This window comes from Dama dama, chromosome 16, assembly GCF_033118175.1.
Source record: "Dama dama isolate Ldn47 chromosome 16, ASM3311817v1, whole genome shotgun sequence".
NCBI lineage: Eukaryota > Metazoa > Chordata > Mammalia > Artiodactyla > Cervidae > Dama > Dama dama.
The window spans coordinates 41,494,298-41,627,262 of record NC_083696.1 but is presented as its reverse complement, the minus strand read 5'-3'; the positions used below and the strand labels follow the sequence as shown (position 1 = coordinate 41,627,262).

General features: G+C 43.7%; 2 protein-coding genes and 1 non-coding gene across 3 annotated transcripts; 1 reads left to right on the top strand and 2 right to left on the bottom strand.

Annotated features, from left to right (window-relative positions):
* Positions 1 to 22,036: 22,036 nt before the first annotated feature.
* On the bottom strand, positions 22,037 to 27,196 carry DOK2 (docking protein 2). Its single transcript, XM_061163938.1, has 5 exons — positions 26,969 to 27,196; positions 25,718 to 25,999; positions 25,385 to 25,472; positions 24,119 to 24,303; positions 22,037 to 23,655 (listed from the first exon to the last, which is right to left on the bottom strand). Exons 1-5 carry the CDS (start codon positions 27,029 to 27,031, stop codon positions 23,032 to 23,034), a joined length of 1,242 nt encoding a protein of 413 aa, XP_061019921.1. The 5' UTR covers positions 27,032 to 27,196; the 3' UTR covers positions 22,037 to 23,031.
* Positions 27,197 to 36,781: 9,585 nt separating this feature from the next.
* Positions 36,782 to 131,373, top strand: XPO7 (exportin 7). The gene is made up of 28 exons (XM_061163937.1): positions 36,782 to 36,884; positions 95,965 to 96,111; positions 98,667 to 98,760; positions 99,295 to 99,461; positions 100,437 to 100,502; positions 102,893 to 102,997; positions 104,636 to 104,801; positions 105,391 to 105,464; positions 106,770 to 106,889; positions 108,269 to 108,415; positions 109,225 to 109,397; positions 111,329 to 111,522; positions 111,958 to 112,063; positions 114,354 to 114,489; positions 115,098 to 115,171; positions 116,327 to 116,410; positions 117,634 to 117,694; positions 118,090 to 118,198; positions 119,154 to 119,260; positions 121,539 to 121,627; positions 122,345 to 122,452; positions 124,127 to 124,209; positions 124,429 to 124,643; positions 124,836 to 124,974; positions 126,709 to 126,869; positions 127,987 to 128,085; positions 128,612 to 128,739; positions 129,755 to 131,373. Exons 1-28 carry the CDS (start codon positions 36,867 to 36,869, stop codon positions 129,846 to 129,848), a joined length of 3,264 nt encoding a protein of 1,087 aa, XP_061019920.1. The 5' UTR covers positions 36,782 to 36,866; the 3' UTR covers positions 129,849 to 131,373.
* Positions 44,284 to 44,355, bottom strand: TRNAC-GCA (transfer RNA cysteine (anticodon GCA)). The gene has a single exon. It is a non-coding gene; the product is annotated as a tRNA-Cys (tRNA).
* Positions 131,374 to 132,965: the final 1,592 nt, after the last annotated feature.

Genomic DNA, 132,965 nt, shown 5'->3' with positions numbered 1-132,965 from the left:
GCTGCTAACTAACATAAACTTCTATCTCCAGCCCAGACTCCTCCCTAAGTTTCCAGCTCATGTTTGCATCTGTCCACTCAGCATCTTCACTTGAAAGTCCCATCTTCACCTTAACCTACCCCTGATCTTCCCTCCAGGCCCACACAGGCTACAGCCTTGTCCATCTCCAGAAACCGCAATCCCATCCTCCCAGCAGCTCAGGCCTCAACACCTTGGAGCCCACCTAGATGTGTCTCTCTCATCACTCATCCAATCAGGATATCTCACTGGATCTACTTTCAAAGAGTATCCAGAATCCAGTCATTTCTCACCACTCACCATCACCTTCCTGCCATCACCATGGTTGACACCAGCATCACCTCATCGGGGTTACTTACTGCTCAAGCTTACTGCTCTGCTTGCCTGAGTCAATTCTCAACACAGCAGTGGAGTGATCTCTTTGAAATTTGTCAGATGACTGACTTCTCCGCTCAGAATCCTGCCTTGACACTTAGGATAAAATACAACATCTTCACCAGCATGGAATCACCAGCCCCCTCAAGACCTGGTACAACCCCCCACCCCTGCCAACCTCTTACCTTCCTTTCCTGCTTCTTTCTTCCTGGTCGCTCTGCTCCAGCCCCACTGGCCTCTGCTGTTCCACCTCTATGCCTGTTGCTGTCTGCCACGAACCTTCTTCCCTGGCCTCTTAGCATGCTATATTTTTCTCCTTAGCACTGTCACCGCCTGGCAGAACAGCTGTCTGTCTCCCCCTCCTCCACACAGTAGAGCTTCAGCTATTTCTCCACTTCCGCTCATGGTGTGGTACCCAATACAGTTCTGCTACCCGTGTCTCTGGGAAAATCTCTGGGCCTGCAGCTTCCTCTCCATCCTAGAAGCCATAGCATCTAACACCCCTTCCCGCCCCACCCAACTCACCCGCCCATTTTGCCCTTCCCATTTGTCCTGCCCAGTGCTACCCAGTGGCGGGTCCAGGAGACCAGACACTCCCAGGCCACTTCCGAAACCACGGGGCATTGCACTCAATAGGATTTCAGTAAACTTTGACTGCTTACAAGGAGGTTTCCGTGATGCTAATTTTATATCCCTGGCGCTGGGGGTAGGGGAACGGTTGAGTGTCCTCTATAAAATTCACCCACCCTGACCCTGGGGCACCTACTGGGCCCAGAGTTGACTTATCAAAGGCCATTTAGACCTCAAGAACACCACCTGCTCCTGAAAGCTAAGCAGATCCCTTGTTCCTCCACCCAGAAGGAGAAGCAGGGGGCACCTCACAGCCTTCCCACCCACCCTTAATGCATTATTTCCCTACTTGTGGGTGAAGTTCCACTGCTGACCCTTGAATAGGCATTCAATGGCATTGACCACATGATGGTCAATCATGTGGTTCTCCTTTTTCGATTCTCTTTCAAAGACCCTGTAATGGAAAGAATTGTGTCTCCCAAAAAGACACATCGATGTCCTAACCCTCAGGACCTCAGAGTGCGGCCTGACTTGGAAGTGGGGTTATTGCTGATGTAGTTAGTTAAGACAAGATCATACCGGGACTTCCCTGGTGGTCCAGTGATTAAGTCTCCGCCTTGCAATGTCGGAGACACACATTCGATCCCACTTGCCAGAGAGCAACTAAGTCCATGAGCCACGAGGAGAAAGTCTGTGCACCACAATGAAAGGTCCCATGTGCCACAACTAACACCCAATGCAGCCAAATAAATAAATAAAGAGATGAGCTCAAACTGAAGTAGGATGGACCCCGATGCAGCACGACTGTTGTCCTTATAAGACGCCCATGGGAGACAGAGATACTGAGAGGAGACCAGATGACCTCAAAGGCAGAGACGACGGTGACGCAGTGACAGACCAAAGAACAGGGGTGACCAGCCAGCCACCAGCAGCTCTAAGAGGCAAGGGAAGACTCTCCCCTACAATTTCAGAAGAGAACACAGCCCTGCTGACATCTTGATTTGGGACTTCTGGTCTCCGGAACTGTCAGATGACAAATTTCTGTTGCTTTAAGCCACCCACTTTGCCGCAACCTTAGGAAAGTAACACAGATCCTGGTTACCTCAAGAAGGTCTCATCTGGGGCCAGCAGGGTTGTAATGCCTCTCCAACACTTGCTAATTTTCCTCTTTATTAAGAAAAAACAGGCCTCAGGCTAAGGGCTTTTGGCAGGAAAGGCAGCTAACTAAATTTTAATAACCTTGTTTTGATCTCATTATATTTATTTTGATAATTACCATCTATTTCTGGCAAGTGATAACTGGTTTTCCTTGCACAATAGTAAAACAAAGCTTCATTTTTAAATAAATAAAGTTGAAAAGGAGTTCATTTAAGGAAAAATAGTATGGCATATTAATAAAAGTGGACTAAAATTATGGCAAAAATAGCAAAGGTAGTGATGGGGAATGAAGACAGTCTCAAAGAAAGCCAGGCCCAGCTCGCCACTATAGAGCTGCCTGTGGTGTCATGAATCATAAGTTCAAAATGAATAAAATGAAAATGACAACACATACAATTAGAAAGAATATGACATAGCAAAATGTTCATCACATTGTTCTTGCTTTTCTATACCTTTTCTCCATCACACTCCATCCTACCTGCCTCCTCGGTCTTCCCTCATTTGGGGGACAGGGCCTACATACAGCCAGCCCCCCTCTAGTCACCAAAGAAAACTGATCTGATAAACTACATCCCACTGAGCTTGGGGGCTTCCCTGCTGGCTCAGGGGTAAAGAATCCATCTACCAACTTACGAGGTATGGCTTCGATCCCTGGGTCAGGAAGATCCCCTGAAGGAGAAAATGGCAACCCACTCCAGTATTCTTGCTGGGAAAATCCCATAGACAGAGAAGCCTGGTGGGCTACAGTCTATGGGGTTGCAAAGACATGACTGAGCACACACACAAACACTGAGCTTGGAGTCAGAGGATGTGGGTGACAAGTGATCTGGGGTAAATCCCTCAGCCTTCCCAGACTTCAGCTTTCTCTCTACAAGAGAAAAGTGTTGAAAGAAAGTGTTAGTCGCTCAGTCGTGTTGACTCTTTGTGACCCAATGGACTGTAGCCCACCAGGCTCCTCTGTCCATGGGATTCTCCAGGCAAGAACACTAGAGTGGGTTGCCATTCCCTTCTGCAGGTGATCTCCCAACCCAGGGGTCGAACCCAGGTCTCCCACACGGAAGGCAGATTCTTTACCATCTGACCACCAGGGAAGCCCCCTCTACAAGAGAAGATAAAACTACCTTCAGGCTCTGAATTCTGTGCTTCTGGGATGTTAGTTATTTAATGCATTTCCTTTGTAGGGACCCCTATTTCACTTTATATTCACAGGAGTAATTCCCCAGTGGAGGAATTCCAGGTTTGGGGGGCACATGGAGGAGAAAAATTTTCAGGGCTGTAGGATGGAGCATGTCTAAAGTCCTTTGTCTCTACAGGAGGCTAACATCATCCCCAAATGATGCCTCCTCCTCTATGGGGCCTGCCCCTCCCCACAGGCCCTCTGCCTTCCACTCTGTTAGGAACCAAGAAGCCAAATGTCCAGTAGGTTTGAATGCCACTTTTTTTTTTTTCACTAAATGAATGCAAGGCTCATCTGAAGCTTTTGTTCTAAACACGTATTTATTTATTTGGCTGTGCCGGATCTTAGTTGCAGCATGTGGGAGTTTCACTGTGGCACGTGGGAGCTTCATTGTGACCTGCAGGATCTTTGAGTCCTAGGCACAGAGGTATTTTGTTGCAGCATGTGGAATTTTAGTTCCCTGACCAGGGATTGAATCCGTGGCCCCTGCATTGGGAGCACAGAGTCCTAACCACTGAACCACCAGGGAAGTCCCTGAATACTACACCTTTAATTTTTTAAAAATAGGTATTCAGTTGCATGCGTGTTTGTACAAACACACACACACAGTTGGGGGCAGAAAAGGGCCAAAGAGAAAAATCAGCTTTGACAACCTAATAAATGTCAATTTCTGAAAGGGGCTTGGTTAGAAGATGAATCCTCACAACTTTAATTGGAGACATGATGGTCGCACTTTGCGGGGCAGCCCCGCCTCCCTGCCAGATCCCGCCACAGATAGCAAGGCCCTTGCCTCATTCTAATTGACAAGAGGCTTCTGTCTGCTCAGATTTGTTTCTGGGATGTCAGCGATATTATAAAGGGGCGGGGGACGCTCAATGCCCCTCCGAGAGGAGAGACAGAAGCAACAGAATATGGGACAGAGCAGCCCTGGGATGATGCCCATGCTGTGCTCCTGAAATGAGATCCAGTAGAAACAAAGAGCCCTCCTGCTGGTGATGTTTATCCCCACCTGGTGGCTAAGCGGTAAAGAATCCGCCTGTCAATGCAGGAGACACAGCAGGTTCGATCCCAATCCCTGGGAAGGAGATGGAAACCCACTCCAGTATTCTTCCCTGAGAAATTCCATGGACAGAGGAGCCTGGTGGGCTAGAGTCCACAGGGTCACAAAAGAGCTGAACATGACCGAGCAGCTGAGCGCAGCAGAACAGAAAGTCAGGGGTGCCTTAGCAGATCCAGTGGTGGGGTTAAATCCAGGGACAGAGGGAGGAGGGGCAAAGAGGGTTGAGGTTAGGGGCAGTACTAGGGAGAAAGCAAGGAAGCCAAGGGTCTTCTCCCAAGAGACCATTTCCCATAGTAGTCGAGGGGACCAGTTCCGCACCACCAGACTGGAGTCAGAGTCCAGCCCCACCACCACTGTGCCTTGGATACAGTGCTTGACCTTCTGGGGCCTCAGTCTTACCATCTGTAAAATGGAGATAACCACAGTACCCACCTCTGCTTCAAGATGTGAAAGAAGATTGGGGAGAGGATTTTTTTAATATTTATTTATTTGTTGTTAGTCACTTAGTCAAGTCCAGCTCTTTGCAACTCCATGGACTAGAGCCCTCCACGCTCCTTCTCCAGGGGATCTTCTCGAACCAGGAATTGGATCAGGGTCTCCTGTATTGCAGGCAGATTCCTTACCATCTGAGCCACGAGGGAAGCTTGAAAAAGTGAACGTGTTAGTCACATTGACTATTTATTTATTTGGCAGTGCTGGGTCTTAGTTGTGGCACCTGGAATCTTAGTTCCCTGACCAGGGATCAAACTCAAGCGCCCTGCATTTCGAACACAGAGTCTTGGCCACTGGACCACCAGGGAAGTCTCTGGGGAGAGGGTTTGAAGGGTTAATGCCGGGGGGCTAAGCAGGTGGTAGACTCAGACCCCTGCCCAGCACTTGGGAAGAGCTCAGCAAGGAAGCTCTTCTCCAGCCCCGCCTGCCCCTCTCAGCCAGAGCTTTGGAGCCCACACTCCTGGGCCGACTGTGGAGCCTTGCACCAACACCCCAGTGAGCTGCACGCTGTGTGCATGAGACAGCTCAGCTGTGACCAACAACCACCGATCTGATCCATCTGGGTGGGAACCTCAGTCCTCATCACCAACTTCCCAACCCACTATGCCACGCCCACCAATAGCTATCCTCTAAAACACAAAGGAACACTTATGACCTCAAGACCCCCCACTTCAACTCCTTTTATACCACCACCCCACTGCACACTCCAGTCCTAGCTATGCGACTTAGGTCATTTTTATATCAGTAAAACCCAGGTAATAGTCCAAGTAACTAGCATGAACACAGTGCTTTAAAGCTTACCAAACTATCTTTAATTTCCAGGCATGCACTGTTAACACACTCACATTGTTCAAAAAATTAAAATTATATGTTTAAGAGGCAAACAATGACTCTCCCTGTTATCCATCTCCTGCCCTACCAGAAGCCAGCCTCACCACACCTCCATACACACACGCAGGTGACCACTATTCTTAGACCCTCAGAGATCCTTCCAGAGCTTCACAATATACCTTCACAATACAAAGCATTTTCCTCTTTCCTTTTTACAGTTGTATAATACTCCACCATATAGAACAACCGTAGTCTCTTACGGAGACATCTATGTTGTTTCAAATCTTTTCCCACTGCAAACAGCACTACAACAAATACCGTAAATGTAGACCTGTTGTACTTACACAAGTATATTTGTAGGCCCCAATTCCCAAAAGTGGAATTGCTAGGTCAGAAGATATGCATATTTACAGTGTTGATAGCTACTGCCAGTTGACCTCCATGGAGATTACACACTTTACCTTCCCATGAGAAATATGAGAGGGCTTCCCATGGGGCACTGGTGGTAAAGAAGCCACCTGCCAATGCAGGAGATGTAAGATGTAAGGAAATGGCAACTGACTTAGCACGCACGCACAAGAAATATGAGAGTAGTTTTTCCTTACAACTTCACCATTTAGGGGCTTCTCTAGTGGCTCAGACAGTAAAGCATCTCTCTGCAATGCAGGATACCCGGGTTCGATCCCTGGTCCGGAAAGATCCCCTGGAGAGGGATATGGCAGCCCACTCCAATATTCTTGCCTGGAAGATGCCATGGACTTTGGAGCCTGGTAAGCTACCGTCCATGGGGTCGCAAAGAGTCAGACACGACTGAGCCACTTCACTCACATGTTATCAAATTTTTGGACCCTTGCCAATCTGATAGGAAAACATTATTTACCAGAGTAATTTTAATTTACATTTCTCTTATTTTGAGTGTGATCGAACATCATTATATACATTTAAGAGCCATTTGTATTTCCTTCCCTTAGATGTACTCTGCTACCCATTTATCTTCTTTGGTCTCCACACACCCTTGAAAGCTGCAGAGGGAGAGTATTAATAAGGTCTACATTTTTTAATGATAAAGATCAGGCTCAAAGTGTTTAAGATACTGGCGCAAAGCCACAGGCTGGTGTATGGCAAAGCCAAACTCCATCTTGCGTTCTTCTCTCATCTGCCTTGCATCACCTCTATGGAACCTGGAACAGTGCTGAGATATGTCACAAGGAAGAGTGGGGCAACAGGAGTCCTAAAACCTGGCTATTCTCCATGGCTGTGAGCTACCCGCTCTGAGCCTTCCCATCAGAACCTCCACTCCTGGGCGGACTTTCTGTATCCATAAAACCAAGATTTGAACTAAATCACCAAGGTCCCTTCCTGGAAATGATTATAGTGGGAAGCACTCCATGAATCTTTTATTATTATTTCTTTTAGAGTGGAGGAAATAAAACCGTTTTCAAACCTCCCAAGATGAGAACTTTCAAAGCACACCCGTTTATGTGAATCTAGTCTAATCAGACGCGCTGAGAGGTGGCAGGGGAAAGGAGATGGGGGTGTTGGAGGGGAGTGTGGCTTCAGGCAGTGTCGGGAAGAAGGAGGGCTATTGCACTGAAGAGCTGGAGGTGGCCTGTGTTGAGAGCTGATGGTGAGATTTTCAGGAGTTTTACAAGCCGATTGATGTCAGAGTGATAGCTGAAAGTGGCCAGGGTGGAAATACGCACACCGTGGAAATCAGCAAATGCTACAGATGATAGTATCCCCGTATCCTGCCACCAGGGACGATTGTCTCTACCGCCTCACCTCTGCTGGAGGGTCTGCAATCACAGGCAAGGAGGAGACTGGGGACTTGAATAGAGAAGACTCGTCAGGAGGGTGGAGGGTTCCGACGTGGAGGCGAGCATGTGCAGTGCCTGCTCGATGGCTGCCAGGCAGCAGGTTCACTCCCGCCGCCGCACCTCCAGGGCTAAGAGCGCGGACCCTAGGGCACACTGTGTGGGGATCAGATGCCTGCTCCCTCGAGCTAGCCGTGTGACCCTGAGTAACAGCTCGGCCTCGGTTTCCTGGTCTGCAATAACCATGGCTTCTATCTCAAGGGCCTCTGTGCAGATGCACGAGTTCATCCATAGGAGGCGCTTAGAACCACTCCATCAGCGCTGGCTACTGTTGCTTTTCACGCATGGGGAGTGGTGGGGGTGGGGGAAGCCTCCCCGTCTGCAGGTCTGTAGTCGAGGGGCCCTGGGCAGCCCTCTCCTCCCTATGTGACATTCCCTCCCCTTCTCGAGAGCCTTCTCTGTCCCTTAGTCCTGCCCATGAGGAACACGGCTGTCAGAGAATGCCAGCTCTGCGTGCCCTCCTGCCGTGCCCTCCAAGCCCACGATGCCGTCTTCAGGATCCTTCCTTGAGCTGGAGTCCTTTAGGTTGGGAGGCAGGCTTTCCTTAGCTAATCTCACTCTCTGTCTCTTGGCCTGGAGCACCATTTTCTCCTCCCCAGGACAAAGTACTGCTGCTGCATCACCTCTCCCAGGAAGCCTTCCCTGACGTCTCCCTCTAGTTGGGTGACCAGTTCTCCAGGGCTGTATCTGTAGCGAGCCCCCCCCCCCCCCCACCTTCCCATTTCCCAGCACTTCGCCTTGAGTATATGCCCATCTGTCCCACCAAATTCCTTGAGGCAGGAATATGTCATTTTCTTTCCTCTTACCTGGTCATTTACCTAGGGGGAGTGATGAAATAAGGGAGGGATACATCCTCCCCTCCCCCCACAACACCATCCCAAGCTTTGACTTTCTATTGCTGAATGACCCCCATTACTCCACAGGGCTACACGGCTCCCTCCAAATCTTGGTGCAAAAAAAAAAAAAAGAGAGAGAAATTACCCAGATTAAGGCTGGGTAATGAGCCATGCCAGGTGAGCAAGCACCGTATTCCTCACTAATCTTGGTTTGTCCAGAGCTTGCCAACTCCACAGGCTCCCTCCTCCTGCCAACTCAGGGAACATTTCCAGCTGGTGGTCTGCCAGGGGCCTAGCTCCCCAGAGTCTCCTTCAGTGAGACTCGGGAGCTCTGTGACTCTTGAGGCACTGGGTGGAGGAGGAGGCAGGCAAGCTCAGAGAGCAAGCCTCAGGGCACTTGCACGGCCCTGAGAGCAAGATTCTTTACCATCTGAATCACCAGGGAAGCCCATCATGTCTAAAGGCCTCCCTTATAAAATGCAAAGAGCTCTACAAAGTGGTCGTGCATTTAGTGAAACCTTCAAGGATTATTCCAGCCGGAAATAGATGAGAGCCACAAATTTGGTCTGGATAGAGGTATTCGTGTGTCTGTGTGTGTGTGTGCGTTGAGGGTGGGAGACGTATTTTTCCGTTCACTCAGATATTGATCAAGCACCTGTGGAGAGTCAGTATTCTTGGTTCTGGGGATACAAAGTGAACCAGAGATGAATATACTTGCCCTTGCAGAGTTTACTTTCTTCCGGGGGGAGGGGAACAATAAACAATGAACAAAATGTATGGAATGTCAGATGGCAGTCTGTGCTATGGGGGAGAAAAAAGTGGAGGACGAGAAGGATCAAGGTTGGAGGGGGTGCAAGCCTCCTTGTGGGGGCCTTGTATGAGGGAAGAACTAGCCTCTTGGCCTCTGTGGGTGCTAGGGTAGAAGGATACCCTTGCAAATGAGCACATAGGAGAAAGTCAGGCCCCCAAATCACACAGCCTATAGCCACGCCCTCTCCGAAGCCCAGTTCAACGCCCTGATTACTGAAGAAGCGGTATCAGCCACCATGACCTCTCACGTCCCCCACTGAGGCTCATTTTGGCTTTGTCTTGACTGTCAGGGCAACCGAGCAGATGAGCATGCACACACACTGCCACAGGGGGCCCTTGAAGATGATGATGGCTTACGATTGAATACAAACACACAATTCCCACTCACTTCTCGTGATCTTATTTAAGCTGCCCAACAACCCCATGGAGTCGATGGGTATTACTAACCCTGTTTGGTTGTTTAGTCACTCAGTCATGTCCCACTCTTTTGCAACCCCATGGACTGTAACCCACCAGGCTCCTCTGTTCATGGGACTTTCCAGGCAATGGTCCTAGCGTGGGTTGTCATTTGCCTCTCTGGGAAGCAGTTTGCCTAAGGTAGCAAGGTCATCAGGGGCAAGTCTGGGATCTAGTTCTCTCTCCACCCTGCCACACTGTCTCTTGGAAATCTTCAAGTCACAGAGAGATGACTTCCCTGCAGGGGCTGGAGTGAGTAACATTGGAAGGCAGCTGCCTGGCGCCGCCCCACCGTGCAGGGAGCTCTGGCAGGCTGCGGAGGGCTTGACTGAGTCCAGCACAGACACGTGGGAGCTTGCTGACCTTGGGCAAGACTCAAATCTGAACTTCAGTTTCCTCATTTGTAGACTAGAAACAACACCCACTTCTTGGAGACCAACACAGAGCATATGGGATGCCCTGGGTTCAAGGATGCCCTGTGCCCCGGGAGGCACCCTGGCCCCAGCACCCACGTGCTTGACACAGTGTGGCCTCCGCAGCTGTGACTTCCTGAAACAAAAGCTGTCGTCTTCCTCCTGGGGACTTTCCTGGTGGTCCCATGATGAAGACTTTGCCTTCCAATGAGGAGGGTGTGGGATCGATCCCAGCTCAGGGAACAAAGGTCCCACATGTCCCAGGGTACAGCCACAACTTTTTAAAACAAATAAATGATAAAATCTATAGTCTTCCTCTCATGATTCCTTTTGCGAAAAGAACTAAGTGGACCAGGCCTACAGCTGAGAGAAGCAGGGAAGACAGCCATGCAGAACAGGGATGGTTTAGACTTGGAGAGAGAGGTTCCTAATATCTGAATGAGGGTGAGCCCAACTTGGGACCACGGGAGGGGGAAGAGGTGGCTGGACTGAGGGACGGCTCTGCCGTCAGCTTCCAAGTAAGGGGAAAGTGAAAGTGAAAGTCGCTCAGTCGTGTCCGACTCTTTGCGACCCTGTGGACTATATATGTCCATGGAATTCTCCTGGCCAGAAATACTGGAGTGGGTAGCCTTTGCCTTCTTCAGGGAATCTTACCAACCCAGGAATAGAACTGGGGTCTCCTGCATTGCAGGCAGATTTTTTACCAACTGAGCTCTCAGGGAAACCCAAGTAAGGGGAAGCAGGATTTTACAGCCCTGTGCAGGCATCTGCTAATGAAGGACCCCAGTCCATGAAAAGTGCCTCCCAGGTGCTGCTTACAGCCATCTCAGGAGCTGGCTTTCTGTCTCCCGGCACTGACACGCCCCCTACTGAGACCACCACGCCCACGTCTTCTGCTCCTGCACTTTTTAAATACTGAAATGTAGTTGGTTTACAATATTATATTAGTTTCAGGTGTGCAACATAGTGATTCAATATCTTTATAGATCACACTCCATTTAAAGTGATTTTAAAATATTGGCTCTATTCCTCGTGCTGTACAATATATCCTTGTAACTAATCTATTTTATCCACAGCAGCTTGTAACCTTTTAATCCCGTACCCCAATAGTGCCCCGCCCCACTTCCCTCTCCCGACTAACAACCACTCATCTCTTCTCTGCATCTGTAAGTCAGTTTCTGTTTTGTTATATTCACTCATTTGTCTCATTTCTTAGATTCCAAATATAAATGATAACATAAGGTATTTATCTTTCTCTGTCTGACTTATTTCACTCAGACTAGTACACTCCAGGTCCATCCATAATGTTGTAAATGGCAAAAAAAAAAAAACTAACCTTAAGCCACTGAGCCCTTGGATCTGCTGACAGTGCTTGGCAACCTGTAGCAAAACGAGGAAGCTCTCCCTCTCCCTTCCCTGTTTCAGCCTCCACTTTAGAAATGCCTAACCATGCAGTCAGTGCTCTAAGTGAAATCAGGGGTGCTGAGAAACAAGCCTTAAAGACAGATGGCCCCACTGTGGTCTCCGTGAATGGGGCTGTCTGCACCTGTACAGTGCCCAGCCTGTGCCACTGTACATGATGGCCCTGTAGACACTCTACAGTCCTCAGAGCACCCATCTATCTGACAGCTTGTGCTTTATTCCATGGTCAAGCATGTCAGGCTCACCTGAGCCCTCGTTATAAATGGTACCTCCTAGAGTGGTTCATTGCCCAACCTACACAAGCATGCACAGAGATTCTGCAGTGCCATTGCCTTCTATGAGTAAGTCCTCTCCTAGGAGGCTCCTCTGTCCCTCACAGGATGTGACCCGTTCTCAACCATTCTCACCAGTTCTCCAGACATTTTTGAATCCCAGCAGTAGGTCCCACTACACATTAAATTTAAGACTCTGAAGCTATATTTTCCACACTCCATCTTGTCAAAGTCATTTCTGCTTCCTTGCTGTCCTGGAGATTTCCCCACAACAGAGGACTGTAGAATTAAGGGGGACACTGAAGTTCTTCTAATCGAGCTCTACCATCTTGCATGTGGAAGAATAAGCCCAGAGAGGGGAAGAGACTTGCCCAGCATCCCACAGTCCACAATCAGCTAGGGCAGAGCTGGGATTAGAGCTCCTGGCTCAGTGCTCAGCCTAGCATCTCTCCTTATAGACAGATGGAGGATAAGGACACAGAGATGCTGAACAAGAAAAGATGCCCCAGGCACCAAGCCCTCTACACCATGGCTAGCCTTGCTGCCTTCACCATCAACAAACCCAAAGGGCCTTTTTTTTTTTTTAAGGAGGCACCTCTGTCTTGTCTGCTGGAAGAAGGATCCTGTGCTGGGTCAGCCGAAACAGAAGGCGGGACCAGGAGAGCTCAGGTTGGCTGTCAGGGGTCTGACAAAGTCTGAAGGTCCAAACACCCCCCAGAAAGGTGGCCCAAGCTCTGTCTTAGGCTCAGGCTGGGCTGGGCTTGTCAGTTCTGTCTGCACTAGCCCTAGGGGACCCACACTGGATGCCTGGCTCTGAGTGACCTATCTGACTTCCTACAAGATCAACACAAGCCTCCCAGCCTTTGCCCACCAAAGCCTGCTGAATGCTCTATGCCCCTACTCTGCAACTGAGCCCACCCTGCCTGGCCATGCTCCCCTGACCCCCTTGACCCCTCCTCCAGCACCACCTCCCATCCCAGAGCCAGCCAGGTTCCCACTCCTCTTCAGCCAACATTCCTGGAGAGAATCGGGGCTTTTCTCTCTGGTTCTCAGGCACAACCCCAGATTTGAAACAACCGACCTCCCAGGGCACTCAGCAGCACAGGAAACGGGCTTCACCAACCACGTTGCTTTTCAAAAGCTGCAGCTCCTTGATGCTTCTCCGTCCCCTGTGACCAGGCAGGGTGGTCTTATCCCAGCTGTTGTTCTGGAAGTCAACCTAAAAAACTCCTCCATCCACTCCTCCCACCCCACTGGAACCTCCACTTCCCCACCCACTCTCCAGCTCAGTTCATTCCTTCTCTTGTCCACATCTTCCCCCCACCCCAATCCTACCTGCCTCTCCACCCTCCATCAGCCTCTCCCCTGCCCTAACCTTATCCTCACTCATGGATCAAGTCTTTTCTGTCTATAGGTATAACAGGAGCCTGGGCACCAGAAGTTGGCAACTGCACCCCATTCTGGAGTTGTCTAGGCAGGAGAGCTGCCCATGAGGATGAGGGTCAGGATAATAACACGGGAGAAGGGCTAGCAGGGGGTGGGGTGTAGTTATTGGAGGAAACTGGAAAGGGAACAGGTTCAAAGAGTGGCCCTTTCTATATGGACCAGGGAGGTAACCAGCAGAAAATGAACAAGAACAGCCTCAGTCTAAGCGGTTTGCTGTTGATGTTCAGTCCAGGGACTGCAGCAGGCCAGGCTTCCCTGCCCTTCACTATCTCCCAGTTTGCTTAAACTCATGTCCATTGAGTTGGTGATGCCATCCAACCATCTCATCCTCTGTCCAACAGAGGATGTCCCCTTCTCCTCCTGCCCTCAATCTTTCCCAGCATCAGTCTTTTCCAGTGAGTTGGCCCTTCGCATCACATGGCCAAAGTATTGGAGCTTCAGCTTCAGCATCAGTCCTTCCAGTGAATATTCAGGACTGATTTCCTTTAGGATTGACTGGTTTGATCTCCTTGCTGTCCAAGGGACTCTCAAGAGTCTTCTCCAAGCACCACATTTCAAAAGCAAGTCTAAGCTATACTGCCCTTGATTAACCTGGGCCTCTGGCTCATACCCCTGGGCATTTGCTTGAGGACTTGCCACGGTTGACATCGGAGAAGGAAAGAAAGCCTTGCTCAGAAATAATAGAGTAGGGGACTCAGGAGTCCCCTCTCCCTTGTCCCTTCCCCGTCCACCTAAAAGGCTGATCTCCCTGTGGGTGTCGCCAATGTCAACAGTAATTATTTGTTCCTGTGGCTTAAGCACAACCATAAACAAATTCTAATAAAATGTAAATACATCTGAGAGGGACTTAAAAATTAACTTGGCCTCAGTTTCTTTAAGTGGAAGATAAGGACTCAGGCAAGAGGAGAGCTAAGGCCCTTTTCTGGCTCAGACTTTCTGGTCCTAGCAGTGTCAGCAGACAGGGCTTTCTCAGCTCCACACTCCCCTCACCCCTCGCCCCGGCATCCCAGGGTCCTGGCTTTGGGGGAGTCGGGCTGCAGCGTGCGGAGGGGGCCCAGGAAGGCAGGGGCAGAAAGAGCGAGAAACCCGCCAATTCAGGGTTCAGGTCAGAGTCTAGGCCACCCAGAAGTGATACAGAGAGCAGACTGTGGACGCAGTGAGGCGGGGAGAGGGGGGGATGGCTGAGAGTAGCCTGGAAACACACGCCTTACCCTGTGTAACTCAAGTATTCCGACCTGGAGGATTCCGGAGACAGAGGGGCCTGGCGGGCGACAGTCCACGGGGTCTCAAACACCACCATGTGTAAAGCACACCATGTGTAAAACAGATAGCCAGTGAGAATTTACCGTATGATGCAAGGAGCTCAAACCTGCTGCTCTGAGACAACCTAGAGGGGTGGCGAGGGGTGAGAGGTGGGAGGGAGGCTCAGGAGGGAGGGGACGTGTGTACACCTATGACTGGTTCATGTTGATGGATGGCAGAAACCAACACAATATTGTAGAGCAATGGGCCTCCGATTAAAAACAAATACATTTAAGTAATTAAGCAGAAGTGTGTCCCACGCCCAAGGCCTGCCTCTGCCCCCTGCACTCTAGGCCTGGCTGCCGCCTTGCACAGCACCAGCCAGCCCACGGCTCCAGACTCAGGCCAGGCCGCTCCCCTTCAGTGATCCTTCCTGCCACCACGGGGACCTCCTGCTCCGTTCCCAGGCCGGCTCCTTCCACAGTCTCTCTCCCAAGAACGGTAAGTGGGTCCTGTGAAGACCTGCCCCTGGGCATTTGCATTTTATTTTTTTTTTTTTCATTTATTTTTATTAGTTGGAGGCTAATTACTTTACAATATTGTAGTGGGTTTTGTCATACATTGACATGAATCAGCCATGGATTTACATGTGTTCCCCATCCCAATCCCCCCTCCCACCTCCCTCTCTACCCGATCCCTCTGGGTCTTCCCAGTGCACCAGGCCCGAGCACTTGTCTCATGCATCCAGCCTGGGCTGGTGATGTTTCACCCTTGATAATATACATGTTTCGATGCTGTTCTCTCGAAACATCCCACCCTCGCCTTCTCCCACAGAGTCCAAGAGTCTGTTCTGTACACCTGTGTCTCTTTTTCTGTTTTGCATACAGGGTTATCATTACCATCTTTCTAAATCCCATATATATGTGTTAGTATGCTGTAATGTTCTTTATCTTTCTGGCTTACTTCACTCTGTATAATGGGCTCCAGTTTCATCCATCTCATTAGAACTGGTTCAAATGCATTCTTTTTAATGGCTGAGTAATATTCCATGGTGTATATGCACCACAGCTTCCTTATCCATTCATCTGCTGATGGGCATCTAGGTTGCTTCCATGTCCTGGCTATTATAAACAGTGCTGCGATGAACATTGGGGTACACGTGTCTCTTTCAGTTCTGGTTTCCTCAGTGTGTACACCCAGAAGTGGGATTGCTGGGTCACATGGCAGTTCTATTTCCAGTTTTTTAAGGAATCTCCACACTGTTCTCCATAGCAGCTGTACTAGTTTGCATTCCCACCAACAGTGTAAGAGGGTTCCCTTTTCTCCACACCCTCTCCAGCATTTATTGCTTTAGAATTTTGGTGCTCAACATCACTCATCATCAGAGAAATGCAAAAGTCTACGGGCATTTGCATTTTAAAAGAGGCCTGCAGAGTTCCCTGGTGGCCAATTGGTTAGAAATTCGGGCTTTCAGACTTTCACAGTTATGACCAGGGTTCAATCCCCTGTTCAGGGAACGAACTGGGATCCCGCCAGCCTCACAGCCAAAATAATAAATTAAAAAATAAAATGAAAAATTGAAACATAAAATTTCCATTGTTGCTGCTGTTGTTCAGTCGCTCAGTCATGTCCTACTCTTTGCAGCTCCCATGGGCTGCAGCACATAAGGCTTTCCTGTCCTTCACTGTTTCCCAGAGTCTGCTCAAATTATGTCCATCGAGACGGTGATGCCATTCAACCGTCTCGTCCTCTGTTATCCACTTCTCCTCCTGCATTCAATTGTTCCCAGCATCAGGGTCTCTTCCAATAAAAACAAACAAATAAAAGAGCCCTGCTGGGAGAGGTTTGGGGGAAGAGGAATTGGACCAAAATGCTGATGATAGGCTTCTTGGAGTTCGTGATGGAAATTTTCTGGAGGGGGAGTCCTCTCAGGGCTCCACAAACCGTTTGTGTCCACCCCCATCCCCCAAGCAAAGTGGGCTTCATTTATTTTTTCCATCCTGAAACAGTTAATCTGTGCCTACCTTGTGCCCAGAAGTGCATTAGGTAATGGGAGTACAAGGATGAATTAAGTTAAGAATCAATCCTGGAACTTCCCCGGTGGTCCAGTGACTAAGAATTTGTGTTCCCAATACAGGGGGCCCAGGTTCAACCCCTTGTCAGGGAACTAGATCCCACATGCCGAAACTAAAAGATCCAGCATGCTGCAACTAAGACCCAGAGCAGTCAAATAAACTTAAAAAAAAAAAGAAAAGAAAAGAAACGAATCCTGCCCTTGGCACATTTGCAGTCCAGTGAGAGAGAGCGCGGCCCTCCTTCCTGCCTCCCCCTGCCAGCCTCCTCCTGCTCCTGCAGGGCAGTGGCCCCGGGGTTGTTTGATCACAACATGCTCGCCCCTTGGCAGGCTGTGCCGACTGGCCCCCCAGGTGCTTCCTCCCAGCTGAAGCCTGCCCCCACACCCAGGTGTGCCAGCTGCCAGCCCACAGCAGGGATGGAGCAACTCAGATGAGGGAAGGCCATCTCCCCTGTGGCTTCTGCCCTCCGCCTTGCCTCAAGCCACAGGCCTTCTAGTCTAGGAAGTAACTTCCTCCCAAGCGCTTCCATTTCTGGGCTTCACAGCGCAGGCCAGCCCCGCTCTGCCCAGGTGGATGGAGCCCGCCGGCTAGGAACCACCTAGCCAGGGGCTGTAAGGCTTTTGATGTTGTTCCTTGCCCTCTTCTCGAATGCTCTTCTGGTTTTCTTCCTTCTCATCAGAATCCCAGCCCGGTCCTCCCACGTCCATAAAGCCTGAGTTCAGCCCAAAGCTAAACGACTCAGCTTCTCTGGGCCTCCAGCCGCTGGCTTATGAAATGACATCTCTCCCTACGCACCTGTCAGAGCCCCTGGGAGGTAAAAGAAGGTCGTAGAGAACAGAGCTCTGTAGTCCCGGTACCAGTCTAGGAGCTCTGCATCCATCCATTCAGTCTTCACAAGAAGCTTCTGAGAAACATACTCTCTCCACTTTACAGATGTGGAAACAGGTGCACAGAGAAGTCACCTGAAGACACACAGCCAGCAGGAGCAGAGTCAGAATTTGAATGCGGGTTATCTGCCTGCAATACCGGAGACCTGGGTTTGACCCCTGGGCCGGGAAGATCCCCTGGAGGAGGGCATAGCAACACACTCCAGTATTCTTGCTGGACAATCCCATGGACAGAGGTGCCTGGTGGGCTACATTCCACGGGGTCACAAAGAGTCAGACACGACTGAGGGGCTAACACTTTCACTTTCACACACACTTTAGAGGCTACAGTATGTGCGCCTAACCAACTACACCTAACCGCCCCCAGAGCACTTTATAAATGAGGGAAAGCTGAACAAACTCAAGAACATTATTATTACCCAAAAGCTGTAGTCCCCTCAGGCACACCTCAGGCACCACCCAGGCCTCTCTGATCAGACACCGAAGCCCAAGGCTGAGCCAGTCCCAGGCTGCAGGTCTCAGAATTACTTAACAGCTATGGGCTCCAGCTCCCCCACAGATCCCTCAGACCCTGCTTCTGCCTCCCTAACCTGCTGGCCGCTTCTGGCCCAGAGATCCAGGGGCTGGTGTCAGGAAGAGGACTCTTTCCACCTGGTGCTCTGTGACAACCTGCAGGGGAGACATGGGGTGGGAGATGGAGGGAGGTTTGAGGCAGAGGGGACCTATGTATACCCATGGCTGATTCATGTTGATGTACGCAGAAACCAACACAGCATTGTAAACCAATTATCCTCCAATTAAAAATAAACACATTGTAGAAGAAGAATAATAAATAGAAAAGAAGAGGGCTGGCAGGGAGCACAGAGGAAAAAGGCAGGCCTGGCTGGAGCCTGGAGATAGATGGTCTCGCTCTGCACCGGCTGGCGGAGGATGGGCCTGGGAGCCGAGGAGTGAGGCGGGCCAGGGACACACAGCCCCGCCCACCAGGGGAGAAGCCAGCCTGATCCTAATCAGACGAGACGCCCCTTCCCAGACCCCTCACACCTCTGTCTTCCCCTCCCAGCTCCCTGCTCTCCCTCCCCTCTCTTGCCAAGCCCTCCCTGCCTAAGATCTCCAGCTGCCCCTGCTGATTTTATAAATGGCCCTGGCAGGAGGTGGGCACCTTGGCTAATTGAATCAGCGCCCACGAGGCAGGAGGCTGGTTAGCATCACGGCTGAAAGGTGGTGGCAGCAACAGCTTGAGCGCAGCCAGCAGGGAGGAGGCTGAGCGAGCAGAGAGGCCTCGACAATCTGGGTCTGAGTTTATTCTGAAGCCTGAAGGTGGGAATTCACCAGAGGACCTTGGTCACCCCAGCATAGCCTGGGAGCAGGCTTATGGGATGGACCAGAAGCTAACAAGTACATGTGTACACACACACACACACACACACACACTCATACACACACACACCCCACATATTGGTCCTATGCTCTGGATAAAAAAAGGGAGGCAAAAAGGAAAACAAAGAAACAGCAATGATATGGAATATGTGTGTGTGTGTGCACATAGTTACACCTCTCTATGTATACATCTCTAGGTATGCTGGCTCTTTGACTCTTTGTGACCCCACGGACTCAGACTGTAGCCCATCAGGTTCCTCTGTCTATGGGACTTCCAGGCAAGAATCCTGGAGTGGGTTGCCATTTTCTTCTCCAGGGGATCTCCCCAACCCCAGGGACTGAACCTAGGTCTCCTGCATCAAGGTCGGATTCTTTACAGACTGAGCCCCCAGGGAAGCCCACGCTGGGCACCAGTCATGATGCCATTCTTACCCGCCCTGACGTCACCTCTGCACAGTAATTAGTAGATAAGAACAGTCTCTAAGTGCCTTGGTCGTGGCAGAGCATCTCGTGATACTGGCAGCTCTCACGGAATTGCCTCTTGGTCTGCTTCGAGACCAGGCTGTTTCCTCATCTATGCATTTGCTCCTTGACAACAGGCTGCTAGAGAAATACTTTAAGAAGGGCTTCGCCTCTGTGTTTCTGTCTGCAGAGGTTCATCCCTGAGGCTCACGCCTGCATGAAGCCATTCCTGCCACCTGTTCAGGAGCCACACAGGTGCAGAGCAGGGCTGGTCCACGGTGGCAGCTAGGGAACAAGGCCCAAGTCCAAGGTGACGGCGCCACTGGGGATGGGCTGACCCGGCTCTGCGGAGGACCTGCCCCATCTGGTCACATCTGAGAGAGACCCCGTGGGCTTAGTCAGCATTCTCAGGACTCTCCCACTTCCCCAAATGCTCTGCTCCCCTGCCCCCACCAGCTCTCACCCCATCTTTCCCCAGAGCCCCAATCTACCACTTCCCCTTTCGAGCAAAACTAGATTCAGAAGGAAAAACTCCGAAGTCCCAGGATCTCAGCAGAGAGGAGAGAGGCCAGGAGAGAAGCAGTTTTCAGCTTGGGGCCCCACACCTCTCGGTGGCTGGGTCCACAGTCCTCCAAGAGGGACTCTTGAGGACCTGAAGGAACCAGCTCTGAAGTGCAGATCCTTCCAATTATCCCCCCATTCTTCTGGGCAGTAAATCTTGAAGTTCCCTTCTGCAGGACCAAACCCCCTCGCAGGACTAGGGCTTAAGCCCCCAGTGGCCTTTTCCACAGGCTAACACTGCCCCCTGCTGGGCTGAGCTGAGGTGTCTGCCCCAAGTCCTCATGGAAATTGAAAAAGGAGGGACATCTCTGGTGGCTCAGTCAGTGAAGTATTCGCCTGCCAATGCAGGAGACACGGGTTTAACCGCTGGGTCGAGAGGAGAAGGAAATGGCAACTCACTCCAGAATTCTTGCCTGGGAAATCCCATGGACAGAGGAGCCTGGCGGCTACAGTCCATGGGATCATAAGAGTCAGACACAACTTAGCAACCAAACCCCACCACCATCCTTGCCTGAGAACACCCTAGCTCCCACTCCTCGCCTGGAGAGGGAACTACTGAAACCTTTAGAGGCATTAGGCCTCCTGCATCCCGTGTCTTCTGAGGCTGGGATGTGGTGATGACAGCCGGCTTAGTCCTTTGGTACACGCAAGAGTCAAGGTTCCTGGGTGGCTTCCCCCCTGTCTCCAGCCTGCTCACCCATTGCCTCAAATTCCTTTAAAAGGGGGCAAAAGCAGGAGCTGAGGTCAAAGGTGCCCACAACCCACATGGGAAGCTGGGCAGCCCATTGGTCTTTATCTTGCTTCCCTCCCAGCTCTGGAGCCCATTTCCAGCTGCTGCTAGGACCCCTCGAGCTGGATAGAGTAAAACCGTGCGTGGGTGCATGGGTGCTCAGCCACTTCAGTCGTATCCAACCCTTTGTGACCCCATGTTCCTCTGTCCCTGGGATTCTCCAGGCAAGAATACTGGAGTAGGTTGTCATGCCCTTCTCCAGAGAGTCAAGCCATCTTAGCCTAAAACTGTCAGAAACTAAGCTCACCTTCTTCCGCAAACCCAAATCTCTCCGCAAAACCCCAATTCTCTGTGTTCCACATCCAATGTGACTCCAAGACCCTCAAGCCCTGGCTCTACCACAGCATGTGGACCCCCAGTCTCTCTGAATTTCCCTTTCCAATTCAGCTCACTGTGGCCCCAGTCCATCTTCCAAGTAACCCGACAGCTTACTGACCTAACACAGAGCTCTAAAGGATTCTCTGCTTAAAAGCCTTGTCAATGTGATGGCCGTGTATTGATAATTCTCAAAGCTAATTAATGAATTCATGGGGATTTATTATGCTACTCCTCCCACTTTCGTGTCTGTTTGAAATTTTTTATAATAAAAGTTTTAAAAAATAAAGCCTCGTCATTCCTCCTTCCCCTTTAATTAGGTACAAATTCCTGCACAACAGGGTTAGGATCTGCCTTCTCAACTAGATTGCCCCATGTCCCCTCCATTCTTTTTTATTTATTTTTAATTGGAGGATAATTGCTTCACAATATTGTGTTGGTTACTGCCACACATCAACATGAACCAGCCATAAGTATATATACGTCCAGGCTTCCCCGGTGGCTCAGTAGTAAAGAATCTGCCTACAATGCAGGAGACATGGGTTTGATCCCTAGGTTGGGAAGATCCCCTGGAGAAGGGAATGGCAACTCACTCTAGAATTCTTGTCTGGAAAATCTCATGGACAGAGGAACCCAGCAGACTATAGTCCATTGGGTCGAAAAGAGTTGGACACAACTGAGCAACTTAGCAGGCAGACAGGCATACATATGCCTCCACCCTCTTGAACCTCCCTCCTACCTTCCCCTCCATTCTCAATACAGAACTCTTTCCTGGGCACGTACATACGTCCCCCAACGCCTCCACTCACATTCTTCTACCAGGATCCTCTTTTCATACCCCTTCCCACCCTTGAAGGGCCACCTTAAGTGCCATCTTTGATACAAAGCCTTTCTTGGTCCCCCAATGAACAGATATCTCCCCTGACCTCCAGGCCTTGATTCTCCTCTTGTGAAACTTACATCCCCTTTTGTGATAGACATCTGTGTCCTCATCTCAGCCCACCTCTAGACGATAAGCATTATGAGGCGAAGGGAGGTTTTACAAACAGTGCCCCATAATACTGGCTGGAACCAGTAGCAGAAACATTCTGACAGCCCTTTCCATGAAAGCAGATTTTGATGAAAGGAGAGATTTTTATTTTGATGCACAGAGCCTTCAGGGAAATACTGGGTTGGAACTTTCGGGCCAACCCAAGAAAAACACAAGGGCCAATGCGGAACTTCAGAACAGGAAGGGCTCTCAATGCCCAAATGGAGAAACTCCCTCAATTTACAGACAAAGAGAGTAAGTCTTAGAAAGGCAAGTGATGAGTCCCATTTCTACTCTTGCCTGTCTTCCACTCCAGGTTTACACACACGCACAGCTTCCTCACTATTTCTTGGGTGTCGATCCTACCCTAGCAAAGGGTTGAGCATCTTTCCTGGGGTGCCCTGACTTGTGCAGACCTCCACATCTGTGGCCAGACATGGGGACCCAGAGAGGATCCTGCTGCTGGGAGAGGCGGTGTCAGTGGTGACCAGTCGAAGCGTCCACCCCCAGCATGGCCGTGCCGGTCCCATCCCCACCTCCCACACTCTGGTTACACAGAAATATTTCTGAAATGTTTAATGCCACAGAGAAGTCCAAAACTGGCAGACAGCAGCAGCCATCCTCCTGCATGCCTGGGGCCACGGCTGTCACCTGAAAAGGTGGCCCACACAGACCGAGGAACCAGGGCGATTTGCTGACATCCTTTTGTCCTCTAAATGCCAGAGGTTCCATTTAGGTGGGGGGTGGGAGGGTGGGGGGGGTGGGCAAAAGAAGAGGAAGTGCAGAAGGAGCAGAAGGGCGGTCTCCACAGGGCGCTCTTCCTGCCCGCAGATGGTGACTCATGCCGCATGCCCTGAAGGGGACAATTCCTCGGACCAGACTAAAGCGGTCAAGCCGAGGGTTCAAGAAGAAGCAGAGCAGGGCTCCTGGGATGCGGTGGCCAGGAGTCACCAGCAGAAGCTGGAAGAGGAGGCCTGCCTGCCCCTCCAGCTCTTTCTCACCAGCCTCTAACTTTGGCCCCGCACGCACAGGACTCCAGCACTGGCGTCCCATGGGGATCGCATCTCCTCCGCGCTCCATCACTTTGGGCCTTTCTTAAGTATGACATTGTCATACTCGGTCCCCTGTGGCCAGCCAGAGGCGGTGATGTCCTGTCCCGCTATGTAGCCATGCTTGAGGCCACTGGAGTCCCTGTCGGCTGTGGCCTGCCTCCTCCAGGCATCGCCCCGGGGCTCCTGCGGGCTGTCATACAGGGCCAGGGTGGCCATCCCCTCGGGCTCATCATATATGTGGTCGGGTCGTGGGTGCGGGTGGTCCTCGATGCTGTCGTACAGAGGGTCGGCCGGGGGCTGGGGAGGGACAGCCAGGATGCCCCTCAAGCTCTTCCCGAGGCTCCGGGCCACGGCATCGAAGGGCACGGCGTACTCCCCCTCTAGTCCGCGCTGCTGCCGGGGAGCGGGCACCGGGACGGTGGGCGACAGTGGTGGCAGCGAGTCGTGGGGTCGGGCGTAGGGGCTCTCCGGCCGGGGCAGCACCGCGGGGACGGGGACTGGCTGGGCCTGGGGCCCAGCAGGGACGGCATTCTTCTGGGCAGAGATGGCCTCTTCCAGGGCCAGGAAGATCTCATTGCCTTGCCTGGTTTCGAGCTCAAAGTTGCCCTCTCCTGAGACGCAGCGCCGGCCAGCCTCAAAGGAGAAGGTTACCTGGGTGGGGAAGAAAGCCTATCACTGGGAGGCCAGCTGCTCACATACCCAGTTTCCAATCACAAACATGTCATCTCCAACTCCCCTCCAACCAGCGAGCTGCTTGGCCTTCTCCCCAAGCTGCTTCCTCTCCCTCCCTCCAAGTCTTTTCTTACCAACAAACCCCTCTCCTTTTCCCGTCTTCCTTCCATCCATCTGAGTATGATGATTGGCACAGAGTTCAACCTCCACACGGCCCACTACCCCCCACCCAGGTCTTCCTCTTTCCTTCTCCGCCACCTCCACCTCCACATCTCCCTCCCCGGGTTCTCTCCTCCAGCCCTGGGGCTGGGCGCCTTTATCTCATCTTTTCTCCCTCCTCCATTCCCTCTTCCTTTGAGGGCCCCTTGGCCCTCTCCCCGACACTCTCTTTTCTCTCCTAGTTCATCCTTCCTCTGCCCTACCCCCCGCAGCCCCTGCTCACCTTATCCCGCCCAAAGCGCCTCAGGAATCTGTAAGGCCATTCATAGAGCTGGGTGCCCGACTCGGGGCCGCCCCACAGCTCCAGGGCACTCTCCCCAACCCGGAGGGTGTAGGGTCCGCGGAGCCGGCACCTCTCACTGACTTCTGTGGGTCTTATGGTCACAGCAAACTCCTTTCGGGGGGTCCCTGGGGAGGAGACACAGTTCATGGGGAGAACAGCCAACCTCTTTCAATTCTGTGTGTGTGCATGTTCAGTCATTCAGTTGTGTCCGAATCTTTGCGATCCCATGGACTATAACCCGCCATGCTCCTCTGTCCGTGGGATTCTCCAGGCAAGAATACTGGAGTGGGTTGCCGTTTCCTTGTCCATGGGATCTTCCTGACCCAGGGATCAAACTTGGGTCTCCGGCGTCTCTGGCGTTAGCAGGTGGATTATTCACCACCGCTCTAAATAAGCGGGCCAGGACTCCAGAAGAAAAGTATTATCAGTGGCCCATGGCCCTGGTGCCTGCGTTCTGAAGACTTAGCTGCCCTGTGCCAGGTCAGACTCCCCAAGATGCCAGGAGCCCCCACCCCCTCCCCCAGGAGGCATCGTGCCCTAGCCACGAGCACCCTGACTCCTCTGGGCCACATCCTTCCTGCTCCCGTCGCCAGTCACAGCTCCGTCTCCTCCATCTCACTGCTCGCCCCAACCCAGCTGCCTCCGCATCGCTCCTGCCACACCTCCCCAGCTCTCCCTGCCTGCCCACCCTCTGCCGAGGCCACGGGGGTCAGGTGGGGAGGCCTTCCGAGGGGTGGAGCCTGGATGCACCCCTTGCCCTGTGTCTTCCTGCTCCCCACAGGCAGCCCCCAGAGGGCTAGACAAGAGGACAGGAGGGCGACTGCCTTGTCAGCAAAAAACTCCCTTGCTGCAGGACACCTTAGATCCATAGATGGGAAACCATTCTTTTCACAGACGATTGCTCAGGTCCCATCAGGGGAGAATTCCAGACCAGCATTTTCACCTGGGTCCGTCAGCCAGGCCCTTTGCCACCAATGGGGCCTGGATCAGAGGGAGCGGGCCAAGGGCGAAGGGCTGACATTTAAGTCAGGCCGGCCTCCCCAACCTTGGGCCGGGCCGGAAGCGATGAGGAGCAGCTGATAAGGGGCTGGCTGGGGCCAGGGGCAACCGCAAGGCAGGAAGACTGGGCCGGCTGCCGGCCGGCCCTCACCTCCTCCCCACCACGCCCTGGAGAGAGCAGCCTGGGGAGAAGCAGGGGCCCCTCACCTGCGGTCGCGCGGCTGTACAGTTCATTCTCCTCCATGCGGGGCCGGCCACCCTTCCCCTCCGGCCCTGACTGCTCCTTCCGCTGACCCTGGGGAGAAGGCCCAATGTTCACCACCATCGCCATCTCCAGCCCCACCTCTGGCCACCCTAAGCTTTCTTGCAAAATGCACTCAGTCTGCCGCCCCACCCCCCAACCCCCCCATCTTTATTCTGAAATGGGATCCACACCCCACCAAAGAACCACCCTCAGCCTCCTGACCTTGACTCCCACAACACCTGCCCTCGGCAGGCACCCGGCGCCCCACATCCTCTCTGCAGCCCTGGCCGACTCACAGGGAAGGCCAGGAGGCAGATGGCCTGTATCCAGTCGCCACGCTCGGCGGTGGGGGCGGCCAGCAGGTACAGGCGTTCCGTGGTCTCCAGGAAGAAGGTGCTGGTGTCCCGGGGGCTGCTGGCCTCCCCGCTGGCTTCGGACACCCGCAGGCAGTCATTGAGGCGGATGACCCTCCGGGGGGCCTCTCCCCGGCGCGACTTCTCCGAGCCCTCCTGGAGCTCCAGCCGGGCCAGTGCACAGCCTGAACCTCCATACAGAGCAGCCCCGAACCGGCGCCATTTCTGCCCCCAGATGGAGAGATGATGACCAGCAGGGAGAGGGGGACCCCAGGGGGAGACAAAGGGGAAGATCACAGGAGACCCAAGGAGGCAGAGGGCCTAACACGGGCCTTAAGAGTTAGCATGCGTTGAAGATGCACGTCAAGTGACCCAGAAAGAGGCCTCCAGTGACAGCAGGGAGGAAGCCGGAGGCAAAAAAAAAAAAAAAGAAAGGCTTGGGGTGAGCCCCATGAAGACAACTGCAGGGAGACTGGGCAAGCTCAATGCAGGGAATCCCAGATGAGAGGCAGAAAGCATGTGAGTCCTGAAGCCCAGAGGAGGCGAGGAGGGCAGCCTGAGAGCCCAGACTGGGGACCTCCTCTTTCTGCATGAGGCCCCACAGAAGGCCCTCTCCCCAGGAACTTGCTGACTCTCCTGAACCTTCCTGACTCATGCCCTGAGGCCATGAGAGGGACAGAGAGAGAGAGAGGAACCCTCGGGTGGGTCCCCTGAGGGAAAGAGGACTTCCCTATTCAAAGAGGCCAAAAGAATGAAAAGGAGTTTAGACACAATGGGGCCCTGGCTCCCAGAGACCCCGGCTCAAGTTCAAAAGCAGCCAAATGCACCCCACTGGGCAGGAAAGGAGGAAGGAACCTCCACGGCCATCCCAAATTATCCCCTCCACTGTGCTGTCCAGTCCCTCCCAATGTGTCCCAGTGAGGAGAAGTCGCCACAGAAAAAGAAAGAGTCAGGGTCCTCTGGTATCCCCTCCTCCTGGGGTCACGGCTGTCAGCAAAGGCCATGATGTGGCGGCTGCTAAGGAAGGAGCCCTCCCAAGCTTGTGTTCTGCGCCCAGTGTGGTAGATGGCAGTCTCCATTAGGCCATAAGGGTTTTGGAACATTCCAGGGCCTCCTCTCCTCTCCGGGGAGTCTCTAGCACCCCACCCTCCACCACCTCTCAGCCCAGCCCCAGACCAACGATGCTCTTCCTACCTTCCCGAAAGTCTGCTGCTGCTGGAGGTACAGGAAGCCCTGCTTCACCAGCACGTCCTCCATCCTCGCGGCATCCCGGGGCCCCTGAGCGCCCGCTCTCCCCTTCCACACCCACCCTCTCTCGCTCCTCTCTGCCCTATGTTCCCCCTTCTCTCAAGTTCATTTCCTCTCTGCCTAGAGTTTTCTGCACTATTCTCGTCTGCTCGATGACGACAGGCCGATAGGCCCTGTGGTTTCTTGCTCTGTGCGTGTGTGTGTTTTCTTTTTGACGAGTGGGTTTCACATTCAAGCTTCCTGCATTTTCAGCGAGTAAGAGAGAATTTCCAAAAAACCCAACTCCAGTGTTTCACTGAACACAGCTCAGGGACAGAGACCAGCGCGGGGAGGTCAGCAACACAGGGAGGCTGACCCTCTGGAACAGAGGCCCAGAAACAAAAATTTGACAGTAAAACCAGGAGCTGAAGGCTCCACCACGCTCAGGCTGGTGGTTAGCATGATGCAGCTAGGAGAGACCTGAGAAATCAGCCAGCCCAACATCCTCATTCAAAAATGAGGAGACTGAGGCTCAAGGAAGGGCCGAGGGACGGGTTCCAGGCCACCAAACCGGAAGCCAGGCCTCTCAACTCAGCAGGCGCTGAGCCACACAGGCATGCTGGAACGCCAGCCTCGGTAGGTTCACACGCTCTGCTGAAATGGTTTCCCTCTGCGGGGACACTGCCTGTCCCCCACGACACACACACACATGCCACCTCCTGAGCTGCTAGAAACATGAATGTCTCCACACTGAAGCGAGCTACACTCCCCAAGCACATCTCAACTGTCGGAATCCACCTTCTTTCCAGCCTTTGTGAGCATTGTAAAGACACTTGAATTCTATCTGGAGGTTATCTTTTTAAGTTACAATAGCAAACTCTCACATTAAAAAAAAAAAAGTTTCATAGTTATCAAATGTGCTTCACAGTTACCAAAGGTTCCAGGTCCACAGAGTCTCCAGACACACTTTCTACCCTTGGAAGAAGGAAAGGCAGGTGTGAACCCACCTGTTTGCAAGTCTCCTAAAGTCAAAAGGCCAGAGGAGGAAGTTCCAGGGTAACTGATCTTTTAATTTAACAGTCTTTTTACTGCTGACCTCAAGGATGCTGCGAGGACAGGGAAGCCTGGTGGGCTGCAGTCCATGGGGTCAGAGTCAGACACGACTGAGTGACTGAACAACAGATGGCGTTAGTGGTAAAGAACCCGCCTGCCAGTTCAGGAGAAAAAAGAGGCGTGAGTTGGATCCCTGGGTCTGGAAGATCCCCTGGAGGAGGGCATGGCAACCCACTCCAGTATTCTCGCCTAGAAAATTCCATGGACAGGAGAGCCTGGTGGGCTACAGTCCATGGCACCACAAGAGTCAGACACAACTGAAGCAGTTTAGCATGCAAACGAAGTCTAGACTCCATGCAAGAAGATACATGGCTTAGTGGAACTCTAAGTGCCTCAGAGAATATCTAACTGGGCCAGATGGTTTAGAGAGGCAATCCGACAGAGGCATGGTGCGGAAACACTGGGAAAACCAGAGACTAGACGAGCACTCTTGGGGTAACCCCATAATGGGTGCTTATGTAACTGAGCCATGTCCTCTACCGCAGAGGTTAGGTCGTCTTGGGAAGAAGAGCAGAGCAGTGCGCTGCTCAGACCTTCTGCTGCACATGCCACGTGCTTCACCAAAACAGCTCAAAACATGAGTATTATGGGCTCTGGGTGGAGAGGACTGAGACACATAAAGCTGGATTTGAACAAGTGGATCCAGAAACCAAAGGGGAACCAAGGATGCTGGTGAGGGGGGAAAACGCCTTGAGACGGGGTTAAGAGTATGGAAGCAGGTGGCTTATTCCATCTCTCTGGGCTTCCCTGGTGGCTCAGTGGTAAAGAATCCACCTACCAATGAAGGAGACATGAGCTGGATCCCTGGAATAGGAAATGGCAACCCGCTCCAGTATTCTTGCCTGGAGAATTCCGTGGACAGAGGAGCCTGGCGAGCTACAGTCCATGGGGCTGCAAAAGAGTCGGACTTGACTTAGTGACTGAACAACAGCAATTCCATTTCTCCAGCCCCTTAGGGGAAGCAATATTACACAGGGGCTGCGTGGACTGTGGATGACTCAGCATCTCCGTAGGGAGTGAGAAAAGAAGGGCTTCTAAGGCCATCCTGGGGGCTGTCAGAGCAGTGCCTTTCAAACACTAATGTGCAAACCTGGTTAAAACTGCAGATTCAGATGCAGTAGGCCTGGCATAAGACCTGAGATGCTGAAGTCGCTGGTGGGCGGACCGGACCTGACTGAGTAGCCAGACAACAAAGGATCCCCCCCTCCCCTTCTCTGATCACCTTCCCCGAAGGTCAGCTGGACGCATTCCACGCAGAACCACAGGGGGGAGCCCGAGCTTGCCAGATTACTTGGAAACTATTTAATCCCTGGTGGCTCAGACCCTAAGGAATCGGTCTGCAATGCAGGAAACCTAGGTTCGATCCCTGGGCTGGGAAGATCCTCTGGAGGAAGGCATGGCAATCCACTCCAGTATTCTTGTCTGGAGAATCCCCATGGACCGAGGAGCCTGGAGGACTATAGGCCATGGGGTCGCAAGGAGTCCGACACGACTGAGTGACTAAACACAGAACACATTTAAACCTGGAGGCCTGAGCCCCAGGAACTTCAGCTACCCCGCCCCTCCCCCCATGCCATCCCTTGCCTATGGGAGCAGGAAAAGTTATTTTCCTGTGGCTGTTTTCCGCAGGTGTGAACTCAGAGCAACCCCCACTTTTCCTGGCAGGACTTGTGGGGACCCTGCAGAGAAAGTACTAACCCCAGTATTTTCTGCCTGGCCACAGGCAAACCCTATGAGCAGGGACCCAAATGGACACAGTACAAGGGCAAAGAGCCAGAGGCCCTTAGATGACCCAGGCACCAAAGATAGGGAAAGAAAGCAACAAAAAGGCAAGAGTGGAGGGCGGGGTGCCCCTAGGCTCCTCTTTGCTTTTATTGGCAGGAAAGGGACACACCCCACACCCCCACCACCCCCACCTCATTTGTGCCTCAGTATAAGCCACAGGATCCTTTCCTTTACAATGGTTTCTCTCAGCTGGAGTTAGGAACAGATCTGGAGATCAGGGCTCCAAGAATTTGGCAACTTTTTGTTACTATTCTGACCAGTGTTTAGCAACTAAATCTCTAATACAAAAGGACTCTGGGCTTGTGGTTGGGAGCTAGAAAGGAAGGAGCAGAAGAGACGGATTCCTTGGGCAGGTTTAGAGATTAGGCAACCCCCAGAGGATGAACGGCTGGGGAGGGCTGGAGGGCGAGTGCTACCCCAAGGGCAGCTCTGGACAGCAAAGAAGCAACAGCCAAGAAGGTATAGAACGGTGGGCCGGCCGGAGATGATGGAGGACTGAGCTCAGAAATAAGCTGTGGTGGGGAGTTCAGTCCAGTTCAGTCGCTCAGTTGTGTCCGACTCAGCGACCCCATGAACCACAAACCTCAGCACGCCAGGTGTAGGGGGGGAGGGAGTGTTTATAAAAGCAATCCTGCCTTCTCCCACCCCAGTTGTTCCTGTCAGTGGGGGAGGAAGGATCTGTCTCTTGGGTTTCATTCCTAGTCCTCACTCTCCATTAAGTATATCATTATTAACATAATAATATTACTTAACATTGGCATAACACTCCTTAAAGTTCAAACTCCTTCATGTTCTCCTGAGAGCCCCAAATGCACCCTAGGATGAGACTGAGATAGGAAGAATTTAGGTTAAAAGTTATTTTTTTGAGCATCTCCTCTGTGCAGAGGTAGGAGGGACAGAGCATAAACAAGACATTTGCTGATGTTCACTTAGTCTTGTCTGACTCTTTGCAACCTCATGGACTGCAGCACGCCAGGCTTCCCTGGCCTTCACTATTTTCCGGAGCTTGCTCAATCTCATGTCCATCGAGTTATTGATGCCATCCAACCATCTCGTCCTCTGTTGTCCCCTTCCCTGTTTTCATTGTAGTTCCCTTCTCTTTTTAAAAACATTTCTTTACTTGGCTGTGCCAGGTCTTGCTGCAGCAGGATCTTGGATCTTCATTACAACATACAAGATCTTTAGTTGCAGCATGCAAACTCTTAGCTGTGGCATGTGGGTTCTAGTTCCATGACCAGGGATCAAACCCAGGCCCCCTGCAGTGGGAGGATGGATCAGTCACTGGACCGCTGTTACCGAGTCCAAGCTCACTCTGTTCACCACACGATAGGCCAATGAATCCGAGAGACGAGGTGTTGAGGCAAGGAATACGACTTTATTCGGGGAGCCAGCTGATTGAGAAAAAGGTGCCTCAAAATAACCATCTTGTCCAGGTCTGGATGCCAGGGTCTTTTATAGATCAGAGAGAAAGCAATGAGGAACTAAAGTCAAAAGACAGATTAGAGGGAAAGGTAGAGGGGAAGTAAAGATGTTTGGGTCTTCCGTCTTGCAAAACAACTCCAAGGGAATTGGCCAGCCTTGGGAAGGGTTGCTGCGTGTGCTCATGCTCAGTCGTGTCCGACTCTTTGCGATCCCATGGACTGGAGCCCGCCAGGCTCCTCTGTCCATGGGGTTTTCCAGGCAAGAATACTGGAGTGAGTTGCCATTTCCTTCTCCAGAGGATCTTCTTGTCCCAGGATAGAACTCCCAAGTCACCCTCATTGGAGGCTGATGCTTTACCAAAGCACCACCTTTTGAAGATGCTTTGCAAGCCTTGGGAAGGGGTGTGTTCGTCTCTTCTATTCACAGGTGGGCAGGGACAGATTAGCTCTCAAAGAGCTGAAAAAAGGCACTTTAGTTGACAGTCAAGCAGAGGGGCAGGGTCCTCTGAGGCAAGCTATTACGTATGATTATAATAATAACAAAGTGATTCCCTGGTGGCTCAGATGGTAAAGCGTCTGCCTACAATGCGGGAGACCCCGGTTCGATCCGTGGGTCGGGAAGATCCTCTGGAGAAGGAAATGGCAACCCACTCCAGTACTCTTGCCTGGAAAATCCCATGGATGGAGGAGCGTGGTAGGCTAGAGTCCTTGGGGGTCCCAAAAAGCGAGCGACTGAGCAACTTCACTTTCACTTTCCATAATAACAAAAGCAATGAAAAGCAAGTCAAAGAAAGTTTCCAACATGGACTCAGTTGGCTTCTCTGCAACACCACCAGGGAAGTTCTCGCACTTTCTTTCTAGCTAGAGACTCAGATGATGAAAAAAGTAAATACATAAATAGTTTCAAAGAGACCATGATCAGTGCTGTAAGTATGACAGTGATGGAGGAGGGGACAATTATCTATAGAACTGGTGAGAAAAGCCTCTCTGAGGAGATAACAATTGAACTAAGAAACCAGTGATAAGAGGAAACCAGCCACTTAAAGATCTAAGGGGAAAACACTGCAGGCAGAAGTTCCTTCAAGGGCAAAGGCCCCTAGGCAGGAACAGCTGGATGTGAAGAACTACAAGAAGGGCAGAATGACCAGAGCATTGCAAGCCAGAGGGGACTGGGGACAGATGGTCCTATCACATGGCCTTTCAGGCTACAGGAAAGATTCCGAATGTATTCCAAATGTGATGGGAGGCCACTTGAGGATTTTAAAGCAGGGATGTGAATGATCTCATTTATGACATTAAAAGGATGTTCTGCAGCTATAGGGAAGATGGGTTGTCAAGGGGCAAGATAAGAAGCAGAGAAAGCAAGGATTCTATTTATCTGAGCCCAGCAGAAAACTGATGGTGGTCTGGATCAGGGTGTTAGTAATAATGAAGATGAGTGGCCAGATTTGGGTGTGTACTGGACTTGCACATGGACTGACTATGAGGGACTGTTGAAACACTAGACTATCATTTACTGAAAAGGGGAAGATGGAGAGAAACAGGTGTGGGGAGGGTTGTTGGTGGGGCAGGATTTGGGTCTGTCCCCACAGGGAGCTGTTATTTCTACTCCATCAGGCAAGTAGGGAATTGGAAGACTACCCCATTGCAATCATCACTCCAAGAAGACCTCAAGGAAGCACCTGACCCACCACCCTTGCTCTGTACCCTCAGGGAGCTAAGAACTGGATACTGAAATGTTGGAAAACAAAACCAGAAAAATCCCACACCTCAAAGGCTAGATTTGTCAGAAGCAACAGTCAAAAGCTCTGTCTCCAAAGTTTTCTCTGAGTGAATCTAATCGGCAGTGAAGCTAAAGGCAAAGGAGAAAAGGAAAGATACCCATCTGAATGCAGAATTCCAAAGAATAGCAAGGAGAGATGAGAAAGCCTTCCTCAGTGATCAATGCAAAGAAATAGAGGAAAGCAATAGAACGGGAAAGTCTAGAGATCTCTTCAAGAAAATTAAAGATATCAAGAGAACATTTCATGCAAAGATGGGCACAATAAAGGACAGAAATGGTATGGACCTAACAGAAGCAGAAGAAATTAAGAAGAGGTGGCAAGAATACACAGAAGAACTATACAATAAAGATCTTCATGACCCAGATAATCACAATGGTGTGATCACTCACCTAGAGTCAGACATCCTGGAATGTGAAGTCAAGTGGGCCCTAGGAGGTATCACTATGAACAAAGCTAGTGGAGGTGATGGAATTCCAATTGAGCTACTTCAAATCCAAAAAGATGATGCTGTGAAAGTGCTGCATTTATTATGCCAGCAAAATTGGAAAACTCAGCAGTGGCCACAGGACTGGAAAAGGTCAGTTTTCATTACAACCCCAAAGAAAGGCAATGCCAAAGGAAGTTCAAACTACCATACAATTGCACTCATCTCACACGCTAGCAAAGTAATGCTCAAGATTCTCCAAGTCAGGCTCCAACAATACGTGAACCGTGAACTTCCAGATGTTCAATCTGGATTTAGAAAAGGGAGAGGAACCACAGATCAAATTGCCAACATCTGCTGGATCATTGAAAAAGCAAGAGAGTTCCAGAAAAACATCTACTTTTGCTTTATTGACTACGCCAAACCCTTTGACACTGTGGATCACAACAAACTATGGAAAATTCTTAAAGAGACGGAAATACCAGACCACCTTACCCGCCCCCTGAGAAATCTATATCCAGTTCAGGAAGCAACAGTTAGAACTGGACATGGAATCCATCAGTAGATGAATGGATAAGAAAGCTGTAATACATATACATAATGGAATATTACCCAGCCATTAAAAAGAATACATCTGAATCAGTTCTAATGAGGTGGATGAAACTGGAGCCTATTATACAGAGTGAAGTAAGCCAGAAAGAAAAACACCAATACAGTATACTAACACATATATACGGAATTTAGAAAGATGGTAACGATAACCCTGTATGCAAGACAGCAAAAGAGACACAACAGATGTATTGAACAGTCTTTTGGACTCTGTGGGAGAGGGCGAGGGCAGGATGATATGGGAGAATGGCACTGAAACATGTAAATTATCATACGAATTGCCAGTCCAGGTTTGATGCATGATACAGGATGCTCGGGGCTGGTGCACTGGGATGACCCAGAGGGATGGGATGGGGAGGGAGGGGGGAGGGCGATTCAGGATGGGGAACACACGCACACCCATGGCGGATTCATGTCAATGTATGGCAAAACCACTACAATGTTGTAAATTAAAATAAATAAATAAATAATTTAAAATAAATAAATAAAGTTAAATATGTAGAATTAAAAAAAAAGAACTGGACATGGAACACAGACGGGTTCCAAATCAGGAAAGGAGTACGACAAGGCTGTATATTGTCACCCTGCTTATTTAACTTATACGCACAGTCCATCATGCAAAATGCTGGACTGGATGAAGCACAAACTGGAATCAAGATTGTCAGGAGAAATATCAATAACCTCAGATATGCAGATGACAGCCCCCTTATGGCAGAAAGTGAGGAAGAACTAAAGAGCCTCTTAATGAAAGTTAAAGAGGAGAGTGAAAAAGTTGGCTTAAAACTCGAGTCAAAAAACTAAGATCATGGCATCCAGTCCCATCACTTCATGGCAAATAGATATGGAAACAATGGAAACAGTAACACATTTTATTTTCTTGGGCTCCAAAATCACTGCAGATGGTGACTGAAGCCATGAAATTAAAAGATGCTTGCTCCTTGGAAGAAAAGTTATGACCAACTTAGACAGCATATTAAAAAGCAGAGACATTACTTTCCTGACAAAGGTCTGTCTAGTCAGTCTGTTTTTCCAGTAGACAGGTATGGATGTGAGAGTTGGACTATAAAGAAAGCTGAGTGCTGAAGAACTGATGCTTTCCTGGTATTGGAGAAGACTCTTGAGAGTCCCTTGGACTGCAAGGAGGTCAAACCAGTCCATCCTAAAAGAAATCAGCCCTGAACATTCACTGGAAGGACTGATGCTGAAGCTAAAACTCTAATACTTTGGCCACCTGATGTGAAGAACTGATTCATTGGAAAAGACCCTGATGCTGGGAAAGATTGAAGGCAGGAGGAGAAGGGGACGACGGAGGATAAAATGGTTGGATGGCATCACTCACTCCATGGACCTGAGTTTGAAAGCAAGCTCCGGAAGTTGGTGATGGACAGGGAAGCCTGGGGTGCTGCAGTCCATGGGGTTACAAAGAGTCGGACAGGACTGCTGAGCGACTGAGCTTAACTGAACTGAACTTGCATACAGAACCCTGGCTGCAAGGAAGTCTGGGTAATGTAGTTTTTCGGTGTCCTACCTCTGCGAATCAGGAAGACACACTCGGAGGACGACGAAGGTTGAAATGAATGCTGAGCACCAGTCCTCTTGATACTTAACAGAAAGTGTGTGTGTCATTCACTACTAACATACAACCTATGCTCTCAGAATTCAGATAAAATCTAATCCGGGGACCATGACTGGAAGCCAGAGTGGGATCTAATGGAAAACAGGATCTATCTTTCCTAGTGGGAAAGACTGGAATTGGTAGCAGCAGGCAAGGCCTGACCTGACCTCACTCAGAGGGATGGCTTTTCCACTCAAGACTGAGCCCAGGGGTCCTAAAATCCCTTTATCTCTCCCCGCCACCACCTCCCCCAGCTTCTGACCACTCTTAGGAGGCAGCCTAGACAGCTGATTAAGATGACAATTTATTGGGGAAGATCGGAACCGTGCCTTCTGCGTGTATCCATCATTACCATTACTTGGCGGTTATTTCCATGAATGTTTAGCGTGGAGAAAAGGATAGAAATGAAAACAAGGAGATTTGGGTTGCTGGTAAAACCTAGGATCAGAGAGCAATGACCCCTGTCCACTGGAGCAGAAATCCAGAAGGACACAAATTCGTCGGCAGTGGAAAGTAAAGAATAATGCAGGTGACGTAGGTGGGCGGTGGGCGCACCGGAAGAACCCCCGGGGGTGTGGTGTGGTGTGGTGTGGTGCGGTGTTACAGCGGTGGCGCGGCCGCAGCCGGGTGAGGGGCGTCGCGGGTTCACTTTTGAAGGGAGGAATCCGTCAGGTGCAGGGGTCTGGGCGGGGACAGGTCCTGGTCCCTCCGGGAGCCCTCGCCCAGACGGTGAGCTAAGGCAGCGCAACCTCCCGCTGCCGCTCTCGCCGGCCCGCCGGAGCGAGCGCGGCCCCTTTAAAAATCATGTAAACAAAGCTTTGTTCCCCCGGCCCCCTCCCCTCGCGCCCCCCGGCCTGCTCCCTCCTCCACCCGCCTCCCGCGTCTCCGGGCCGCTGACGTTGCCGCGCCTTTACGCCGTCCCAACGGCGCTGCGCATTCTCCAACCGCGGCCCCAGCCGCCCGGGCCTGCGCAGCCGGGCGGCGCTACGCCGTGAGCGCAGCGCGACGAGTCCCCAGCGCGCAGGCGCAGCGGCGACGGCGGCGGCGGCGGCGGCCCGGCCGAGGTGCGCGTTGGGGGGGAGGGGGGGCCGCAGAGGAGCATGAATGGAGCAAAATGGCGGATCATGTGCAGGTGAGAGGAGCTGCGGGGGAGGGGGGTGGCCGCGGAGAGTGGGGAGTGGGGGCGCGCGCGGCCCGAGGGGCTCGGGCAGGGTCGGGGCTCGCCGGGCCCGCGCCGCCGCCACTCGGGGCTCCGGAGACGCCGCCCCGTCCCGGAGCCCTGGGGCCTTTCCCGCCTCCCGGGCCGGGGGCCTCCTCCATCCCCTCCCACCCGGTCCCACGCCTCTCGCGCGGGGCTGGAGGTTCAGGGATCCGCGCCCCGGCGGGCACAGCCTACATCGCTTATCAGTGACTGTCCTCACGCCGGAGGGAGGCCTCCCGCAAGTCCTCAGTGCCCCCCAAGACGGGGGCGTTAGGGAGACCCCTTGCCGACTCTGTCCTGAGGGGCACTTCCCGGTCACACCCGCCGGCCGTAAACAGATAACAAAAAGAATACCTCGCACTGATCAATCTCGCTCTACCGAGTCTTTCCCGCCGCCTTCCTCTTCTCGCCCCCGAACATAAGAGACCCCCTCCCTCCTGCCTCCTTCCCCGCTCCCACGGGTTCGCCCATCACTCCCCCACTCCTGATCACACTGCCTGCGGGGCCGAGCTCCCCGATCCTCCAAAATGGGTGCTCAGGCCTGGGCCCGCCCTCCCTCCAGTCCCCCTATCCCCAGTGAAGGAGTTGAGTGCCCACACCTCCTCTGAAACGCGGGGTGGAGGGGGTGTGTCTGAATCGAGAGCTGCAACATTGGGTGCAGACGTTTGCTCTGGAGGGTCCCCATGGGGTTGCAGAGCTGCCCCGGGCGTGCTTTGGGCCCAGGCCACTTTTCTTCAAAGACAGGGCACAGGCCCTGGGAAGAGACAGACCCTTAACCGCTCCTGAAAGTAGCTGGAGGAGTCAGGGTTATTTCTTGCAAACTCGATAAAGTTTTTCCTTTCTGTGCCTTAGATCCGATAATTTTATGACACAGTTATTGTTACAGTTATATTGTCAGAAACCTTTGGATTTTCTAGGTAACCGCACGGGTTTTGTGTTGTGGAAAGTAGAAAGTAGAGAGTATAGCAAGTGTGTCTCCTTATTTTGCATATTGTATAGTTATCATTCCTCAAGTAAAAAGGAGAATCTTCTCACGTTTTGTCTACAAGGGAGTGGGGTGGTGTGGCTTCTGTCAGTTTCTTTGGGAGAGAACGGACTAAATTAATTCTCAGGCCAGGGATCAGTAGAGTAAATCTTTGAAGGGGGAAGCACAAGTTATCAGGACAGAATTATATAGAAAATTGTAACCACAGATGGAAGACCACAGATTTGTATTTGAAACCCAGTATCAGTAGCATAATTCAGAAGTAGCAATAAAACTTGATACAAGGTGATAATAATAATACTGTAGTTCCTTGAGTTTTATAGCAACCATTTCTAAGAAGCATGTAGGATTTTTATGTGATTTTTTTTTTTTTCTTCCATCCTAAAAGAGTAGATAGGCAAGAACGACTTCTGTCATTTTGAGGAAACCGAAGCATAGAACTGATGTTAGATTTATTTAGGAAGTGGATTGGAGGCTTCTGACTTTGGGTCCCATGCTCTTATCTACTGGGGAAATAAAAAAATAGTGTCAGAGAGCATTCCAGAATATGGTTTGAATAGATAGCCTTTCCGATGATGCTTTGGAAGACAGGAAGTTCGTGTACTTTTATGACTATACATCTGTCTTATCTCTTGCAAAGAAGTCCCTCTTCGTGTGATCTCGCCCACATTTTGAGTCAAAAAGGTTGTCATTCCTCACCAGAGGAATGTCAGGATGAGTTCAAGCGGTCTTCATAGCACTTACGTCTCAAAGGAGGGTCTGCCTTAGTAAGGAGTTGTTTTTTTTCCCACCCACCCCAACATAAAAATGTACCAAAGTAAGAACTTACTAACTTTTCAAAACAAAGGGTACTAGGCCAGTTCAGTGCTTCATTTTATTTCAGAGAGTTATAGTATGTTACTCTCTAAATTAGTGGTCTTTTCAACAACCAGATAAGTCCATGAAGGAATTTTTTCTCTTTATGCTTTTGTTTGTTAGACCACTAGATTACTTTTAGTTTTGGATACTTGGAGACTTAAACATGTACTTTATTGTAGCAGAAAACCTTCTCAAGAAAAAGATAAATTCTCCCCTGTGTGGAATGAGTAAATAAATGAAAAGATTAAGGACAAATCTGAAGTGCTTTGAGGGGCAGTATTTTTCTGAAAACACTATTGGGATATGAAGTTTAAAAAAGTCTACCACTGATTCAAGACAGTGATTATTTGAAAGCTTCATGTGTAGTTCTAAATAGTTGAGTCATTATGTAGCTAGTGCTTTCCTGAACCACCAGGGTGAGCAGTTTTGTGTTGTTTTTTCTGTTGACTCTAAGTAAGTGTCATATGATTCTTAGGCTGGAGTCCTGAGCATCTCTTCTGATAAGTATTTAATGGAAGTCACAAAGCGATAGTAATGGAAAATTACAATATTTTGATTTGTCTTTTAGCTCTGTTGATGTCAGTAGTCAAGTCTCTTCAGAAGAGAGACTTGTAAGAACCTTCTCGTTGTGATAAGTTTCTTACTCTTGGTTTTAGAGGACTTTATCTAACAGCCACCAAGGAGGCAGTGATTGTTAAAAAATCAAACTCATTTGTATTTATCTTCCTAAAATGAATGGTCCTCCTTCCATTTTTTTAAAAAACTTATTAAGTTAGATGAAGATAATGAGGATTTGTTATTTTCACTTGCTGGGTAGTTATTGTAAAGAAATGAAAGTTAGCTTAGTGTACAGTGGTAACAGAAAAACTAAGAAGGATCATCAGATGTTAGTTTTAATAATGCTAGCTGGTATCCAGGCTCTTGAGAGTAAAAGGAAAATGTATATGATATAATTGGATATTAAGTATATTATTTAACATATAAGTCTATATAAATATGGGACTTCCCTATAGCTCAGATGGTAAAGAATCCCTCTGCAATGCAGGAGACCCTGGTTTGAACCCTGGGTCAGGAAGATTCCCTGGAGAAGGAAATGGCAACCTACTCCAGTATTCTTGCCTGGAGAATCCCATGGACAGAGGAGCCAGGCAGGCTACAGTCCATGGGGGTGGCAAAGAGTCAGACACGACTAAGTGACTAACACACATGTAAATATATTAAATGAATGATAATTCTGGGGTTTTGTTGGATTTATTCTATTGTTATCCCAGGTCTTACTCAGACTTTTAGAGTATTATTTACTGGTCTCTGCATTATGACTGAGTAGTAACAGAAAATACAGTTTTCACATAGTCATATTTGTTTAAATATTGACCACCACTGTAACTCTAGGGGTCAAGAAGAATCATTAAAACTGGCAGGTTAAAATTTAACAGAGTGCAAAAGTTTAGCCGGTTTAGAGGAAAAGATAGTTGTCTTTTTAGCTTTTAAAAACATGCAAGGAAACATGAAGGACTATGGGTGATTTATTTTGAGAAGAGAATTCTGTACAACTTTGGAGAATTTTAAAGGGGGAAAAATAGTTACTTTTGTAATTTTCTTTCGGCTAAACTGATACTGTAAGGGCTTAATGTGCCCAAAGCCCTTTGCTGTGCTGGGAATTGCAGAGGACTGGGGGCTGAAAAAGATACTGGAGCCGGACTGCTGCAGTGTCAGATTCTGAGACTGTCTTGGGCAGGCTGCAGAGTGCAAATGGATAGAAGAGCTAATACATTGATTGCAAAACATGCTACACTTGTGTTGGATCATAGGAAATAGCTACACATTCCCTCTCTCACCCCGGCTACCTCTCCTGTGGATTTGTACAAATAATATGTCTGTATTTTAGACAGACACCTTTATATGTACTTGATAATTCTGACAGTGTTACTACCTCTTGTGAGAAAAGCCTTCAGAAGAATTAAGGGTTGTCTACGTGCATGTGATACCATTCAATAAAACAAAATATTTCTGTAATGGAATCTCTAATTTAGATGGAGGTAGGAAAAGGAAGCATTAAGAAGATCCCTGTTTTGTATCTTACAGATAAATTAACTTCCATTTGATCCCAAAATTGATGTTCATAACCACCAGCTGTATTTTCTTTCTTCTTGGTTGGGTTTGGAACACGATATTGTACCACAGCCCTTTGTGAGGTGAAAGTTGCCAATTTAAACTGATAAGCTGATGTGTCTATAGGTACAACTTCCAAGGCTACTTTGCTCACTTTTGTATATGTAAGGAAGAGAGTATTTAGATATTGCATCATATATTTTTTTTCTCCTTTTAAACGTCAAACATGTATTATCTCACAGATATTCTCAGAGTCAGGAATCCGGGAGTGTCTTGACTAGACGGTTCTAGTTGAGGGTCTGATTGTCAAGCTGTCAGCCGGGGCTGTGGTTCACCTCCAGGCTTGACTGAGGATGGAGAACCTGTTTGCACGCTCACCCACACGCTCATTGGCAGGCATTAGTTAGTTGCAGAACGGTGGGTGGGGGCCACAGTGCCTCACTGGCTATTGTCTGGAGGCTTCAGCTCTTCACCACGCTGACCCTTCCTAGGATGTAATTTTTAAAGACTTCTTTTTTTACATTATGTAATGATGTCTGCTATGTATCAGTGACCCATATTTGTTAGGTGTTGTTTTTTTTTTTTTTTTAAACCTCTTATTGAAATATTCCTTCAGACAGATACAAAATTAATAATTTTTCAGCCTGATGAATTTTCACAGAGTGTGCACTCTTATAACCAACACCCAAATCCACGATGTTTTTAGTGCCTCAGAAGTCCCTCTGATGGCCCCCTCTCCAACTACCCACACATCCTCCCTCCTGAGGATAATTACTGTCCTGTCATTTGATTTTTAAGAATGCTTTTAGGAGTCCAGCTGTAGAAGGCCTATCCATGAGAACTTGAACTTCAAAGCCAGGGGAGAAGCAGCATAGAACACTGGTTCTTCAGTTTTGGGGTGTCTTTGTTTGTTTGTTTAAGAATGTAATAGAAGCTGTGTGCTCTCTAGGGAGGTAAAGTATATATGTAAAAATTTGCCTACAATTTCAAGCTATTTGAGTACTTTAGAACTTGAGTTTAAAGATACATTACTTTTTAGGTGAAACACCTATCATATTTTATTGAGAAACTGATTTATAAGTCTTTCTCAAGCTAGTTTAGGGTCTCAGTATATATTCCTGGAGAGTTACATGCAGGTTGAATTTTTAAATTACTGAATTTTTGAGGATGATGAAAAACAATGGATGGCTATTAAGCATTTAATGTCCTGTCTTACACATGCAAGGAAGTACAAGGTGTGATGTCCTATTTTCAGGGGCCTTGCATGGTAATTAGATACTGAATCTGGGTTGAGTTGTGAATTTGTAGTGAGACATTGTTTTTGTCAACATATCCCTGAATGAAGGAGCTGTTGCTTCCATCACCTTTACCCCATTCCAGTATATCTGAGTTTGCACCTCACACTGAAAGTGAGTGACTTATGGTGGCAGGAAATTTTCAATGAACTGAGATTGGTACCCAGGAGTCCATATCAGAATCTTGCGGAAAGGAGGGGAAATGTCAAAAAGTGAGTCTTAAGTGTATCTGATAATTGCATCCATGGCTCCTTACCCCTTCATACCTGTTTGTGCACACACACACAAGGACACACATACACACTCGTACTGTCATGAGTGGAAAGGACACGTTTGAGAGAGGGCAGCATTGGAAACTTCATGCTAGCATTGGTTGGACTTTTAGCTTCTAACCATTTTACATGATCTCATTCAATGCTCACAGCAACTCTACACAGTAGGTATTATAGAGATCATAGTGATGTTCCTTGAAATAGGCTGATGAAAGGACCTGGTATCTCTGGAAGACGAGAGCGCTATTGGAAGATTTAGGTTACAGTGTGGTGGTGGTGGTTCTTGCACACCTCGCTGGTTGGGGGTGAGCAAAAGGGTGATACAGACCTTCATAGAATATCTGTCACGTGCCAGCACCGTGCTGAGCCCCTTGATGTGTGTTATGCCATTTAATTGGGCAACTAATTTAGTCTCCTTGAACCTGAATTACAGGTTAAGTCCCTTACAGGCTTCCCTGGTGGCTCAGATGGAAAGAATTTCCCTGCAATGCAGGAGACCCGGGTTCGATCCCTGGGTCAGGAAGAGCCCCTGGAGAAGGGATTGGCAACCCACTCCAGTATTCTTGCCTGGAGAACTCCATGGACAGAGGCGCCTGTTGGGCTACAGTCCACAGGGTGACAAAGCCCGACACAACTGAGCAGCTAGCACTTAAGTCCCTCACAGGCTTCCCAGGTGGCACCAGTGGTAAAGAATTCACGTGCCAACGCAGGAGGGGCAAAAGATGCAGATTCATTCCATCCCTGGGTTTAGAGGATCCCTTGTAGGGGGAACTGGCAACCCACTCCAGTATTCTTACCTGGAAAATCCCATGGACAGAGAAGCCGGGGGCGGGGTAGGGAGGGAGGATTGGGGGGCAGTCCGTGGGGTCACAAAGAGTCAGACACGGCTGAGCACACACACACTTAAGTCCCTTATACTTTCAGCATTCTGCTAGGATTTCTAGTTGTCATCCTTACCACTCTCTCCCAAATAAAGCACCATCTTCTCAATTCATATGTACACTGTCATAAATTTTCCTAAGATATTTATGCACATACTTATATTTCCATTTCATCTATTTTAAATATGACTTCGTCTCCTCCACCTACCAATTTTTGTTGTGGAATGTGAGGGCTAAATCTGTAGCATGTCTCACAAATTGAGCCCTGTTATACCCCAGATAATAAGTAAAGAGCTCTCTTAAGCAGTAAGCAGTGAAGGACATTTTCTGTGGTGCCAAGAAATTAACATTATTAGTCAGATGTTGATGCTTGTAGCCTAAAAAATGATTATCACTTAAAGTCCCTGGGTTTAAGCCTCTCTTAGAGACAAATTTAAGATGAAAAGCAGTCAAATGCTTTCCTATAAATACTTGGGAAAACCATTAGATTAATGAATATTCCTGTACTACATCAGGAAGTCGTGATCCTATAGCTGTGGTGGCCTTTTAATTTTTAAGTGCACAAACCTATGTTGGTCACAAAAGCTGATCTCATTTCTAGTTTGTATGATAAATTATGATACTTGAAGTATGTAGTTTCAGAAAGAATTGAGCGTTATGCTAGACATATTCCCTAACATCTGAGTTAAGTATGTAGTTAAAAGGTGTGTATTTAAGGTCAGAAATGGGAAAAGCAGAGTTTTCTAAAGGATTTTTTTTAAGCCTATTTAGTAATATTTGCAGAATTTTTAAAAAGTGAAAGTGAAGTCTCTCAGTCATGTCCGACTCGTTGTGACCCCATGGACTTAGCCTACCAGGCTTCTCCGTCCATGGGATTTTCCAGGCAAGAGTACTGGAGTGGGCTGCCATTCCCTTCTCCAGGGGATCTTCCCAACCCAGGGATTGAACCTGGGTCTCCTGCATTGCAGACAGACGCTTTACCGTCTGAGCCACCAGGGAAGCCTGGTGTTTTGAAAACATGTGTCTTAAGTTTAGCAAATAATTTCAAATCTCAGTTTTTTCAACCAACTCATCTCCATTAACTCCTGAATTTTGGTATTTTACTTCTCTCTTCCAAAGCACATTGTCTAAAGTCAAGTACGACATTTAATTTGACTCTAGAAACCTGTAGCATTGTTTGCTCTGAGAAGAATCTGGGTAGCCATGTTTGTATCTCACATATCTATACTCAGTTAAAAAATAAAACTATCCTATCTTTGACCAATGTATAGCTCTAGACTATTTAAAATATTTTTTATTTTTTGTTAGTAGGTGATGTTTTAATCATTATTTTGCCATTGCTCCATCTGACAAGTCCCTGTAAGTTCTTGTCAAAAACTAGCCTAAAATTTAAAAGAATGAATAAAACTTAACTAGAAAATGGGACCTTGTTTTCTTTCCTTTTAATGTTTTGAATTGATAATGTTGTTCCAGAGTTGAGCATGTTTCTTCTAGTCTTCATAGACATATATATTTGTCATATAACAAATGTTTTCAAACAAATTGAATCTGAGTGACAGGGTTTTTTGTTTTTGTTTTGTGATTTTTCTTAAGTAAGGACAATATTTCAGACATGTTACAAATGAAAACTTGTTTTAACATAAAGGATTATTTACTAATGCTTGGAATCCTACGTTTTAGTCTTACTTATGATACATGTTCCAAACAGAGAGATCAGAGTGTATGAATAGGAAAGGTTTTCAATTCACAGAATTCCTAAAACTTGTCTGTTTAAAGCCCTTTGATAAAAGTAACTACTAATGTGCCCTACAGGTCCCTTCTGCAATGATGGTGTGAGATGCCGGGCTAACTTAACCTGTCCCCTGCTTACCCATCTCCTCAAGTTAAACAGCACTTATAAAAGTGAATAGAACAGTTCACAGAGATTGCTGTGTATAAATCTGATGCCAGTGGAATCAAAACTTGCTTTAAATCACCTTTATATACAGTAAACAGCATCCATTTAAAGTGTACAAGTTGGCATATACATACCTTTGACTGCTTTACCACAATTAAAATACAGAACATTTCCTCCTAACTGCAGTCTGCCCCTCTCTCAGCCTTTAGTTCTTGACAGCCCTCATCTGCTTTCTGTCACTGTAGATTAGTTTGTATTTCCCGGAATTTTATGTAATGCATGTACTATGTACTCTTTGGGTTTTGATTTGTTTTACTCAACACAATGATTTTGAGTTTCACTCCCGTTTGTCTCATAGTATCAATAGCTGGTTACTTTTTATTGCTGAGTAGTATTTCATGGTATGAATGTGCCACTTTATGTATCCATTCGCCCCTTGGTGGTCTTTGGGTGGTTTTCCAGTTTTCAGTCCCTCTGAATAAAGGGTGTATAAATAGTTATATGGGAGTCTCTGTACAGACATAAATTTTCTCTTACATACTTGGAATAGGGTTACTGAGTCCTGTGATATGTTTAAGCTTTTAAAGAAACTGCTGAAGTGATTGTGGCATTTTACTTTCTCACCAGCAGTGTGTAATAGTTCCCAGGACTCTCTATCTGCTCCAGCCTTTGGTTTTGCCATCTTGTGGGATCTTCTTGTGGTTTTAGTTGGCATTTCCTTGATGACTAACGGTGTTGTGTATCTTTTCTTGTGTCACTGGCCTTTCTTGTGTCTCATAGGCGTACAAGCCAGGCTGGTACTTTGGCTCCACAACCTGTTTTCGAACGGCCTGAAAACTTAAGAATAGGTTTTGCATCCTTAAATTGTTGAAGAAACTCTAAAAGAGAACGATAATAATAATGTTCCATGACACATGATAATTACATGAAATTCTGATTTCTGTGTTCATAAATAAAAGTTGTTATTGGAACACAGCCACACGAACTCCTTTCCAAATTGTATATGGCCACTTCTGTGTTACAGTGTTAGAGATGGATAGTTGCAACAGAGACCATTTGGCCTCCTGGCCCACAAAGTCTAAAATAGTTACTCTCTGGTCTTCTACAGAAGTTTGCAGATTCCTGAGGGTATGTCCCCTCAAATCTATTGCCTGACCCTTCAGTGGGGAGAGGGCTAGCCCAGTATGGGTCTAACCCAAGCCCAACTTGACAAGAACCAGATCAAACTTGATACATTTCGTTGACACTGGCATTTATTGCTGCACTGTCCAGAATGGTAACTGCTAGCCACATTTTGCTATTTTAAAGTAAAAATTAAGTTCTTTATTCAGCTGATCACATTTCAAGTGCCCAGTAGTCAGATGGTGGCTGCCATACTCTACAATGCAGTTACAACATCTTTCCATTATCATGGACACTGCTGTTGGACAGCGCTGCTCTGGAATAAGAAAAATCTGCCACAGAACCAAAGAGATGGCCACAGAAGTAGAACATAGGTTATAGAATTGTTTTCCTGTATGCCTACAAATATAAACTAAATCCTCATTCTCCCAAGTGTGTGAATGCAAGTGGACACATTTAATAATTTAACATTATAGTTCATGCTCTGAGCCTGTGATATGTTTTTTCTCTTACTTAGCCAAGGGAATGAGAGGAAGCAGTCAAATCATTAAAGAAATTCAGAATTTTACTGATAGGAAGTAGTGTTTTAGAGACTTTTATTTTTTTATTTTTACTTTTTTTATGATTAGAGACTTTTAAAAAGTACCCTAAATGTATTCTTTGCCAAAGCACTTTGCAGAAACAGACCTTCTAAAATCCCCTTGTATTTGTAACCATTTTACAGATAAAATGAAGGGAGAATATTGAGGAAGGTATTAATTATATCACTTATTCAAGATGCTAACCCTTACAGAGAACAGACTTATGGACACAGTGGGCAGGAGAGGATGGGACGAGTTGGTAGAGTAGCATTGAAATAGATACATTTCCGTGTGTAAAATAGATAGCCAGTGGAAATTTGGTGTGTGACGCAGGGAGGTTAGCCCCGTGTCTAGAGGGGCGGGGCGGGGTGGAAGGTGGGAGGGCGGCTCAGGAGGGAAGGGATGTGTGTACATGTGACTCATTTGCTTTGTTCTGTCCTACATCAGAAGCTAACACAGCACTGCAGAGCAGTTATCCTCAATTAAAAAGTTTTTGAAGATGCTAAGTCTTGATATGCTAGCAGTTCTGATTCCCTTTAGTTACTAATTTTAAAATATTATTGACCTTAAAGTTTTTCATAATTACAGCATTAGCTTTGAAAATAACCCAGAAATATTAGAAATTAAAATGGTTGAAACAACCTGTTTTAAGATTGTATTTTAAGATTTTCCTTCATATCAGTGAAAACTTGTTTTGTGGTTCAGCTCTTGGGGACAGACATAACCAATTTTGAATAATGAAGTGGAGCTCAGTAAATCCATTTTCAAATAGTCACCCTCTTCTTTAGGGAAAGACATGTAATTATATTATAGGCTTGCCCGTGGCTCAGTGGGAAAGACTCCACCTACGATGCAGGAGACATGGGTTTGACCCATGGATCAGAAGAAGGAGCCCCTGGAGAAGGAAATGGCAACCCTCTTCATTATTCTTGCTTGGGAAATCCAATGGACAGAGGAGGCTGGCAGGCTATAGTCCATGGGGTCACAGAAGAGTCCGACACAACTTAGCGACTAAGCAACAAGCAACAGCGATGTAGTTATTATAGTGGATGAATTATCTTGTTCTTAACATAAATAGAAGTATTTATAAATTTTTAGTGACTAGACAGCCATGTCAGTGTAATCCACCCTAGAAATAAATGCTTTGCTGCACCAGCCAGCAGTGAGAAAGTAGGAAGTGGGCATTCTAGTGATGTTCTTATATGTAGATGTAAGGAGGTGTATAGTGAGGGAGGTACGGCATCAATGCTCAAGGATCTGAATCACTAGAAATGTGTACCAGTAGGGCTTCCCAGTGGCGCTAGTGGTAAAGAACCTGCCTGCCAATGCAGGAGGCGTAAGAGATGTGAGTTTGATTCCTGGGTCGGGAAGATCCCCTGGAGGAGGGCATGGCAACCCACTCCAGTGTTCTTGCCTGGAGAATCCCTTGGACAGAGGAGCCTGGTGGGATACAGTCCATGGGGTCGCAGAGAGTCGGACACGACTGAGTGACTGAGCGTGCGCAGACACAAGGGCTGTAGAGTGAGACGGATGCCAGGCTTCCCTTGGAGGGCCAGGGGAGGCGTCTTAATATGCTGAGTGCTTAAGCCAGATCCAAAAAGACATGGTCTCTCCCGGTTGGTAAGAATATACCTGGCAGAGGGAATGCCATAAGAAAAGATATATTTGTACACACACATGCACACACATACATACATATGTATTTATGTGTATATGTGTATATATATACATATATGTATACATGGAACATTCCAAGAGAGTGAAAGCAGTGAGATGTTGCTGCTGTATAGGGAATAGAGGAGCTAAGTGAGAAATGAGACACTAATGGTGGAAGAGACCAGAAGGTAAAGAGCCTGTTACATCTCCGTAAGGAATTTGTACAGTGGATGTGCAGTTGAAAGCTTTTAAATAGAAGTGACAGAATAGTCACATCACTGTGGTGATGATATAGAAAACTGATTGGGTGTAGACAGTGCAGGAGATCAAGCAGTAGACCACGTAAGAAATAATTGGGACTTGAACTGACGTAAGTTAGCTGTGAGGATGGAGAATAGAAAATTGATGTTAAGGAGGTCACACTGTGGGGTTTGGTTAACAGTTGAATGTGTAAACTGAGAAGGCAGGCTTCTACATTTCTGGGCAGCAAAGTTGATAGTGAATGAATGAACAAGATGTTGAAGAGATAGTAAGGTCAGTCTTAAATATGCAGATTTTGAAGTGCTGGTGGACATTTGAGTGGTGGTGTCCAGTAGGCATTTCTTTACTGTTAGCTTGTTTAGAACTCATATTTTCATAGTGAAGGTCATAGCCTTCAGATGTAAATATGTAAAGTGTTAGCTGCTCACGATACACCCCTATCATATTTCTTACCAAGTCTTAACCGCAACTGTAAAACTGGAGTGAAACTCTTGGTATTTTATTCGTTTGTTTCCTGAAACAGCCTCAGATTGTGTGTTACCAGAGGCAGGAATAAAATGCTTTTGACAATTGGCTGGGAAATTGATGTGTGCACATGCATGTGTACTCAGCTACTTAGTCATGTCTGACTCTTTGTGACCCCAGGGACGATAGCCCCCCAGGCTCCTCTGTCCATGAGATTTCCCAGGCAAGAGTGCTGGGGTGGGCTGCCTTTTCTGCCTCCAGGGGATCTTCCCAACCCAGGGATCGAACCCATGTCTCTTGCTTGTCCTGCATGGGCAGGTGGGTTCCTTACCATTGCCCCCGCCCCACCTAGGAAGCCTGAAATTGACATGCATGCAGTGTAAAAAAGAGGTCATATTTAAAAGTTTGAGTAAAACTTAGTGTTGACAGCTCTAGCCATCAGTATCTCTTAAAGATTCTTTATTGTTAAAGCAGTTAAAACTAAATCCGCTTGATCTTGAACTGAATTTATAACCCTTGGTCTGTTTTGTCTTCCCATCCTATTTATATTTTTTGGAAAACCAGATTAGTTTTTTTACCCTCAAACACTAGTTATCTCCTGTCATAACTAATGTTTGAGGGGTATCCAGAAAAAACTTCTTTTTTAAAAACTCATTATTTCTTCTATTAGAGGATTCTTCTAAATCTGTTTCCCAACTTGCCTGGTCTTCCTTGTTGGCTGACTTGATGAGTTCTTGGATTTTTTGGCAGATCATATAATAGTGTAGACTTAAGGCAAATTGATATTTTACAAACCTGTTAAGGGAAAAATTATTTAGAATTCCAAAGAATCAGAAAACTGACATGTATGGGGCATGTATGCCAAAACTTAAAAGGCATTTACTTAAAACACTTTTTTGCTTTTTCTGTCAGAGGGTAAATAGAGAACTCCAAATTCTAGCTTCTTTGAATCAAAGTTTAGGGTTCTAAAATTAAGTGTTGGTGATTACCTTTATCTTTTTTCCTTGAATAGTCTGTTTTGAGAGCTTCCCTGGTGGCTCAGCTGATAAAGAATCCACCTGCGCTATGGGAGACCTAGATTCAATCCCTGGGTTGGGAAGATCCCCTGGAGAAGGGAAAGGCTACCCACTCCAGTATTCTGGCCTGGAGAATTCCATGGACTGTACTCACAAAGCGTTGGACACGAACTGAGTGACTTTCACTTTCACTTTGACCTCCTTACACTTTTTGGTGGAGTCTTCTGAAGGAGTACGTACAGTATTTGGGCTTTTCTCATGGGAAAAGAGATAAGGAGAGTTGAGAGGCTTTCTTCTGAATTTTTAGATCAGTAAAAGCTCTGTTCTCTATGCCTTTCTTAAATCTTCTTTCTTTCTTACTTACAAACATTTAAACATTTTTTAACAATAGTTAGAATGCTACTCAGTAGGCCAGAGGAGATGCTATCTTAATATCTCAGAATGTTAAATCTCAGCAAGGCTCAGAAATTACAGGCTCTTCATTCTTGATATGGACAGGCTGTTCATTTTCCATATCTTCGGTCGTGTCCAGCTTTTTGCCACCCCATGGACTGTAGCCCGCCACGCTCCTCTGTCCATGGAATTCTCCAGGCAAGGATACTGGAGTGGATTGCCGTTCCCTTCTCTAGGGGATCTTCCTGACCCAGGGATCAAACCTGAGTCTCCTGCATTGCCAGCAGATTTTTTAAAACATACAACTGGGGGAATACAAGGGAAGTTGGCCTATATACATGGTATATGGCTTATTTGATATATGCACTGACTTCTTTTAAAGATCAAAGATGCGTTTCTGTAGGACAAGAAAGTAGTAATTGGCATGTGCTATAGTATTTTACTTTACTGCCACAGTTACAGAGCCACGTGACGTTCCGAGGTTTTCTTATGATGTTACCATTATTGCTGTTGTTTAATAGATGATGTGCTGTTTTGAAAATTCCTATAATTGAAAGATTCAGGGTTATATAAATCATGAGTACCCCAGTCACATGTACAGGTTTAAGACTGGAGTACCACCCTGACCCCTGTGTTTAAATAGACAATTATTTTAATGATCTACAATAGTAGCTTGCTTCCTCTTTAATATTACATTTTATTTAAGAAAGCATTTTAAAGCCAGTTAAACATGTCTCCACCAAATACTGTTTTTGTTTAGCTACAACTGAGTATTTATGATGTTACATTTATGAATGCAATAATTGTATTACATACCCATGGTAACGAGAATAATACTGTTACCAGTTCATGAAATGGGATTAGAATCACATAATTTTTAAGCTAAAAAGAATCTTAGAGTGTGATGATAAAATTTTTAAAAATTTACATGCCCTCTTTTTCAAGGATAGCTATATATGTGTATATATATGTGTGTGTATATATGAGAATGATAATGCAAGAATTTTAACTATCCCAGCCATTAAAATCTTAATTTTGTTATACAACTAGCAGAATTAAAGAAAAAATACAAGTCAACATGCTTAAGGAAGTTTATTAGACAAGAATAAGTTTAGACAAGAAAATGGTTTTTCAGACCATGTATTTCCTTTCTATGGGTCAGACACAATGCTAAATACTAGAGAAAAAGCAGAAGGGGAAAAAAAAGGGCATGATAACTTGCTCAGAGATAGCTACTTAAAAATTGTACCAGTAGATCTATATTTACAATTTGTGATAAGTGATATGAAGGGAAAAAGCATGTATTGAAATCTTTGGAGAGTGATTTCTTATTTTTATTATTGGATGGGGATATCAAGGGAAGGAAGGGAACAGTGTACCAGTGAAAAAGAAACGGCGTGTTTAAAGGCCCTGAGGTCAGCAAAACCTCCTCTTGCAGAACTAGAAGAGACCATCCTGTCTGCAGCTTAGTGAACCAGGGGAGATGAAGCTACACAGATTAGCGAGTCCTAGCATATGATGAATCGCTTTGCAGGCATTCAAATCAGATTTTGAGAGATTTAAATGATTTATTAAAATGCTCATTTAAGACAGAAAACAGCAAAATTCTGTAAAGCAATTAACCTTCAATAAAAAAATTAATTTAAAAAATGCTCATTCTATAAATTGAAAGAGTATGGAATGAAACTTTGTGTAGTGTCCAGATTCTCATTTTCAGTTGCAAGGATGCAGGCTGTAATAGCAAGAAGAAGGAAGCACATCACAAAGGAGATGGTGATTATCTCTGATTTTTTTTTCCTTTCTGTGTTTTCAGTCTGGCTATTAGTAGTATGAGAAATGATACGACTAAAATAGGCATATTTGTATTAGTAAATGAGGACTGTCTTTTGACTAAAATACCATTTTCCCCAAGGTAATTTGTTATCTCTAAGGACTATAGTAGTTGTATATATAGTAAACGTTATGTTTTGGTATATTGTGTGTGTGTGTGTATACCTTACGTGTTACATATATATTATATTTTACCTTTAGTTCCTGCTAGCTGGAACAGTTACTCTGGTATTCCTCGAATATCAACTGTTTCCCTCAAGAATAGTTACTGTCCTTTGGTAAAATGATTCTATTCTGAATATATTGCTATTTACCTAAAAAAGTAAAAACTCAGATTTTTTACTCTACATTTTATCTGTTGAAATTCATTTGGGGATAAATATCTAATTTCACTTTTCCCGTGTGGATTTTCTTAACCTTGTTTATTGCATAGTGCACTCAGCTTTTCTCCACCAATCTGTATTGCCATGGCTCTGATTTCTTTTGGGTTTGTTTGTTTGTTTTCTCTGTTTGTTCCATTGGTCTATTTCTCTGTCTCTCTACCTATACCATACTGTCTTAATCCATGTAGCTTTATAGTAAATTTGGGTCTCTGGTAAGGTGAGTGCGCCCAAGCTTGTTCTTCAAAGTAGTCTCCATTATTCTTGGCCCCTTTTCTCTTTTGTATGAATTTTACTCTTTAGGAGGGGGAAGGAACTTTCCTCTTTTTCTTTCCTCCCCTCTCCTCCCTCCTTTCTTGTCTCTGTTTTGTAGAACAATTTAAATAAGATTGATATTAGTACTTAAATATTTGGTAGCATTTACCATGAATGTTTCTGGAGGTGAGACAGTAGATCTTTTCAAGTTTTCTTTTCCTTCTTGAGTCATTTTTGGTAAGGTGTAATTTTCGAAGATTTTTCACTTTATCAGAGTTTTCTAATAAATTGACATAATTCCATAGAATTGTTATTTTTTTTAATTTCTGTACTGTCTTTCCAAGTGAGTTTCCTTTTTTTCTTACATGTGCATCTTTTAGTAATTGTTTCAGCAATTTGAAAAAAGAAACTCAGTCTGCTTTTGTCTGAAATGTTTTTATTTAGCCCTCACTTTTGAAAGACATTGTAGCTGGATATAGAAATACAGTACTGTCCCTTTTCTCACCCACTGAAGAGTCTGTTCCATTGTCTTCCGTCTTCTGTTGCCAGATATCCTGTCAGTCTCCTAATCATTTCTTTAGTAAAATTACTAGATGTTTTGGCTGGGACATAATAGTCTGTAGCAGTCCCAGTTTTTTACTCCTATTGTCTTGGGGTCCTATCTGGTTTAACATTTGTCTCAGGGAAAAAAGTGCCCCAGTTTGGAAAATAAATTACGTAGTCACTCTTAAGATCTTTTTGTTTTACTACAAAGTGCGGTGGGTTGATATTTATTGATTCTGTTTGGTGTATATTTCTTGAAATTAGGGATTTCTAGTTTTCATCAGTTTTGGAAAATTCTCTGAATATTGCCTTTTGCATTCTGTATCTTCCATTCTGGAAACCGTTTTAGACATATCTTGGATCATCTTGTTCTGTCTCCTGTATGTCTTAACCACTCATATCTCATGTCTTTTATTTTTTCTAGTCCGTATAATTTCCACAGATTTCTCTTTTAGTTCACTAATTCATTCTTCAGCTGTGATTATTCAGCTGTTTAACTCACCTACTAAAGCTTTTGGTTTAATCAGCTTATATTTTCCAAAGTTTTATTTCCTCTTTATTCAAATCTGCCTCTTTTTTTCATAGTCTCTTATTCTCTTAAGGTTTTGATTATTTCAACATCCGTACTCATTTCTGTCATGTTATCTTATGTGAATTTCTTAGAGGTTTAATTCTGTTGTTTACTGATTCTTGCTCTCTTCATATTGTTTTCATTAGATTATGAGATAAACTAGAATAGAGATTTGTCTGTGGTCTGGATTGGAGGTGCCCTCTAGTGGAGAGGTTTTGCATTTAACTCAACCCAGTTGGAAGTGTCCTTGGCTCAAGGTCAATTTATATTTTAGTTTCTTGACCTGCAATTTCCTGAACCAGAGTTTGACACCTCTCTTTGGTTACAGATTCTCAGCAGATGTTTTTTGCCCCTTTACCCAGAGTCCAGATTAAGATAGACATGCTTCCTTATTGTCTCCCTCTGTGGTGGGCTGATTTTTAATTTACTTTTTTTTTAAGCCCACCTTTCTGAGACATTTTATATATTAGTATGAATCAAGACTCCTTGGGGGCTCATTTCCAGCTCCCACCCAGTGCAGGCCTTGAATGTCTCTTGTCCTGTACAGAAGTCACCGTGTAAACCCCTAGATTACCAAGACTACCTCCCCTATCTGCACTAGGACAGTCACAGGTTATCTTTTATGCTTACTTCTCTGGATTTTACTTTTCTCTTAGTTTTTGGCACACATTGATTCCCCCTACTCTTTAGTTACCACGGCCATGCATTTAAAGTTACTTTTGTCTTGAAATATTTAAATAGCAACTCTAGATGTTTGTGTCAGGAAGGTTTGGAGCTAACTAGCTGACCATATGGTTGCAGCCAGAAGTATGAACCTCATTTATAAAGTATTTTCAGATGAACCATTTCTTTTGATTTTTATGTCAAGGTACGTGCTTCCTCCAGGCAAGCAGAATAATTGGAAATTGTGCTTTTTGCCCAAAGTCAGAATCATTGAGAGCCAGGATTAAAACTCTAATGTTAAGCTTCAAGTATAGACTTCTTTTCTACTAAGTACAAATAGGATCAAGTCACGTATTTATTGGTATGTATATGTTTTACTAAATAACTTGGTCTTTTGCTTCGCTAGGATTTTAAAAGGAATTTATTTTTTTAGGCAGTGTGGTTTAGTGGAAAGAGCATTGGATTTGAAGCAGCACCTAAATTTTAATTCATTTAATGGCAGTGTAACTTTGGGCAGATAATTTTAATCATCGAAGGTTTAGTTTTCTTACTGTTGTCTGGGGTACTGGGAAAGTGAAAGTGTTAAGTTACTCAGTCATGTCTGACTCTTTGCGACCCCATGGCCCTCTGTCCTTGGAATTCTCCAAGCAAGAATACTGGAGTGGGTAGCCGTTTACTTCTCCAGGGGATCTTCCCAAGCCAGAGATCAAACCTAGTTCTCTTGCATCTACTGTCTGAGCCACCACTTCCTTCTGATTAAATCCGGGGCCCCTGCAGTACCCCTACAGTCCTTATGAGGAGTGTGTGTGGACAGGATCTTTCTTTCTCCAAGTTCTGCAAACCCCCAGGACTCGGTCTGCTTTCGTTTTTATGTCGTTTTCATGTCTGTTAGTTGCCCCCATCCTGCCCCATCCTGCCCCATCCTGCCCCCATTCTGTCCATTAGAGCTTTCTTTTCCCAAACATGTTTATGGACTATATCCCCCTGAAACAGTGTCATAGGACCTTTTTTTCCCCCTAACAGCTTTACCCCTAATCACTACCGAAGACTCACCAGCAATAACTGTTATAACATTATATGAAAGTGAAAATGTTAGTTGCTCGTTTGTATCTGATTCCTTTTGACCCCATGGACTATAGCCCATCCTGCTTCTCTGTCCATGGAATTCTCCAGGCAAGAATACTGGAGTGGGTAGCTGTGCCCTTCTCCAGAGGATCCTCCTGACCCAGGGATCCTATCAGCATCTCTTGTCTTTTATTCATGTAATTCTGTTAAATAGCCAAAGTGAAACACTCATTGCTCTTTAGGTAGAATTTTCAGTTTTTTCATTTGAAAAGAGGGAATAACGTCTGCTTCATATTGGGTGGTTTTGAGGATGAAAAGAGGGTTAAGGGGTCAATGTTGGGTGGTTAATTAGTCTACTTGCTACTGCATCCCAGCCTTAGCAAAATAGAAAACTGACTCTGTCATCAACCTTGATAGAGTCAAGGTCACTCGTGGTAGACTCAGTCTTTGACTGATGATTCTCTGAGTTTTTAGTCATAAAAAGGAATGATATACTGCCATTTGCAGCAACTTGGGTGGACCTAGAGAATATTGTACTTAGGGAAATAAGTAGATAAAGTGAAATGCTATTTGATAGCATTCATATGTGGAAACTAAAATATAATACAAATGAATGTATATGCAAAACAGAAACAGATTTACAGATCCAAAAAATAAACTTGGGTTTACCAGAGGGGAAGGACACTTAGGAGTATGGGATTATCAGATACAAACTATGGTGTATAAAACAGATAAGTAACAAGGGTATATTGTATAGAAAGGGAATTATAGCCATTATCTTGTAATAAGCTATAATGAAGTATAACCCACAAAAATAGTGAATTACTGTGCACTACACCTGCAACTGTAACACAATATTGTAAATCAGTTGTACTTAAATTTTTAAAAATCATTAAAGAAGAAAAGGAATTTTTTTTTTTAGGAATAATTTTTTAAGAAAAAAAATAAAATTTCCTAATTTCAAGGTAATACATGTGAAAAACCGGAAAAAAATTTTTAGATCATTTGTAGTCCCACAGTCTAGATATAAATGCTTAACATTTTGTTGTATATCATCCAGTTGTAAATTTGTAAAATTGGAATCAATATAGCATTAAAAATGTATTTTCCTACTTAAAAAAAAACTAATCTTTGAGTTTCAAAATTTTACTCTATTGGTTCAGATGGTAAAGAATCCTCCTGTCATGTGGGAGACCTGAGTTTGATCCCTGGGTTGGAAAGATCTCCTGGAGGAAGGCATGGCAACCCACTCCAATATTCTTTCATGGAGAAGCCCCACGGACAGAGGAGGCTGGCAGGCTACAGTCCATGGGCTCGCAAAGAGAGGACATGACTGAACGACTAAGCACACTGTACAATTGAGCTCAAAAAATTGTAAACTTACATATTTTCTGAATTTTTCAATATGATGGGAAAAATTTTAGAGTGATATATATCTGTATATGTAAACTTGTTTGTAGATTATAAATTACCACGATAAAGCATATACAGATTCGTTTTGGTTGAATAAGTGAATTTTATTTGGGTTTATTAAATGTATTTCCAAAGTACACTTGTCATTAAACTATTGATTTGCTTTCTAAAACATCCTGATCCGTTGGCAGAAGTACTTTTGATCTCTCTACTACCAGAATTAAAACTCTTAGTTCTTGTATAATAGGAAAGACTTGTGTCTGGTATTTTGCTGCCTACTCCACTGGACCTGAGCTTAGTGTACATTTCAAGCTGTGCTTGTCAAATTCCTTAACCTTCAGAAGTTCTTAGCTGTTTCCCACCGCTGTGCCTCTTACTGCAGGGTCCCTATGTAAAACAGCCTACTAGTTGTCAGAAAAGATATTCCTTTTGAATTTATTAATTACTAAAAGGCTTTAAAATCACTGGGAGTTTTTGACTAGTAACTCTGGTTAGTTGTAAAGAATCAAGCAGAAACTGAAGTGCCCTGGAGCAACGTGGAAACCTGCATTTCTGTTTCTCGGTGCCTGCTTTTCGGTGTCTCGGTTGCTCTTTCTTAAAGCAGTGTGTATTTGTTGAGCAGCTACTGTGTTCCAACTGGTATTCAGTTTTTGGAAGTAGAAATGTTATATGGATAAATGAGAATCTTATGGATAAATGAAAATCTGGAAAGGTCTTGGGTTAATTTATAAAGAAGATAGAAAATTTGTATTAAGTTCCCATGTTTATTAAATGTTTTAGTAGTAAAGTTTCAGAAAAATAAGCTATGTTTATGAGTCTTACATATAAGTTTTTCTAAAACTTTTCCCATATATAGCCCTTTTTAAAAGGACAAATGGAGTCTCACTGATCCCCCATATTGATTTAAAATAGGTCAATACATCTATTTTAACTTGTTTTAATGTAACAGATATGAATAAACGTAAAACTAGACATAAACTTCACAGGGTTGTCACTCTTCTGTTAGGTGCTCTGTTGTGTCCAACTCTTTGTGACCCCAGGGACTGTAGCCTGCCAGACTCCTCTGTCTATGGAATAGAAAAATACTAGGCAAGAATACTGGAGTGGGTCGCCATTCCTTTCTCCAGGGGATACTCCCAAACTAGGGATCGAACCTGAGTCCCCAGCATTGCAGGCAGATTCTTTACTGTCTGAGCCATCAGGGAAACCCTTATGCAACTATAAACACATTTTATCTTAGGAATTACATAAGATAAAATCCATCATTTTGAAAATAGTTAATTCAGTGGCTTCCAGTTTATCCACAGTGTTGTGTGAGCATCAGCCACTGTCTAACTCTGGAACATTCTCATCACCCCAAACAGAAACTCCAATCCATTAAGAAATTTCTAAGTTCTGAGTTGAGCTTGCCAGTCTGTTGTGTGCCGTGTGATGACCCAATTTGCTCTATATTTTTCTTCAGAGGAAAAATGTACTGTAACTTGGCCTTCAGTTGGTAGAATGCATCATTTACGTATTAAGTCTGCCTGCACCTTTTTTATTAGCCCTAAATTATTCAAGAATAACTGCTTGGCCCAAGTATATCCCTAAGCAGGTATGTGAGCACCAAAATTGTGAAGTCGTACTTGATAGTAAGGTGATCAGCCAGATGATCCAAATTAGGCTTGTATTATTTTAAGAACAATCACACAAGGGAAAACGGATCACTCAAATTCTCATCGAGAATGTATAGTCTCACTGAGACTATACCTGAGGATCCCAAATTGAGGAACACTGTTTGTATAATTGTTGAGGTCTTGTCTGTACTTAATGAGAATGAGAAGCATGGGCATTTTAAATCTCTTATACTTGAGAAATTTTAAGATAATTACTCTGCAGTGTGGGAAAAAATGTCTTTTTGGGAAAGTCTTATTCCTATCTCATTTTGGTGAAAAGAAGCTATTTATTTACATAATTTTGTTTGCAGGGAGCATGAAAAGTCTTTCTTCCTTTTAGAGATCAAATTGTGGCATCCCTTATGAACCAAACTAATGAGATTTAGTTTTATTCTGAAAACCAAGAAGTCATTGAAGAATTTTTAAAAATATAATTAGCAAAACATTTTCTAATCTCTTAAATTTTGTCTGAACTTACCTTGGCATTTCTGTTAAGAAAATAGTATTTTTAAATCTACCCTGAATTTTGTCATGTATTTGAGAACTAATTATAGTTATCAGCCTTTTCCACTGTTTTTGCTTATGGAGATGGACCTTTAGGTGTAAAGCTAGTCTTTCACTAAACTAAAATTTAGTCTTGGATGGCCAAGATGTGCTGTTTAGAAATTTGGCACAGAAGTTAATCAGTTCAGTTCAGTTCAGTTGCTCAGTCGTGTCCGACTCTTTGCGACCCCATGAACCACAGCACGCCAGGCCTCCCTGTCCATCACAAACTCCCGGAGTCCACCCAAACCCATGTCCATCGAGTCAGTGATGCCATCCAACCATCTCTTCCTCTGTCATCCTCTTCTCCTCCTGCCCTCAATCTTTCCCAGCATCAGGGTCTTTTCCAGTGAGTCAGCTCTTCACATCAGGTGGCCAAAGTATTGGAGTTTCAGCTTCAACATCAGTCCTTCCAGTGAACACCCAGGGCTGATCTCCTTTAGGATGGACTAGTTGGATCTCCTTGCAGTCCAAGGGTCTCTCAAGAGTCTTCTTCAACACCACAGTTGAAAAGGATCAATTTTTTTGTGCTCAGCTTTCTTCACAGTCCAACTCTGACATCCATACAGGACTACTGGAAAAATCACAGCCTTGACTAGACGGACCTCTGTTGGCAAAGTAATGTCTCTGCTTTTTAATATGCTGTCTAGGATGGTCATAACTTTCCTTCCAAGGAGTAAGTGTCTTTTTATTTCATGGCTGCAGTTGCCATCTGCAGTGATTTTTGGAGCCCCCCAAAATAAAGTCTGACACTGTTTCCACTGTTTCCCCATCTATCTGCCATGAAGTGATGGGACTGGATGCCATGATCTTTGTTTTCTGAATGTTGAGCTTTAAGTCGACTTTTTCACTCACCTCCTTCACCCTCATCAAGAGGCTCTTTCGTTCTTCACTTTCTGCCATAAGGATGGTGTCATCTGCATATCTGAGGTTATTGCTATTTCTCCCAGCATTCTTAATTCCAGCTTGTGCTTCTTCCGGCCCAGCGTTTCTTATGATGTACTCTGCATGTAAGTAAAATAAGCAGGGTGACAATATACAGCCTTGATGTACTGCTTTTCCTATTTGAGACCAGTCTGTTGTTCCATGTCCAGTTCTAACTGTTGTGTCCTGACCTGCATACAGATTTCTCAAGAGGCAGGTCAAGTGGTCTAGTATTCCTGTCTCTTTCAGAATTTTCCACAGTTTATTGTGAGCCACACAGTCAAAGACTTTGGTATAGTCAATAAAGCAGAAATAGATGTTTTTCTGGAACTCTCTTGCTTTTTCAGTGATCCAGCGGATGTTGGCAATTTGATCTCTGGTTCCTCTGCCTTTTCTAAAACCAGCTTGGACATCTAGAAGTTCACAGTTCACGTACTGTTGAAGCCTGGCTTGGAGAATTTTGAGCATTACTTTACTAGCGTGTGAGATAAGTGCAATTGTGTGGGAGTTTGAACACTCTTTGGCATTGCCTTTCTTTGGGATTGGAATGAAAACTGACCTTTTCCAGTCCTGTGGCCACTGCTGAGTTTTCCAAATTTGCTGGCATATTGAGTGCAGCACTTTCACAGCATCATCTTTCAGGGTTTGAAATAGCTCAATTGGAATTCCATCACGTCCACTAGCTTTGTTTGTAGTGATGCTTCCTAAGGCCCACTTGACTTCACATTCCAGGATGTCTAGCTCTAGGTGAGAGATCACACCATTGTGATTATCTTGGTCATAAAGATCTTGTACGTCGAGTTATTTACAGGCCGAGATGATTGGTTTCCTGATGATCTTTTCATAAGCAGCATGAGCGGAAGAATAATATATTAAGACGAGGTGGCAAGAATATACCAAAGAACTATACAAAAAAGGTCTTCATGACCCAGATAATCATGATGGTGTGATCACTCACCTAGAGCCAGACATCCTGGAATGTGAAGTCAAATGGTCCTTAGGAAGCATCACTACGAACAAAGCTAGTGGATGTGATGGCATTCCAGTTGAGCTATTTCAAATCCTAAAAGAGATGCTGTGAAAGTGCTGCCCTCAATATGCCAGCAAATTTGGAAAACTCAGCAGTGGCCACAGGACTGGAAAAGGTCAGTTTTCATTCCAATCCCAAAGAATGCTCAAACTCCCACACAATTGCACTCATCTCACACGCTAGCAAAGTAATGCTCGAAATTCTCCAAGCCAGGTTTCACCAGTACGTGAACCGTGAACTTCCAGATGTTCAAGCTGGTTTTAGAGGAGTCAGAGGAACCAGAGATCAAATTGCCAACATCCATTGGATCATTGAAAAAGCGAGAGAGTTCCAGAAAAACATCTATTTCTGCTTTATTGACTATACCAAAGCCTTTGACTATGTGGATCACAACAAACTGTCGAAAATTCTTCAAGAGATGGGAATACCAGACCACCTGACCTGCCTCCTGAGAAATCTGTATGCAGGTCAAGAAACAACAGTTAGAACTGGACATGGAACAAGAGACTGGTTCCAGATCGGGAAAGGAGTACGCAAGGCTGTATATTGTCAGCCTGCTTATTTGACTTGTATGCAGAGTACATCATGCGAAGTGCAGGGCTGGATGAAGCATAAACTGGAATCATGATTGCAGGAAGAAATATCAGTAACCTCATATATGCAGATGATACCACCCTTATTGCAGAAAGCGAAGAACTAAAGAGTTTCTTGATGAAAGTGAAACAGGAGAGTGAAAAAGTTGGCTTAAAACTCAGCGTTCAGAAAACTAAGATCATGGCATCTGGTCCCATAGATTCATGGCAAAAAGATGGGGAAGCAGTGACAGACTTTATTTTTTTAGGCTCCAAAATCACTGCAGACAGTGACTGCAGCCATGAAACTGAAAGATGCTTGCTCCTTGGAAGAAAAGTTATGACCAACCTAGACAGCATATTAAAAAGCAGAAACATTACTTTGCCAACAAAGGTCTGTCTAGTGAAGGCTATGGTTTTTCCAGTAGTCTTATATGGATGTGAGAGTTAGACTATAAAGAAAGTTGAGCACTGAAGAATTGATGCTTTTGAACTGTGGTGTTGGAGAAGACTCTTGAGAGTTCCTTGGACAGCAAGGAGATCCAACCAGTCCATCCTAAAGGAAATCAGTCCTGGGTGTTCATTGGAAGGACTGATGCTGAAGCTGAAACTCCAATACTTTGGCCACCTGATGGTGAAGTAACCGACTGGTTTGAAAAGCCCCTGATGCTGAAAGCAGGAGGAGAAGGGGATGATAGGGGATGAGATAGTTGGATAACATCACCGACTCGATGGACATGGGTTTGGGTGGACTCGGGGAGTTGGTGATGGACAGGGAGGCCTGGCGTGCTGCAGTCCATGAGGTCACAAAGAGTCGGACATGGCTGAGCAAGTGAGCTGAAAATCACTTTATAAATGTATTCCAACTAATAAATAAAAGAGAAATTATAGAATTAAAAGTATCACCATTTTATAATCCCCACTGACCGTGGCAGTAAGCATCAGTGGCTCCTAACATCCCAAAAGAGATAACGAGGCATTGTGTACTTCCTATAGTCTTGCCAAAGGGGGACAGAACCTGAGTCTAACCCAGCCCCAGGATCCATCTGTCAGTTTTTCGGAAATACCAAGGAACCGGAACATGCTGAACTGTACCCTGAATATGCAGTTGTCAAAACCTGGGAACTCTATACGTTCCTGATCTATAGTACAACTGGGTTCTTCAATAGATAACATTATATGTAATTGAAAGGGAAGCTGGAGAACCCTAACAATTACCAAAGACCTAAAAGACACTTGGTTTTTTTTCTAAATGGGCAAAATTAACCTTTAGTGTCTAGGGAAGCACATGATGGAAGGCAAGTGGCAAAGGAATGATTGATATAAAAGCAGGATAATAGTTACATACAGCAGGAGAAGGAAGGTGTGGTTGGGATGGGACTTCTGGGGTGGTTGACAAAGTTCTATTTCTGGACTTGACTGGTGTTCACCTTAGAATACTTTATGAGGTTATCATTGCAGTGTTGGAGAAAATGGACAAGTAGCAAATAGTAGCCCTAAGTATTTCTTGATAAATAAGATAAATGAGGTAGTTTGTAAGTCCCACTGTATGTAACGTGGAGCAGGACTTCCCAAAGTGATGCTTCTATCACCTGCAGGAGCAGTTGTCAGATATTTTGGTCTGGGGACCCCTTTATCCTAAGATTGTTGGGGACTACAAAGAGCTTTCATTTATGTGATTTTTATTTACCAGAAATTAAAGCAAGGTTAGAAATTTTTAAAAAATTAGAAATTAAATTTTTTTTAAATTAGAAATTAAAGCAAAATTTTTAGATTTTGTATTTACTCATTTAATGTAATAATTATAACCATTATAAACATTTAGGATTGTAAGTATAATTGACATACATTCTATTGGTTTCAAGGGTACAACATAGTAAAACGTGGTATATATTCTATGACATCATCGCCACGATGAAGCCCAGTGGTGTCTCCCACCGTATGCAAACTAGAAGTCTGTGCCCGCTGACTCCCTTCACCATTTCACCCACACCAGCCTCTGGCAGCCACTGATGGGTTCTCTGTATCTGTGAGCTTGGCGTTTTGTTTTGTTTTGTTTTTTTAGATTCCACATAAAAGTGAGATGATACGGTACTTGTCTTTCTGTGACCTATTTCACACAACCTAATACCCTCGAGGCCTATTCATGTTGTCGAAAATGGAAGTACTTCCTTTTTTATAGCTGAGTAGTATTCCATTGTGTGTGTGTATCACATTTTGTAAATAATGCTGCAGAGAACATGAGGGTACATATATTCTTACATGTTAGTGTTTTCATTTTCTTTGGGTAAATATCCAGAAGTGGAATTTCTAGATCATATGGTAGTTTACTTTTAATTTTTTAAAGAGCCTCTGTACTGTTCTCCATAGTGATTGTACCAGTTTACATTCTATCAACAGTGCAAAAGGTTTCCCCTTTCTTCTCATCCTCTCCACAACCCCAGTTACTATTTCTTGGGTTTTTTTTTTTTGATAATACCTATTCTAATAGGTGTGAGGTAATATGTCATTGTGGTTTTGATTTGCATTTCCCTGCTGATTAGTGATGTTGAGCATCTTTTCACATGTTTGTTGGTTACCTGAATATCTTCTTCGGAAAAATGTGTGTTCAGATCCTCTGTGTATTTTTAAATCAGACTTTTTTTTTTTTTTGCTGTTGCATTGTAGAAGTTACAGACATTTTTATGAAAAAAATGTCCCAAAACGCAAAAATTTAGTAAAGTAGCATTGTTCTGTATTTCTTTCTAAGCCTGTTTGACACCTTGCTTAATAGAGTATAGCCAGATTTTCATATTTCGGCATTCAGTCTCTTACCATACATTTTTTTTGGTTGAAAGTATTAAAAAAAAAAAATCCAGCCTCACACAGATAAGTAGTTGGAAGAGGAATATTTTAATAACCTTTTCAGATAATTCTGGATATTCTTCTTGGATGGTTTTTTGATAAGTAGAAGTTTCATGAAGATGAGTTGTAGTATGCAGTCTGAAACCACATCTGAACTTCCCTTGCTCTGTTCAGTGAAAACCCATTGGTATGCAGCAGAAAGATTTTAGGCATACTTCCCATTTGTCACCTGCGACATTTTTTAAAGTGCCCCCAAGGTTAAGATTTCATAAAAAATAATAATTTTTTCTGCTTCCCTCATCAAGGATGTTCTTAAGTGAAACTGTCTTTTTTTTTTCCCTCAATAAGTGTGTGGCAGTGAAGAGCACAATGACCGCTAGTACACTCGGATGCCACTGCCTTGGTTTGCACTAAGTTAGAGCAATTTTATTCACCATTGCCTTTGTGCACCATTTGTGCAGATGTCAATACAGTGAAAAAGGTAAATGGTGGGTGTCTTAGTGTTCCTGTGAAAATAGCTTGGATTTTATAGACCTCCTGAAGGAGTTTCCAATAACCACAGAAGAGTGAAAGTGAAGTTGGTCAGTCGTATCCAACTCTTTGTGACCCCATGGACTATAGCCTATCAGGCTCCTCCATCCATGGGATTTTCCAGGCAAGAGTACTGGAGTGGATTGCCATTTCCTTCACCAAGTAACCACACAGGTCCATGAATGATAGTGTGAGGAACACTGAACTAGAAAACTTTGTGGATGCTCGCTGATTATTATATTCAGCACTTGTGTTTCTTATTTTTTGAGAAAGATATGAAAATATAACTCCTTGTGTTTTCCAGAATTGGCACACAGTTGTGACTTTCCCAGTCTTGTCAATAATTAAGTACTTCATAGTTTATGGAAGTTCCTTTTTGGGTGTCATCAATTGAGTAAAATATTTAGGATGTAAGTGTTAGTATGCTGGCTTTCCAGGTGGCACAATGGTAAAAAAAAAAAAAAAAAAAAAAAACCCACCTGCCAATGTAGGGGACCCAGGTTCAATCCCTGAGAAGGAAATAGCAACCCACTCCAGTATTCTTGCCTGGAGAATACCATGGACAGAGGAGCCTGGTGGGCTACAGTTCATGGGGCCTCAAAGAGTCGGACATGACTGAGCACACCCGCATATACACATGCATGTTAATATGCTACAGTGATTAACTGAGTGTTTCAAAATATTCTATTCACATCTTCCTGCAAAATGTATAGGCCCTCTCATTCTTTGGGTTACTGTAACTGAATGTGTTTCTTTCACATGTGTTTATTGCTCTACTGTTTGAAGAAACAAGATTTTTAAGGATATAAAAGCAGATTTTAGGGAACTCCTGCTGGTCCAGTGGTCTTTACTTCCTTCCTTTGAGAGTAACTAAATACAAAAATCCTGTTTCTTTCCTCCTCTAATGAGGGTAGGACTAGAGATGAGAGTTCTCCTTTTCTTCCCAAATTTCACACATTTAAAAGGCATTCTTCTATAATAAAGCAGTTATTTATTTGCAATTTGCTGTATGTTCAACACTGTTAAATTTCATGGGAAGATGAGTTACAAATACATTAAACAATTAATAGGCAGTATATAATTAAAGTGTAAAAATGTGTGTTGCTGAATTCAAAGTGATACTAACGAGATCAGTATGATCTGAATGTTCAGAATGACTTCATGAAGGATTTAAGATGCGTCAGGAAGGCTTAGTAGAAAAGGGAGATGCTGTGGACAGAATATATCTGGATTTCAGCTAAGCACTGGATAAAATCTTTGAGATATCCTCATAGACACAGATAACTGACTGAAATGTAAATTTAATGCAGTACCAAATATTTGTCAAATAATTAAATAACTAGTTGAATGGTTGTACCCAGGCATGCTAATCAATACATCATTGACAGCTAGGAGCAAGAATCTCATGGCTCAGGGCTCTGATCATGGGCTTATCCTGTTCAGTATTTTTATCAGCAACTTAGGTAAGGACATCCATTCAGTATGCATTTAATGACTGTCACCTGTGAGTTGTATAGTCCAACATGCTCTCAAAAATAAAAAAATAAATAACATATAGTGAGCTTCCATGTTGGTCCCCGGTCCACTGCAAGGGCACAGGTTTGAACTTCCCCTGGTCAGGGAAGTTCTGCATGCCACGAGGTTTGGCAAAAAAAAAAAACAACTGACATATGCCTTATCTTTTCCTCTCAATGGGGAGTGAAAGAAATGATCATATATATAAACAAAGAGCTGTGCTTAGTCGCTCAGTCGTGTCTGACTCTTTTCGACCCCATGGACTGTAGCCCATCAGGCTTCTGGGTTCACATGGATTCTCCAGGCAAGAATACTGGAGTGAGCTGCCATGCCCTCTTCCAAGGGATCTGCCCAACTTAGGGATTGAACCCAGGTCTCCCACATTGCAGGCAGATTCGTTACCATCTGAGCCATCAGGGAAGTCCAAAGAGCAGCTTGAACAAAATTTTAATGGGCTGCTCATATAATAGAGTGAAGGGGTGGAGTGTTTGATCATAAGCGCTCAAAAGATCTCAGCAGACTAGAAAAATTCTCCAAACCTGACAAAATAAGTTTATATAGATAAACCCATGATCCTACATATAGGTATAGAAAAACTGCATAGTATAAAACGGGAGAGATCAAGTTTAAACACGTTTGAAAAAGACTCCTGAAATTTCTAGCAGTGTGGCAGAGTACATTACTTGAAAATTCTTCTATATAACACTCAGAAATGCTTGGTAAAGTATTAAAATAACTCCTATTAAGCACATAGTTGACCTTACCCCCCAAAAGTAAGGAAAATCCCTTGGGAGCAAAAATAGGAAGATAAGAGTTTCAAAAGTGGATCCTGTTGAATTGAATAAGCATTCACAAGTTTGCAAGAAAAAAAGGAAATCTCCCAAGTCCTCCACCCCATCAGTTAATTTAAATGAACCCATTCTAACTGGAGCCTGAGAAGCGAAGCAAGTGGCTCTAGGGTCAAATGCCAAAGCTGAAAACTTGTGCCTGCTGTGGAGTAAGGAATCTAAGGCTGAAACTTCCCCATTAATCCAGTTCCCTAGAAGGCAGTTGGAGTTGTTAGCACTCCCTGGCCACTAGCAGAAACAGGAAATCACAGGTATTCAGGATTTCCACATGTTCACATCAGCCAATTATGAATTTATATTATACTCCCACATGGGAAAGACCCCCATAAATGAGCATTTATTTATTTAGTTTTGGCTGTGCTGGATCTTCAGTGCTGCATGGACTTTTCTCTATGTGTGAGCGGGGCCTACTCTCTAAGTTGCGATGGGTGGGCTCTAGGGTGTGCAGGCTTCAGTAGCTGCAATTCCCGGTCTTTAGAGCATAGCCTAAATAGCTGTGGCACACAGGCTTAGTTGCTCCACGGCATGTGGGATCTTCCTGGACCAGGGATCAAACCCGTGTCCCCTGCATTGGCACGTGAATTCTTTACTACAGAGTCACCAGCAAGCCCCAATGATGATCTTTCTTTTTTTTAAGTGACTATCTAAAATGATGAGGCACATTTGAAAACTCAAGTTGAATATAAGCTAAAAATATAATTGTTGAAATTTTAAACCCAATGAATAGGTTAGCATGTTAGACAGTGAAGAGGAGAGATAAAGAACAAGGATATCTGAAAATGTGGTTCAGAGTACAGCACAGAGGACAGGAAATGTTTAAAATACAAAAGGTCAAAAGACATAAGGGGTAGAATATTTAACATACCTGGAAAGAGAATGGAGGAGAGACAAGTATTCGAAGGATGTTGACTGAGAAATTTATGGAAGAGAAGTTATAGGTGCTCTGCATATAAAACAAGGTACATTTTTAGAAAATCACACCTAAACATGTAGAAAAGCTATAAATTCCCAGAAAGAAAGCATGACCTACAAAGAAAACTCATGCCGACAGAGACATCTCAACAGTGATCTAGAAGCCAGAAGATAGTACAGAGAGAAATCAATGTCAACTTAGAATTGTGTACACTACAAAATAATTTCTTAAGAATGAAAACATTCTTAATCCTTTTTAGATAAAGAAAAACTGTTTCTATCAGCAGATCTTTACCTGAGGAATGTCTGTAAAGGATACATTTAAAGAAGAAGGAAAATACCTTAGAATAAGGGTAGTGAAAAGTAAAAGGGAACCAAGAAATTGGCAAACATAAGTAAATCTAAACAAACTGTATGAAGTAAGAGTAATGTCTAATTTTTAGGACTAAAAATACACAACCAGAAAATCAGCTGTGCTCCAATAAAATTAAAAACTAAGAAGAAGAAAAAGTAAAAATATAAAACCAGGTAGTAGACAATAGCAGACTAATCAGGAAAGAACTGATCATGTTCTAAGGTCATTGTTTTTTCAGGATAGGGGATAAAATATTGCTAACTTTGGACTTATATTAAGAATGTGTGGTTACTAGTTTTGGGAGTGGAAGGTGGTGGAAATCAAGCTAGCAAACCAAAAAAATTGATTAAATCCAAAAATATAAAGGAAAGGAAAAGAAGCAGAAGACGAGGGCAAACACAGCAACGGAAGAGTCCATGATACATTAGTAATAACAGATATGAAGTAACTGTTAGTCCCTCAGTCGTGTCTGACTTTTTGTCATTCTGTGGACCCCCCAGACTCCTCTGTCCGTGGGATTTTCCGGGCAAGAACACTGGAGCGGGTTGCCATGCCCTTCTCCAGGGGATCTTCCCAACCCAGGGATCGAACCTGGGTCCCTGGCACTACAGGCAGATTCTTCACTGTCTGAGCCACCAGGGACGCCCAGTATGAAGTAACCTCAAAAGCGAGTCTGCCCAAGCGTGTTAAAAGTAATCATACAGAAGAGATAAAGCTTGACCACCAAATACATCATGTAAGATAAATACTTCAAGCTGGCTTTCAGATCTAAAGTTAAAAGAAACCAACATTTAAAAGATAACTAGAAGAAAATGTTTGTGAACTTAGGATAGGAAAAAAAATCTTTTTAAGGACAAGCAAAACACATAAAGGAAAATAGCAATAAATTGCACTGTATTAGAATTAAGAACTTTTCTTCATCAGAAGACAGCATTAAGAGTAAAACAAAAAAAAGAGTGGGAAGAGCTATTTATACACATAACTGGCAAGTCTTCAGAGGTCAAAATAGTCACTAAATAACAAAAAACAGCTCTTAAACTTGTTTGCTTTTCATGAAATAGCTTCAGAATATATAAAGTAAAAACTGAAAAGCATAGGGCTAATCCACTATTATAGTTAAAAATCACTCAGCATTGATTGGGCAAGGAGCCAAAAAGAATAAAACTACAGAAGATTTGAACACAAATAACAGGTTGGATTTGATGGACAGCACATTCTCTTAGCATGCACGAACACACACTCTCTTCTAGCACACATCGAACATCTACAGAAATGAAGAAGAGCTAAAGTGGTAAGAAGGTGCTGGAAGTGCAGAAGAAGAATGAGTGATAGATCAGAAAGTCAGAGCCCGGAAGGTTTGCATTGAGGGGTAATGAAGAGGGGATGGGGTGGATCGGAAGTCAGACGGTTTACCAACTTTGTCTCACCCCACGTTGTTGATATAAAAGGAAAGTCTGACCCTTAGTTTGGAGAAGGCAATGGCACCCCACTCCAGTACTCTTGCCTGGAGAATCCCAGGGACAGGTGGGCTGCCGTCTTTGGGGTCACACAGAATCAGACACAACTGAAGCAACTTAGCAGCAGCAGCAGCAGACTCTTAGTTAAAAGCGGAACACAAACTTTCAAGTACTTTGAAGGCATTTTTAAGTGTTACTTCTATGTACTGGATTGAACCACATAAAACTGCCATTTTTTTGTAGAATGAGGATTGGCTATTGGCATTTTCATATGGCCCAACAAAACACAAAGTGAGAATTGAGCTTTTCTGTTTTGTTTTTTTGTTTTTTAATTCACCTTCTTCAAAAAGACAAGTGTTAGTAGACCAGAATTCAACATTCTATCAAAAACATCTGTGCCAAAGTCTTCCTACATTTATTTAATATCTTACACACTAGAGGTTGTCTCAGGCTTTGTTAATGACACATTCTCAGGCAAGAAGTAGATTATTTCAAAGACACCATTTGGCTCCTTGAAGCATCCTTTAAAAAGGCAGTTAGTGTCCTAAAGCATGTGGGTACTGAACGTGTGGTCTCATCTGTAGTGAGAGTCATCACCAGGAAATATTTTCCTGGGTTTGGGTGCTTTCTATAGCAAATTAGGTGTCCTGAGATCAAAATAATTTTCTAAAGGTTTGTTTACCTCTCTGCTCAAAACTCTATAATGCCCTCTGTTTCTGGTTTCTGTTTCACTGTTGGATTACACTTTTTCAGGAAATCTCATAAACTGACACAGTAGTTCCAGAAATTAACATTATAGAAAAAATTAGTTTATTCTCACTGCAAAGTTAAATTTCCACATTTATAATTGACTAGTTTCTTCTGTAACACAGATCCTCCTGGCTTAACCAACTTTTACGCTTTGTGATAGGTTGTTGGTCTGGCAACCAACAAAGGCTCACCCTGGTGTCATCTTTAGCCCCTTGCATGCCCAGAGACAATTGCTATGTAGCTACCTTCTCCCAAACCTGCGTTATTGACTAACATGAAATTGACAAGTCACTTAGATGTGTTCTGTGTGGATATGTCTCCCACCACTCAGATGAGAGTTATTTTTATGCACTAAATGCAGTCAGTGTGCAGCAGATTTGGAAAACTCAGCAGTGGCCACAGGACTGGAGAAGGTCAGTTTTCATTGCAATCCCAAAGAAAGGCAATGCCAAAGAATGCTCAAACTACCACACAGTTGCACTCATCTCACACGCTAGTAAAGTAATGCTCAAAATTCTCCAAGCCAGGCTTCAGCAATACATGAACCGTGAACTTCAGATGTTGAAGCTGGTTTTAGAAAAGGCAGAGGAACCAGAGATCAAATTGCCAACATCTGCTGGATCATTGAAAAAGCGAGAGAGTTCCAGAAAAACATCTATTTCTCCTTTATTGACTATGCCAAAGCTTTTGACTGTGTGAATCACAATAAACTGTGGAAAATTCTGAAAGACATGGGAATACCAGACCACCTGACCTGCCTCTTGAGAAATCTGTATGCAAGTCAGGAAACAACAGTTAGAACTGGACATGGAACAACAGACTGGTTCCAAATAGGAAAAGGAATACATCAAGGCTGTATATTGTCACCCTGTTTATTTAACTTATATGCAGAGTACATCATGAGAAACGCTGGGCTGGAAGAAGCACAAGCTGGAATCAAGATTGCCAGGAGAAGTATAAATAATCTCAGATATGCAGATGACACTACCCTTATGGCAGAAAGTGATGAAGAACCAAAGAGACTCTTGATGAAAGGGAAAGAAGAGAGTGAAAAAGTTGGCTTAAAGCTCAACATTCAGAAAACAAAGATCATGGCATCTGGTCCCATCACTTCATGGCAGATAGATAGGGAAACAGTGGAAACAGTGTCAGACTTTCTTTTTTTGGGCTCCAAAATCACTGCAGATGGTGATTGCAGCCATGAAATTAAAAGACGCTTACTCCTTGAAAGTTATGACCAACCTAGACAGCATATTAAAAAGCAGAGACATTACTTTGCCAACAAAGGTCCATCTAGTCAAGGCTATGGTTTTTCCAGTGGTCATGTATGGATGTGAGAGTTGGACTGTAAAGAAAGCTGAGCGACGAAAAATTGATGCTTTTGAACTGTGGTGTTGGCGAAGACTCTTGAGAGTCCCTTGGACAGCAAGGAGATCCAACCAGTCCATCCTAAAGGAGATCAGTCCTGGGTGTTCATTGGAAGGACTGATGTTGAAGCTGAAACTCCAATACTTTGGCCACCTGATGTGAAGAGCTGACTCATTGGAAAAGACCCTGATGCTGGGAAAGATTGAGGGCAGGAGGAGAAGGGGATGAAAGAGGATGAGATCGTTGGATGGCATCACCGACACAATGGACATGAGTTTTAGTAAACTCCAGGAGTTTGTGATAGACAGGGAGGCCTGGCGTTCATGGGGTCGCAAGGAATAGGACATGACCAAGCACCTGAACTGAACTGAATTGTACCATAATTGGTTAAAAGCAATGTGATGGGGTGATGGGAACAAGGTGGCACAAAGGTAGTGTTCATGGAAGCTTTCTTTAAAGGCTAAAGGCTCCCTGACGTTCCTTTCAGTCTTGTGACAGCCAAGTCGTTGCAGCCGCTGCTGTGATGCCATGGGTCAGGTGAAGCTTCCTTTTGCCAGGGGCAGCCTTTTCCAATACCGTTCTACCTCAGTGTTTTCAAGCCTCACTCTCATCTGTTGTTCAGTTCTAAACTTTACTGAGCACTGTTGGTTATTTTTGATAGGGAATACAGATAGCACTTGTAGTTTCTGGCAGTTTGGGAAGTCTTAGAGCTTCTCAGGGAGTAGAGGTATCAGTACTTTCTTTTTAACCTAATTACCAAAGTAGGAACAGATGTAAGTTCTGGAATAAATCTGTAAGATCATTTTTACTGGGATCTAGGTTTAGCTTGGAGTTTTCTTTAAAAAGCAGTCATATTAGGTAGGTAGGTTTGTTGTTGTTGTTGTTTTTTTTTGGTAGGTTTGTTTTTTACTTAATTCACAGCCATACCCTGTAATACTTCAGAATCCAGGGCTGAGTGGGTCTAAATTTATTTCATTTCCTTAGAAGCGGTTTCTTTAATCTTGTTTGTGCATAGGCTTTTTAAGGACATTTTCAAAGAAACACTTGCCAGAAAATTTAATTAGCATTAGTACCATTCATTGAGGACTTCCCAGGTGTCTCATGGTAAAGAATTCGCCTGCCAGTGCAGAATCAGACATAACTGAGCGACTGAGCACATACACACACACACACACACACACGCACACGCACACGCGCACGCACGAATTAACACATAACCAGTCCCCAGAGAAATGGTAGTGTTTCCCTTTGAAGACTTCATGTGTATCCTCTTACTCATAGTGAATCGTTGATAGGAGTCATAAGTAGATGTGCTTACCTCTTCAGTCAAATGTCTCACTTTGTAAACATGTTATTTCATTTCTTTTTCCTCTCTGTGCATCCTCAGTTGCTCAGTCATGCCTGACTCTTTGCAACCCCATGGACTGTAGCCCACCAGCCTCCTCTGTCCATGAAATTTTGCAGGCAAAAATACTGGAGTGGGTTGCCATTTCCTCCTCCAGAAGATTTTCCCAACCCAGGGATCGAACCCAAGTCTCTTGTGTCTCCTGCATGGGCAGCCGGATTCTTTACCAATGAGCTACCTGGGCAGCCTTGGCAAATAACAGGCCCTCGGTTACTTGTAAAACAAGTGCTGTTTCCTATATGATAGAATAGAGATGTTCAGGAGTTAGGGAAGTTCCAGTGTCACATAAATAGTCTAAAGCAAAGCTGTTAATGGAGATACAGTGACCAGTTAAATGTAGATACAGTGGCCAAAGTAGCGGTTACCAGAAAGGAGGTAGGGGTGGCGAGGGAAAAATGAAAAAATTGAATCAACCGTGTAGTGACTGGTGGAAACTAAACTGGTCGTGAGCACGCTGTAGGGTATGCAGAACATAGAAATACAGTGGACACGTGAAACTTAAATTATGAACCAGTGTACCTCGATAACAAATCTAAAAAAGAACCATTATTTGTATCTTTGTATACTACATCACACACACGCATGCACACACACACCACGTTTACAGTAAATTTTGGCATATTTGTTACTATATATGAAAATAACAAAGTGTACAACAACAAAAAACTAGTGTGTGCAACATACCAGTAAAGTTCTTTTTGAACGGCCCTAAAGTCTTCATTCACAAGCTTGCTGTGAATCAATTTTAACACACAAGTTAAAACCTTCCTTTCATTAGCCTGCCATCCTGTCCGTTTAGTTAAAATATTGATGCAACCTGTATTTGGTCACACTTGGAGAACCCCATAGCCGTATAGGTATGTTATCAGCTGTTTTGTTATTGAGGGTCTCCAGCTACTGCTAATGTTTTTTTTCCAGAGCTTCATGTTGTCAGCCCAGTATTTTTGGAAAATTACTTTTAAAGAGTATTATATTTATGGTACTAAAACTTACAGTAAGGTCATATGTTAACTGATTATATTTGAGTTTATTTGAGTATATTGAGTTTGACGCAGGTTTGATCCATGGGTTGGGAAGATCCCCTGGAGAAGGGCATGGTGATCCACTCCAGTATTCTTACCTGGAGAATCCCATGGACAGAGGAGACTGGCGGGCTATGGTCCATAGGGCTGCACAGAGTCAGACACGACTGTAGAGACTTGGCACACATATCTCTGTTTATGTATCTGTGATAGAGAAGATCCTGTGCTGTTTAAACAACGGGACTCCCTAGGAATGATGGAGAAATAACAGTTCGAGATAGAAGTGATTATTAATAACCTAACCCAAGTCTCAACAAAAACCTTAACCCAAGTCTTAAACAAAATTTTAAACGAAGCACATCAGTACCATCCCCACATTGTTAGAAGCTTCCTCCTTGGTGTTAGCAACCTGTGTAGCAAATGTCACTTCTCTTCCAGAATATCAAGGGCATTTGGCCTGTTTCTTTTGTAAGAATTTAGCTCAGAAACCACACCAGTTTCTGCTGTGAGAAATGGTGAGATACCTGTAGTCATTCCTACAGCAAGCTTGTGAATGAAGACTTTAGGGCCGTTCAAAAAGAACTTTACTGGTATGTTGCACACACTAGTTTTTTGTTGTTGTACACTTTGTTATTTTCATATATAGTAACAAATATGCCAAAATTTACTGTAAACGTTATTCTTCAGGTATTCTTGTGCTTTTTTTTTAAAATTTTTAAATGACAAATGCATGGTGAAGCTGCAGAAACTTACAGAGAAGACTTTTTCAATTGTCAACAGGTGCCAGAATTGTATTTGTGTTTTTGAAAGGAGGGCAGAACACCAGAGATATTATATAAAATAGAGGACCCACAAGGCAAACCAAATTAGATTTTGCTGACCTTTTGCATATAGACATGTATTTGAGTGGTAAGAGACAATTTAGAAGAGTAACAACAAGTTATTTAAGCATGAACATTACTTTGAAATGACCTGATAAATCCAGCTCTTGAAAATTTTTCCTGTATACATCCTCCAGCAAAAGAATGTTTTACACCAGGTGGATGCACTATGGGCTCCATTAATAATTCACATCTGCAGAGAACCACTGTCAATTACATCATCTTTGAATGACAGTGTTACAAGTCCTGTGTGTTAAACTAGGGAATTTTAACCATTTTATTGCCCTCTCAAGTGGACCAGCAGAGTGGAAGCTAGGATATGAAATGGTATATTTTATTATAAAACATTGATTAGTCAACTAGACAATATTAAGATAAAATTTGGAGAAGATTGGGACTTTTTTTTAATTGACATTAGATTTGTTTTTAATAGACATTTTCTAATATACTTAAGTTTGCAGAAAAATCAAGTAGAAGGTACAAAGTTTCCATATACCTCATCCTCAACAGTTTGCTGTTACTCACGTCTTCATTACTGTGCTGTATTAAAGCTGGTTAGCCAATACTGATACTTTAACTGAAATACACTCTGTGTTGTCTGTTCTCTGGGTTTTGACAGATGTATGAGGTCATGTATTGATCATTATACTATCATACAGAATAGATTCACTGCCCTAAACATCCTCGGGCTCTGCCTGTTCTTCATCCCTTCCTCCTCTTCAAACTCTTGGCAACCACTGTTCTTTTTACTGTTTCTCTAGTTTTGTCTTTGAAATTTGGAATCACAGAGTATGTAGCCTTTTCACAGTGGCTTCTTTCACTTAATAATAATGTATTTCAGGTCCCTTCATGCCTCTTTGTGGCTTGATAGCTTATTTCTTTTTAGCAATGATTTAATATCCCATTTTCTGGATATACCACAGTTGGTTTTTCCATGAACTATTGAAGGGCATCACGATTGCTTCCAAGTGTTGGCAGTTTTGAATAAACTTGCTGTGAACAGTCAGGAGCAGGTTTTTGTGTAGATACAAGTTTCCAACTCATTGGGTAAATACTAAGCAGCTCAGTTGCTGGATAGTGTGGTGAGACTATGTTTAGTTTTGTAAGAAACTGCCAAACCGTCATCCACAGTGGCTGTACCGTTTTGCATTCTCATCAGCAATGAATTGAGAGTTCTGTTGCTCCACATCCTCGCCAGCAATTAGTCCATGTTCAGTGTTTAGTTTTTAGCCGTTCTGATAACGTGCAGTAGTATCTCACTGTTGTTTTAATTTGCATTTCCCTGATATCATACAGAGTTAAGCATCTTTTCATAGGCTTATTCGCCATCTGTGTATCTTCTTTGGTGAGGTGTCTGTTCAACTCTTTTGCCAGATTTTTAATTGGGTTGTTACTGTAGAGTTTTAAGAGTTCTTTGTATATTTTGGATACTAGCCTCTTCTCAGATACATGTTTTGCAAAGATTTGTCTCCCAGTCTGGCTGATCTTTTTCATTCTCTTGAGCAGATTATATTTTCTTTATGACTGCAGTTCCTATCAGCCATGGAAATGGAAAGAACTAGTAACATTAAAAGAAGGGGGAAACACTATTCCTAAGTTGCTTGAATAGTCTTCAAGCCAGTTGCAATTATTTAGCTGACCTATTAATAAAACAAATATAGTGCTTGAACCTGAAATTCTTTTTATTTAGTCATCATAAAACATAGTAGCGAAGCTTGGTGATTGGGGGTGTCAGATAACTGATGATTGTGTGTCTGATCACTTTCTTTGCTCTCGTATATGGATTTAGTGGACTTGTAATATTTTAATATGATGCTGCATAAAATATCCCCAGTACTCTGAAGTTTGGACCTTATACCGTATTGATATTGAGAACATAAAATTAAAACAATAAATGCACACTGGCCCAACAGTCTCTATCTATAGTGTATTTTAAATAATAAAGAACTCAAAAACATACAGTTCTTGGAAACCAGGGCTAAATGAAATGTGAAAGGCTCTCCCATTTTGGCTCCTTTAACACTTAACCAATAAGCTATTACTTTCTGACCTTTAGAAATCATTTGATTGACCATAACTGCTATGTGGTATGTGTATACACACACACACACACACACACACACACACACACACACTCAGTCACCTCAGTCCTGTCTGAGTTTGCAACCCCATGGACTGTAGCCACACACACACACACACACACACACACACACACACTCAGTCACCTCAGTCCTGTCTGAGTCTTTGCGACCCCATGGACTGTAGCCACACACACACACACACACTCACACACACACACACACACACTCAGTCACCTCAGTCCTGTCTGAGTCTTTGCGACCCCATGGACTGTAGCCACACACACACACACACACACACTCACACACACACACACTCAGTCACCTCAGTCCTGTCTGAGTCTTTGCGACCCCATGGACTGTAGCCACACACACACTCACACACACACACACACTCAGTCACCTCAGTCCTGTCTGAGTTTGCAACCCCATGGACTGTAGCCACACACACACACACACACACACACACACACACACACTCAGTCACCTCAGTCCTGTCTGAGTCTTTGCGACCCCATGGACTGTAGCCACACACACACACACACACACACACACTCAGTCACCTCAGTCCTGTCTGAGTCTTTGCGACCCCATGGACTGTAGCCACACACACACACACACACACACTCACACACACACACACACTCAGTCACCTCAGTCCTGTCTGAGTCTTTGCGACCCCATGGACTGTAGCCCCACACACACACACACACACTCACACACACACACACACACACTCAGTCACCTCAGTCCTGTCTGAGTCTTTGCGACCCCATGGACTGTAGCCACACACACACACACACACACACTCACACACACACACACTCAGTCACCTCAGTCCTGTCTGAGTCTTTGCGACCCCATGGACTGTAGCCACACACACACTCACACACACACACACACTCAGTCACCTCAGTCCTGTCTGAGTTTGCAACCCCATGGACTGTAGCCACACACACACACACACACACACACACACACACACACTCAGTCACCTCAGTCCTGTCTGAGTCTTTGCGACCCCATGGACTGTAGCCACACACACACACACACACACACACACACACACTCAGTCACCTCAGTCCTGTCTGAGTCTTTGCGACCCCATGGACTGTAGCCACACACACACACACACACACACTCACACACACACACACACTCAGTCACCTCAGTCCTGTCTGAGTCTTTGCGACCCCATGGACTGTAGCCCCACACACACACACACACACTCACACACACACACACTCAGTCACCTCAGTCCTGTCTGAGTCTTTGCGACCCCATGGACTGTAGCCACACACACACACACACACACACACACACACACTCAGTCACCTCAGTCCTGTCTGAGTCTTTGCGACCCCATGGACTGTAGCCACACACACACACACACACACACACACACACACACACTCAGTCACCTCAGTCCTGTCTGAGTCTTTGCGACCCCATGGACTGTAGCCTGCCAGCCTCCTCTATCCATGGGATTTTCCTGGCAAGAATACTGGAGTGGGTTGCCATGCCCTCCTCTAGGGGATCTTCCCCATCTAGGGATCAAACCTGTGTCTCCTGCATTGGAGGTAGATTTTTTACCACTGATCCACTGGGGAAGCCATATTTATACACACATACACATATTAAATTTATTTATTTATTTATTTGTTTTTTTGATAGTGGAGTGCAGTTTATTACACCGGCGGGCCCAAGGCAGTCTCCTCTTAGCCAAGGGCCCCGACCAGCATTTGTGAAAATCTTTTATACCCCATGTGTACGTGTCCAAACCCACCACCCCAAATCCCTTGAGGCTTACAAAGGAAGGGTAAATACAATCACAATAACCCCATCATTGACGTGTTATGTGTTCAAACAGTTAATAATCAATAAGCCTGTGGTTACATTCCAACCAGTTAATAACCAGTTAATAACCGATAAGCCTGTGATTACATTTCAATAGATACTGTCTGGAGGCAGGGGTGATTAGTGTCTGTTTTCTCCTCTTCAAGATTCCCCTGCCCAGAGGGGGGTCTTATCCTTCCATTGTCATTCCCACAGGCGCTAAGCACAGAGCTCAGAGTCCATTGGAGAGGTGGCCGCGCACGACCAGCACAGACAGGCCTGAGATGGAGTCCAGACCCTATGAATTCCTTCTTCATTCCCCCCTCTTGATGCTCTTAGTTTCCATAACGAGCATTATTTATTGAGATATATTGTACCTTAGCCCTCCTGCCACCCACATGAGAGAATGCTATCAACCTCTGAGTTACAAAATTCACAAGGCATTGTAGGAAGCAGGGCCCACAAAGCAGTATGATCAAGATTACTATAACAACAGTTCATTAGATATGGCTTTCACTTGATTTTGCATATCCTCCAAGGCACTAGATACATTTCCAGACAGGTCAGGGATGTACACACAACATTCAACTTTAATTATGGTGCAAGTCCCTCCTTGGGCTGCTGTGAGTATGTCTAATGCCATCCTATTTTGAATTATTGCCTTCCTCACCTGAATCTGTTCTTCATTCAAAGCTTGAATGGCTTTAGTACTGTCTAAGAGGGCCTGTTTAGTGAAATTAGTTAAGGCCTCTACCTTAACCATGATATCCGTTGTCCCTACAGAGGGTACAAACAAGGCAGCAAGATCACGGATCGTGTCCATCTTGCATGCAGATAAGGCAGGTTTACTGGAGGCTGGTGTAGGCTAGGCTTAATTCTGCCATGGGCGAAAGCAAATCCTAATGTGCAATGCCCCACCCAGCCAACTGGTAACCATGGTCATAAGTTAAGCCCACAGAGCCATTGGGTCCCATTGGGGGCTACCCAGCGGATTCCAGGCCAGTCGGAACCGGGCCACTGAGCAGACTGATTGGGGTGATAGGTAACTTCCAAGATTTGTTTACATTGTTCAGGGCACAAATAACAATTCTTTTGGGTCTAGGGGACGGTCTCCAAATCCAACTTTCTGTTCTTTTTGTTCCCAGCAAATAGTAGCAGGGGCAATCAACTGTCCTTTCTCAGGAGTCATCCAGAAATATTCATCCCAGAACTGATAGTATTGCTCAAGGTACCGGGAGGCCTGTCCCCCTTTTGTAAGGGAGCCCTTTTCCTCTTTAAGTTTCATATATGACGTATAAGCCTTTGTTATCTCCATAAGGCTGGTGTTCATGTTAAATGTAACCCTATGTCCCTGGCCCATTGATGGCTTCTTCTTACACCAGGAGAGCAAAGAAAGGTTATGGTTGGTGAGAGAGAGGAAAGTTCCTTTCTGTTGTTAAAGTCCCCATAATGGAGTGGCGATAGCCACCGGGGAGTCTGTCCATTACTGACAGGGGCATAGCCCCACATGCCCAAGTTCAGAATTGCACTGGTGAGGCCGAGCAACAGGAGTCATTTACCCAGCTCCATCCTGTAGAGGGCTCGTCCGGGACCTCGTTTTCTTCTTCCTCCTCAGAATGATCTTGGTTTCCCGTGGGTCGGTGGGGTCCTTCTGGGTGGTCCACTCGGCGTCCTCCGGGTCAGCGTGGTATGCCTTCTTCGCTCTGGTGTGATGGATCAAGGGACAATACCTGCAACTTTAACTGCAGTAGGGGTAGTTAGAATAACATAAGGGCCCTTTCACCAAAGGGCTAGCAAATCATGTTTCCAATCTTTGACCCATACTTGGTCACCAAGTGTAAACTCATGAATCTGTTCCCCAAGGGGGAATGGCACCCCTTCTTGTACAAACTTAGTTACCCGATTTATTATCTTACCCAGTTCCATCTGCTGTGAAATCCTATCCCCCCTTACCTGAGGCAAATTTGTTGACACCTGTTTTATTATGGGAGGGGGCCTCCCATACACAATTTCGTGTGGAGAATAGCCTTGGGACTGTGGGGTCATCCTGAGTCTGAGCATAGCCATTGGAAGCAAGTCCACTCAGGAGCAGTCAGTCTCTCTGATCCACTTGGAGAGTCTCTTTAAGTGTCCGGTTGGTTCATTCCACCATCTCAGAACTCTGGGCCTATATGCAGTGTGCAGTTTAAAGTTTTGCTTACTTGTTATACTAAATCAGCTACAAAAGCCGGGCCATTGCCTGATCCAGTGCTGGTAGGAAATCCAAATCTAGGAACCATTTCCCTAATCAGGCACCGGGATACTTCTGATTCTCTTTCAGTCCAGGTAGGAAAAGCTTTTACCCATCTCAGGAATGCACATACCATGACCAGCAGGTAATGGTAGTGTCAGTGAGGTTTCATTTCAGTGAAGTCCACTCCCAGGTGTTCAAGGGGCAGTGTGCCTTTCAGTTGAATACCCGGAGGTTTTTGTCTGAATACCCAAGAGGCAGCATTAACCTGTGAGCAGGCAGCATGGCCTAGGTGGGTCGCTTGGTGTGTTTGGCTTACCAGAGTGTGTGCCAGCTCCTCCGGTACCAATAATTTGCCACTTGGCAATTCCCACCCTCTCTTTTCAGTCTTGATGGCCCCTTCCACTTTGGAATACCCGAGAGCTGTTGTCCCTGTTTTATCAGGCTAGTGCCATCAGTATATAGGACCCAATTAGGGTCTGGAACCTTGAGCCCTTCTTTAAAACAAACCCCAGATACCCTACCTCCTCTTTGTAGATCTGTGCCTTCTTCTTCGACACCATCAACAGCTGGAGCAGTGCATTTGTCCCTTTCCAGCATTTTTCCTTGGTCTCAGGCAGCCAGCAGCAGGTCATTCCCCTATTGTAGGAGCTGACATCCATACTCTTCCGGATGGAATGAGGAAAAATATAATATCAGTAGACAGTATCATTCCAATGTAAGAGATACGGTTTAACATTCTTAACATGAGTATTGAACTTACAGGATTTTTTCCCTACATAGACCTGCTTTTAAAAATGAAGTTTTAGGGAAGTGATAATATAGTAGAAAACTATTTACATGTATGATTGTTTCAAACTGCAAACTTGGATTCCCACATGGCTGGGTGTTGGCTTCCTTTTCTAAGGTGATCAGCTAGGCCTTCATAATCTACTCTGTTACTCAGCCATTTTCATAGCAGAATACTTTGTTTTGGTCTTTTAATAATGTCAGCGTGGTAGAATCAAGTTCCATAAAAGGCATTTGAGAAACAAACAACCTTTTTTGTAAAGGAAGTGAATGTCGCAAAAACCAGGTATATTCTCTTTTTTGCTTAGTAGAACTCCATTTATAAATCATAGGGTACAAAATTTTTATGCCTAGAGCCTATGACCATTTTTAAATGCTGTCAATAAGCACACTGTGCCGATTCATTTCAGAGCTCTTTTATGTTGCACAACTGCTTTTTTTTTTTTCATTTATTTTTATTAGTTGGAGGCTAATTACTTTACAATATTGTAGTGGTTTTTGTCATACATTGACATGAATCAGCCATGGATTTCCATGTATTCCCCATCCCGATCCCCCCTCCCACCTCCCTCTCCACCCGATTCCTCTGGGTCTTCCCAGTGCACCAGGCCTGAGCACTTGTCTCATGCATCCAGCCTGGGCTGGTGATCTGTTTCCCCCCTTGATAATATGCATGTTTCGATGCTGTTCTCTCGAAACATCCCACCCTCGCCTTCTCCCACAGAGTACAAAATTCTGTTCTGTACATCTGTTTGGAACGTTAGTTTAAAATGATGTCACAGCTCTATAGAACAATTTTCCAGAGTTTAATGGAGAGTGGTTACTTTGTCAGTTAAGGTCATTTCTGTGAACTAAACTTCAACATGGATTTAGGTGAAATCTTAACATGAGAACTCTGTCCTTGATGGCAGCAGCCTTCTTGGTGATGACTTTGTCTGCATAACTTGTCCCCTGAGCCTCTTAGCTTGACTAAGGCCTCCTTGCTCTCCAAGGCCAACTCTCAGCTATCATCCCAGGACCTCCCTTCACCATCCTCCCAGAATTCCTTTGATATCACTCTCTGTGTTAAAAGAGTTCCCATCTGCTGCACTCCATGCTTAATGTTTTTTATGGTGTGGTGTGATGCACATTCTTTTAATAGTAAATAGCATAGGTCAAATAAACTGTGGAAAATTCTGAAAGAGATGGGAATACCAGACCACCTGACCTGCCTCTTGAGAAATCTGTATTCAGGTCAGGAAGCACCAGTTAGGACTGGACATGGAACAACAGACTAGTTCCAAATAGGAAAAGGAGTACGTCAAGGCTGTATATTGTCACCCTGCTTATTTAACTTCTATGCAGAGTACATCATGAGAAACGCTGGGCTGGAAGAAGAACAAGCTGGAATCAAGATTGCCGGGAGAAATATAAATAACCTCAGATATGCAGATGACACCACCCTTATGGCAGAAAGTGAGGAGGAACTAAAAAGCCTCTTGATGAAAGTGAAAGAGGAGAGTGAAAAAGTTGGCTTAAAGCTCAACATTCAGACAACTAAGATCATGGCATCTGGTCCCATCACTTCATGGAAAATAGGTGGGGAAACAGTGTCAGACTTTATGTTTTTGGGCTCCAGAGTCACTGCAGATGGTGATTGCAGCCATGAAATTAAAAGACGCTTACTCCTTGGAAGGAAAGTTATGACCAACCTAGATAGCATATTAAAAAGCAGAGACATTACTTTGTCAACAAAGGTCCGTCTAGTCAAGGCTATGGTTTTTTCAGTGGTCATGTATGGATGTGAGAGTTGGACTGTGAAGAACGCTGAGTGCCGAAGAATTGATGCTTTTGAACTGTGGTGTTGGAGAAGACTCTTGAGAGTCCCTTGGACTGCAAGGAGATCCAACCAGTCCATCCTAAAGGAGATCAGTCCTGGGTATTCATTGGAAGGACTGATGCTGAAGCTGAAACTCCAATACTTTGGCCACCTGATGCGAAGAGTTGACTCATTGGAAAAGACCCTGATGCTGGGAGGGATTGGGGGCAGGAGGAGAAGGGGACGACAGAGGATGAGATGGCTGGATGGCATCACTGACTCGATGGGCATGAGTTTGAGTAAATTCTGGGAGTTGGTGATGGACAGGGAGGCCTGGCGTGCTGCGATTCATGGGGTCGCAAAGAGTCGGACATGACTGCGCGACTGAACTGAACTGAACTGATCGTAGGTGATAAATTCTTGTGGCCTTAGGTGCCAGAAATAGCTTTGTTCTGCCCTCCCACTTGATTGCTTGTGTACCTGGGTAAACATTCTGTGTTGATCATTGTCCTTCAGAGTCTTGCAGGGACTGCTTGTCTTGTTGCCAAGTGTTGCTTCTGTGCTGCCCACAGCCATCTGATACCTGATCATTTATGTGTTTACCTGACTTGTATTTTGTTTGTATTTTTGTTCCCATCGACCATCTCCTTGCCTCCTGGTCAGCTTACAGAATCTTCTTTTTGTCAGGCTTCTCAGGTTTCATAGGGGTATGCCTTGGGTATGGCCTGATCTTCACTTATGCTGGACTTTGGTAGAACTTTCCTTCTAACATCTGATGTTCTTCTGCTCTAGGAGGTTTTCTTGGATTATTTTGTTGATGTTTTCCTCTCCTTCTCTGTTCTCTGTGCCCTCTGGAACTCTTGTTAATTAGATGTTTGACCTCTGGAATCAGGCCTCTGATTTTATCTTTGCTCTCTTATTTTCCACCTTTTGCTCTACTTTCCAGGAGGCTTTAACTTGATTTTCCAACCCTCTGATGGAGTATTTTGTCTCTGCTATCGTTTTTAATCTCTAAGATCTCTTTTTATGTTCTTTGAATATTTCTTTTTTAGAGCACCCTGTTCTTACTCCCAGTTGCAAAATATTTTCTTATCTCTTTGTGGAGCTGAGTAATACTTTTATCTTTATGTTTTTTCTTTTTTCAAGTTTCCTTTTTCCTGCACAGTTTCTGTTTGTTACAGGATTTTTTAATATGTGTTTGTTTTGTTTGCTGTTGTTACAAGAGAAACCAAGGCATGTTAAAAATTTTCAAGAGTATATTTGAGCGAAAATCAGTTTCAATGGAGCAGCATCCAGTCTGGCATATAGAAAGGAGCTCCAAGGGGCTGTATAAAACAAAAAGACTTCAGGTGAGAAGGGAGCAGGAACAAGGGAGTCATACTAAGCAAAAAAACAGATGCGTTGTTGCAAAGTTGCTTTCCTTGAGGGGATGGCAGGGGTCTCTCCAGCAGGTTACCTAACTAGTACTAACCAGGCAGGTCCTGATTGACTGGTTTAAGACTCCATTTTTGGGAGAACCGAAACTATAATTAAGTCTCGGTTTTTTATCCAACCATAAGCAGCTTCACTTGAGGCCTGTTTTGTATTTTAACACTGTCTTCCATGTTAAAGTGCTTCCCTAGTGGCTCAGACTGGGAAGAATCTGCAATGCGGGAGACCCCGATTAGATCCCTGGGTTGGGAAGATCCCTGGAGAAGGGAAAGGTTGCCCACTCCATGGACAGAGGAGCCTGGCAGGCTGCAGTTCATGGGGTCGCATGGGCAACTATCACTATACACACTTCTTTAAAGGCTTTTATACACACCCTGTTAAAGGCTTTCTTCAGATTTGTGGTAATCCTTATTTGTTCATAATCAAGATTGAAAGACTACCAAGCTGAGTAGAAAGGCAAAGTGTGGGCATGAGGCTTGTCTGCTTGAGGCATCACAGTGGGGTAATCCAATTATGCCATTTGTTGGGTAACCCCTATATCAGTGTATCTTTAGGTATTTCCTTTGTGACTAATGGGATTCTTAGGGGAAGATTTTCCAAACTCCTGTCAAGGGAGTCCGGTCTGGACACTGGCATTTCTGGCTACAAGGAGCCCGGGAAGGGGGCATTTGATGTGTATGTGGCCACTTAATCGACTGTCTGGTGTCCACGTCCTCAAAGGTGCTTTCCACTGGCTTGGTGTCCCTAGTCCAGAGGCACTGAGTAAAGAAACCTGGAAATCTCACTTCTCAAAGATACTTTTACCCTGTTCTTTCTTGCCCTGGCCACTTCACCTTAACATCTGAGCAGGGAGTGTAAAACAGCTTGGTTTCCAATTCTTTTCACCACTTGCAAGATATTTGGCCTTCTTGTGTCAGTTAAGTCAGTTACTGCTGATTTTTCTGTATTCTAAAATTTTGTATTGTCTCCTATCATATTTCTTGTGAGATTATGTTTGTGGTTTTTTTTTTTAAATCCCTTTAGTGTTGTTTTTGTTGGGTTTGGGAAAGGAACAAGATTAGATATGGGATCACTCTGCCATTTTAACCCAAACCCCCAGGAGGCTTTTTAAGAGTTAGACAGCCATTTATTTTTATTTAGTTGGCTGCATCTGGTCTTAATTGTGACATGCGAGATCTTTCATTGTTTCGTGGAGGATCCTTCATTGAGGTGCATGGACTTTCTAGTTGCGGTGTGCAAGCTTATTTGCTCTGTGACCTGTGGGATCGTAGTTCCCTGACCAGGGATCAAACCCACACCCCCTGCGTTGCAAGGCTGATTCTTAACCACTGGACCACCAGGGAAGTCCCGACATCCACTTACGGATGACATTTTTATGAAACTTCTGTGTGCTGGACACTGAGGTACGCTTTTGTCCTTTTCATGCGCTGTGCACGTTAGTACTCATTCACTAAAATCACAATAAATAATCAGTATAAATGGCCGTGTAAACAAACATTTGAGTCAGTTGTACTAGAATTTGAGTGTTACACAGTTATGTAAGTTAATAAATACCTCTCTTTGAACAAATGCCTATAACAATGGCAATATAATTCTGTATCTGTGGGGAAATATGTACTGAATACTATCCAGTCTGGAAATGGGTGGAAATACAGTTGGTCCTCATTATTGATGGTAGTTTGTTCTGTAAAGTCGCTGAGAACACTGAATTAACAAATCGTGAACCATTTGTCTTGCAGGACATATAGGGTTAAGTTCCTGCCAACCTCTGGTCGCATTTTCCTCAACCAACCTTTATTTGTATTTCTCTTTACAGACACCTTTTAAAAACACCTTTATCTAACATTTTTTCACACAACCTTCTTGAGCTTAGGAATACTAAATAACACTTCAGCACTATGCATGGGGCTATTTTAAACAGCATAATTGGCAACAAAAAGCCCTAAATTGCAAAAAACATGGCATTAAGTAAACTATAAGAAGGACACTTTTTTAAGTTGTGAGAACTGAAGCAAAAACACAAAACATTACCTTGTTTGACTTCAGATGAGAAACATGTGTCGGACCACTCAACATTTTCACCATTCTGTTCATGTCCACAAATGACACAGTTGCTGACAGTTTTGACTTGGGGATTACAAATAAATTTACCAAGTAGGTAAATTTGCAAGTAGGGGACCCATGAACAGTGAGGAGCAATTATACAGGACTGGCCAAAAAGTTCGTTCAGATTTGTCCATAGGAACATCGGAACAAACTTTTTGGCCAGCCAATATACCCTGTACCGTAACCCTGCAAGGCAAGGCGTCTAGAACCCCTCTAGGGTTCTAGTGGTGAAGAGTCGGCCTGCCAGTGCAGGAGACACAGGTTTGATCCCTGGTCCAGGGAGATTCCACATGCTGGGGAGTCACTCAGCCCGTGCGCCACCACCGTTGAGCCTGTGTTCTAGAACCCAGGAGCCGCAACTGCTGAAGCCCAGTGCCCTAGAGCCCGTGCCCAGCAGCAAAAGAGGCCACCACAGTGAGACCCACGTGCTGCAACTCGAGAAGCCTGCGCGCCAGCGAAGACCCAGCACAGCCAAAATGGGCTAATGTGATTAAATTTATATACATCTATGTAGTAAGTTACATATATATACACACGAATGAGGCGGGCATGGCAGCCCACTCCAATATTCTTGCCGGGAGAATCCCATGGACAAAGGAGCCTGGTGGGCTACAGTCTCTGGGGTCACAAAGAGTCAGACACGAGTGAGCGACCAAGCTCACAGCACACATGTATATATACATGATACCTCTGTAGAGGAAACTGTAGATTTTAATGCATATGCTTTAAAAAGCTGTTGTTCTTCACTTTTTAGTAGACAATATATTCCGTAATAGCAAGTAATAAACTCAGTAATGAAGAATGTACATACATTACAACATTGACTTTTACAGCATTGTTAGATAAATATTATTTCTACTTAGATGAAAACTAGATTGAAAGATTTGAGTGACTTATTCACACTCCCACAGCTTGTAAACAGGGGAGTCGGGATTTCCCTGATATCTGAGGTCTTAACTCAGGTTATACTGAACCTTCATTCTAAAAGGATCCTTGTTCCTGCTGCTGGGTCACTGGCGTTGTTTGTGTTAGAGAGATGTACGGGAGTGTTAACCTGATTTATTTTTTGTTAAATTCCCTGTTTTAAAAAGTTTGGCCAATTGTTTTCATGATCTTTTTAATTTTAATATTTGCTTCCTTTTAAATCTGATTTACTTATATAATTAGAAGCATAGAATTTAGAACTGGCAATATCTTTGTCAAATAATATAATAAAATCCACCTATTTTACACATGAGGAAGCTGAAGCTCCAGGAAATAAACTTGCCCAAAGTCACGCTGTTACTAAGTGAAGTGAAAGTGAAAGTCGCTTAGTCGTGTCTGACTCTTTGCAACCCCATGGACTATAGAGTCCATGGAATTCTCCAGGCCAGAATACTGGAGTGGGTAGCCTTTCCCTTCTCCAGCAGATCTTCCCGACCCAGGATTTGAACCAGGGTCTCCTGCATTGCAGGTGGATTCTTTACCAACTGAGCTATGAGGGAAGCCCTCCAAACTGCAAGTTGGCAAGGAGTTAGTACCCCCAAATTAAGTCAGAATCTTGTAGTACCATATGCTCATTACTTTTTAACTTTGACGTCTGGAAGTGAACCACTGATGAGAGGCAGAGTTGCATTACAGCAGGTGGAGAAAACTCCAGTGTCTACCGGGGCCAGGGCCTGTGACCTGCAGTCAGCTAGCGAGAGCCTGCCCTGAGGGAAGCACTGTGCCTTTACTGTCGTTTGATTAGTGACACTTGAAAATGCAGGTCCCGGGTAATCAGATCTGCTAATTCTTTATGGGAAACTAGAAGACCAAATACTATCATGAAACGCTGGCAACCATGCTGAACACTGTAAGGTGAACAACCAAAATGTGCATGGGCCAGTTTGAGGCTGCCAGTGTGAAACCCGCACTTCAGGGGCTTCGCTTACACTGCAGCTTTCCTTCCTCTGCACTCCTAATGACCATGAGAAGGAGCCAAGACCCGTTTCTCGCGACATGTTAATGAAGCTCTGAGTTAGATGTGTGAGTCAGCAAGCCAGGCACAGTCAGTCTGGCTGTTTACCTCATGAAATGACTTGTTTGCCTGTGTTCGTGTGTCACCCACAATGCAAACATCATATGTGTTTGTTACAAGTGAGGACTGATTCATATTTTGAAGCTAAGTGTAGAATTTTGCAGTCTCATATGTTAGGAGACGTGCTATCCTTATCTAAAGCACGCAAGGCCCTGGCACTGTGTTATCGCCTACTGAAAGTACATATTTTATCTTGCTTTACGGCAGTAGACATTACACAGCAACTGCAACCAGAAAGCTTTACTTACCCTCTTAGTCCTCTCGGAAATAGAATGTCCCTCATGCATCCAAAAATCTTACTTTATTTATTTCCTGAACAAATAATGGGAGTTACACTTCTAAAAGCAGAAATTGGTATAAAACTAAAGTATTCTAAATCTAATGTGTGGTTGTCAGTTACAGATGGACTTCTTTTTCATTAGTATAAGAAAGAAAGATGAGAGTAAATATGTGAAGAATTTGGGGAGAACTGTGTCGCTCTTCCATCTTACAACGTGTACGGAAAAACTCACAGATTATAAATGTACAATTCAATGGATTTTCTCAAAATGAGCATGCCTCTGTAATCAGTACCCACATTAAGGAATGAAACATTTATCCATACGACTATTGATGGACATTTGGCTTTCACGTTTGGAAACTATTAGTGCTGGCATGAACATTCCTATTCAAGTGTTTTGGTGAACTTAGCATGTATCTCTGTTGGGTATATACATAGGAGTGGAATAGCTGGGTCATGCGATATTCAAACTATCAGCATTTATTATTGGTAAAAACAAAATAAAAGTATTGATAGCAATAAGCACTGACATACTTTTTCAAATTTCAGCTTTTAGAATGTATTGCCTATTGCCTTCTTGATTTTCTAAATTTGTCTTATGAATTCTGATTGGAAGCAGGATCAGCTGTTAATTAATAGTAGTATGTTCCTATTGAGAGGAGTTAATTTAAAAAAGATTATCTGTACAATTGTTGGGGGGGTTTCCCTGCTTATAAGTAATATCTACTTGTGGTCAAAAATGTAAAACTTAGTGAAATAAAGAAAAGAAATTACGAGTCTCCCATAATCTCGTCTCCCAAAGATAATTGTCAGTATGTTTTCATACAGATTTTCCTTTATGAATTTGCTAACATGTATCACAGATGATACACTCTGCATACAGTTATTCCACTTGCTTTTTTAAAATAAATTTTTATTGGAGTCTAGTTGATTTGCTTTGCGTTAGCTTCTGCTGTATGGCAAAGTGAATCAGTTTCTTTATATGTATGTATCTCCACTCTTTTTTAGATTCTTTTTCCATTTAGGTCATTACAGTGTCTTGAGTAGCTTTCCCTGTGTTATGTATAGTAGCTTCTGTTGTGTGTGTGTGTGCGCTCACACAGTCGTGTTCAACTCTTTGTAACCCCACGGACTGTAGCCCACCAGGTTCCTCTGTCCGTGGAATTTTCCAGGCAAGAATACTGGAATGGGTTGCCATTTTCTCCTTCAGGGAATCTTCTTGACCCAGGGACTGAAACCATGTCTCTTGCGTCTCCTGCATTGGCAGATGAATTTTTAGCACTGCACCACCTGGGAAGCCCAGGTTCTCATTAGTTATCCCAATCTTCCAGTTTATCCATCTTCCGCTTTCCAGTCTCCTGACCAGAAGTTTTTTACATCTGTGACTCTATTTCTATTATGTAAATAAGTTCATTTGTATCATTTTTTTATGGATTCCACTTATAAGTCATATCAGACAAATTTTGTCTTTCTCTGCCGCTTGCTTTTTTAAGCTAAGAATAATTGTTATTACTGGATTTTTAGGAGTTTTTAAAAAGATCTATGCTGATTGAATATTCATTATTGACAATAGGAATGCCTTACCGAATAGATAAAAAATAAAATGTAATTAGTATATCAAATCAATTTTATTAGCCTTACACTTTTTAAATCATTTCTTTTCTGGCAGGTTAAGTATGCATCTTTTGATTTACCTAACAGAGTTTTTTCCTAATACACAGAAAAATTCCAACTAAAGAAGATCTAAATTAATGGAGTTTATGAACAGGTTGAAAGTGGCTTGATTTTTTTCATATTTCAGACATCCTGATCATGGAAATTCAGCTACCAGATTGGTAATTTTGACTATATATCCTTCATGAGAACTCCTCTGGATTGAGGGTATACATCACACTTTGTGCTAGAGTGGTGCTTCTGATCATTTCAGGTGGTTTGGGTGGCAGTCAGATCAAGGATATACTTTGCAGAGAACCTAGTCATCCAAGGCTTGTGCTTGTTTTCTAGTCACTATTCAGCACTGTTGGGAATGTCGTCAAATCCTTCCTAAAAACGAGTATCCTGGTCTCTGATTAGAAATCTCCAAGTGGATTTTTTTTTTCCCCAAACAGACTAATTTAAAAATATATACTGTCAGGCTTTTTTTTTTAAAGCAGTATGTGACAAAATAAGTTTCAGGATATGCTTTTTGGAGTTAGTATAACATCTAATGCAGAAACAGAAATCTTCATTTTCCCAAAAGGTACAGGCAACTCCTCAGATAAATCATTAATTTCAGAGGCCTGAAGTCTCAACTGATTGCACCTTATATTGAAATGAGAATAATTGAGCTGTGTTTTTCTCTATCCTAGTTTTAAAAACTGTGTAAAATAACATTATTGCTAAATAATGGGATACATTCTTTTTAATACTTTTTAACACCTTCATTGTAACTGAATTGTTGGTGAAATCCAAGTGCTTTAGGTTTGGAGGTTTGATTGTCTTGAGTGTCTTGTACTAAAGTAGTGCTTTTCTAGTTGAAGATTGCTTTCCAGTTTTGTGAAGATTTCACCCAAACATGCTTTTATATTCCAGTGGGACCAGATGGAGGTTTCTCTGAGAATTATCAGTTTGACAGCCTCAGGAATAGTAAATAGACTTGCTTCTCTGGAGTCTCTTCTGTGACTGAACCGGCATTGTGTAATAGATGTCCTTAATAAGAACTGGTTGAATGGGAGAAGGAACTGCGCCAGGGGGCAAGATGCAGTGATGCTAAATGTGAAATAACTAGTTTTAATGGCTCATCAAACAGTTGTAGGATAAATGGTTTTATTCTGGGTCCCCCAGAGAGGTGATTCAAAATGATCTAACTATTAGATTTGCTTGCAAAACATTAGGATCCCAGAGAACATAAATGTAAATGTTTGATTCCCCTTTCCTTCGATGGGCAACCCAAATAAAATGACTATTCACCCTGTGGTTTTTAGATGTTTCCACTAATTGTTTGGGAAAACAAGATTGTTTCCCATTTGTTCTTCTGGAAACAAAGAAATAAAGCTTTTGTTCTTCTAAATGTTTGTGTAAATGGTCAAATTACTCTTCTGGTGGTTTATTTTTTTGTTTTTTTAATGGTCTTGTTTCCTGAGCTGAGAACTTATTACCAGACTTACCCTGCAGTGTGTTTTTGTGTACTACATTAAAACAAATCAAAACAAAGCAACAACCAGAAAGCCCACATAACCTGCATGTAGGTTTTTAGCAGTAAGGAACTTAACTACCAGTGAAGGTTCTTAGCCATCGTCATGTGAACAACTTTGTTGTAATAAATGTAAATAAGAGTAGCACGGGGGTGGGGGTTGCTCTTGGGACTGACTGATCAGACTTCAAGGAAAGTCATGATCCCTTAAGCAGCCTGACCGTTTAGGGAGTTCTGTTCAGGATATTGGGAAGCTTGTAGTGAGTGGAGGTTATGAGGCTGCTGCTGCTTACTGAAACCTCATACCACCCTTTTATGTCTTCTATGTTACTTATTTTTTAAATAATTTGTTCCCTGTTAGTTAATCATTTCACAGGCAGGGTAGGGGGTGGAGGTGGAACCCAGTCTGCTGGGTTGAAACAAAAACCTCCTGAAAAGGAGATTTAATCTCTTGCTTAGGAATGTGGGGATTTATAATTAAACTGATTCATTGGGAGTTTGGCCATTAGTAGGAGACAGAACACTGACTTGCACACATGTCTTATGGAGTATATGTGATTAATTGGCCTTATCCTCTATTCCTTGTGTTTTGTTTATAAGCTATATGAAAAAATCAGATTTCGCTCAATAGGTCTTTCATCACTTGAGATCTGGCTTTGTGAGTACAGTTTTCTCTGTGCTTTGAAATTGCGGAAGATATTAAGTGGGACCCCTGCAAGTCAGAGAGGAACAGATTAAACATGAGCCTAATCAGAGTCCCAAGATGTTTTGAAGAGTGATTTGTTTATTTTGTTCTGCAGTGGAGGTGGTTGTTTTTATTCTTCTGAGGGCTTTCTGAAGTGAGACTGATAATCCAAGTGTCAGCATCTGTCTTTCTTGTTTCCTTTAGGTTAATATTTGAAATTTATTAATCAGATTGAATAAAATAGGTATCCTGCCCCCAGGGCTTTCCTGCTTAGTAGAAAAGCTGTGATTTATAAAGTCCCAGCTTAATGAAATAAACTGATGATGAAAAGCCTTGGGCAACCTGGCTGTGTGATATATTTTAGGCTATTTACACAGGTTGGTTTGCCTAATTATTATTTTGGTTCTTGTCAGAATTGTCATTTCTAATAGTAGTAGGATCCCTCAAACTATTTAAATCAGATCTTGCTTGCTGCTGTAGAAGATAGGTTCAGAATTTCTTCTTAAAGTCCAAACTGGCGCTTTGAAAACTAACAGATGTTTGCCCTCCTCTCCAGTCAGCAAAAGGTGATAGTTACATGAACTCTTCCTCACTCCTTTCCTCTTTGCTTTTAAACACCACACTAAGTGGAAGTGGATTTGTATCCCTTTGGGGTTTTGACCAAAGCACACACCCAATCCCCTTCCTGCCTCCCTGGAACTGGTTCAAGATTTGGAAAGTAGGGTTTGTTTGGGGGCGTGTCCCGTGTCTTATCTCTGCCTGAGCACATGCTCAGGTTGAATTTATTTTGACCCTGCGCTTTAAATTTGGAACCAAAGCAAGAGTTTAAAGGGCAACAGAAGAGAGTCGGCTGAACTTTAGACATGAGGGACCCGGGAAGGAAGGTGCGTACTTGTATTCTGAAACTTAGAAGTTGGCCATCTTTGCATGTACACATAATTGTAAGCTGATAGCTACAGGCAAAAGGAGAATATTTCAACCTATATAAAGATCTGTGTGATGCTTACATTGTGTGTTTATGTGCTTAATTTTACAGTGATGACTTTAGTAATCATAATCTTGAAATTGATGGCTAAGCAAGTAAATTCTGCATTTTTCTTTGAAAACATTTTGGAAAAGCTTAGGATAAGTAATGCAAGGAAAAAATGTATCATTTGTGTCTGAACTTTAAGCAAATGACTGAAAAAGTGTATCAATTTTAGGCATTCTATCATTTTGTCTTTTAAAGCATCAAAGGAAGAGGGCTACAAGTGGTTATTTTTAGATAAAGGTCACCCAGATTCTCCTCCACATTGAGAAGCAAGTCTCTCTTCATTGATTATCATTTATCTTCATCTAGTAATTTCAAGCACAGTATGTATGTAGTCGACTTATGTATGTAGTAGACTGGACTGATTTCTTTGTTGACTGATCTGTTCCAGAGCCTGGCCCAGCTAGAGAATCTGTGCAAACAGCTGTATGAGACGACAGATACGGCCACTCGACTTCAGGCAGAGAAAGCCTTGGTTGAATTTACCAACAGCCCTGACTGCCTGAGCAAGTGCCAGCTACTCCTTGAAAGAGGAAGTGTACGTAAGCTTTGAAAAACCCTAAGGGGACAGGTTAGGAAGATACATTCTGGTTTAGGGGTGGATTAGGGTAACCTCTGTTCCTTGATTCTTCTAGGTACCTCTGCCTTCTTAATTTTCACTTTTTTTTTTTTTAACATTTATTTTTATTTATTTTGGCTGCATAGAGTCTTAGTTGTGGCATGTGGGATCTAGTTCCCTAACCAGGGATCGAACCCAGCCCCCCTGTATCAGGAACACAGAGTCTTAGCCACTGGACCACAAGGGAATTCCCAATTTTCACTTTTAAAACAAACCAGACCTGCCACACTAGCAAAAAAGGCCTTCAGAGTCATCAGGAAAATCTCACTGAGCGTATATTTTTGTCCTATGATTTTTATTCTTGAATCAAATTTCTGGGCCTCCTTTTCTGTTTTTTACAGTTATGTATCACTTCACACGTTTTACAGAGAAGACAAGGCTATATATAAATGGCCTTTCTTATCCACAAAATTCATGTCACCTTCTAAGATCCCTCGTCTGCTCTCTTTTTCCTCTGCTGTACCACAGCCGCTGCTTTTTGTCTTAGATGTGCAGGGGAAAATTTTCCTTCACAATGGAAATGACAGGAAGTTAGAATGTTTAAAATGAAATTAGAACCTCTTCCGGCTTAAAAATGGCATACAATGATCAAAATAATGCTTTCATGAGACTTGATTTGATTAAGTTAATATTTTTGGCAGGACGGAGGTCTTAGGAAGGACAAGCCTCCATCCAGGGTATCATGAAAGGGCATCAAGAGAGTTTAGAATCCCAGCTAGACCAGCAGCCAGCACTCTGCCAGAGACGGGAAGGAAGTGTGAAAAGGAGGAAAGCCATTAATTTGTTGAGAGTATAGAATTCTCAATGGCTTCATTTTTAAATTTGCATTAATAGTGTTAGAGAATTTATGCAGTAAATAGAACAGACTGCAGTTGGCTAAGTGATATCCTTAGTAGCTAAAGAAGTTGACTCTTTTCCCAAGTGTCTGGAGGTTAAAGCAGCATGGTCAGAGATTGGGTTGTGCTCTGTTCTGTTTTCGCATATAGTATTTTTGTATTTCTTTTCCATCACTTGGTTCTCGTATTGATCAGTTTAGATTCGTACTGTAGGAGATTCACAGCTAACTCTCCTCTGCCTGCCCCTGACGCCGCATGGTGTCATCTGTGACACTGTTCACTCCAGTTCTTCACACTGAGAGTCAGCGGGCTGGAATGAAGCAGGGCTGGTGCAATGCTGAAGGACTCAGTTATAGTGGATTCTCACTCTTTAGTCTCTCTCGACTTCTTAATGGTTAGCAGGTTTGTTGGAGTCATACTCAGAAGCCATTTTCACATTGCATCGTCTACAGCTATGCACTGTGCTCTGCAGTTATGGTAGCCTCTTGCATTGTTGGTGATCTGACACAGCTGCTGTAATCAGTTTAAGCAGTGTGTGAGTGTTGAATGAAAAATCACATGTCAGAGTCACTCTTTTTTTTTGGTGTGGAAGCCATTAACATGCATTTTATTTTTTTTCAGTGGAATATAATTGTTTTACGTGCTGTGTTAGTTTCTGCTATACAACATGAATCAGCTACATGTATACACATATCTCCTCCCTCTGGAACCTCCCTCCCGTGCCCTCCAAAGTCACTCCTATAGATTTTTGTCATAAACTTATTTTAATAATTAATGGTATGGTGTAATGCCTGTGGATAGCCTCTGTGTATACCCTACTGCCCTAAGGACTTAACAGTTTCGTGGAAAATTATGTTCGACCCTTGATTAAATTATTTGGTGATTCTGAGTCTGTCCCTGTTACATGATGTTATATGTAACACAGCTGCACAGAGGAATTCGAATCTGCACATGGCTCCTTCTTATACATTATGATCAGATTGAATACACTGATTCTCCATAAAGTTAAAATTCATTAAAATCTACACTTGAGAATATGGTAATGCTATTCCTTTGCTTAGGGCATAGTTTTTTCTTTCTCATAAATAAATGTTATGAATTTACTACTAAAACTAGCATATACATTCCCCAGAGCAGTAGCTGATTGATAGTTGCACTGATGGAAAGATACAATTTGGGGATTAACTACACAGAATAAGGCGGTGGTTCCTTCTAATACTACTTCTACTTTTTTTTTCTTTCTAATGCTATACTATAGGAATATTATGAGGTGAAACTTTTTTGAACATTGTTATAGCAAGGCTATTGGAGGAGATTTCTTGATCTAAATGAAAGAAGAGATTTGTCTTCTAAAGAGCTTATATCTTTCTGTAAAGATCTCCTCTAACTTCTGTCCCCTCAAAATGATACAGATGCTTGGATTAGATTCAGTTTGATCAGGCATTCACTTTATCCTGCCCTTTATTCATGACTGAAGTCAGGTTAATGAGCACAGATGATGAATGGGCTCATTTTTCCATAGTATGAGACCCTTAAAAATCCAGAGGATCAAATGAACTCAGATCTCCAAGTTAAAAACTTTGACTGACTAACTTAATAAAATTGAATCCTAAGCCCTTTCCCCCTCTCTTTTCACAGTCATCTTACTCCCAGTTACTGGCAGCTACATGCCTTACAAAGCTTGTATCGCGCACAAATAACCCTCTCCCATTGGAACAGCGGATAGATATTCGTGAGTAGAAAGTTGTCTTTTCTCTCTTAAATTAGCTTAGTGATGTTCTAGTAATAGTTACATTTATGTTGCTTGTTTGATACTGTTCTGAAATTGCTAGGCATACAGAATATCTAGAACATAGTTTCTTTCCAGAATTGGGCTTAAAAGTAAGGAGGGCCCAATATAATTGCTCCTAGATAAAGCCCAAGTTAACTGTTTTGTTTTCAGAAAGTTTCTTTTACCTGGTCTTCACCATCACTAGTAACTAAGAAAAACATTGCTGAAGATTTTGAATCCTGTGCCAACCATGCTATTTAATCACCAAGAGGTAGATGCAAGGCTGCCTTACTTCAGGTTCTTCGTTGTGACTCGTATACGATTCTGAGTTGGAAAGCTCAGTGAATCTTAAATTTAAAGTCCTGTTTCTCAGTGGTGTGAATAATTGAGGAAGTTTAGGGCAAAGAGCCTAGATTTACCACTTCTTAGACATTTAACGACGCGCACCCTTCCCTGGCGGAGCCATCTCTGATGTAGATTATTCCTGTTTCACAGGGAACTATGTGCTCAACTACCTTGCCACCCGGCCAAAGCTGGCCACTTTCGTGACGCAAGCACTTATCCAGTTATACGCCAGGATCACAAAGTTGGGCTGGTTTGACTGTCAGAAGGATGATTACGTCTTCAGAAATGCAATCACAGACGTCACAAGGTTTTTACAGGTATGATGTATGTATTCGATGAAATAGAAAGAAGTGAAGTGATATATGCTTACTTAGATATTGATCTGCAAATGGAATTGTTTGGTACATTTTCTTCCATATCTTTTTAATTCTTAATGTGTTGGTTTTACATGTTTACATGTCAGCACAAACCCTACTTCATTCTTTCTATTGCTTACATACTATTCCAGTTTAAAACATTATAATTCATTTAACTCTTCTAGGTGAGTATTTAGTTAGTATCTATATCTAGACTGGTAGATAAATACTTTGGTGAATATTCCTTGTGTGTGAGAGTGTGTATTTGTGTGTGCTTATACTTTGAGCCAAGTGTGTTTATAGTGTGAATTCCTAGCCTTTGAATTATTCAGTGAGAAGACTATGTGTATTTTGGGTTTACATGGATATTTCCAAATTACCCTCAAAAAAAGTTATTCCCTCCAATAGTTAATATGTCTGTTTCCCTGTACCTCCACCCTGTGAGCTCAGCTTTCTTATTTTTCCAGTTTCATAGGTAGAAAGAATTGGTAGCTCAGCATTTGAGTTATGACTGAGACAAACAAATTTTCATATGCTCATTTACTACTTATTTTTTGCTTTCTGTGAACTTCCTATTTATATCTTACGTACATTTTTTTTAATCAATTCTTTGCCCTTTTTTGTATACAGCCTTCCATATAAGTTATCTTACACATTCATTTGTCTTTTATCTTCAGTGTGATTTGCTAATTTCTCTTCCTACAATATGTATAGTGTAAAGCTTGTAGATATTTTTAACATACAAAAGGTTTCAATTTTGATGCAGTCAGATTTAATCCTCTTGTTTATGAGTTAGATTTTGTGTCCTGCAAAGCAGCAGTTTTAAAATACCAATTTCTCATACCTTGTCTAGGCAGTTTAAGTATGACTGCATTCCAGATGCTGAAATCAAGCTGCACAGGCCAACTTTCTGCCTTACCTTTTTTTTTAAACCAGGATAGTGTTGAATACTGCATCATTGGTGTCACGATTTTATCGCAGCTAACAAATGAAATTAATCAAGTAAGTGCTACAGCCTTCCTCATTGAAGTAAGTGCCATATTTTTACTTAGTATTGGTGTTTTCTGCCTGTGTGTGGGATGATCTTTTTTGGCAGTTGTGTGCTTTGGCGGTAAGTGATTAATGCCCTTTTGAAACAAAACACTTCCATGGGGTTTTCCTCTGTGAGTGCAGTCCGGATCACCTTCCATCTCCAGAATATTTTCTCTCTCATCTCAGCTCTCCTCAGTGGTGTTAATGTTCAATGTTAGAGAAGAGCGCAGTGATCCTAAGTCAGAACTTAGGAAACCAGCATTGTTGGTGTGCTCTTTCTGCTGTATAACTTAATGTGTTTATAATCATTCAGAAATCACTTCTCATGTGCCTTTATTACAGATTTTTCTGGTCATCTTTTCAGAATGCACAAAACATTCCGCTAAATACCAAATAATGTTTTTAAATAGTCATCGATGTCACAGATACTACAGAGGAAACACCAGTGGCTTTCTTTTGCTCTGGCCATAATATTTTTTAGTCATTTACTTTTGTATCCAGCTAAAATGTTATAATTATTGAACAGGCCTAAATTAATTGTAACAGCTCACCCTTCAGCTGTCAGCTATTAATTATATTGGCATCACTGTTGCTATTGCGCATACTTATGCAGACATTTTAATTAACCCTGAGAAATTTAACTATGAGTTGGTATTTTAAATACAGTAGCTTAGAGCCTATTAAAATCTGGAGTCCATATTGTGTTCTCTGTCACATGTAATCCCCACTACGATTGGTAATTATTAAAATAATAATTTATACTTTTGAGTGATTTCTATGTGGCAGGCACTGTTCTAAGCACTTATATTAGTTTTATTACACAGTAATAAAATTACAGTGGTTGTATGAGATAGAGACTCTGGTTATGCTATTTTCTAAATAAAAAACTAAGGCACATAAAGATTAAATAATTTGCCTATGGTATCACAGTTACCAGGCAACAAACAGTATATGAATTCAGACCCACATAGGCTTATTGCAGAGCCTATGCTCTTAACTTGCTTATTATTTAACCACTCCTATCCTCGTAGTAACTGGAGTAGGAAATGGCAACCCACTACAGTATTCTTGCGTGGAAAACTCCACGGACAGAGGGGCCTGGCAGGCTACAGTCCATGGAGTCGCAAAGAGTCAGACACGATTGAACACACACACCCTTGTAATAAGAGAGCATGCATTAATTATGTACAGATTGTGGAGTTAATGCTCTTCCTTTGGAAGCTTGGCTCCACAAAATCCATCAGTGTTGGTATTTTAGAATCTTTTCAAAATTTTGTATTTATCTTTCTCAAGAAAGCAATAGAAATGTGTGTGACGTACTTAAGATGTAATTATTCTCTGGATTATGATCTGTGTAACAGATTGTATATGGCATCTGATATATAATGTAGTGATACCTTTTTATCTAAGACATTTGTAATACAGTGACACTGAGGCTAAAATCAGAATATTTTGAACTCTGTGCAACTGAATTTTCTATTGGCTTTTTTTTTTTTTTTTGCTTTAGATTTAAATTAGAAAACATATTTCTGTTACCATTCCAATTTGAACTTAGAAATAAAATTGGGGGGTGGGGGTTCCATAATGTGCCAGAAGGCAAATGAGCTCCCTCCTGCATGAGTTGATCAGGATATAGAAGTGATTTAAGCTTACAGTAAGTGGCTGGACTAAGTATTGTTGGCAACCTTGAAATTCCTTTATCGCTCTTATTGAGTATGTACTATGTGTCAGCTATAGAGGACTTACTAAAGAAGTAAGAGATTTAATCCCTGACCGCAAAAACCTTTAAAATATGACTGAAAAGACAAGGACAGAGGAGTGAGAGACCAGTACAGCCCCTTAATTGAAGTCCTCACTCCTGTGGAATAGACTGCATGTTGAAACAGGTGAGAAAAGAAAGGGAGTCTTACAGGCTGTTGCCATTTATCTTAAGTTCATGGCTGTAGTAACTCTTGACTGGATTATTTAGCAAAATCCAAGCCTTGCGACTGTCTTGTTTTTGAGACTCAGCCTCAAAAGAGCATGATAATAATTACTAACAAAGTCTTCCAACAGTTTGTTAAATATTACCTCCCTAAGTGCAGAGGAAATGGAAACTTTGCAGTGGAGACACTGTACTTTCTTCCTATCTTCCCTCTGTAAACGGTAGAGACATGATTTCCTGCGTGGCTATTAGCCGCTTATCGTCATCCTCATTCTCTCACTAAATAGAGTTTAACAGTAACTTAAATGTTTAAAATGTATTTCGTTATTTTTGTTGGTCTTATTGAAAACTCCTTCTACTTCATTTGAAGTCTACTTGAAAAATTTTTTCTTTGCAGTTAATTCTAAAATTTGTGTTGGTTTGTTTCTCTGCACAGGCAGACACCACCCATCCTTTAACCAAGCACAGAAAAATAGCCTCTTCTTTCCGAGATTCATCGTTATTCGATATCTTCACGCTTTCGTGCAATTTACTAAAACAGGTAAGATTGTATGTTGGTACCTGCTTCCTGGTTCCTTCTGAAAGAATCAGAGTAGTTGGGGACTTGTGAGATGTCAACGCTTCACTGACCTGTGAGAGTTTATGCGTCTCTTTAATTATCATCTCTCACATAATATATATGTCCAAGCTGTTGATGACCTTCCAGTCTGAGAGAAAGAATTATTTCCTGATTTCACATCTGTTCCCCTAGGTAAGGAGCCATAAGTGAACACTTATCCCATGCTCCTATGTTAAAGAAACTGGTTTGCCACGAAGCTTGAGGTTTTTGTTGTTTGGTCTTTTTAATATCCATATAAGATCTTCCTATATGGAGTTAAAGCATCTTCCTTTTAGGGTGTTTGATTCTCAGTGCTCTGAACACAGGTTCAGACTACATTGTTAGCACATTAAAACTAGGCTGGCTCCCCTGTCCCCTGCTGAGTTACAGGCAGCAAATAAACAAGCAACATCTGTAAGGAAAAGCATATTTTGAATTTTTAACATCGATTTAGATTTCATAACCTGAAGGGGTAGACAGTATCACTGAAGGAAATTAACTGTTTTAAAATAGAAAGTTGGTATTTCTGGAGAAGGAAATGGCAACCCACTCCAGTATTCTTGCCTGGAAAAGTCCGTGGACAGAGGAGCCTGGCGGGCTGCAGTCCATGGGGTCACATGACTGAGCATGTGTGCATGAGGATGGAGGGAGATGGGTTGGTAGCAATAAAATGATAGAACTAAAAAAAAAAGAAAGAAAGTTGGTATTTCAATTCATTTGTTGATAGACTTGAACTAAGGAGGAAATGATAACCTATAAATTTTACATGTTCATAGCTGTGTTTTGATGTTTTGTCCATATAGAAAGCCAAATGGAGTTACCCTCTGACTTTGTGTTCATTTGGGGTTTTTTTGTTTGTTTGTTTTATTGTTCTTGTTCTCATTTTCCAGTGTGTCTCAATTATAATATGAGAAGCAAGTTTGGATTTTTCTTTTGTCCCAATTAATGATGTCCATCTTTTCCTTTGGCTACCTAGTTTTACTTCAGAATTCCCCAAAAGTCCTCATTTTGGGCAAGCTGCCTTGTAAAAACTGTTGTACCCTCTAGAGGGGGAAAAAGCTTGTGAGAAAACAGGATTGAATCCTCTTCTGATATGGATGCTATCAGAAACGAATCAGCCAGTCCCTGGGGTTGCAACTGGTAGAAACTTGAATCTCATAGTCACCATAGCTCTGAGCCATTATTGAGCTGTAGGCAGGTACACTGCTGATGAATAAATAAAAAGGATCTAACACGCAAATGAAGTAACCATTCATCCCATATTGCTTCAGAATTATCTGCAGCCACGAGGTCTGCAGCATGTAAAGAGTAAATGTCAAAGAGGGAGTTTCTATAAATACTAGCTTCATGTTTTTATGAACATGAAACATGTTTTAATAGTAAATAAGGAGCTAGGAGTTTCATGGTGATGGAAGGACTTTAAAGGTAATAGAAGTGCTGCATCTCCTGGCAGAGAACCGCCATGCGACTGTGCTGAATCTCGTCCTCCTTTTCTGGCTCAGCAGCCTCCTTGTAAGTCTGGTAGCAAACTTGGAAGAGAGGAATGACTGTTTGGGGCTCATTATTTGGACATCTTTACAGGCTTCTGGAAAGAATCTGAACTTGAATGATGAAAGCCAGCATGGCTTGCTGATGCAGCTGCTCAAGCTCACTCATAACTGCCTGAACTTTGATTTCATCGGCACTTCCACCGACGAGTCTTCAGATGACCTGTGCACGGTACAGATCCCCACCAGCTGGAGATCAGGTAACCCGGCCACACCCTCACACCGGGCTGCTGCCCCCCTCTACCTGGAGTCAGCAGTGTGGGCTCCGGATCCCCTGGCAGGTCCCCTGCCTGCTCTCAGAGAAAACTTGGGAGGTTGATGTGGGTCTTTATTAAGTGAGGGAGCTGCACTTGGGAGGATTCCCCAGCTGGGGCAAACTCTTGGTTACCCGGTTTCTGATGGATGTGAGTTTGACCTTACATTTCTCACCTAGAGACTTCTGCTCTCTTATTCATTTGAGAGAATTTCTAGCTTTAAAAACAAAGAACCTGTACGTGTGCTTGGTATTGTGATCCTAAAAGATAAAAATTCTTGCTATGAAGAGTCCTGCTTGTCTTAAGTTGTTTGAGAATCAGAAAAAATGAATCCATTTCTTAGAGAAACTAAAAACTAATGCTTTTAAAAAAAAAAAGGAAAACAAAAAGCCCCCATTAGTTTGTCACTTTCAAAGGAAGTAAACATTCTGGAAGATGATAAAGCAGGAAGATAAGGCCCCCTGTAACTGTGGAGCGCTGGGGAACGCAGCACCAGCGTGCGGACGGCTCAGTGATGTGTTTTTCTCTCTTGCAGCGTTCTTGGATTCTTCAACTCTGCAGCTGTTCTTTGACCTCTATCATTCCATCCCTCCTTCATTTTCACCTCTGGTGAGTCAGGACTACAGTTTCTGTTTCTGGAATGGAGCAGTGGTGAATGAGCCTTATGTTCATTGTGTTGTACAAAATCATAGAAATAAAGTTTCTTCCTAGAAATACTAGGGTTAGTTATCTAGCCTGTTGAGATAAAGCTTGTCAGTTAAAGGTTCTCACCGTAAACTCTTGATTCCTTTTAAACTGTTCTGTCTAGACAAATTGCTGCAGGTATCAGGTTCTTTTGGTCCCCTTTGTGTCTGACTTTGTACTGTACCTCAAATTGCCACAGGCTAGAGTGTGGGGAATTCACCTGATATGGTCTAGTAGAGACTGAGATTTCTGAAAATCTCTCAGGCCTATGTTACATAAGTGATCAATGGAAGCTGTATTGGAAAGGCAGATTAGCATACTTGTCCTTAATAAAATTTGAAAGCTCTTGGGAATGCTGTATTTCTCCTTTAAAGCAATAATTAACCTCAAATCCCAAAATTCATTTGGGTCCTAAAAAGTCAGTGGTCTGATACTTCAGATTGTTGGTGTAAAATGTTGTTGTACAAAATGTACAAAGAAAGTAAAGTTAATAAATGTCAGTGGGTGTTTTGCACAGTCTTTCTGTGTAGACTGCTTTCCTGGTCACTATGTCACTTTTCCAAATTAATGCGGACTTTCGCTTTAGCAGAAACATGAATTTGTGTTGCTTGTATCATTAGTATCATTACATTTACTTCAGCTGTTAGTCAACAGAGGTCTGCCTCCCGGAGTAGAAAGTAGGGAGGAAAAGGGCAGAAAGTAGATCAAGAGGGGTGAACAGAATGTAAATTTCTAGCGCAATGGGGAAAGGGGAAAATGTTTTCATTGTAAAACCTGTTTTCTTCCAAGCATAGATCTGACTTGGTTATTTCATGGTAGCAGTATGTAGCAAAGCCTGATTAGCCAGAAGGCCTTGATAAGACAGGAAAAAGCCTACATCTGAAACACTGTTTACTGTCAGTTGCTTGCTATTTTCGAGTTTAAATATGTATCTTCAACATAAAGAGGCCGTAGGGGTGGTTGAAAAATAATACCTATATGAATTTCCAAACTGGATTTAACTAGTTGTTATGCTCACTGTGAGTCTAATGCCCTTTATTTTTCTTTTAGTAAAACTGTTTCAGATATCCTCGACTACACCCTCCTTGATCTTTTTTTTCTGCTATCATTATAATGATAGCAGAGAGTGACAGAAGAGGGAAGAAGAATATTTATAGCAAGGAAAAGAGTAATGAAAAGAGCTATACCGTCTGTTTTGCTCATTTGTGTTTTGGTTGTGCCCTCCTCTAGGTGTTATCCTGCTTAGTACAGATTGCCTCAGTTAGAAGGTCCCTATTCAACAATGCAGAGAGGGCCAAGTTTCTCTCTCACCTTGTTGATGGTGTTAAACGAATACTGGAAAACCCACAGGTACGATTTTTGAGAATTTACTTTTATTTTATGTGTATGCATGTATAAGCATGTATGATTAGTATATACCTCTCTGTTATAAGGCAAAAGCTCAATCTAGAGATCACACGTAGCAAAAACCCTAGAAGACAGTTCAATCTGTTATCCTTCAGAAGATTTAAGTGAATGTCTGTACATAGATTTTTAACATTTACCCAGAAAAGGAGCTTGTGGCCCCTAGATTCAAGAATGTCAAAATTACTGGAAGGGATCACTTTGAAGGAAAATAAGGAGAGAGCTAGTCATTTTGTGTGTTTTTTGTTTTTGTTTTCATGATTTTGAATGTAAATTATTTACCTAAGTGAATAGAACTACTTTTAGTTAGGAAGGGAGATATTTCTCATTCAAATATTATTCATTCCATAACTCAGTTGTCCTTCTTATCTTTTTCAGTCCAAAAGATTCAGCTCACACCTCCTTTTTTTAAGTATCACTTCTCCGCACTAGGAAATATCATAAATAAGACCCGTTCACTTTTAAATATACTCAGTTCTGGGACTCCCGTGGTGGTCCAACGGTTAAGACTGCATGAAGTTCGATCCAGGGTCAGGGAACTAAGATCCCTCGTGCCATGTGGCATGGCCAAAGAAAAGAAAAGAAAAAGAAATAACTGTACTCAATTCTTTCCTTTTTAAAAATTCATTTTTTTATCAGCAATTTGTATGGAGTCACCCACCACGGGCCAGAGATGTAGTGACAAGCAGAACAAAACCTGTCCCCTTTCTCTAATGTAGGAGAACATGTGTAAGGAAACAAACATACTGGTGTAGTGTGCAGACAAAAGTGTCTGATATAAGTAGTTAACAAGATACATAAACATACTAATACAGTGAGTTTGTTGTCATGATAGCAGTATAATAAAATACATGAAATATTTGTGTAACTTTGCCGTTCTAGTTGTGCTTAATGATAAATTAGACAGCTGTGAAAATGACAGCTGTCATTACTTTTCATTCGATCAGTGGGAAGCAAACAGGCCTGTTAAATCTGAGATTGTGCCCATTTCTGCCGTTAATCAGCATTACAACCCTGGCAAGTAGTCTGGTCCTTCTGGGCTTCTGTTTCAGACTCTGCCAATTGAGGCCAATAACCCTATCTCCCAACATGATTATTGTGAACAGATGAGATGGTAGATGTAATAGTGCCCTTTAAAAGTGACTTTTTAAAAAATTGTTTAAAAAATTTTTTAATCATACAAATGTTCAGAATGGTGGCCAGCATCTCAGAAGTTAAAGCACATCTCCTGCCGCCTCCCCACCCCCTGTGCCATCCCAGATGCCTTTGGAAGCAGTTTAGTGAGTCGTGTTTCACACTTTCTTTTCCCCCCTGTGCTGTCACAGAGTTTGTCAGACCCAAACAATTACCATGAGTTTTGCAGACTACTGGCCCGCTTGAAGAGTAACTATCAACTGGGAGAATTAGTGAAAGTGGAAAACTACCCCGAGGTCATCCGATTGATAGCTAACTTCACGGTGACCAGCCTGCAGGTTTGTTGTGGATTGCTTGACTCTTTCTTCCTAAACAGTGGAACCTCTTCTCTTGCTCGTTGGTTTTATTTGACCTTGTGACATTACAAAGAGTGTGGTTAGGAGAACATGAGGGAATTGTAAGAATAATACTTAGATTCAAGGCTGGGAGAATTCCTTCATAGCCCCCCCTTAAAAAACAGGCAGAAGACTCAGCACCCTCTCTTTCTTAGCCATGTGTAGGCAGTGGTTCTCTAAAGTGATGGATTGCATCAGAATCATCCAGAGAGCTTGATGAGAAATGCGGGTGCTTGGGTCCTATTCCCATCATTTCTGGTTCACTCGGTCTAGGGAGGAGCCTTGGCACTTCTATTTCTAACAAGCTTCCTACGAGCCTGTCTTGCATACTAATGTCTGAGAGCCGCTTACTCAACCAGCTCAGAACAACTCTTCTCACTGGATGATTAGTCTCTGAAATACCAGTAAACACATTAGACTGGTTGCCGTACATAGAACAAAACCCATCAAAGTTTATCTTTTTTTTTTTTAAAGAAAAGCCTTTATCCTTTATGTCAAGTGGCTTGAGACTAACGTACTATGTACACAGATGACAGCTAACATCTGATTCTACTGGATCCCTTTCATAGACCTTGCTGTGTCCATCCAGCCACGATTCTTTCTCCTCTTCCTTCCTTTTAGAGCATCTGTGGTTTGATGCTTCTGGGACCTCTAGGAGGTCACATCAGAACATCTTAAGAGATACTAAATTTAAGATTGGACCTCTAGGAGATACGGTGGTAACAGAGGCCTACTCTCTTGGTGTTCTTTAGCATTGGGAATTTGCCCCAAATAGCGTGCACTATCTCCTGAGCCTATGGCAGCGGCTGGCAGCCTCCGTGCCGTATGTGAAAGCCACCGAGCCCCACATGCTGGAGACATATACTCCTGAGGTCACCAAAGCCTACATCACATCCCGTCTGGAATCTGTGCACATCATACTCAGGTAAGGAAATGGGCAGCCTCCCTTTTTCCCTACACATGCCTGGTGTCAGACTTGCTAGGGACCTGACATCCAGTTGGTAGATGCATCCTTGATATGAATCTTATTGGAGCTAACACCGAAATGGGTATTTTTTCCTGTCAGCACAGCAGCTGCTGAGAGCATAATGTCTGAAAGAGGAGTCTTTTTCTCTTTAATATCCTATTCATGTCCCTTCTTCACCCACCACAGCAGCATCTTGGAATACAAAGCATATCAGTATAACATTTGTCCTTGCCACTGATTTTCGTTAAACTTGAGAGAAGCATTTCTAAGCTGTAGATGACAACAGTTACAACGTTTAACATATAGGTGCTTAATGTGAACTTCTCAAGAAATAAGTGGATAAATAAACCATGCTATCCAGAGCTTACTAGAAGATCTAAGAATCCCTGGCAGCTGGCCACCGATTGCATTACCCTGACACATGGGTTCTGTCTTCTTGACTGCCAGCTGGACCAGAACTCTATAGTAAAGAAATGTCAGACCCTTTGAGAAATGACCTATATAAAATACAGTTATTCTTGGTGTAGAGACCTTTCTTATATATTTTTTCATTGGCTGTTTCTCAGGAGAATTTACCTGAACTCTGCAGGTCTGGTTGGTTGTTTTTTCATTTTTAAGTTGCAGTCATAATTTGCCCAAATCAAGTAAATTTGTCATAATAATTATAGTCTCAATTGTGTATGACTTGAATCATTTCAGAATGTTGGTATTGGTGAAGCCTACTGGAAAGCGTTGTTCTGTTAGTGGTGTAGTTTTTATTCTTAAGGACCCGGCAGGTTTCAGGCAGGCCATGTTGGGAAGTGGGGACACGTATGGGCTCTGGGCCCAGTTACTCAGCTAATAGCTATGTGCTTTTGGGCCAGAGTATAATGGGAATTAAATTACTGTGTCCTGGCCTAGTGTATGGACCATGGTTAACACACAGCTCTGAGCTGCCCATTGTAGTGGCAGTGATGCTGCTGGATTGTCATATAACCATGTAACAGTAGACAGCTTGTAAGATTTTTAAGTCTAGGAAACCAGTGGATACGACAAGACATGGTATAGATCCACAGTGTCTTGTCTGCAGTTCTGAAACTTAAGATGTGAATGTTTAATTTTCTCGTAAGTTTGACACAAAACTCATTTGGTGGCAAAACTTGACATGTGCTGATATGAGACCACTTAATCTCAGGTGGCGCTAGTGGTAAAGAATCCGCAGTTCAATCCCTGGGTCGGGAAGATCCCCTGGAAGAGAGTATAGCAACCTACTCTAGTGTTCTTGCTGGGAAAATCCCATGGAAAGAGGAGCCTGGCAGCCTGCAGCCCATGGGGTTGCACAAGAGTCAGACACAATTGAAGCGACGTAGCACACACATAGTAGTGTTTTTAAAAATTTTTATTTAGTGTGACTGTTCGTAATATTTATATATTTTGCTACAGGAATATTGTACGTGACATGCCACAGCCCATGGAGGGTTCATGTTACGTGTAGAAGCATACAGTACCTCCCTAAAATCTGAAGATTTCTGAATTCCAAAGCCCATCTGATCACAGAACGAGTGGCCTCACAGCAGGGATAGGCTACTTGTAGTCTCAGAGTTTACTATCGTCAGGAACAAACGAGAGGCTGAGAGCTGGGAGCTTTCAGGGTTGAGAAGCATAGGACTGGGAGAATCACTGCAGACAAATGTTACGGGACTAGGGATTGAAAGATACCTCAGGAGACTGATGCTTGGTGAGACCCCTGCCTTCAGCCCATTCTTACCTTCCTTCCTTGGTAAAAAGCTGTGTTGGGATATGGGCCTCTACGACGGCATGTGGTGGCAGAATGGAGGAGGAGAGCTGCTGTGACAGGGAAGTCAACAACACATTTTAAGGGGGCTCCTTCCTTCTTCTGTTGGGAGTAGAGATGGACTGGAAGACCCCCTGGAGGACACAGGTCTGGTCCAGCAGCAGCTGGACCAGCTGTCTACCATCGGGCGCTGTGAATACGAGAAGACGTGTGCGCTGCTCGTGCAGTTGTTTGACCAGTCTGCCCAGTCCTACCAGGAGCTGCTCCAGAGTGCCAGCGCCAGCCCCATGGACATCGCAGTGCAGGAAGGTCAGTGGACAGCCGACTGCTCTCAGTGCCCTTTCACTCACTGTCACCTGCCTTTCACCTCCCCCGCTTCAGAAAACTTCTCCCATCCTCAGTTAGCTTCATATACACAAGAATATTTGATAATAAATGCCCTGGGGAACTAGGGAAGAGCAACTGAAGTCATATCTGTAGTGGATGTGTTCAAGGAAGTACTGAATTCTAAGCCTAATGCCCCTGTCTGATAGGGGAGCCTTGGTTGTCTGATGAGTCTCGCCCTTGGTGTCACCCTCACTAGAGCAGAGGGGTAGCTGTTCTCTGGAGGAGCATCTGACTTCAGGGCCTTTTCAGCTTCTTAAGGTTAGGGGAGTTCACAGTGAGAAGTGAACCTCACAGGGAGGACTCTCTCCTCGCAGTGACGACTGGAGGTGACACTAACGGGTCTTCTTCCTGTTGCAGGAAGGCTGACGTGGCTGGTTTACATCATTGGTGCAGTGATTGGCGGCCGGGTCTCTTTTGCCAGCACTGATGAGCAGGATGCTATGGACGGCGAGCTTGTCTGTCGGTAAGTGCTCCCACAGAGGCCCCGTTTCACTGCTCTGACCCTCACACCCCCTTTCGGGTCCTGAGCCGTGGGAATTTGACCTGCTTCTGTTAGTGCTTTTCTTCCCATTTACAAAGTATAATTTTATGAAGCTGATTGCCCATGAAAATGAAAAACTGTTACAGGTCCAAATTCCAAAGTTTTTATAAATACAGCACAGCCATGCCTACAATCTTTACTGAAAACCCGTCTGCAGTAATTTAGCAAGGAAATAAATCGTGGACATAGAATTAAGAGTATAAGTAGGATACGGAGTGGAGAGTAGCGTTTAATTCCGTTTAAGTGCAGTATCTCAGAGTTAATGAAATGTGGACTGCTTTTGCCTTGCCTGATAGTCAAATAGGAAGTCTAATAGGAAACTGGGGGTCTTCAAATATCCCTAAAGATGAATTACAGAATTTCTGCAGCCTTTCAGATGCCTTGACATACCCTTTTCTATCTACAGGATTTCAAGTTATTTTGTGTCTGTGTGATTCTCATCTTACTAAAAACCTGTAAATGAGCATTTAGTGATTTCTGAAAGTCTACTTACTATTGAAATAAAAAGGCAGGATTTTTTAAAAATCTTTTTAAACCTCTGCAGCAGAGATTCTCAGACCTTTTTCTTCAAGACTCTTTACCATCTTAAAAAGTCTAGAGGTCCTCAAAGAACTTGTTCATATGGGCTATATCTATCAATATTTATCATATTAGGAAGTAGAACTGAGACGTTTTACGTTTTTAAAATATTTACAAATTAATTTAAAAAATAATAAGCCAATTTCATGTTGATATATATAATATTGTTTTTAATAACTTTTTTTCAGAAGAAATGAATGAGAAGAGTAGCTTTGTTTTAATGTCTGGCACAGTAAAAGTCAGCTGGATTCTCCTCTCTGCTTCTGCATTCAGACTGTAGTGATATCACACAGCTTATAGCCTCTGGAAAAACCCCACTGCACCCTCCTGTGAGAATGCGGGTGAAAGGGCAAATAATGTTTTAGTGTTTTTATGAAGGGCTTTCCAGGTGACCGAGTAGTAGAGAATCCACCTCCCAAGCAGGAGACTTGGGTTCGATCCTTGGGTGGAAAGGATACCCTGGAGGAGAAAATGGCAAGCCACTCCAGTATTCTTTGGGAAATCCCATGGACAGGGGTTCCTGGCAGGCCACAGTCCATGGGGCTGATAAAGAGTTGGACACGACTGAGCAACTAAAGAACAACAATTTTCATGAATGTGGTTTGTGACCTTGCAAGGAACTGCTACCTTGAAGGGTTCTAAAGTTTGAGGTGCTCTCCTTAGACATTTTAACATAACTCCTTAGAATTGGTCCCTAGACATTTCAGTACATTTTTATTCTTATTCTGAAAATCCCCATTTTTCTCTTTCCACCCCCACCTTATTTATCAGATGCTCATCTGCCCTAATTGAACAAAGATTTAATAAGGATGAAATCCAATACCTTTCTGATTCTGTAGCCTTGTGTAATACTGTGTGTGTGTGATAATATAAATTGAGTTTAGACAATTTCTTGTATACTAGCTCTCAACTTGAGTGTTCCAGAACAGTGACTGAGTCCAATGCACTCATGATGTCACAAAATGTTCAATAGTTTGTTACCTGTTTTCACATTATCAAAATGTCAGATGACTCACTCGTAATAACATCATTCTTACTCATCCAGCATCCACTCACTTGCATTCCAATATGCTTTCTTTTGGGGGAATGGGTGCAGGTGAAAGGGATGATGTCACAGGTAGCATATCGGCTCTTGGTCCCTGGAAGTGTTTCCTGCCTGTGGGCATTGTCCTTCATGTGTCTCCTTTCCTTTTATGGCTTTATGAGAAAAAAGATTGAGAGCCACTGGCTTAGTCCTGTCTCCCTCATTTTATAGCTGTGGAACTGGGGCTACGAAAATAAAATTGCTGTACTTGAGTTCTCACAGAAGTTTCAGGGATGACCATTACCCTAGTACTAGTATTTTTTCCCACTGTTTTTAAGCAGTTATGAGTTCTGCCTCCATCTATAGAATCTCAGGGGACTGGAAGTTTTAAATATCTAATTGGTCATTCATATTCCTCGGCTGTGGTTCCTGAGGCATAGAAGGGGAGAGTTTTGTTCCCTAGTGGAGCTTAGAGCCTGCAGAGAATGCCTTTCCAATAGGATGATGGGTGAGGGGAGGGGGTGTGTGCCTGTTTTCGGGGGGAGGTTGGTTTTCTGTGGTGACCAGGATACCCTGCTGTTGAGAGAATCATTGCTTTTCCTCCTCCAGGGTGCTCCAGCTGATGAACCTAACAGACTCTCGCTTGGCTCAGGCGGGTAACGAGAAACTAGAATTGGCCATGCTGAGCTTTTTTGAACAGTTTCGTAAAATCTACATTGGGGACCAGGTGCAGAAATCCTCTAAGGTAACAGATTCTGAGTTGGCTACATTTAGTGCTCACTTCTGCTTGTGGAGTTTCTGAGTAAAAGAAATGACTGTTAACAGTTTAGTTACAGTCTTCAGTATCAGAATAATCCAAATAGTTCCTCTTGCTCTGTAGAATTTCAGGAGACTCCTCAAAGAGTAGAAGTCAGCTAGATTCTCCTCTCTGCTTTGCATTCAGTCTTCATATACTTCATGTGCTTAATAAATGACTAGTCACAACATCCATTGGTCTCCCCTAAATTGGCAGTTCTCAGTCCCTGTGTACATGAATGGATGTTCAAAACAACAGAAGGTTTTGACAGTTTTTTTTTTATCATTTTAGGGTTGAAGATAACCCTAAATACTAAATACTACTAAATACTAATACTACTAAATAACCCTAAATACTAAATACTAAACTACTAAATACTAAAGTAGTTAGTAGTGCTCAGAAACTAGCTCATCCCGTCAGTAAAGACTTCCCCATCACTGTTGTTCACATTCTTCATATGGTTTTAACCTCCTTCATGAGGACAGGATCAGTACTGGGATATGGTTTTTCTTATCTGTATTTTCTGGTTGCTTTCTCTTCCCCAAACACACCACCAGTTGTACCGCCGGCTCTCGGAGGTGCTGGGCCTGAATGACGAGACCATGGTCCTCAGCGTCTTCATAGGGAAAATGTAAGTGTCCTGGCTCGCCCTCGGCAGGAGCCCCCGCAGTCCTGTTGCGGCTGTACAGTGTGGTCTTGGCGTTGCGCCGCCAGTGCCTTGGTATTCCAGCAGTGATCGTTTGCGTCAGAAACTTGTGCATTTGAGTGTGTGGCAAGCTGTGCTTAGAGATACGGCCCGGCCCCAGAGCATTCCAGGCTTGAACAGGCGAGGATTTCATTTTGTCCGTGCAGAATCTCATCGGCAGCCTCTGGAATCTCGGGGAACCTGTCGGGGGGAGCCTGTTGTGACATTAGCAAAACAGACCTTCCTCTGCAGCCTCTCACCAGGTCACCCCCCTGCCCAGAGGCCCCAGCCGGCTTCCGTTTTCCGATGCTGATCGCCGCTGGGTGTGCCCCCAGGAGGGGAGCCCCACTCTAACTCAAATGGGCTTACTCCTCTCGAGAACCATCACACCCTTTCAGAGTCTTGAATCGCAAAAATCAAGCACTGTTATTTGAATTGTCTTCAAAGTTGGAGCTCCTGATTGGCCCTTTTTGGTTCTTTTTTTTTTTTTTTAAAGTTATGCCGCTTTGTTTACATTTCCCCCTTTTTTAGGAGCTCAATTTATCAACGCACACAGTAGTAGCCAAATAAATATATCACCCAGGGCTGTGTGCAGTGCGCCATTTTGCCTCCTTTCAACCATCCTGGACCTAAACATTCATACCCATGAGCTGGTTAATCACTTAAGATGAAAAAAAGCAAAGGGGGTCTAAAGGACTCTGCCAGCCAAGCATCCAGAAGCAAGGGCTACTAGAATTCTGCAGCTGACAGCGGATGGTGCAGGTGCAGAATTGCATACGTCTGCATGTTATCACTGCCGCAGAAATCTCTTGCCCTTGCTGCAGAAATCAGCCCTGGAGTGCCCCAGAATTCCAAGGGCCTGGGTATGGGCCAGTGTAGCTTTGGAACCAAGTAGTGAAGATTATCTGAAGGATAATTTTTCTAGTCAACCAAATGTAAGTACGGAGATTTTATACCCATTTTTTTGTGGTTGTGATGTCTGTGAATTGGTGATGCAGGTGTGTGGTGACTCGTGATGGATGATTTTCTTCTTCTCCCAACTCTCCAGAACACCAGGCATATCAAAAGTTTCGTGCTTTTTCTTTTCTTTTTGTCCTCCAGCATCACCAACCTGAAGTACTGGGGCCGTTGTGAACCTATCACCTCCAAGACACTACAGCTTCTCAATGATCTCTCCATTGGATATCCTTTTCTAAGCTGGCTTCTGGGCAAAACAGGGACCATGGTGTTACACAGTCTGAGACATTAGGGCCTCTTTCATTTCTACTTTAATTTAGCTTTATGTATACCTAAGTATGGGCTTCCCAGGTGGTACTAGTGGTAAAGAACCCACCTACTGATAGAGGAGACGCAAGAGATGCAGGTTTGATCCCTGGGTTGGAAAGATCCCCTGGAGGAGGGCATGGCAATCCACTCCAGTATTCTTGCCTGGAGAATCCCATGAACAGAGAAGCCTGGCAGACTACAGTGTATAGGGTTGCAAAGAGTAACTGAAGCAACTTAGCACACACACATACTTAAGTATTTTCCATTCTCCTCAGAACCAAAGGCAATACCCACATACAATCCAGGCTAATTCCAGACCTTAAAAATGAGCCAGCCGACAAACTAATCGTCTCTTGTTGTTAAGTTGCTTGGTTGTGTCATACTCTTTCGTGACCTCATGGACTGTAGCCCACCAGGGTCTTCTGAAATAGTCTCCCAAAGATTTATTCTTGGCTATCTCTAAGATCTAGAAATCCCCAACAGATCTTTCTGATAGGTACACACTCTTTGAAGCCAAGGTTTTAGCATAGGTGGCAGTAAAGTCCATCTGGATTTTTCTATCAGCTTATAGGTAGAAGTAGCCTGATCATAAACTTTGCAATAAAAGTAGTGGCTACACACCCTCTTGACTTGGATTCAGTGTGCTGTGAAGGTTGAATTGCTCCAAAACAGCTTATCACACGTCTACAAGAGAAGTAAACCCTAAAAAAAATTATTTGGGTGTCTTTTTTTCATACAGAGCTAGTCTCATTCTAAATGCATAGGAGAGGTTTATTCACACCTACAGTGGGCGCCATACACAGGCTTTAGGGCTTAATTCTCTTTCAGAAGCCCCATTGAGAAAAGCTACTCTAGGATATCATGATTCTTGAGGGAAACTGCTGGGTTTTAGCTGTTTTCTTACACATAGACTTTGAGATGGGTATTTTTCTCATCTATCAGTTAAAATGCTGTTTAGAAGAGAATACCTTTTCCCCCCATTTGGCAGTGTCATATTCAAATGGTTAAGACAAATAGGCTGTCCAGGCATGGGATTCATAGTCAAGGAAGGAACTGCTCTCACCTAGAAAGTGCCCATTGTGCAGCAGAGATTCTTACTTTGCATCACCCTTTCCTTGACCCTCTTCCTTTGTCCTTACATACAGTAGTGTAAGGAAGCTAGTGAAGCTGAGCGCGGTACAGTTCATGCTGAACAATCACACGGTGAGTGGTCGAGCCCCTTCCCTGGTCCTGCCCTCCAGCCCCCTCCCCGCCCACGAGCTCTCCGCAGCGGACCTGTTCACACTGAGCTCCTTGGCGCTCAGTCCCCCCCACACGCCTTCACACTGCCAGATGACGCTTACTGTCATCAGAGCTGCTGTTTGGGATCTAGATAGTCTGAGTTATGGTGAAGTCACCGACTGTTACTCTTACTAAAATAACTTAGTTGTAAATAACAATAACAGTTTAAATTTTTTTTTAATACTCCTCATTTACCATTAAGGAATGATAATATGGCCATTAGCTTGAAAGGGCTCAGTAATTCTAAAATGACTGGCTTGCATTCTGCCTCTAATCCTGTGTTTTTATCTTCGTAACTTGTTTCCTTTTTTCAATAGAGCGAGCACTTTTCATTTTTGGGTATTAACAATCAGTCCAACCTGACAGACATGCGGTGTCGAACTACCTTCTACACAGCACTTGGGCGTCTCCTCATGGTGGATTTAGGTACTGCAATAAATCCTAGTGGCTAGTGAAGGAATTTGGCATTGTTCTCAATTTTTACGCGAGGATAGAAAACTAAATGTTGGGAGAAGTCTTTTCTGTTGTTTCAAAAATATCTGAAGTTACAGTTTGATTTCACCAAGAACAGATCGTGCTATCATGATCCTTGTAACTGGAAGAGATTTACAGTATGTGTCTGAAGTTTTCATCTGATAGGTTTTAAAATTCTATTTATAATTCTCATCTGTACGATACGGGAATTGAGAGTTGAGATTCCTAAGTGCATCTCATTGGCCAGGTAACCCCTCCTGCCACATCGAGGTGCAGCCACCTGAGACGGCCAGCGTCCTCAGCACCCACTTCCCTGGCATGGACGAACCAGGCGACCTTATGTGTCCTTCTCGCTCTGGTTGTGGCATTAGCAGTTTGGGCTCAACTTACAACCTGAAGCTTAATAGTATCATAATTTTTAGCTATTTAGGTTTAATCCTGCTAAACTTACAAGGTAAAACCTTCTCTGCTTATGAAGGATTACTTAAAAAGGGGAGGGGGGTAATAAGAAACTCCTCCACGTGCGCCTAATTCAGGTTCAGGTCTCATCTAGTTCTCATACACCAGACTCGGTCATTTCTCGACTGACTGTAGTTCTCATTTAAGGAAAAATAAGTAACGTAGTACCTTGTACACATCAGAATCTTTGATACTGAACCTCAGGATTGAAAAAATGGGGGCATTCCTGGGTTAGATGATTTCTGCTGTGATGATTTTTCTAGTTTAAAAAAGTATCTCTGTACATAATTTTATTCTGAAATTACTACTAGTACCTACTGGGATAATCAAGAGACTGCTCTGAATTATCCCTGGGTCTGTTCTTCTTTTACACCAACTTACTTTTCACGTATACCACAGCCTTGCACGTTTTGTATTGGGGTCACAGCCCGGGTTATTTTCCTTACAGGAGAGGATGAAGACCAATATGAGCAGTTCATGCTGCCGCTCACAGCAGCGTTTGAAGCTGTGGCCCAGATGTTTAGCACTAATAGTTTCAACGAACAAGAGGCAAAGGTGAGTCCTTCACCCATTGATCTGCTTCTGGCTGAGGGCTAGCCCCTGAGAGAGACTGGATTAGATAGCACTGCAGAAAATAATGTTTTATCTATAGATTTTCTACTGATACAGCTTTTTATTCAGTCTCTTGGATTCCTGAGATTTTTAAATAGAAGAACCAACATAAGTTTATAAACTGTTTATGTTAAAGTGTTTTATGTTCTTAAACAGTTCTTAGGATTTTTTATCTTTACGTTTTCACATGTATTGGCATAATGTAAATATGTTTTCTCATTGCCTTTTAATCTCTGAAGTATATTTGGTCATGTCTCCTTTTCATTTTCAATACTGCTTATTAGTGCTTTCTTTGGTTTTTCTAGATTGTCTTATGAGAGGTTTGTCAGTTTATTAGTTTGCCTCACGGCACACAAAAGAATTCTTTTTTCTTTTTCTTTGTTTTATTTCTGTTTTATCTGTGTTTTCTATTTCCTTCATATCTGCTTAATCTTTATCTTCATACCTTTTACTTGAATCTATGCAGTGGTTGCCACTTCACTTTTCAAGCTCTTCTTTCCTAATACAGTCATTTAAAACTATAAATGTCTCTCTAGGTGTATTATTTCATAAGTGTTGGGTTTTTTTTTTTAATTAGTGCTAAAAAAAAAACACATAAAACGTACCATCTCAGCCATTTTTAAGTGGTTTAGTAGCACTAAGTTTTCACATTGTTTTGAAACAGATTTCTGGAATCTACAAGCTATGATATATAGCATCTTTCATTATCATTCAGCTTTTTGCATTTTATTTCCATTAAGATTTCGTCTTTGACCCATGAGTCATTTAGAAGGGTTTGTGAATTTCCATATAAATGGAATTTTAAAGTTACCTTCAGTTATTGATTTCTAGCTGTCAGAATAGTTTTTTTTTTTTTTTTTTTTTTTTTTTGCTTTCCTCCTCTTTTTGTTTCTTGAACACCTGCTCTCTTTACCTATAGATCTCTGTACCAAAACCAGAAACAGTGGACTATTAATATTTGTAGGACTTTTCTGTAGTGTTGATGACACTAATATTGAATTTTAGAGCCACCAAATAGCCCAGAGGTATTGCCCCCTAAAATGCCATACTTCACCTGACATTATAAAATTCTCCCTTTTCATCTCTAGATAGCCTCTTGGTGTTCTCTCTCCAAATTAACAAGGAAGTCAGAGAGCAACACCAGTTACCAAACTCCTCTTTACTCTGGTGTACTGGGGTCTGAGATGGGCACTGCTATCAAGGATAACTGAGGGATAGCAGCCCTTTCCCCATCACATTAGTTGTGTACAAAATAAGTGAAATTAATGAAAGAACCACCTTGGCCATGAACTACAACCATCACTATATCTTTGTCATGTCTCATATAACAAGCCCATGTCTTAGACTTAAAGTTGAGTTTATGGTATCAGTTTAGGAATAGAGCTGTAAGCAGACCATTAGCAAAAATGCAGACATTTTTTACAAATGAGTCAGGTACCCAGTGTGCCTGCTGGTGGCTGTTAGCTTTTGGAAAGTGGTTTCATTGCTCTTCAGGGCCCACTAGTCAATATTCTGTTGAGAAAGAGAGCTTTGAATTTGGAATCTTGGTGTCCTAACCCTGGCCCTCTTGCTGCCTACTGGCAGGACTATGGACAAATTATTGACCTCATTGGGTCACAGGCTTTTATTCTTTAAAAGCATAGTATTAGTACTTTATAGGTCCAAGTTCCGATACATCAGTCTTCTTTCTAGATAGCCCAACCAAAAGGCAAATAGTATTGCAGACTTCTGTCTTGCTCCTGGCGGGGTCTGCATTTGCATTCCTGTGGCACTGACGCCTTTGTAACTAGATGTGGTGCCAGACCTTTAGGGATGTGACTCTTCTCCGTCTTCTTGTATGTGCCTTTTTGCCTTTTTCTCTCCCACCTCTTCTTGAATAAGCTTTCTTTTACATACAGTTTATTGCATCAATGTCTTAAAATCTTCCAATTTTAGTATATGTGCTGCCGAAGCGAGCACATAATGTCTTAAAATCTTATCAGCCTCTGTGTTTGCTATGATGGGCCAGGAAACCATCCCGTTCTCTGGATATAAAAAGCATCCAAGACTAGTTTTCCATTAGAAGAGATTGCACTTCTCTCTCTTGTACGGGAGAGATCGAGTCAGAATACTTGGGAAGGAGTATTTGTTGAATGATGGGAGGAGGAAGATGAAATTCCCATCGGGTGGTGATAGGTTTGGTGTTTCTTCTGTCTTAACATATTTCTGCCTTCTGCCACAGCGAACTCTAGTTGGCCTCGTAAGAGACCTGAGAGGGATAGCTTTTGCCTTCAATGCCAAGACCAGCTTCATGATGCTGTTTGAATGGATGTATCCTAACTCAAGCTAGGAGTGCACCTCCGCAAGCTTTACCTGGAGGGTGAAGGGGTGATGGAGTCATTGGGGAAGGTGGGAGGAAGGAATTGCAAGGCTGAGAAGATGAAGAGTTACCCAAAAGGCAGCCATATCTTTCGAGTTCTCATTCCTCAGTGATCCAATGACACGAAGCTGCCTGGTCATTGAGATTGAGAAGTGAGTGAGGTGGGGCTCCTCAGTTTCTATTTGGGGTCCCAGTTATAAATCCCTTTGGAATTATTGCATGTGAATTTTGCTACACTTAGAAAAGAGATTTTTCAATCTACTGATAAATAAGACAGCTGTCCTAGGAGTTAGAAAGGCAAACCTTACTAACTTCATAACCTGTAACAAATCATTTGACATCTAAGTCCCTCTGTTTCCTCAAACAGTTATGTACAGTTATGCTTCCCTGTCACCTCACAGAAGTGGTAAGAGGACAAATAACCAGATGAAATGCATTGTGCTTCTCAGAAGAAAGGCATTATGTAAGTTAAAGTGTGTCTTTAGATGCCCGTTACGAGGTAAAGGACACACAGTCACTCTAGAACCTTCTGTTTAGAAAGACTCTAAGATTAGCAAGCAGGAGACAGGAAATCAGAGAACTGTAATTTGGCAGTTTGTGCCTGACCAGTGCTGAGAAATTCTGTACCTTTCTGGATTCAGAATTCTTCCTTAGCTTTTCATTTACAGCTACCCCTCCTACATGCCCATCCTGCAGCGGGCCATTGAGCTGTGGTACCATGACCCAGCCTGTACTACACCTGTGCTCAAGCTGATGGCTGAACTGGTCCACAACAGGTAAGCAGGGCCCCACTGCCCTTCATCTGAGCAGACCCTACGATGATTTGTTTTATCTAGTGTTTTCAGCAGATTGTAGAGGGTACTAAGATTCACTGCTGTCAAACTTTGAAAACTTCTGAAAGACTGTGCTCTGATTTTGTTTGTTTGAAAGAAGGATGTCCCCACCCACACAAGGCCATAGCTGCTTGCAGGAAGTAAGTCACTTTTTAAAAAGTGTCTCAAATACCCACTCTTAAGTGAATCTGATGACCAAGAGTCTCATTTATAAATTTTTTTTTATTAATTTATTTTTAATCAAGGATAATTACAACAGGGATCAGCCATAAGTATACATATGTCCCATTATGTATTCATTGTTAGGCAGAAGACAGCTGAATCAGTAAAGGTTATCTTAAATTAAGAAAGATTTCCAAAATACTACATTTTAGATTTGCCCAGCAGTTTAAGGGCGTAAAGAAAAGACAGCTTCAGCACCTTGACTTCACTAGAACTTCAGCTCTGTATCTGCCTTGCATCTGTACCAGCACAGCTGAGAGAATTGGTCATTTTTACAACTATCTTAGTGAAGAAGTAGGTGATAGTCACAGAGGCTGGAGCCACCTGTGAGGCTTATAGTTAAGACTTGTTTATAAAATAAACATTTAAGAACTTCTGCTCTTTGCCACTTAGGCACTTTGATATTGATTGTGTCAGACAAAACCTCTGCCCACATTCTGGAGGGACGATAGGCAGTAAAAGAAATGTGGAAGATCATTTGAAAAAAGTAAGATAATAAAACAAGGGAGTTGAAGAAGAGAAGGATTCTCAGAGACAATAATACAGATGACCAGAAGCACTCTGGTGTTCCCTGCAAGGAGAGGGAAAGAGCAGTCAAAACGGGGAAAACAACTGCAGTGGTCCTAAGACAGAAGGAGCTTGCTGGGACTTGAGACAGCAGAACACTGCTGGCTGAAGCCTCGGGAAGGAGGGGGACCCTGGTGGGCGACCGGTCGGACACATCATGCGGCAGCTCAGGACAGCAGTGGTGAGGCGTGGTGTGTACTCTCAGTGTGTGGGAGGCTGCTGGAGCATGTTAAGCGGGGATTAAAATGATCTCCTTGACATTATTTAAAGGTGTCCTTGTAGCTTCACGTGGAGAATGAGACCCCAGGGGCAGGAGTGGAAGCAGAAGGACCTGCCAGCTGGCGGGCGGGTTCAGGACATGTTGGGCGTCTGGGTGGATTCTCTGTGGGGAGGGGAGAGAAGAATCAAGAGGACTCGTGTTGGTCTGAGGCCCTACCGGCCATCAGGTCACCGACCTCGTTAAGCAGCAGAGGAGAACTCCGGCCCAGGGGACGGTCAGGAATGCAGAGCTCCGGCTGCTGACGCTGTTTGCCCTCCCGGCTTGACTCCCCAGGTAGCGCTCTCAGTCCCATCAAAAAATAATTTTATTTCTGGCTTCATTTTCTTTCTTTTAAATGTTTTCAGTTGAAGCAGCAAAACTTGAATGTATCATGTTTTTTTTCAAGATACAAGCTACATCACTGGTTATCTTGGATTAACTTGCTTATTTCACATTAGGAAAGGTGGTCTGTGTCTTCACGAAAAAAGTTTCACCTAAGGTACTCAGGCAAGAGTGAGTCTTCCAGCAACATACCTCTGACTTTTATCTCCTGTGTGTTATCCTCTCAGATCCCAGCGACTCCAGTTTGATGTCTCATCCCCCAATGGCATCTTACTCTTCAGAGAAACCAGCAAGATGATAACAATGTATGGTAAGCAGTTAGGAGGAGCAGAGCCCTGGAATTGACTTCTAGCCCAGTCACCACACTCCGCAGTGTGGGTCTCAGGCCAGCGCTGCCAAGGCGTGCTGTGTTGCTCACACACTTGTTAGAGCGCCGCCCGGTGCCAAGGGGTTTTGGACTAAGAGGGTTGAGCTGGTGTGTGGCCTGTGAGCTACCACGTGATTGAGTAAATATATCTCGTCTACTCAGGCAATCGCATCCTGACACTAGGAGAGGTCCCAAAGGATCAGGTCTACGCACTGAAGCTCAAAGGCATCTCCATCTGTTTCTCCATGCTGAAGGCTGCTCTCAGCGGGAGCTATGTCAATTTTGGAGTCTTCCGTCTCTATGGGGATGACGCCCTGGACAATGCTCTGCAGACCTTCATCAAGCTGCTCCTGTCGATCCCCCACAGTGACCTCCTGGTGAGCCCTGGGCTTCATTGCTGACAGAATCTGAGGCCATGATTGAATGTTTCTCTAAAGAACTAGAAGCTAGCTCCACTGGGCCCTTCTGTCTCCCCATCTGAAGGGCACTAGGCTGTTTATTTCTGACCGTGCTCACATGTGCTGAGGTACACATTGCCTCCGCTGACTCTAACCCTGCTTCTCCTACAGGATTACCCCAAGCTCAGCCAGTCTTACTACTCACTACTGGAAGTCCTCACCCAGGACCACATGAACTTTATTGCAAGCCTGGAGCCTCATGTCATCATGTATATTCTCTCTTCCATTTCTGAAGGACTTACTGCACTCGGTAAGCACCTGGGCGGGTGAGTGGGCTGGTCGATTTACCACCTCACTAAGCAGAAGGGAGAACCTTGCCCCAACTGGATTATTGCTTTGGGGAGTTGACCCTCACACCAGAGTATATAACTCTTGGGAACATTCTCCTCCAGCACATACTTACTGATGCCCTCCTACAGACTAGGCACTAAGGACCTAGTAATTAGTCCCTGTCCCTTGGGAGCTTTTCATCTGGTAGATGAAACAGACACGTAAACAGACGGCTGCCGGTTCCCGCCCTTACCTGGGTACACACAGCGGTGGGGTGAGTACAGAGCACTGTGGGAGCACCCCAGAAGAATACCCGAACTCCTGGCCTTGAGGAGGGCGTCCTGCAAGGCACTGAGTGGGCGTCATCAGATGAATTGGGGAAGAAGCCTCTGGGCAGCAGGAACAGCAAGTACTAGCCCCCAGAGGCAAGGAAGAACCAGGAACTCCAGATGGCGAGAGAGGAGTGAGGCGAAGCTGAAGGAAGCGAGGAGGCAGGCAGCTCTGGAGGTCACGGAGGCCGCCCTTCAGCTGCGTCAGGGTGCTTGGATCCTAGCCTTAGGGCAGTGGAAGCAGTGGGGTGTTTTACCTAGCGTGCTCCGTAAGCCTTTTCATCCTCCTCCACCTGGCTCTGGTCAACCATTTTGTTACCACGCTGCCTGCCAGCCAGCCGTCTTAGTCGGTGTGTATGCGTGCAGAGAATAAAATACGTTTTTATACTAAGCTGAGCAAAACATAAATAGGATGGATAAGTCAACTGAAAAATGATCATAATTTGTTGCAAATGCACAGAGAATGACTTTTGAATTGTCTGCCATGGTGAGTTAGCCACACCTCTGGGCCACTTCCTTGATACGCACTTACCTCCAACAGGATGCATAACCGTATCTAGAACCATCCAGCCAGGTATCAGATCCTGCCTTGGAAGGCTGTTTTTTAGCTTCTTGCAAACAGAGGGACCTTGGCATGCACAGAAGCAGCGTGGCTTACTCGTTCAGGCCTGTGGTCCGAGCCTCACAAATCAGTGCTGTCTGCAGGCCATAGTGCAACGCAATGTCCCGTTTATAAAACGCACAGACACCTGCAGCTTTACACCACACACTTCCCCAGAGATGCCAGAGAGAAAAGAAGGTTTCAGCACCCCAGTCTTAACACTGTAGTGTTGATAGGCTGTACTAAGCTGGGTTCAGTGACATCACCCAGGTAACTTGGAGCACAGGCTCACGTCACGTGCTTGGATTCTAATCATTGCTTTTCCAGTTACTTGCAGTTACTAGACCTTGAGGCAAGTCATAGAACCTCTACACACTTCTCTTTACTCATTGGTAAAATGGAACACCTACCTCCTGGCGTTCTCAAGAGGATAAAACATTAGCACAGTATCTGACACAATAAAAGCACTTGCTCTTTTGTAAGCTGTCTGTCACTTTTTATGAAGACGTCAGTCCACATCCTATGAAGTCACTACTTTCAGTAGTGTTTGTTATTAGCTATTACGATGAGCCCATTTTCAGATTTGGCATTAAACCCTGCTGTAAGATGAGGGTGAGAGGTTAACAGACAGCATCCCACGCGGTAGTCTTGCCTACGCTGGCCACGTCCCCAGTCCAGCTCGCTGCCTCTGAGGGGTCTCAGCTTGGCGTCTCACATTCACCTACATCGCCGGTGGCAGCTCAATACCCCTGCTCTGTTCCATCCCTGCCCTGGTTTCTTCCAGACACCATGGTATGCACAGGTTGCTGCTCCTGCCTGGACCACATCGTGACATACCTCTTCAAGCAGCTTTCACGTAGCACCAAGAAGAGGACGACGCCCCTGACCCAGGAGAGCGACCGCTTCCTGCATATCATGCAGCAGCATCCAGAGATGATCCAGCAGGTGAGGAGTGTGAGGGGCAGGAGGCGGCATGGGGGAGAGAACCTCTCCGAGAGGGGCAGGCCCAGCAAGATAATGAACTTGACCAACCTTTCACCTGGTTAATGCTGCCAAGGAGAATTTTATGCGTTAAAATGGCAGCAGATCTTTGAGTTTGCTGAGGAGTCACTGAATGTGGAGATAAAAAGTCTGAAACAATCCGGTTTTGAGTTTTTCTTCTGAGTGTCACACCAGCCCTGATGCCTTGGGCCCGTCCCGTGAGCACGCTCCTCCTTCCATGGCAGTGGCTTTGCTCATCCATCACTATAAATGGAGGGTGGGTTAGGGTATCCAGCTGTAAAACTTGTACTGCCACTTGCAAAATAGAAATAAGAGTGTAGGACAGGGAATTCCCTGGCAGTCCAGTGGTTAGAACTCCAAACATTCACTGCCGAGGACGTGGGTTTGATCCCTAGTTGGGGAACTAAGATCCCTGCTAGCCACACTGCAGCCAAAAAACTTGCATGTTCTACCTTTCAAATAAAGCTCTCAGTTTAACAAAAAGAAAAAAGAGTGCATGACAAAAGGAGATAACTGACCACACATGAAGATCAAACCATATGCCTACCATTATTTAATTTGTATGCAAAATCTTTTAAAAAATAAGATTTGCAGAAATACACCAGATAAAAATAGATAACGAAAAAGAATCAATGGAATAATTTAGATTTTTAGCCAATAATATTTTAACCAACCTCATATGTATCTACGTTTTTCTCTAAGTAGTAGTAAACATCCCAAAAATGTTATAAATCTCTCTCTTCTGAGAAAAGATCCTGAGAGCTTTAGTGCAGGGTGATTTTGCCTATTATAATCATTTACTTGACTGATCCCATTACCCACAAAAATCAGGGTTAACTGGAAAGGTCCATTTTTAAATGAATTATCAAACCAATTTAAAGACCAGGAAAGGGAATATCTTGTAACTCACCTTATAATAGATTTAAATGAAGTTTCATGAACTATTTGGTTTCCTCTCAACAGAAAAGGCTTTCAGCCTAGTAAGCTCCTCTGTCTGGGATCTGTAGCTCTGTTTGGGCAGCCACACACCAGGTCACTGCCTCCGCTTCTCCATTTCCAGATGCTGTCAACGGTGCTGAATATCATCATCTTCGAAGACTGTAGGAACCAGTGGTCTATGTCCCGACCCCTACTCGGCTTGATACTACTTAATGAAAAGGTAGGAGAACCAGCTCCCTGGTGTCCAGGGCGCTGGGGGAAAGACAGACACGCCCGCAGTGGTGAGAGAGAGAACTCGGCCCATCTTTTGAGCATGTCCTACTCATGCTCTGAACAGAACACAGTCACTAAAACGTTACAAGTTAGCACCTGGAGCAGTTCAGACAGAAGGGGAAGGATGAGGAAGTGTGACAAGGAGAGAAGCCGCTGGAGATGAGAGCACCTGAGGCCTACATTCTAGTTCCAGTTCTGCTGTAAACAGACATAAATAAGTCTAGAGATTCTTATAAAAGAAGAATCTTAAAAAAAAAGAAGAAGAATCTGTATCAGGTGACCCTCATAGCATTTATCGCTTTAAAATTATAGATTTTTAAGTAAGATAATGATATCCTACAAGTGCTTGCTTAAACTTTAAAAAAGTATCCAATTTTGTTTCTTCTAGAACACTCCTGTTCCTCAGGTGATGAGGGGCTAGTCAACCTTTCTGCCTCTTCTCTCCTTACCTTCTCTCTCTCTCTGCCCTGCAGTATTTTTCTGACCTAAGGAACAGTATCGTGAACAGCCAGCCACCAGAGAAGCAGCAGGCTATGCATCTGTGCTTTGAAAACTTGATGGAAGGCATCGAGCGAAACCTTCTAACGAAAAACAGAGACAGGTGAGTGTCGAAGGCTCTGCCAAGAAATCCTGGGCAACTGTTAGTTTTCAGATCATTGAAACGTAGGAGACTCCTTCAAAGTCTTCTAGATGCTGTCTAAAAAGAAGTGCTGCCCAATAGAAAAGCAAGCCACGAAATAATTTTAAATTTTCTAGTTGCTGTAAAAAGAAACAATGTTCAATATATTTTATTTATTTAACCCATGTGTCTAAAATAATATGTCAATGTGTAATCAGTATTTTTAAACTGAGAATTTTAACATTGTTTTTATTGTGCTAAGTCTTCAAGATCTTGCGTATTTTACAATCAACAGAAAATCTCAATTCAGATGCTAAATTTTCATCGGAAATACTTAATTTGTATTTAGACTTCCTAAGAGTTACAGTTGACAAAGTAGACTCTCATACTTTAGTTGTTCCAGACATACTTAGTTGTTCAATAACTGAACTTATGTCAGGTTTTCCTAAATTGATTTTTAAAATTTTCTTTCATTTTAATTAATTAAAAATACAGCTTTTAACTTCAAGGTAATTGAGGTACAGTTGGGGAACTGCATTTTAAATGTCTTTTCACTGCGCTCAGTTCCTCCGTTGCTCTGAGCACTCAGGTGCTGTAGAGCCGCCTGTACTAACGGCTGCCATACTGGCCAGCACCGGTCTCTTGGCGTTAAGACCTGAGACAGCCTCATTCTCATCCAGCCCTCACCTCGGGAGGGTTACTTCCCATCTGACAAAGATGAGACTGAGATTCCTTTTGTGCTGCCATGAGCCCGAAATGATCCTCAGAGCCCTGGATTTAACCAGATCTTGAGCCTGCCTTGAAGGTGTCAGGGAGAAAGGGGTGCAAAACTAGCCCAACTTCTCCTTCGTCTTAGGACTGAACCTAATTAACTGACCTTAGAACCCATTGCTTCAAACATTCTGCCTCTCAGTAGCCACTTGCTTGCTAGAAACTTTTTCGGCAAAGACCTTTCCCTTCCACTCTGCTCCCCCAACCTACATGCTCCTCTCTGTAGGTTCACCCAGAACCTGTCGGCATTCCGTCGAGAAGTCAACGACTCGATGAAGAATTCCACGTATGGAGTGAATAGCAATGATATGATGAGCTGACACCTCCTTGGACTCTACCTGTACAGAGCAGTGTCCCTTTGGTCTGACCCAGGGGGCGAACAATTACAATGGAGAGGGCCTGGCTGATCCTGGCCCCCTCCTCCAGGGGTATGGGGAAAATGGCAAAGGTCAACTAGCTTCTTCCCCAGGGAATAGGGGTGTGCGTGCACTCACTCGGGGGCAGGGCGCTGCTGGTTCCTGGGGGCTTGGGTGGGAAGGGTGGTGGGAGGAGATACGGAGACAGAGGCACAAATGTGTGAGTCTCCAGCCCCCCTCCTGGGACCACCCGCGGGGAAAGAACCCCCAGTGTCCTGCCACAACCTGCCTTGTATAAACATGTACATTTTTTCATAACATTTTGAACAAGGTTTATATTGACTCAAGTTTAAAAACAAAGTGTGACTGAAAAATTTTTACAGAGTCTAGTGCACCAATGCTGATGTGAGGGGTTGTGTATGCGAGTGAGGAAAAAATGTGTATTCTGGTGGCCTGAAGCTTTACTGGACAAGGATGTGTGAACGTGCAGAGATATATTTAGTGACACAGTGTAGAGAGGCAAAAAGAAAAAAAAAAAGTAAAAATTCCAAATGTATATTTTTTCTTATTGCCCTTCCCTTGCCCCCCCGAATTATCACTTCCTGTTACTGTATTACCCTTGTTATTAGGAACTCTAAGCCATGCGGAGCACCACCCCTCCTCCCCCGTCAGCCTAGATGCCGCCCTCGGTTCCTTGGCCTCTTGCAGTGACCGACAACTCCAGCTAAAAGTGTTTGGCGTTCTTAGCTTCATCCTCTTTCCCACTTTGCCGATCCCCCATCCTCAGACATATGCCTCTTGCTTTTAAAAGTCAGATGTAACTCTATAATTTAGGGTTCTTGGTCTCTGTTCAAAGTGGAGACCAGAGAAAAGGAGTTGAGCCAGTGGCTCTCCTGTCGAGCAATTTGGATGAGTCCACCAGAGGCCCAGTCATGTGTGGCCAATAACTTTTAGTCTTCCCCAGCCCTCGAGGCAGTGTGTGTGGATGTGTGCGTGTGGATATTTATATATGTACCCTGCACTCGTGAATGTATGAACTGGAGGAAGTTACTACAGTGGAGGGGTTCTTAATAACAAGGTCTGCCTAGCATGAAGTATTTAACATTCTCCCACCCCTTTAAAAATATACATTTTTATAAAATGAAAACCATAATAAATGTTTTGAATATTAAAAAAAATTAACCTACAGAGGAAAATTAACGGAGAAAGCTATTTGCCTTGTACTTTTTCCACAACTGTTGCTGCTAGTTGTACGCATCTCTAGTTCAGCTCTCGCCCATGGGACACTCATCAATTAGGTTTTGTTTTTATTTTTCTCCTCTACCCCCAGAAACAAGCCTGTTTATTTTTTTTTTTTTTTCCTTCTCCTCTGGCGACTGTGTGGTGAATCCTTTCTTGCGTGATCAGGTTGCGGATAGACTTGTAAGGGTGTTTGCTGCATACAGTGTAAGCATTGTGACCGCCAATAAACTTCAATGGTTTCTACTGACCTGGTTTCAGCAATCAAGTCTAGTGTGTTGGCAGGGACATGTCTCATTCTGAACACATGAAACATGCATTCCTGAAAGCCAGTGGGTGACAAGGGACCCCTCAACTCTGAAATTAGCTTGTTTCTCATTGGATGAAGTCTGATTCCATATCTTTTTAAAAGCAGGACTCCTTTAGTCCATATATTCTCTATATAGCAAATATGCTGGGTCCACAGCTGTAACAAGTGAAGCCTCTCTATCTCTTTATGAGCTTCCAGGTAACAACAGGGTAACCAGGAGAGAAGTAGTAATTGCAAAAACCCGAGTTAATGTTCTGACATATGCTCGTGGGCTAGGCGTCACTCATAGACCCTGACAAGTTCAAGGACAGATATTATCCCCAGAATACTTGGTAGATTTCATGAGCCAGAATTGTCAAATGTAGAACAGAACTACCATGAAAGGGACTATTTCTCATCCCCTTTGCTATGTAGGACCCAGATGTAAAAGCATTTAGTTTCCAGGAACATTGAAAAGTATTAAGGTACTACGATATCTTCCTGTACCTTAATGCAGAGTGACATTCAATAATCACAGGCTCTAGAGAGCCACTCTTGTCCAGTAGATATACCTTTGTCTGCTCTTTTGGTCTCTAGTCCAAAGTTATTTCACAGGCCAAAAAAAATACATTCTAATATCTAGAAGGCAAGTAGAATTGATTCATCTTAGTCAAGTCTGTCTCTAAGCCTCATAGAAAATGGTCGGCCTTCATTAATATGCAGAACACTCCAGTCACATGCTCCCTTGACCTGGATTTCTAATTCTGCAGTAAATAAGACAAAAATAACTTTCTCACAGATATTTGAAGAAGAAACCCTTTCCCCCAACTATCCTGAAATGCTGACTGATCAGCAGAACCCCATACTCCTCCTTTTCCTTCCACAAAAACAATGTCAGAGGCAAGACCCTCACTAGAGATGGTGTCTCCCCAGTGCAGTCCTAAGCCCAGTCCAGTCATTACCAAGTGCCACAGTTAAAATCTTCCCCAACCACATCAGACTTTTTTAAACAATGAAGCTGCAAGAGGGATACCCCCACAAGAGCCTTTTTTCCTGATCAGTTATCAGCAGTTTCACATGAGTCAACCTAATAAATGCAAAAGCCAGTTAGTTATCTTTAAACTTTGATTTCCTCAAGAAATCTTGTGGAGCTTTTATTCAGTTGAAGAATGAATTTATTACTTTCCAGGCTATCCCAGGCATCAAGTCAAATGTCTCTGGACAGTGTTTCCTGACACAAACTTACCTTACATTGACAAAAACACCTAGAATCTTTATTGCAGATCATCGAACTGTATGTATGTATTTGTTTTTGTTGGCTCTGCCAACAAATAAGGTTATCCATCTTCACTAAGGTATAATTCGGACAAAGGAAGAAGGATCAAATTTTAAGTTTTCAGATTTTAAGAAGTACTTTCAGCCAAGTACCAATTTTCTAATGACAAGTGACAGCCTACTAAGAAGTAAGTAGTTTTATGTTCCGCAAATGCAAACTTATTAAGAACTTGCTTCTTTCCCTATCAAGTGGCAAAATGTTCTAGTAATTTACAAAG

Excerpts from the sequence above, each read along its gene's own strand:
- DOK2 (XM_061163938.1), bottom strand. The coding sequence starts at position 27,031 with ATGGAGGACGTGCTGGTGAAGCAGGGCTTCCTGTACCTCCAGCAGCAG. Across the intron at positions 26,000-26,968 it reads AGCAGCAGACTTTCGGGAAG|AAATGGCGCCGGTTCGGGGC; the intron begins GTAGGAAGAGCA and ends ATCTGGGGGCAG. Across the intron at positions 23,656-24,118 it reads GGCGCTTTGGGCGGGATAAG|GTAACCTTCTCCTTTGAGGC; the intron begins GTGAGCAGGGGC and ends TTCCCCACCCAG.
- XPO7 (XM_061163937.1), top strand. Across the intron at positions 102,998-104,635 it reads CGTGCAATTTACTAAAACAG|GCTTCTGGAAAGAATCTGAA; the intron begins GTAAGATTGTAT and ends ACATCTTTACAG. Across the intron at positions 128,086-128,611 it reads TGATACTACTTAATGAAAAG|TATTTTTCTGACCTAAGGAA; the intron begins GTAGGAGAACCA and ends TCTGCCCTGCAG.